This window comes from Anabrus simplex, chromosome 2, assembly GCF_040414725.1.
Source record: "Anabrus simplex isolate iqAnaSimp1 chromosome 2, ASM4041472v1, whole genome shotgun sequence".
NCBI lineage: Eukaryota > Metazoa > Arthropoda > Insecta > Orthoptera > Tettigoniidae > Anabrus > Anabrus simplex.
Genome location: NC_090266.1, coordinates 1,155,981,761 through 1,156,125,939, shown reverse-complemented (window position 1 = coordinate 1,156,125,939; position 144,179 = coordinate 1,155,981,761). Strand labels below are relative to the sequence as shown.

Here is a 144,179-nt window from a genome sequence, read left to right as displayed (position 1 = left end):
CATGGTTACTAGTTGCATGCCTCAGTGGAGATTCCAGGATACGCCACTGCAACTGACAGCATTTTGTGTGCGTCTTTGTGGACACATAGCGACTTCATTATGGATTTTAGGAAGTTCATACAATCTTGGTGGCAGTGCGTCCTCCGAAGTCTGATGTTTAGTCTCCTCTTTTGAAATGGAGGATTGCTCTAAGAGATTCACAGTGGCGTTGGACATAGGCTTACGAGTCGTAGGGTCGCGTGAGCTCAGTCTGTAAACAGGCTCTGGCAACATAGCCGAGATATTGTTCTTACACTCGGCAGTGACATCACCACCGTCGCATTACCTTTATCAGCTGAGAGAATGGTCAATTCAGAATCTTCTTTGAGATCCTTAAGAGCTCTCTCTCGCCTCTTGTTAATCTGGGCGCGGGTACAGCAACATACCTTATCTGTCGTACATACTCAGCCTCACCCGTAGGTAGTTTGGGATGGCTGCCTCAACGTAATTAATTTACTCCTCAGTGGGAATTTTAGAGGGACCGACAGCAAAATTTGTTGTATGTCCGGCGCTCCCTTCTCGCTCCGCCAGCCAGCTACACGCGCGCCAGTGTGTCATTCTTCTAGCCTCGACGCGCAGCCCTCAGTGCGCGTGCCTGGACCGTCGTGTGTGTACTATAAAGAGGAACTCCCAGCCTGTCCAGATGCCCACTTGCCCCGGTGTCCAGCTCCAGAATACACCCTACGTCGAGCACGGAGGCTATTCCTCTTGAAAATGTGCTTCGGCCAGGTGGACTGAATTTCTGGCAGTACGAGGTCTCACCTCTGGTCACCGCTCCTCTTGCCTATTCCGCTGCCCATGTCCAGTCATACTATTACATACCGTTATATTTCCCTAGTTAATGCAAGCTCCCTTGGTTTCGCTAAGTAAGAATTCTTCCAACATTGAACTTGCTTTTATGAACTCAGCAAGGAAGGACTTTCCAAAACATTTATGTCAGTACTTCTGATAGTTTTCGACTATCGACTTTTCATGTCACAAGGACTATCTTTTCGAGATAGTAGTGGATGTAAATACTGCAAACTTGTATATAGTGTACAAAAGATAGACTCTTTCTCAAGATTCCTAATTCATTTTGCTTCAAGTTAAATTTCAGTTTTATTTGTGTAAATAGTGTATTTTGCATTTGAAGCGAATAAAGAAGTTGTGTTTTGTAAATCTCAACCTTGGTTACAACACAATTAAGTCCCCTAGCAAGAACTGCCGTTTGGTTCCCGTCCAAGGAATTCTTCGAAAGATTGACGATAATTTTACTAGCATCAGCGTTCGTACGAGAGACTGCCTGTTTCTGGGCCAATCGGAGGAACTTAGATTTCTGTCCAAATCTCATCTCGTTGAATTTTCGTACAGCCAGTGTAGCAGTAATGCGATCCAAAGACAACCACAATTCCTGTGAGAGAGTGTTGCTTAAGAGCGGGTGTAAGTAAAATAACTCTCGGGAGACTGAGTCCAGTTCCTTACGAGTGTGATGCACTCTCTCGATTACAAGAGCTTTGCTAGCGCGCTGATACATTAATCTGGCCTTAGGAGTATTTAACGTGTTCTTCAACTTCACACAGTTGAGAATGCTGTTATGGTTCCGGCATCTCAGGAGAAAGCATAAAGAAGAATAGATGTCTTTCTCCTTCATTTGCTGAGTTTGGAATAGGTTTTTAATGTTTAGATTGATGCTTTCACGGCCCGTAATTATTGGAGAAGTCTTCCTCGTGAACAACCGAGATTTTATTCTGAAGACGCGGGGCAAAGTTCTGGGAAAAACGTTGTTTTTTGACTCGGCTAGAGCCCAAAAGATTATTATCATGTCTATAAGTTTCCTTATATACCGTAATTCACAAGTACACTACAAAGGTACATACACCTGAATCTGATGTAAACGACATTTCTTTACACACTCAATATTAATTCTTCTTCTTTTTCCTTGCCGCTTCTCCCACATCTGTGGGGTCGCGGGTGCGAACTGCGTCGCACATGTGGATTTGGCCCTGTATTACGGCCGGATGCCCTTCCTGACGCCAACCCTGTATAGAGGGATCTAATCACTATTGCATGTTTCTGTGGTGGTTGGTAGTGTAGTGTGTTGTGTGAATATGAAGAGGAAAGTTTTGGTACGGACGCAAACACCCAGTCCCCGAGCCAGAAGAATTAATGAGAAGCGATTAAAATCCTCGACCCGGCCCTGAATCGAACCCGGGACCCTCTGAACCGAAGGCCCGTACGCTGACCATTCAGCCTACGAGGTCGGACCACACACTCAATATTATTAAATTGCAGGAATATATGAAGGGAAATCTAATGCAGCAATTAATATTTATAGGAGGTAAATCACAATTGTAACTTAATGGATGCTTTAATGAAGCATTAGCATTACAGAACATTAATGAAACTCTACGTAGAGTTTATTGGACAGTTAGCGTCTAATGGATCAATAAATTCGTTCTTGCCATCCAACCTAGGTAATGCTTGAAGTTTCTTCTTCTTCTTCTCCTTCTTCTTTTTTGCCCATTGAGAATTGTGCACACGGATTTCATCCCATGAGGATCAATTATAAACGAAACAAACTACAAGGAGATCCTTCGCCGTCTATGGGATTCAAATCGTCTTTCACTTTTAGTTTCGATCAGTTAATAACATTTGCCCCTTTCCCAAATGCAACACAAATTCAAAATTTTGACTTTCCTATTAAACTTAGATAAAATTTTGTTGCACTTTTAATAATTACAAAGGAATATTTCACTACGTTTATAACAATAAATAAATCTTAGAACATTAGATATCAATATAAGAACCACATTGTCGATTCCTAAGGAAAATAGAACGGTTTGAACCGAGTGTTTGGCCGTGCAGTTAGAGTCACACAGCTGTGAGCTTGCATTTGGGAAATAGTGGGTTCGAAATCCACTGTCAGCAGCCTGAAGATGGCTTTCCGTGGTTTCACACGAGGTAAATGCTGGGACTTTACATAAATTGAATAATAATGTTAATGTTCCACTAACTACTTCTGAGGTTTTCGGAGACGCCGAGGTGCCGGAATTTTATCCCACAAGAGTTTTTATGTGCCAGTAAATCTACCGACACAAGGCTGACGTATTTGAACATCTTCAAATACCACCGGACTGAGCCAGGATTGAACCTACCAAGTTAGGGTCAGAAGCCCAACGCCTCAACCGTCTGAGCCACTCAGCCCGGCACTTAACCTAAATTAAGGACAAGGCCGCATCCTTCCAACTCTTAGCCCTTTTCATGCCCATCGTCAACATAAGACCTGTTTGTGTTGGTTGCTGCGACGTAGGTCTATTTTTTTTCTATTTACTTTACGTCGCACCGACACTGATATATCTTACGGCGACGATGGGATAGGAAAGGCCTAGGAATTGGAAGGAAAGGCCGTGGCCTTAATTAAGGTACAGCCCCGGCATTTGCCTGGTGTGAAAATGGGAAACCACGGAAAACCATCTTCAGGGCTGCTGACAGTGGGGCTCGAACCCACTATCTCCCGATTACTGGATACTGGCCGCACTTAAGCGACTGGAGCTATCGAGCTCGGTAACGACGTAGGTCTAAAACAAATTGAAAATTGTAAAAGAAGAGTAAATATAGCCTTTATCGTAAAATACATACAAAAAGCGGACAATTTAATGAAAATGAAAACCTACAACCTGTTTTCTAGTCATTGACCGGGTCAGGAATGGAATGAATGAAGCAGATATAGGCTATTAGTACGATGGGGTCGCCACTCCCAAAGTGATTTATTAATGACTGATAGATGATATGAAATTAGAATGGAGAGTGTTGCTGGAATGAAAGATGACAGGGAAAACCGGAGTACCCGGAGAAAAACCTGTCCCGCCTCCGCTTTGTCCAGCACAAATCTCACATGGAGTAACCGGGATTTGAACCACGGTATCCAGCGGTGAGAGGCCGACGCGCTGCCGTCTGAGCCACGGAGGGTCGACTTTTTAATATCTTCCATAAAGAGATCAATACAACGAAAATGACTGTTTTTTGGTTGTTTCCTTTTTTGCTAGTGGCTTTACGTCGCACCGACACAGACAGGTCTTATGGCGACGGTGGGATAGGAACGGCCTAGGAGTTGGAAGGAAGCGGCCGTGGCCTTAATTAAGGTACAGCCCTGGTGTGAAAGTGGGAAACCACGGAAAACCACTTTCAGGGCTGCCGACAGTGGGATTCGAACCCTTTATCTCCCAGATGCAAGCTCATAGCCGCGCGCCTCTACCCGCACGGCCAACTCGCCCGGTAATGACAGTTCTAGAGAAATGTTTGTTTCCTTGCTGCTGTATTAACATGTATGTGTGTAGAGTCGCTATTTTTACAGCTAAGTTGTGCTGAAGGTAGGAAGTAGCATAGTTTATTTTTAGAGTGCTAAATTATCATAATAAGTACCATTCAGTCCTATCGTAGAACTGTCGTAAGCGTCTTGTTTTGACTCTGGGACAATGACGAAACAGTGCTATCGTTACCAGTTGTTGACAGTTGGCGTTTAACCGTGAAGGAGACTAGGTTATTGAATGTATCCTATGTGTGCATGAACTCGGAGAGGTAACCTACGTCTCTCTTTTTTCATTTAGAATCTGTTTTACGTTGCACCGACACTGATAGGTCACACGAACTACTTTTACGGATTGCGGAAACGCCGAGGTGCTGGATTTTTTCCCCGCAGTAGTTCTTTTACTTGCCAATAAAGCTATCGACACGGAGCTGACGTTTTTGAGCACCTTCAAAAACAACCAGACTAATAATAATGCTATTTGCTTTACGTCCCACTAACTACTTTTTCGGTCTTCGGAGACGCCGAGGTGCCGGAATTTAGTCCCGCAGGAGTTCTTTTACGTGCCAGTAAATCTACCGACACGAGGCTGACGTATTTGAGCACCTTCAAATACCACCGGACTGAGCCAGGATCGAACCTGCCAAGTTGGGGCCAAGCGCTGCATCGTACGAGCTACTCAACTCAGCTATTTTGTTAGTACGCTAGGGGCGTAACGTTACGGCCTGCAGGACCTGAAATGCATGCTGGCCTGGACCCTTAAGGGGACCCTCAGGCTCTTCACAAAGTAATATACAGGGTGTCCCAAAAACACCGACAACGCTTAGTATGTTGTGCAGGAAGGCAAACAGATCCCTTTTCAAAAAGGAACCCATATCGAGAAGCGCACTCCTAGGACGCTGTAGCGCATCGAATTGTGAGATGATTGTGAGTTCCGCATGTCGTCAATAAACCTAACATGAGTAGCTCATTGGGCTCATTACAAACGGGCTTCGAACTCTGTACCTCCTGCGTCATTGCAGAGCGAATACGCACATGACCCAGTACATGCGGTTGTCTTTGAAGAATTTCAATCGCTCCGTGAACTGGAGTAACAAGGTCCTCCGCTGACAGTACAGGAGTGTCATACACATCATACTCTTCATACTACCTACGTAGAACTGTCCGGCTTCTCTTCGTCGTCTATCGATGGCCGCGAACGTGGAATGATGTGGGGTACGACTGTCTGGGAAACGTTCCGCATACAATCTTGCAGCAGTTCTACAACTGCAATCCGCTTTGCCGTATGCAAGCTTTATGTCGGTCATTTCCGCAGCTGTATACTGGTACATGTTGCACTGCACTGGCAGACTACAGTGCACAAGTAACGCAGTAGGGTGCGCATCACGGACTGTGTGGAGGAATGTAGCGCATGCGCTAGAATGTACTGTAGTTAGGCTGAAGTCGTCCATCCGCAGTACACGGATGGCTAAAGGGTTGCATACCTTCCGTATTAAGACACCAAACAACAGTTCTCCGGCAGCTCTCCAGTGCCCAAACCATGCATTTCCGGACAGGGGCTCCTTCTTGATAACCGATCAGTCCGCCATCCCGCACAATATACTAAGTCTTGTCGGTGTTTTTGGGGCACTCTGTATATCCAGCCTAATGTCACTCTGCACGGAAATGGTTTCGTAAAATCAGTCGAAATAATACGTTTTACAATTTGCACGTAGAGAAATTGCTATTTGGTTGCATCTAGCAACAGTCATTATAAATGTGTTGAATGTAACACAGCAAGAGATTGGAATAAATTATCAAGGGAAAAGTTCGATACATTTCCAATTTCGTTTAAAATATTTAAGTAAAAGCTAGATAAACAATCTGTATGTATAAAATAAGAGTTTTGTCTGTACATTGCTCAGAATTTAAAAAGAATGGTATTTCTTTATCGGTCGTGTCCACACTAACAAGGAAATGAACTTTTTAATCTTCTGTCATTTCTCTCTGTCTGTATGTATGTACCCTATGTATATACAGGCATTACCTGCGAGAAAATGGCTGAAGAGAATTTAATGAAAATCGGTATGTAAAGTCCGGAATGATGCACTACAATCTAGGCTATAAATAATTTTATTCACACTGCATGAAGTGGTAGTTTAGGTGAAGGGGCCTACATTTTAATTTTTAAATACCTATGTCATTGGTTCTATCGAAAAGTAGCTACTATATAAGAAAAGTTATACGGAATACAATTTCCTATCATTTATGTCTCAATACAGTTTTACCGTACCGACATAACAGAATTCATGAATTTAACTTTTGATGCTTAGTCCATGTCAACGCAGAGCATTGAAATGGAGTGGGGTATGGCTTTTAGTGCCGGAAGTGTCCGAGAACGCCAGGGGCAGGTCTTAGGATTTGACACCCGTAGGCGACCTGCGCGTCTTGATGAGGATGAAATGATGATGAAGACGACACATACACCCAGCCCCCGTGCCAGCGAAATTAACCACTGATGTTTGAAATTCCCGACCCTTCCGGGAATCGAACCCGGGGCCCCTGTGGCCAAAGGCCAGCACGCTAACCATTTAGCCATGAAGCCGGATAACGCCGAGCATTGATAACATGGAAGTATTGTTCAATCATGTTTACTGGCGATGGTTTTTGTCATGATTGTCTTATTGTGTAAATCCGCGTAGTCACTGGTCCATATCGACAAGGAAAATTGTGAAGATGATTATAAAATTGAGAAAAACATAGTGAAAGAACGATCCCTTGAAGAATAGGACAAGAGGGAGTCGTCAGTGAAGAGAAAACTCTCTTTACATTAGATGCCTCATTATCATAGAGTCGGGTGGAAACTAAATGTGAAGGCCTACGATTTCGAAAGCTCATAAAAATGATCAACAATAACATTACATTGACCATTGTTTGTTGTGATGTGCATTGTCTCTTCCGCTGCCACTCGTCTCCGATAGATGGGATTACCGATGCGTCGCGAATAAAACAGTCTAACTGAATGTTGGCGGGAAGTAGCTGGGGAGTTAGATAACTTTGTTTTCTTCATAATGCCATTCCTCTGGTTCATCACAGTCTGTCAGCTATTCGATTCCTACTCTGAGGAATGAGCAGTGTGCAAGCTTAACGGAATATGGCAGAGGAGTGTTCACGGCTGTCTGCGGGGTGTTCATTTCGTAGCCAAGCACGGACACTTCAGCTAGTTATAAATAAATGTAAATATGAAGTAAACAATTGATAAGGAATCTGCCTTGATTGATTGATTGATTGATTGATTGATTGATTGATTGATTGATTGATTGATTGATTGATTGATTGATTGATTGATTGATTGATTGATTGATTGATTGATTGATTGATTGATTGATTGATTGATTGATTGATTGATTGATTGATTGATTGATTGATTGATTGATTGATTGATTGAGCACAGCTTGCCATCTCTCGCAACACGGCGTCATAAATAATTATAGCAATGAAATTTGACACCAAAATACCACATTTTAGTTCGAAAGTGACATTTTCTTGATGAGCAGTGCGCCAGAGATCGAATTATGCACAAATTTGGCTGAACATATAACTTTTGTCACACATTTATTCTACAACAATGTATGATACCAGTAAGAAGTTGGTGCAATAACAATCAGTCAAATCATTTTCAAACGGGATCTCTCTGCACGAAGTTAATACTGTAATACAGCCTGTATTGCTGTACTGTAATATACTATAGTCTGTAGACTAGGCTTATCAGTTGTGCCGTTTGATTTTTTGGAACATTTTTGAACAGTTTTAATTTAATTTTGTTCGTGTAATTTTTGGTATTCTAATGGAATAAATTATTATAACTTAGCCTTCCGTGTCGGCTACAGAGGAAAGTTACTGAAAAATGAAACCAATTAAAGTGGTATAAGTCCAGGATCGGCCAGCTCTGTGGCGTCATGGGTGACAACATTGGCAGGATGAGATTTATCCCTTTGTTTGTACGTAGGTCGAGTCATAAGTCAAGGCAACTATTTTTTTTCTCGCGAACAGGAGAAAATACGGACAATCTAAGATATGCATTTGGAAACGTAAGGTATGTACTTGCGTATGATGCCACTAGATGGTGTATGTAAACAACAGTGTGGGTGTAAGCATGCCCCCAAGTTTAGTGTGTGAGTGAGAGCGTCACAAAATGGAAGTCAACAAGCAGGAGCAACGATCGTATATTAAAATTGCAGTTCTCCGCGGCAGAAATGCACGCCAATGCCATGCAGAGCTGCGGGAAGCATTAGGAGTGCATGCCATGCCCTACAGAACAGTGGCGAGGTGGGTGGAGACGTTCAAACAGGATAGAGTATCAACTGCGGATTTGCCTCGCCCAGGCCGTCCAGTGTCCATGGACAAAGATGTACCACTGGCAACGCACAGTGTAAACCTTGGGTGATTATTTCGAAGGTCTGTAACCAGTGGAGACCTGCCCTTTGTACGTAGTCTTGTGTATTTGCTGCCTATACCATAATAAATCAATGTTTACCAATGGCCTCTGTTCTGTCACTTTCCTACGAGAATCTCCTGAAGTCAGAATTTGTCTTCAGGCACTAAGCATAAGTACATGCCCTATATTTCTAAATGTTGTCTCCTGTTCGCGAGAAAAAAAGTAGTTGCCATGATATGACTCGACCCTCGTATAACTTGACAATATATTGCATTATTTCTACCTGCTGTAATTAAGTGTATATTAGTTATTTATGGGTTTTACATTTTATTTCAAGGGGCCGAATTCTTATTTTGGCAGGCGGGTCCGTATGATATACGTTACACCTCTGTGATGCAAGTGCGTACAAAGACTGTTAAATTCACGAGCACTCAGACTTCTACTAACGTAATATAAACTGTAATGAACGCTTGTATGCCCGTGTTAATGTGCCTTGGTAAATAAATAAATAAATAAATAAATAAATAAATAAATAAATAAATAAAATGTTTTTATACGTTTTTGGAAGTGCCCTCCATGATCACACCAAATGGAGTAAAAATTAACTCATCGAGCGAGTGGCTGCGAGGTTTGGGTCACGTAGCTATCAACTTGCATTCGGGTGTCTTCGAGCCCCACTGTCGGTAACACTGAAGGTGGTTTTCCGTGTTTTCCCATTTTCACAACCGGTAAATGGTGGCGCTGTACCTTAATTATAGCCACGGTCGCTTCTTCCTTCCTGCCCCTAGCCCTTTCCCACCACATCGTCGCCATAAGACCTTTCTGTGTCGGTGCGACGTAAAGCAATTCCTGGAAGAAGGAAAAAGTAACTCCTCTGCCTTTTCAGTGGATTAAAATTCCTGAAACTTGTTACTGAAATCGAACAAGAACAACATTGTTACGTTTCTAAAGTCTGGTTTCTTCAACGGATGTTAAGTGTTGTTAACACTGCTGTTGATAAACTTAACACACAACTGAACACAATGACCGTCTCAAAAAGAATTGTTAACTTTAAAAAATTATTAATACTTGTATTAAATTAGCATATCGCCAAACCTGTGTTAAAGCTCCGAACAGCTGATGACATTTCAAAATGACAGCTTCTAGAAGACGTATGTTTGAAGCTTTACTGCTTTGTCTATAAACTGAAGAAGGCAAATCACGACCCGTACTAAGAATGAACGAGATATTTTAGTTGTCAGAAGAAAGATTGCGAATTTCCAAAGCCATTAGGAACAAGGAGCTGGAAGAAATTGAGAATAGATTATAGAGTTCGCCACAAACTGAATCTTAGCAACGACTCCAGTTCAGCAGTTGGTGGCTATGCTTAAGACTATTTCCAGATAACTGTAAGCGAGTATATTCATGTGTGCTAGGTAAGAGTGTGTAGAATTGTGCAGAGAATGTCTGCTGCCATTACAGCATTGGCAAGGCTGTTTTCACCGCCAGTAAGAAAATTCCCTAAAATAACTGAAGACTTTTATTACCAGTTATCATGTTTTCCTAGCATTGTAGAACCCCTAGATTGCAATAATATTAGTTAATTGTGAACATAAATAGAAGAGAAACACAAGGTTTGATCTGGTGAATGATGGGAATTTATAAGACTAAGGGATGGATTAAGCGAAAGGATAGAGTAAGGTGCCTTCTCTGTAGTTAACATAGAGTAGAATTTCACATGCTGAAATCCTGTAAAAAAACCCTGGCGGTTAGAAGGAAATTTTTGAATAGCGATGAACATCATGTGGTAAGTGAGGATGAAGAATTCTATAGAATTGTTAAAGCAAAGAATGGTATAAGCCTAGTAATCTCAGTAGGTATTTGTTGTAATTATAAATGTATATAGAAGAAAGTTGCAAGATCCTGTAATAGAGGTAGAGCAGATTACGGATAGATAGAGGTTTTAGTTATGAATCGGTTAGTTAAGAATCTGTCAATAGTGGTAATTAGCATAGTGAGTATTAGTATTGTCATCGTTCTATTGTCGTTGTTGTCAGTACTCCATAATGTAATTCATTGTTAAATTGAATGTAATGGGTCAGGGCTCAAAAGATGAAATTTTTCTTCCTCAGCTGCTGGTGTTCCTCCATAGCTGTAGGATGAGAAAATTCATTCACTTGTTCAATCATTCATTACTTCATGCATTAATTCATTCATTAATCCATTCATTCATTCAATAATGAGGGCTCTCCCGCATTTACTGGTTATCCGTTACTAGAGTGAAGAGTTTCCTTTGCTTTTCATGCATGCACGAATTCTATCCATTCACCATTCATTCATTCATTCGATCTTCGTAGCTGCTGGTGCTTCGTAGCTGTAGGCCGAGTTCATTTAATTCATCCATTCATGCATTCATTCATCGACTCATTCAATTAGGAATGCTATCTCCTCAGTTGGTGATTATCCATGACTGGGAAAGAAGTGTTTATTCATTCATGCATGCATGAATACAATTCAATCACGCACTCATTCATTAATTCATGCAGCCATTCATTTATTCAATTCGTGAATAGTGTCTGTTGAATGTGGAGGAGGACTGTGTACAGACTTATGACAAATAATATATTGCATGTTTTGATATATGTCCGTTCTTTTACTTTTCAAGCACACTCGCATACTTTCGAATGAAATCTTTAAAACCGAGCCCGATAGCTGCAGTCGCCTAAGTGCGGCCAGTATCCAGTTTTCGGGAGATAGTAGGTTTGAACCCCACTGTCTGCAGACCTGAATATGGTTTTCCGTGGTTTCCCGTTTTCACACCAGGCAAATGCAGGGGTTGTACCTTAATTAAGGCCACGGCCGCTTCCTTCCCACTCCTAGCCCTTCCCTATCCCATCGTCAAAATAAGACCTATCTGTGTCGGTGCGACGTAAAGCAACTAGCAAAAAAAAAAAAAATCTTTAACAACATTTGTCTCATATCATTATAATACTCCCCCCACCTACTGTTCACGTTCACGTCTTGGAAGTCACCGCTAACCCTAGCCTATAACAACCTGAACCAAGTGTGATAAAATACAATTCCAATATAAGGACATGAGCGATTTATGTAAATAAACGAAAGGCGCTCACTGTCAGTAGCATTCAGAAATTCTGAAATTTCACGGAAAAGTGCTAATTTGTCTCTAACATTTGATTTGTAACAAATGTCGAAAATGTGTGCATGAAACAAAGGGCTTTTAACCGTAATGTTAAATAAAAAACAATTACTAGTTGCCATTTGTTAACATTTTACAGAGTTGAAGAAACCGGACATAAATGTTTAGTTAAACTGAAGATTCGTTTCAGAGCTTCGAAATGTGAAATGTGAAGTTCGGGGTGGGTGTAGAGCGAAATGTAGATAACATAAAATGAAAATTCACATCAAAGTCTTATATTAGCATCCTTGGTTAGATTGTATGTGAGTGTACATGTGTAGGTATTCACAAGAAGAATTAACTACACGTGGTTAAAATTCCTGACCTGGTCGGGAATCAAAAACAGGACTCTGTGAATCATGGCTGCTACGCCGACCGTTCCACCAAGGAGTCGAGCAATAATAATAATAATAATAATAATAATAATAATAATAATAATAATAATAATAATAATAATAAAAATAATAATAATAATAATATTTTAACGTCCCTTGAACTCCTGAAGGTTTTCGGAGACCCCATACTACAAGAATGTTTTCACTGACCGTGTTAATAAATTCACTAGCTAGTAAGTGGCTGCGCGGTATGGGTCACTTAGGTGTGAGCTTGTATTCGGGAGATAGTGGGTTCGAACCACACTGTCGGCAGCCCCGAAGATGGTTTTCCGTCGTTTATGATTTTCACACCAGGCAATGCTGGGACTGTATCTGAATTAAGGCCAAGGCCGCTTTCTTCCCACTTCTAGCCTCTTCCTATCCCCTCATTGCCATAAGATCTGTCTGTGTCGGTGTGACGTAAAGCAAATTTAAAATACAACCTCTGACAATAAAGTTCGGTGAATAGTCCTATACTATCAACATAGATGAACAATGCACGACAGTCACGTTACTGTCCTTCGAAATAGTCCCCTCCCATGACTATTCACTGCTGAGATCGGCGATACATGTCCTGGAAACTTTGCAAGAAGGCTTCCTTTGGGATGGTGCTCAAAAGCCTCGTCACGTTTCGTTGGATGTCAGGAACATAGTCAAACCTCTTTCCTTTCAAAGTGAGTCTGATGCGTGACTTTTCGGCTCTGACCTTTTTCCGACGAGCGGATCCCGGAGAACGCCATTCCATGCTTTGCCGTTTCGTTTCAGGGTCGTACCTGAGACACCAGGTTTCATCCTCAGTGACAATACAGTTCAAGAAATTTCCGTCGTTTGGACAAAATCCTGTGAAGCCTCTAAACATGCCTGCTTCTGATCGTCAGTCAAGTGATGTGGCACAAGACGAGAACTCGTTTCCCTCCTCCGTAACTTCTAGGTAACGATTTATCGCACGGATTCGCGGTTAATCTGCACTTCATCCGCTGTCATGCGCACAGTTAATCGCCGATCGTTCGTGATTACTGTCCTCACCTTCTTAATGTTTTCGTCACTGGCGGCGGTCGCCGGTCTTCCGCTACGGGGGTTGTCAGAAACACTTCCTCGGCCTCCTCGAAAACGGGCGAACCACTCGTACACACACTTCAAGGACAGTGCTTGATCTTCATAAACACGTACCAGCATCGCATACGTTTCTTTCGGTGTCTTGCCAAGCTTAAAACAAAACTGTACATTGATCTTTTGGTCGTTCATGTTCCTGTTCGCAGTTCGGAACCAACGCACTAAACACGCACTGTGTCAAACAGGTCTTACACGGCACACACACGATGCTCAACTGAACAACGTTGGGAGTAGGTGGTCAAAACCTGCTGCTACGCAGGTGGAGCGTTGTGTGTCGCCAGTGTTGCCGGATCGACCGTTCTGACTTAATTCACCGAACTTTATTGTCACAGGTTTAATAATATTAATGATAAAATAATAAATTCATTGGCACGGCTATATTTCATTTAAACCGACGCTGGTCACAAATGGGTTCATTGAGTACTCAGTTTATTAGAATAGACGCTAGGGAGTGAATGAATGCAGAATACAAGGCTGGACATAGGTATTAGCAACAGGGTGCAACATTGCAATGCATTCTACCTAGAGCGTAAGAAACCTTATCTGGAATAAGGAAGTACCAAGAAGGCGTAAAGAGATAATGCACCCATATTGACCTATACGACTGAGACGTGGATAATTACAAATAGGAAGGAGAGTAGAATTCAAACCAGCGAAATGAAATACCTAAGAAGTATGTTAGGAAAAACAAGGAACAACAGATTGAAAAACGAAGATGTGAGAAAGGAGGTCAGAATGGAAAGCTTAAACGAGAGAACTGATACGAGTAAACTAAGATGGTTTGGACATGTAAATGGGTGGAGGAGGAAAGAACACCAAGACAGATGATGGAGATGAAGTTCGACGGAAAGAGAGCGAGAGGGAGACCTGGAACAAAGTGGATCGATTCAAGAAGGAGTGTAAAAAGAAGAAGCCTGGACTGGGACAGAATGATGGAAGAGGAATGGTGAAAGGAGGGAGGAAGGTGGAGATGTGCCATAAATGTCCCGACCTGGCAGGAGCTGAATAAGGGCAAAGGAGGAGGATGATGTGAACCTAACAACAGAATCACACGGCCATCCAGGATTGTGTGCAATGTGTTTACAATCTCCAATCGCTAAATGTTCAGTACAAGAATGTTCCCCGCGGTATTATTTCCACGTAGAGAAACCGAAATTTTATGGTTCTTTATTGCAGCGGTGCTTCAATAATATTCGCAAGATTTAGCAATATTATGGGCCAACTTGTACCCCACATTGGGAACCCGTGCTCTGCCTGACACAAGCCAGGACAAAGTAGTGAGTGATAAGGAGCAACACCTCTTTAGATATAACCTTGGCCCAGCTGAAAAGGAGATCTTAATCACGTTGTAATTCACGGATGAGGCACTTCACTCTTTACCAGGAATCTAGAGAAGGAAAGACCTGCAAACCGAGAAAATATGTCAGGCAACGTCGCCAGTAGGAGAGGTTAGGCTTATTTCAATGGTTGGCTTCTACACCGTGGTAGGTTGGTAGAGGGGCATTGTTGGAGAGGAAGGCAAGGCGAAGCCGTCCCCCTACGTCCAAAAACAAAATCATGAAATGAGTAGGTTCAATTCTGTAGCAACTGGCAACTCCAGAGACCAACATGAGTCGGGTCCGGCAGGAACATATACTAGGCTTCTCAGGTTGTCACAAAGCAAATGCATTGAATAAAATAATGCCACATGGAATGAATGCGCAATGCCAAGACTTAGAAAACTATAAATCATCAAATTACAAGCAAGAAGATACAGTCTGAATGTTCTAGGTCTTTCTGAGACAGGACGGTTCGATCAGGGTGAAATTTAGAGTGAGGAATTCCGAGTGTGCATTTTGGAAACCCCTGGGGTCGAGGAGGTGTAGCATTACTCCCGGACAGGAAGTCTACACCTGTTCTGAAATAACATCCCAGTGATGAATTACAGAATGAAGACGATAAGACACAGCGCATCATCTCCTAACACCGCCATCGTTCAGATAAACATATCAATACAGCTGGTGATGACCAAGAAATTGAAGACGTGTTTTCAATTCAATTCAGCCACCAGTGATATGCATTTTCGACAGCCGCCCAGGTGGCAGATACCCTATCAGTTGTCCACCTGCTCTTATCTTCAATAATTTCTAAGACTTTGGAAATTTATCGAACATCTCCATTGGTAAATTATTCCAATCCTCCACTCGTTTTCCTAGAAACAAATATTTACCACAATTTGTCCTCTTGATTTCCAACTTTATCTTCATATTGTGATCTTTCCTACTTTCAAAAATACCACTCAAACGTATTCGTCTATTAATGCCATTCCACGCCATTTCTCCACTGATGGCACGGAACATACCTCTTAGTCGAGAAGCTCGTCTCCTATCTCCCAGGTTTTCCCAACCCAAACTTTTCAACATTTCCGTAACTCTACTCTTTTGTCGGAAATCACCCAGAACACATCGAGCTGCTTTTCTTGAGATTTTTCCAGTTCTCGAATCAAGTAATCCTGGTCAGGGTCCCGTACGCAGGAACCATACTGTAATTGGGGTCTTATCAGAGACTTATATGCCCTCTGCTATACATCCTTATTACAACCCCTAAATACCCTCATAACCATATGAAGAGATCTGGAGTCTTTATTTAAAATCCCGTTTATGTGATCACCCAGATGAAGATCCTTCCAATATTAATACTTAGGAACTTCCAGTGGTCCCATTAGGAACTTTTACACCATCAACGCAGTATTTTAAACTGAACTCTTTCTCTTTTTGAAACTCATAACCTGTCTTTTCATCCCGTTTATCATCATATCGTTGCCTACTGTCCATTTCACAACATGGTCAAGGTCTTTTTGTAGTGGCTCACAATCTTGTAACTTATTTATTACTCTGTACAGTACAATATTATCCGCCAGAAGTCTTGTATCTGATGCCAGTTCTTTACGCATGAGATTTATACTGTATTTACATATATGAGAAAACAAATTGTCCAATAATACTGCCTTGAGGAATTCCCATATGAAATATTACAGGACTGGATAATGCTTCACCTACTCTAATTACCTTAGTTCTATTTTCTAGAAATGTAGCAGGTTCTGGAAATTTTCTTCAAGTGCATAAAAGACATAGTGATAAGATGATTGGAATGCCTTAGTAGGCGAAGGTACCTCTAGTCCGAAGTGTTGGACAGTTTCGTCTAGGCCTAAGGAACAACAGAGTTTAAAGGCTACTTTAGATTTGTGAACAACAAGTTTGTACAGTAACCAACACATTATTATAAGCTTCTAAACAGCTCCTCTATACGTGGTTTAGATTATTTATTATTGTTATTATTTTACGTCCCACTAACTATTTTTACGGATTTAGGAGACGCCGAGGTGCCGGAAATTAGTCCCGCAGGCGTTATATTACGTGCCCGTAAATCTACCGACACGAGGCTGACGTATTTGAGCACCTTCAAATACCACCGGACTGAACCAGGATCGAACCTGCCAAGTTGGGGTCAGAAGACCAGCACCTCAACCGTCTGAGCCACTCAGCCTTATACGTGGTTTAGACATGGCGATCACCATCGATGCAGATAGATTACATCCTTATAATAATAATAATAATAATAATAATAATAATAATAATAATAATAATAATAATAATAATAATAATAATATAAAAATTATAACAATGAAGTAGAACCTCACTCATCCGGACTCCATTATTCCGGACAGTATAAAGCTGAATTTCAAGCGCATTGTCGAAAACTACGCAGAGAAAGAGATCATTGAAAGTGTGATCGCTGCTGAAGGCTCTGAAACGGATGAATATGACCAGGATGGAGCAGGTGATATTATTAACCCTAATCCAAACCTTGGTGAAACTGAAGACCATCTAAATATTGTCATTAAATTCGTTGAAGATAACAACGATGAAATCATATCTGCATATTACGAGCATTCAAGGAATCTGCGTAGGTTAATTATTAAAGAAATGTATGTCAAAGGAAGACAGCAAAAGATCAGCCGTTCCTTCAAACCAGTCATGTGTGGTCAGTGAAGGTGCGCCTTGATTGCCATGTTCTAATTCTGTGCTACACTAGTTGTCCTGTAGTTCGTAGGGCCTAAATACTGTATTGCATTACATTACATATACCAAGTAACCTTTGTATTTCTTTAATTTAAAATCCTGAATGCACACGTTCTTTTTACTGAACAGAGTGTTTACATATGAACCTTGGCTCAATTCATAAGTTATTTTGTTTAATTCAGACGATCTAGAGCCCTATTTGGTCTGGATTACTGAGGTTCTACTGTAATAATAATAATAATACTAATACTAATAATAATAATAATAATAATAATAATAATAATAATAATAATAATAATAATTTTCACGAGGGTCGGAGATTTTGGAAAAATGACAGAGCCTAAGGGCTGGACAAATATTAACCACAAGAGTAAATTTTAATTTTGAATGTATTCCCTAATTTCTCTTCTATTTCTTTTTCGTTAAATCAACAACAACAACAAATGACGTAGAAAGCTGAACATAGGTTCATCTTTTGCCCTAGAGGTACACAAAGAAAGAATGTTTCAAAATTCAGCTTCTGCCAAGGATTTAAGTCCTTTGCCACAATAGCGTAGGCTAATGTAGGAGAAAATCGAATGTTTTGTATATGACGAGACGAAGCGCATTTTATGTCTTACGAAGCGAAGAGCAAATGTCGGTAATTCTCTTCCGGACAACTAAAACCACGTTTTAAGGTCCTAAATCTAAGCGTTGTCGAGATAATGGCACCGCTCTACGGTCAAGGTGCTGGAGAGCAGAGGCAAGCGGAAGCATTACAACTGCCGCTTGTGCAGATTGCATAAGACATACAGAAATATTGCAGGAAGAGCGGATTATTCTGTGAGAGAATTTCACGGTTCTTACTGTCAGTCGCTTCATTTACAGCAGTAAGATCAAACATGTTTCTGCGTGCTGCTGTCTCATTTACAGCAAAACGATCAGACTTGCTTCTGCGATCTATTAGGCACCTTCAGTGTTATCATCCGAGGGCATTACCTGAGGTGAAATCAAACCTGTAAGACCGCAGCAGTTCCTAATGGTCGTTGAAGACACTTCATCCCATGACCGCTTTATCATGAAAAGTGCTTCCCTCAGTGAAAGACTGATTGGTTTGTCTTCATTAATGCAGCCTCACGTCGACAATAATGTGCTTTAAAGTATTTGATAATACCAGTATCCAGGGCTCGAAGCGTCCCTGAGCAATTTAGTGGAAGAGATTCAATTTTCACATTGCGGAGTATCTTGTGGCAGTTTGTGTTATCAAAGAGCAGTAAAACATGCCTCTTTTCCTGCCTCGTGGTTTTACTGAACTCTTGAACCCAGTTGCTAAATTCTATTGCAGTCATCCATGCTTTCTTTTTGTGACAGAAGGTAACACGCAGGTTTGAAGCACCGTGGTTCAGCAGCTTTACTAGTTGCAGTGTCCGGCTCCATGGCTAAATGGTTAGCGTGCTGGCCTTTGGTCACGGGGGTCCCGGGTTCGATTCCCGGCAGGGTCTGGAATTTTAACCTTAATTGGTTAATTTCGCTGGCACGGGGGCTGGGTGTATGTGCCGTCTTCATCATCATTTCATCCTCATCACGACGCGCAGGTCACCTACGGGTGTCAAATCAAAAGATCTGCATTTGGCGAGCCGAACATGTCCTCGGACACTCCCGGCACTAAAAGGCATACGCCATTTCATTACCAGTTCAGTATTATTCCTTTTATTACTAACATCTGCATGTGTTCAGAAGGGTAGAGTAATCCTGTCCTTGACTTTCTCGCAGCCCTTCACAGCCCGAAGAAATTGATTTATTGGGCTACATTCTGGAAAAGGTATCTTTTCATGTGATATTGCATTATTTCGTCACACAATCTTCTTAGGGCGTCGGGTAGAATGTTGTCAACAATTCCAGCTGTTTCACACTACCTGATGTACAAACCGGCCACACCTAATTTTTGAAATGTCCCAGCCACCCGTTACTGTCTTTAAAATTATTTATGTCCATTTTTGCAGAAAAATGCTCTGCCTGTTCGGTGATCATAGCATCTGTCACAGTGTCATGTTTTTTATGAACGTGGCTTCTCAGAAAAGATAGAGTCATTCTCCAAATCTTCGCATTTTGCCGATTTGATACGTATAATGAAAGGAGCCTTTTCTTTAAGCCACTCTTCTTTTTTCATTAACAATGTTTCCTATATACCTTTGAGTAATCGACTTCCCCTCCCCCACAGCAATGAAAAATGAGTAGCAATGGATTACTAGATTTTGGAAAACACTCTCTGTATTCATTCGTTGCAAAAATAGTCCCTTTTCACCCGGTTACCTAGACCTTCAGCTACCTGTCTCTGAATGTGCAGAAATCGAGCCCCGGTAGTCAAGAACAATCATGTTGTCACATCTTCCTCTGTGAACATAACAACTGTATTGTCACATCTATCACAATTCTAGGAACGCCAGAAGTTATACTTTAGAAAGAAAGTGTGATTTTATACATAATTTTGTTAATAAATTAAGTCATGTTCGCTATTCACAATGGCACCGTAACGGGCTTACTCAAGTACTGTATTTAACACGGGAGAATATGTGTATGCATGAATATATTGTCAAAAAGGTAGGGCAACACTTAAACGGGTTGACTGTATCTAGAAAATCCACTAGAACACCTAGATGGCGCGTTCATGCACCGAAAAGCGAAGAAAAAGAGAGGAGCTTAAAGAAGCAGTACACAGGAAGATGACTCGACAAGTACAGGTGGAAACACCCCACAATGTCGATAATCAGTGATTAGCAATAAAGAACCCTATTATTCACTGTGCGTTAGGTCAGTTATATACTGTCAAACAGCCGTGGATTATACTGTCCATTTTGTCTAACATAGAAGAAAGAAGAGAATCGAAAAACAACAGTGCAGGAAAACGTCATCAAATATTACAGATAGATCCAAAAGGAAATACACGGAGACTGTAGGAATGCCAGATAATTGTGGCTTTCTGAAAAATGCAAGGAATTTGAAGAGTTCAAAAAGACAAGGGACCTTGTACAGAAAATCGGACGTCGCTGACAGTGTCATCGATATTAGCCAGTTGCAGCTGCTGACCAATGCAGAATTCGGGAGGGCATTAAAATTCTGACCAAGTGAGAAAGCTGCAGGTGTCGATAGTAGTACCAATATACTCTGTCGGGAGTAAAGAAACTTCGTCGATCTCCAAATAGGAATCTAACATCAGATATGTGTCATAATAGTGATTCATTTATATTGTTGGTGATAAGGTCAAGAAGCATCTGGAACAGTACACTATAAACCTGTACAAACAATAAATAAATCTCACGTTGGTGGTCATCGATATGAGTCACTTGCAAATGGTGAACAATGCGAAATTTGAGAGAGAATTGAAATTCGTAACGAGTGAGCAAGCTGCAGGTGTTGATATTACTGTAATCCGAGAGCACTTATCAGATTGACAGGTTGTGAACTCACTGAAAAGCTAAATGATCTTATATAGTTAATTTACCAAGAAGGTTGCTTGGCCATCCAAATTTCGGGATTCGGATTCAATGCCCATTCCGAAGAAAGCAAACCCGAACAAATGTAACATGTATTTAATAATAAGCTTAATTTCTCATGCTTGCAAAAACCCGATGCATATAGAAAAGAGAAGACTCGAAATAAATGTAAATGATTGCATCATAGCAACAGAGTTTGGCTACCGCAGGAGAATGGGCACACAATGCTATGAATTGTCTAAGAATCTTCGTTGAACGCATGGTTGATCGGAAACAAAATCTATATATCTGTTCTCTAGACCAGAGACTCTTAAACGCCCAAAATCTCACGAGTGCAAACGGAAGCGCAGTTGTTCTGTGCACCGTGCATCGGTCCGACTAGGGTCGGTTTGGACCAGCGTTCTGTCTCGGGGCTGCTCAGCTAAGCTCGGCCAAGGTTGGCTCAACTCTGCTCGGATGGTGGAACGCTGCGTAGCAAGTGAAGAAGGGGAAGACAGGCGGAGCGAGCGAGACAGGCGTACGGAAAGAGAGAGACAGCGCTATTGCTCAAAATCAAAGAGTGGGTGTCTGTACTCTGCTCAGCCTAGTGAAATCGTCTTTTGCTCCTTGCGCCGCGCAATGCACCGGTGTATGCACCCTAAAAGGCCATGCTCTAGACTACGAACAGGTTTTGCATAAGATGAAACCTGGCATGACCTATTTCCACTTCTTCCCTAGTTACGCGTAGAAATTCTTATCAAGTGAGAAAGCTGCAGGTGTTGATAATATTCCTATCGTACTTATCACATCAGCAGGGTGTGAAACTGAAAGACTGTGTGGTATGATATTATCTGAAAAATGCTAGGAAGTTGAAGAGTTCAAAAGACATGGAATGAGTATGCGAGGTCTTGAGAGAGTAATGACGGTTGTAGTTTGGAGAGGAAGGCTAAAACCGATTTGAAAAACAAGTCAAAATGACGAGTAACAGGATGAAAACGATAAGACAGAGCATGACCAAGTGAGAAACCTGCAGGTGTTGATAGTAGTACCAATAAACTTTCTCGAGAGTAAAGAAACTTTGTTGATCTCCAAATAGGAATCTAACATCGGATTTGTGTCATAATAGTGATTAATGTATATTGTTGGTGATAAGGTCAAGAAGCATCTGGAACAATACACTATAAACCTGTACAAACAATATATCATTTAATCGCACGTTGGTGGTCATCGGTATGAGTCACTTGCAGATGGTGAACAATGCGAAATTTGAGAGAGAATTGAAATTCTTAACGAGTGAGCCACCTGCAGGTGTTGATATTACTGTAATCCGAGAGCAATGAGCAAATTAGAGCCGCACGATCTAGGGAAGAGGGCACTAATTTACTTCACTCAAAATAATGAATACGCTCATAAAGTAACTGAGATTGAGCCATACTGGATGATGACAGACGCTCTTTTTATTTACAAGATGGTTCAAGTTGGAGCAATTTCCCTCCCCGAAAGACTATATCCTTGAGTATACCATTCTTAACCTCTTAATGTTGGGAGGGAAGCATATTTTTAAAATATTTCTCACAAAATTGGAGGCTAAAATTGAGCGTAAGGACGTAACTGTCAAGACATGCCTAAAATACCTTGAGTCGTTATTCCACTCAGCTTCTCCGTTAGCGGCACTGACGTCATTGGCGTTTCTTCTTTTAAAAGCACTGGAACAGAAGCACAGCTGTTATAGACAGTTAATCAAAATCGGGCGTGGTCACTCACTGGACGGGTGACCAAACGTCCGCACTTTTGCTTCTCTCTCACAGCGCCACTACTAGATGCTGAACTAGCACTAATAGCGCACATGCACCCGAACACATTAAGGCCAATGAATAATTAAGATTTACACCGTATCCCAGTCCACCAACTGTACTACAGAAATGGGATCAACTAACTACTGATGTAGCACTCAAGACCAAACACGGTCGACAGGTAAAAAGTTCACGCATCGACGCCTACGGTTCGATGCAAAGAACATGGGGATGGCGTGGCGCTAGCCAACAGTGTGCGACCAGACGCGAGAGGACAGTCAGCATCACCGTGACAATGGACAGCAAACTTGTAGCGTGCCCGGTGTTTTTCACTCTGTTCCAGTATAGACGCGTGCTATAAGACAGTCAAGTGAGTACATATTTTCTTGTCTTCAAAAAGTCGGGTGCGTACGTGCTTCTTACCCGTTCGGCTATGTTCGCCGAAAAATGAAACCATGTATAGTACGTACTACCTCGTCTATAGGGAACGGTTAATAAAAAGAATGTAGCGTAATCCTGTACCTCTACCGCTATGCAAATTTGCTATTTTCATCGACGGGCAATGTGCAAACAAACGATACACGCAAACTGTTTTAAATGCTGTGAAACCTTGTTATTGTTTACTAGCATGTTTTCGACTCTGCGAGAAGGTGTGCGAGGTGCTATTTCTATGATAATGATACGCTGTGTAAGGTGTTTGAATGTGTAACATCGAGGTCATCAAATTAACCTACCTTATCTGCGTGTATGTTTGGCCCAATGTAATCTGTTACTTGGACTAGATGTTCCCTGCTGTGGTCCAGGGACCCTGTTGGCCCTGGCTCCATCCTTGGACAGGCCACAAATTTAAAACTAGTTTGAGAGATTGGAAACGCGGTACACTCAGACTCAAGTAACACCATTGCAAAGAGAATTTGGTTAGACATTTGTTCTTATCCATCCAAGATGCTGATTTTCTCCCACTTCAGCTCCAGACAAATGCTGAGAAAGTACCCACCTTTTGACAACGAAAGCTTTCCTTCCAATCTCCACCAGAATCACAAATGCATATGCCAGTGACATAAGGCAACAAGTGACATGATGATAATGATGATGATGATGAGGAGGAGGATTGTTGTTCCAACGAGCTCTTCGGCCCGTGAAAAAGTAACGAGTGTATTGTCACTTCTGTGCATCTTTAAAAAATAGTGTTTATATTCTGGCGCCAAACGATTCATCTAGAGACTGATAGCCAAGTTTATGTTGTATTTTTCCTCATTTTCGAAATAATATAATTTACATTTACAATATTTTCTATGATGTAGTAACGTGTTTATTTCTTTACTTCGAACAGTACGTATTTTAAGAATAATAATTAGCTTACAAAGAATGTCTTGATTTGGTGATGTAGGGAAATATTTGTAGAGATCTCCCTGACTGAGACACGCTATACACATTTGCTATTTTCATCGATGGGCAATGTGGAAATAACAAGAAATTCTGTGAAACCTTGTTATTGTTTACTTGCACGCTTTCCACTCTGAGAATACTTCACAGGAAATATTTGAGTGAAGGTGAGCATAGTGGTATTTTTTATGACAGTGACCTTGTCACCAGCAATCAAGCACTTACAGCTGCTGACCAATGCGGAATTTGAGATAACGTTGACATTCTTACCAAGTGAGAAAGCTGCAGGTGTTGATAATATTTCTATCGCAATTTCCGGATCAGCAGGTGGAGATAGATATCATTGAAAGATTATATGGTATTATCTAGTCAATATGCCAAGATGTTTGTATGGTCATCCAAATTTTGGAATTCAGTTTTTATACTCATTCCGAAGAAAGCCAAATGAACAGATGCGACATGTATAGAATAATAAGCTTGTTTCCTCATGCATGAGAGATCCTAGACTACTATATATCCTAAAGAGAAGACTGAAAATGAAAGTAAATGATTACATCATAGAAAAACAGTCTCGCTTTTTAATTTTCTACTAACATTGTTAAAATATACAACGTTTACATAGAATGCACGAAATCCAATCATGAATGCTATTATAAACTGAAAAAAAAGAGATATAGGCATGATAAAACATACATGATACACCATTTTCACGAAACATGACCTGAAATATTGCACTGCACTGATCACAAATATTTTGTCAATTTTTTCCTCTTTAGATTCTTTTATTTCACTTTTCTGGAGAATTCTATATCTCACCCATCCATTCTCACAACATTCGTTATATAGCTCCAAAACGTTTGTAATTTAAGATAATTTTCTACAAATCAAATATTAAGAATCAAACACACTGTTCCTTCACCAATTATAACAAATATTATAGAAAGAAATGAAATGCTTCATGTTTGACAGATGTTCATACAGCTGACTTATGAGTGTTTTTAGTTTAGCTTTGTGGAATGACTGTCCGAATTTCACATAAACTTGTACACTTTCGTCAATTACTGTTTCACTACTCTTCACATCAACTCGTTCACAATCACATCTTATAATTTAGAAACTACTGTGAATGACAGTTTACAGGGGCATTTCTTGCAATTCCTGAAGATAATCTTGAGCACTGGGAGAATTCCGTTTTGCAAATTTATATTTCGCAGTTCTTAGAAAGAGCTGAAACCATGTCAGTGAACAATGTTCCCGTGTTTGCGAATAGTAAAAGAAACCTACGGCAAGCCACAATTTATCAAACCTCAGGCGTCCACCGTCAATGTCCAGCACCAACACTATCCGATGTGAATCACTGGGATTATCCAATCCGAACATCCATTTGAACAATGTACAGATCCACTTCCAGGTTTTCTTAACTCTCCCACAGTTAAATCTGTACAACTGTGTACCCATAAACGATTTTGTTTTACAAAGGGGAGACTGTGTCGTTTTATGGCGAAACTTTCTTCCCTTCATGAGAATGAATTCGTTCAGAGCTCTGTATGCAGCTACCTTCCAATTCCACCAGGATGTGTCCTATTTTAAATTGCATCCAGATGTTCTTCCACTTTTAAATTGGGATACGTTAGCACAATGTGCGGTGTGATATCATACTCCGTCATTAGGTGTTTTTAGATTCTCTTCACGCTAGGTTAAGAGTCGTCTAAGGCCGATGACCTTCGATGTTAGGCCCCTTGAAACAACAAGCATCTTCAAGCAAGAGTCGTATGTGAACCTTAATGTGCCCGTCACCCTCATGATGTTCCTGATGCTGTGTGGGAGTAGCACACGGTTCTGCTGCTCAGAGAACCAGAAACGTATATCCCGTTCATCTGCTGTTCCTTTATATCCCTTTTAGTATATCTCTTATGAGGAGCGGTTTACATTTCTGTAATGCTGCTATTAGATGCTTGTTGTTTAAAGGGGCCTAACATCGGCCCGCTGCAATTAGACCTACACCTCATTGATCCACTGCCATTCTCACTTGCGGCCTTCCTACAAGGAAGATATAGATCCGCCATAAATAGTAACTCATACAAAGTTCGATTCCTTGTGCTACCTTTTCTAGCATCGGTAAGACTTCCACTACGTAACCTAATTTGGAAAGGTCAAATGTATATGGCATACGTTTTGTACAGTATTACGTCGCGATTCCTACTTAAATCTATTGACAGAGTGTTGCGGATATTCCGAATAATAGATGACCAGTTAGTTTCAATTATTTCTCCCATGGTCCTGGTGAAAATTAATCCCGAAATGTTTACTCTTTGTTTGATTGGGATTGTAGCTATCCTCAGTGATGGATCTAAGGTGGGGGCAGGGGGTTTTAAGCTGCCCCGGGCGCAGAGTTAAGGGGGGCGCCAAAATGGGCAGAAGCGTCAGAATAATTATAACGGTTTTTGGGGAGATAAACAAATTAACTAAACCATTTTCTGTGTAAGCTATAGCATAAATAACGTTATATTTTAATAACTAATTATAAATACTTTATTTGTATTAGTGCCCGTTTTACAACTTTTAAATACATAAATGCCTCAGCTGCGCCCGTTCTTCTTAGATAAGAAGTGCTGGCTGAGTTTCCAGTCACCAGCTGACCACGGACCATTAAATTTGTTTGTACAGTAGCATCGAGACATCCACGCCACAGTGGAAAGAACACTAACTCTGAATTTATTTTGCATGTACGTACTATAGATCCTTGTAATCGTAATCGATCTGACAGATTTTTGTTTTTGTTGTTCCTTTTTTGTTTTGCTCTTTCTGATCTGCTGTTGTTTTATTTTACTTGTTGATGGATGGATTCCGGGTGTTGTACACTAAAATAATTCTAATTAGTTTAACTCTGATTATTTGTTTTAATAACAATAATAAATCTATATCAAATATTAGCCTATTATTTACATGCGGAGTGCGGGAATATGCCATAAAAGCTATCGGGAGCAGCATTCAGGAGGAAAAGCCCGAGAAAAAGAAGAAGAAGCACAGAAATAATCTTCGTCAATATCAACTTGGTCGGGTGGAAATAAAGAAGGTGAGTGCATTAGTAGTCAGATTATTCAGATAAATGATGTCAGTCAAGATATGTCAGAATCATCATGATTTTGACTCGTCATTTGTTCCAATTAATTTACCTCCGAAAATAGTCCTCGTATTCCAAGTGTTTTTCAGAGTCAGTTACAGTCTTGTGTACTTATGCGTATTGCATATGAGTCAAAGTTCGTGAAGTGGTCACGTTTCTTCATCAACGTAAATAAAATGCAACGGGTGTATTATATTACGAAAGTGTTAATCGAAATATATTATAGTTATATATTTCATAAATTTTGAATGAATATATTTGAAGTTAATTTTTCGAAAATAACACTACATAAAAATTAATTTGTTTATAACTTTTATAAAAATTGATCTTTGCAAAGATATTTATAACTATCATCTATTTCGATTAGTACTTCCATATTGTAACACAATGATACATTTCATACAAGTTGGTGAAAGGCGTGACCAATTCACGAACTTTGATTCATATGCTAACGATTCCTGTTTTATACTTTAAGTGAAAATCCATTATTATGTTAGAATAATTTAAAGAAAGTTTTGAAAATAAAGATTTTATGTGCGAATTTCCTGAAAACTAAAAATTTGATAACAATAACTGAAATTCGATTACAATAAGCCATTGGATCCCAGAGGGTGCGCCGCGGCGCCCTGGGGAGCCTCAGCTATCTCATATAGGTAGAGCCCTGCGCGGGTGCGAATATCCCCCTCAAAATTAGTCCAATCTAATAGGAACCACGGCCTTCAGCAAAAGTGCTGAACATATTTTTATGACTTGTTTTCAGATAATTGATTGATAATTGTATTGTATTTTAACAAACACTAACCTATACTTTATGTGTTACTACATACAATATTAAGATTTTTCAACTATAGTCCATTAACGACAGATCTCAATTTAAAATCACAGTGTATTTTTATACATGTAAAATGTGTGTTATGGATGCTGTATATTTTTATAATGGTGTTTTTTGACTAGACTCTAGGTTTAGAGGAGGTGACTAATACTAAAGAAGTATTAAAATTTGTATATGTTAACAATGACATTTACAGTAGGATATAAAAGTTGAAAACCAGAAAAGCAGCTGGAATTGATAAGGTTTTGGGAGATATACTAAAGACAAGGGGTTGGGGTATAGTACCATATCTGAAGTACTTATTTGATCATTGTTTACATGAAGGAGCTATACCAAATGAATGGAGAGTTGTTATAGTAGCCCCTGTGTATAAAGGTAAGGGTGATAGACATAAAGCTGAAAATTACAGGCCAGTAAGTTTGACATGTGTTGCATGTAAGCTTTGGGAAGGCATTCTTTCTGATTTTATTATACATGTTTGCGAAATTAATAACTGGTTGGATAGAAGGCAGTTCGGGTTTAGGAAAGGTTATTCCACTGAAGCTCAACTTGTAGGATTCCAGCAAGATATAGCAGATATCTAGGATTCAGGAGGTCAAATGGACTGTATTGCGATTGACCTGCCTAAAGCATTTGATAGGGTGGATCATGGGAGACCACTGTCAAAAATTAGTGCAATTGGACTACAGATAGGGAATCTGCCACCTGGGCGTCTGCCCTAAATGCAGATCATTAGTGATTCGATTCGATTCGACGGATGCAAACTGTATTGCAGTGCGGATAATTCTGCTGATAATTTCTAAATAACGAAATTTATTGATTTTCACTCATGTACATTCTTATTTTTGCTTGTAGTTATGTGACCCTTGATAGTGGTATGGGAGAATAGTGATATATAATGAGCCTTGAGACCATAAAGCCGTAAATCTGACCTGAGCCTAACTCGTTCCTGTCCGCAATTAATGGAAGGAAGGAACAAAAGTCAATACGTCTGTAGTTGTCGCAAGAGAAAATCCCTCATAAACCTATGACTGTGGGAGTTCTAGTGCCAGGTATAAGACCTATCGTATTATGTTAACAGATCTATCCGTTTCGATATATTTGGTGTAATATACTGTGGTTAAATACTGTATTTACAATATCCGCGGAAAACCATTCGCGGATACGGGTGCCGGTGCGGATGAAGGAACTGCGGATAATATTTTGTATAACCACCAAGGGCTCTACATATAGGGGCAGCACGAACTATTAGAAAATTGCCATTATTTTACGTCCATTTTCAATTCAGTGTGATATGACACGGCATCTATAATTTAACAATATCCGGCGTCCACTGTATTTTCAAATGTTCCATAAAAATTACACTGCTCTTTTAGTACAACTTGTGAAAGCATTTAACCAGGTTGTATTTTTATTTCAGCCGATTGCTGAGCTAGACAGGAAGTTATCGGAAGTATATTCGAACACGTGTCTGCAGACGAGTATCAAGTACTATAAAATTCTCCAAAGAAGGAGGAAGCGGAACCAATATATTTTGAAGAATGCGATTCAAGGTCTACCTCTACTGCAGAGGAAGTGCCGGGATCTTCAAATATGGGTACAGCCAGTACTTTTACTCGTCATCCTTCTGCAGGTCAACATAAATACCAATTTGATTTTAAGGATACAGGGACCTGGACAGTGAGGGGTTTCACACGCAAAGAGATGTCTGATTGTTGAGAAATTATTAAGCGATGGCAAAATTGAACCAGACTTAAGTAATTTTCTTAGAGAGGGAAGAAAACTGTCAAAAAAGTGCTTTTATAAACAGCTTCCCAACAAACAAAAGGTGTGCCGTTATTGTTTAGCCTATATTAAATAAAAAATGCTTTGTTTTGCATAAACGCAAACTATATCGTGATAACGTATCTGAAAAAAATCTTACTCGTACGGCTAAGGATGCTCTCATCCTGTGGAAAAAAATGTAAATTAAAAGATTCCAGAGCACGAAAACTCATTGAGCCTCAAGAAAGGATTCAGTGAAACGGGTGCAGAGATTTGTGAAAGTTTCATTGACTCTTTAATGATTAGTGACATGAGAAATCTTAGTTCTGAAGTAATATTGCAGAATATGGAAAATGATGGATTGGAGTTTTAAAATTATTTAAAAATGAATACGCCTCTCAACTGAATCATAGAGACCTTTCATATTGGAGGAGGGCTGAAATTTGCCTTTCTGATGTCTAGCGCTCAAAAGACAGTTAAGGTCACCTCCAAGAATGAGTCGACTATAATTGTGACGCAAGAAGGACGGTAGCTATGCTGACGAAGAGACTTCTCTTTCGTGACATCTGTTCGTTCCGGAAGGTAAATATGTGTTAAAATACAGAGTGCCACTATCTGTTAATATGGAGGTGATCCTTCCACTCGGATGTGCTTCGCTAAGTTGTATGTTTATGCCTACTCTATATGAAATTGCTGTACCTCTAGCATCTTCCCCGCAGGGAAATAAATCTGTATATCTGTTTTCTAGACTAGGAAAATTCTTTCGTCAGAGCAATCTACCACAAACCGTTCCCGCTTCTTCACAAATCGCGTAGAGGAACAACTTATACCTCTCATCTGGGACCTGAACAATGATCATAAAGCTGTTGCTTCAGTTAAGGAAAGTTATTCGAACACGATACTCATCAAGAAAAGAGTAAGGCAAGGATGTATCCTCTCATCAGACCTCATCAATGCCGTTGGAGATCTGATGTTAAAAGAAGCGCAAGAAAGCGTGGAGATGGACGTAAAGGTGAATATAGCAGAATTATTAAGTTCAACAATGATCAGACTATATTATCGGGAAGTCCATCTCTCTTATTGTCTAAAATATTCATAAATGAATCTACAGTGGAAAATTTGGAATGAAGTTTATGGTCTCAAAGACATCTCACAGTCTTCGAAGATTCTGCTGTTCACAATACATGATACCACAATCGAACAAGCTCATCTACTGAGGATGGTGAGTGGAAAACGGAAATGAAGACCCGGATTACTCAAGCTAAGTTTGTCTTTGTGAAGAGGAGTATACTAGCAGGCTCAACCACCACCTTCATATATTGATAATACATACATTCGCCTAGACCGTACCACTGTATACCCCAGAAAACAACACGGCCAATAAAAGTTATATTTAACCACTGCAGGATTTTGGAACGTTGTGTTTCCATAAAATACTTAAAGGTGCGTGAACAAGCAAGATAAAACATACCGAAGTTTTGCGTACAGTTGGGTAAAAGGGATTTTTTTGTTGAAATCAACAGGCAAATAGCGTCATTCCTTGTGGAATCACACTTTACGCCGTTTTGCATTCCCCACTAATTACACCCATTCTAAAAGACTATATCGCTGGTATAAGGCATCAGGGAAGATCTAGTATCATTCATAAAACAGATCTTGAAAGATACTGGAGCAGAAAGCTACAGTACGTAGCAATGAAGGAAAAAAGTCGTCCATCGGATAGTATGGAATCACTTTGTACTTTCTACTTACTGGATGTGCCTCGCATGCACTAATGATGAATCGGTATTTTTGTTCTATCCCTTTAACTTATGTCCTTTGATGGAAAATAATTTATTGAACACCAAAAGTACTTGAGGTCTTTGGTTCATTTGAATGAATAATACTGTATTTCTTCCAAATTGCATTGAAATGGTTCATTCTTTAAATTCACTCCTGGTTACATCAGCATTGATGATTCGTCAAGAGGTAGATCCATTTTAACCCCTTCCTACGAATTTCTTGTTACCAAGCGAGTTGGCAGAGTATTACCGATCTTGTACCTGTAAACATGCATTCGGGAGATAATGGCTTCGATCCTTGAAGTCATCAGTCCTGAATATCGGCTTCCATAGTTTCTCATTTTCGCATCATGTAAATACCGGGGCTGTATCATAAATAAAACCACGGTTGGTAACTTTCCAGTCCTAGCTTACTCCCATCCAGCGATGCTGAAAATGTTGCAAAAGAAAATAGTACCCTTCTTGTTCTGGTGTATTGATCCTGTTCATTATATTCGCCCTCTCAACACGTATTCAGCGCTCGTTGAAGGTCTTCAAGAACAATCCGTTCTTGTACTAGGACAGGTTTGAACACTCCTAAGTACTTCCTAATTGAGCTGGGCACGATTCCACAACCCTTAGCACAGAAGACAATTGTATTACCAATTTACATCCGGCTACTAATTGGTCCTGTGGGAATATTTATGGTGATGAAAAATATAACCCTTCATCCCTTCACAACCTAGGTACAAAAATGTACACCTCTACATCAGAGACTGCTTATGTTAAGTGGATTTTGACGATAGAAATATATTCAAGAACCGATGAGCTCATGAAATATTAATCAGTGGTAGTTTACACCAAAACAAAGCGGAACTTCTTTCACTAATTCAGGATAATGATAATTAATCATTTCGTGTGGTTATTGCAACTTGGTGTAGTCCTTGCAAGGGAAACCCCCCGAAGAGGGTGGGTGATATTTAACGTGTATGGGAAACTGCATGTCATTGTGGTGGAGGATAGTGTTGTGTGAGGTGCAAGGATGTTGTGGACAACACAAACATCCTGTTCATGAGCCAAAGGAATTTCTTGTTTAAGATTAAAAATCCCTCGACCAGGCCAGGAATCAAACCCGGGTCCCCGAGGACAAAAGACCTAAAGGCAGACCACTTAGCTATGCAGCCGGGCAATAATTCAGGATGGTGGTTAATAGATTCTAATTGTTAAGATGTTTCAGATACTCACTGATCTTATTGTGTTTGTTTATCAATATCCTTAATACTTTAGTTTGCCCCCCTCGTTTCATGTTTTTGTTACGTAAAGGGCTCTTTATTTTAAGATATAGCACTTCGTAAGATGTCTACGTGCTTAGGTACAAACAACGTTTCCGATAAACTATGTTCTGATAATTGTTCAGAATGTTCTCGTGATGCTAAAGATCTTGGGTTCTTCAGATGAAAGTACTTCAAATGATAATGAAGATATACATCTATCAACAAGTCAAGAAGATGTGGTGTGTGTAAACGAATCTGAATATGAGTGGAACTCTTGTTATTGATGTTTTTGCTAACTGGAATAACGGTAAGATCTAATGAACTTGTAAGCATTGATCAAGTGATAGGACTCATATTTGAAATGATTCCAATGCTCTTGTGGCCGATCAATCGATTTATATGTATATTAATTTTATTAAAGTCCACTAGCACAGAAAGCACCTAAAGTGTAGATGTGAATTAGTGTCAGTGGTTGTGATGTTGCTTTGTTAATATAGTTCTTTTAATATTTAAAATGTTTATAGTCGCTTTAACTCGATGGCCATATCGCGACTTACATTAAATTTAAAAATTTCAAAAGAATTCCCAACTTTACATAAACAAAAGACTTGCGTTGAACATACAACCTGAGAAAAAATAATCCTTATATCTGTTAACATAAACAAGAATCTTTAGAAAATGTAATAATTTGGAGGCATAGCGAAGGAGAGTTCAGTGCCTTTCGGAGCTCATTAGGAATACTGTGGTACTTTCGCCGTTGATTGTGCAGTTAACATTTATTAATTATATGCTTGATTGTCAATTGTGAGTTGCATACACGGCAGATGGGATGTTGCTCTTTCCTTAGAAGATAACTGTGGGTTAGCTTTGAGTGCCCTATCCTCAGTCGTGATATTAAAACATATCTTGCTTGCAGAGGTTCTTAACTGGGTACTGTGATATGGAACTGGATGTTATTTCACGGAGTTTGCGTTTTGAAGTGGCAATATTCATTTACCATTGTTGGCATAACATTTTTTAACATGTGTGATCATGTCGCTATGCGGTATAGGTATTGTTGGGTCATTCAGTGGATGCCTCGTAGCTTCTTTCGCTGCCTGATCAGCAGACTGTTTTGTTCATGTTAATGGTACAAGGAAAGAAAATATTTTACGATGTCTACTGGGCAACTGATTCCAAACAGAAATCTCCATGTATTCAGTAGAGTTCCTTTTATACTGCTATACACAAAGAAATACTACATGAACGAACATGCGGGGACATATTCATACGGTTATCGTAGTATTTATCGGATGTGAAGGGGAAGGTGTATAAGTCTCTCGCAAGAGAGTATGGTTCCAGTGTGGGACCCCCACCAGGATTAGGCCTACTAGATTCAGAACCGGGAGATAGTGGCTTCGAACCCCACTGTCGGCAGCCCTGAAGATGGTTTTCCGTGGTTTCCCATTTTCACACCAGGAAAAAGCTGGGGTGTACCTTAATTAAGGCCACGGACGCTTCCTTCCCTGTCCTAGCCCTTCCCTGTCCAACCGTCGCCATAAGACCTATCTGTGTCGGTGTGACGTAAAGCCAATAGAAAAAAAAAGATTCAGAACTGGACAAGATGGAAGGGAAAGCAGCACGATTTTTCTGGACGATTTCTGACAAAAGAGTAGTGTTTCGAAAATGTTGCATATTTAGGGCTGGGAAGACTTGGTAGTAAGGAGACGAGCTGCTCGACTAAGCGGTATGTTACGACGGCATGGAATGACGTCAGAAGATGAATAAGTCTGAGCGGAACTTTTAAAAATTGGAATTCAAGAGGACACATTGGAATAAATATTAATTTCCTTTATCAACATAAATGTTTGATAAATTTCCAAGTTCATTGACATAATTTAAGAAAAGTGTAGATGAAAAATTGGTAAGGCATCTGCCATCTGGGCGACAGCTGTAAATGCAAATCAGTGGTACTTGATTGATTGATTGATTGATTGATTGATTGATTGATTGATTGATTGATTGATTGATTGATTGATTGATTGATTGATTGATTGATTGATTGATTGATTGATTGATTGATTGATTGATTGATTGATTGATTGATTGATTGATTGATTGATTGATTGATTGATTGATTGATTGATTGATTGATTGATTGATTGATTACGTGGCTTTTGTATGTTCATAAATTTTCCACTTCTGATTTTGGTAAGATCATCCATCGGGACTTGGTAAAAGTAGAAGAATAAAATAATAACAACAGCTTGCTAATGTGGTTGAAAATGTACGTAGTAGTACGAAGCCAATTTTTCTGTTTACAAGTAAATAAATGTCTTAATATTGTTATAGAACAATTTCTCACATTTGAAATAATTGATCCTTCGAACAACATTTAGTGATAATTAGATTAAATTAGAACAATGAGACCACTAATGGCAACTTGCAAGTGAAAATGGATATCTTTTTTTATTTTTTTATTATTACAAGTTGCTATATATCGCCACCGACATAGATAGGTCTTATGGCAACGATGGGATAGGAAAGGGCTAGGAGTGGGAAGAAGCGGCCGTGGCCTTAATTACGGTACAGCCCCGATATTTGCCTGGGGTGAACATGGGAAACCACGGAAAACCATCTTCAGGGCTGCCGACAGTGGGGGATCAAACCCACTACCTCACGAATGCAAGCTCACGGCTGCGCACCCCTAACCGCACGGCCAACTCGCTCGGTGAAAAATGGATATCACTTTCTAAAAAAAAAAAAAAAAAAGAAAGATTCCTTCAAAACGATGCGTACTTTCTTGTATTATCAGAAGGTGAAATTAATAAATCTATCTGAGGGAAAATGGTCAGGTATGACAAGATTAAGAGGACACGGAACGAAATAGTAATCCCATTCCCGGTGTACACTAAGTATACCGGAGTCCCTCAGCCGATTGCTTCTAAGCGCCAACAAAGGCTTTACTTGTGTAAATGGTACTGGGTGACACTGGGTACCATTGGATTCCAGTCTCACTCGCAGCCATTCTCACTTTTCTGAGATGTCTGATCAGTTGTTTTTGCCTTCGTGGGGAGTATTCACCACCAGGACAGTGTGAGACCACTCGTGGCACACAAGGCCGAACAATTTCTGACTGACGACCACGTACATGTTTTGGTATAGATTTCTATGCGAAGCCGTTAAATAATTCTTCCACTTCGAGTACAGACAGTGCCAAATTGAAATAACTAGCGTCAATTGCTTTTGTCTCTCGTCAATTTAGTTTACAATAACATTTTATTGCTAGTTGCTTTACGTCGCACCGACACAGGTAGGTCTTATGGCGACAATGGGACAGGAAAGGCCTAGGAATGGGAAGGAAGCGGCCGTGGCCTTAATTAAGGTACAGGCCCAGCATTTGCTTGGTGTGAAAATTGGAAACCACGGAAAACCATTTTCAGGGCTGTCGACAGTGAGGTTCGAACCCACTATCTCCCGGATGCGAGCTCACAGCTGCGCGCTCCTAACCGCACGGCCAACTCGCCCGGTTTACAACAACATAAACATGCCTAAATGTACAAAGATTATGCGCGCATGAGAAACGTTTAGTGTATGGAGCGGTTAATCTGCATATTCATTCTTAACTCTTGCACTATTGTGTTACCATCGTCCGTTACTGACCTCATTACTATGAATACAGTATGAACGCCAGGGAAAATCAAATGAATCATCGCAGTTTGTTTCTTAGGAAACTTTGCTTTTATAATTTTCTTTACGCCGCACCAACACAGATAGGTAGGAAAAGTCTAGGAATGGGAAGGAAGGGGCCATGGCCAGAATTAAGATACAGTCCCAGCATTTTCCTGGTGTGAAAATGGGAAACCACGGAAAACCATCTTCAGGGCTGCCGACAGTTAGATTCGAACCCACTAACTCCCGAATGCGCGGTCCTCAACGAACAGCCTACCCTTCCGTCACGGTTCCTTACTTTGCTTTATTTGCATGCTATAACTATTTACATTTTGTTGCGCAGAATTCAACTCCTTGTGGGAAAAGAAAACGAAATTTTCTTAATTTCTTGCGGATTGCTTTAGTTGAACAACTGAACTCTGTAGGGCTATTTCATGGGGTAGCTTAGTGTATTGTTTAGTCCATTTTGGAGACAATAACCAAATTTTTGCACTGACAGGCTGGACGAGATTTTAACTATAACTTACCTTGCTAATATTCACCTCCGTAATGTAATGGTTACCGCTATTAGCAGTCATCCTCGCAGACACGGGCTCAATTCGAACTGCCAGATATTTAGGACCTGTTCTAGCTTTGTATCACCAATCTGACATTCAATTCTGTTGAATTTCTTACCTACTGACATCAATTTAGTCTTCGAGAGGCTAATTTTCATACAACACTCATAGCACCTATTTTCAAGTTCCAAGATATTAGACTGCAGGCTTTCGGCACAGTCTGCCATTAAGACCAAGTCGTCAGCATAGGCCAAACTTCTTACTACATTTCCAACTAACTGAAACCACCCCTGCCATTTTATACCTTTCAGCAGATGATCCATGTAAACTACGAACAGCAAAGGTGAAAGATTACTGCCTTGTCTAACCCCTGTAAGTACCCTGAACCAAGAACTCATTCTACCATCAATCCTCACTGAAGCCCAATTGTCAACATAAATGCCTTTGATTGATTTTAATAATCTACCTTTAATTCCATAGTCCCCCAGTTTAGCGAACATCTTTTCCCTCGGTACCCTGTCATATGCTTTCTCTAGATCTACGAAACATAAACACAACTGCCTATTCCTCTCGTAGCATTTTTCAATTACCTGGCGCATACTGAAAATCTGATCCTGACAGCCTCTCTGTGGTCTGAAACCACACTGGTTTTCATCCAACTTCCTCTCAACGACTGATCGCACCCTCCCTTCCAAGATGCCTGTGAATACTTTGCCTGGTATACTAATCAATGAGATACCTCGATAGTTGTTGCAATCCTTCCTGTTCCCTCGCTTATAGATAGGTGCAATTACTGCTTTTGTCCAATTTGAAGGTACCTTACCAACACTCCACGCTAATTTTACTACTCTATGAAGCCATTTCATCCCTGCCTTCCCACTATACTTCACCATTTCAGGTCTAATTTCATCTATTCCTGCTGCTTTATGAAAATGGAGGTTTTTTTACCATCCTTTCCATCTCCTCAAGCATAATTTCACCAACATCATTTTCCTCCTCCCCATGAGCTTGGCTGTTTGCAACACCACCAGGATGATTTCCTTTTACATTGAAAATATGTTCAAAATATTCCCTCCACCTCTCCAGTGATTCCCTAGGATCTATTATGAGTTCACCTGAATTACTTAAAACATTGTTCATTTCCCTTTTCCCTCCCTTCCTAAGATTCTTTATTACTGTCCAGAAAGGTTTCCCTGCTGCTTGACCTAGCCTTTCCAGGTTATTACCAAAATCTTCCCATGACTTCTTTTTGGATTCAACAACTATTTGTTTCGCTCTGTTTCTTTCATTTACGTGCAAATCCCTGTCTGCCTCTGCCCTTGTTTGGAGCCATTTCTGATAAGCCTTCTTTTTACGTTTACAAGCTGCTCTCACTTCATCATTCCACCAAGATGTTCGCCTTTTCCCATCTTTACACACAGTTGTTCCTAGGCATTCCCTTGCTGTTTCCACTACGGCATCCCTTTATGCCACCCATTCACTTTGTATATCCTGAACCTGCTTACTGTCTACGGTTCGAAACTTCTCACTAATCATATCCATGTACTTCTGTCTAATTTCCTCATCCTGGAGACTTTCTACCTTATTCGTTTGCAGACAGATTTCACTTTCTCTGCCCTAGGCCTAAATATGCTCAGTTCACTACAGATCAGACAGTGGTCTGTATCATCGAAAAATCCCCGGGAAACTCGTACATTCCTAACAGATTTACTGAATTCGAAGTCGGTTAAGATATAGTCTATTATGGATCTGGTACCCCTAGCCTCCCATGTGTAGCGGTGATTAGCCTTATGCTTGAAGCATATATTCGTAACTGCTAAACCCATACCAGCACAGAAGTCCAGCAAACGCTTCTTATTTCCATTAGCTTTACCACATTTACCAATCACCCTTTCGTATCCTTCAGTTCTATTCCCAACTCTCGCATTGAAATCGCCCATTAGCACTATTCTATCCTTGCTGTTGACCCTGACTACGATGTCACTCAATGCTTCATAAAACTTTTCAACTTCATCCTCATATGCATCCTCACATGGTGAATACACGGACACAATTCTAGTCCTAATTGGGAACATGCATCATTTTCAAAAATATTTTTTTTGGAAAGTACACCAATGAAATAGTACGTAAACGTATTACATTGTGGTATGTTGCCTTGTTTTCTACCATTAAAAAAATATTTAATAGTGCCTTTCCGCAAGGCGAGTGAAACGGCCTCTGACGTAAGCGGCGCGCTGTGACGTCACGATCCAGTACCGCATGGAGCTCTACCAGCCGTTGTGCATCAGCCGTTGCTAAAAGCCGATTGTTTATTATTCATGATCGCGAATAACTTCAAAATGACAGAAGAAAGGTTCAAAACAGCACAATCAGACAATCTATCATGTGTAAATGTCATCATTCTTGAAAAATAGTGACTTTTGTGGCCGCAGAAATTCGCGGATAACAAGCCAGTTTGTAAGTGGCGTCTTTTATATACATGCAATGTACTGTAACCCATAGTATTAGGATAACAACGAACCTGGATAGATATCACTTCACTTTCAACATTTCCTTCTAGACTGATTCCCCTATTAAAGAATAACATTACATTTTCGGGCTTTCAGCATTAGTAAAGTAAGAAATCGGATTTCAGCACTATCATAAACATATAGGTAGAATTATAGTACTAGTCCGCTTCTGTGGTGTAGTGGTTAATGTGTGCCACTCCCGGAGGCCCGGTTTCGATTCACGGCTCTGCCTGAAAGTTGAAAACAAATAGTACGAGGGCTGGAACGGGGTCTACTCAGCCTCGGGAGGTCAACTGAGTAGAAGGGTTTCGAATCCCACCTCAGCCATCCTCGAAGTGGTTTTTCGTATTTTCCTACTTCTCCTCCAGGCACCTAAGGCCATGGCCGTTTCCTTCCCTCTTCCTTGTCTATCCCTTCCGATCCTCCCACCCTCCAACAAGGCCCCTGTTGAGCATAACAGGTGAGGCCGCCTTGGCGAGGTAATGGCCCTCCTCACCAGTTGCATCACCATACTCAGAGTCTCACGTTCCAGAACATTGCCCTTGAAGTGGTAGAGGTGAAATCCCTCGCTGAGTCCGAGAGAAAACCAACCCTGAAGGATAAACTGATTAAGAAAGAAAGAAAGAAAGAAAGAAGGAAAGAAAGAAAGATCATAGTACTATAGGGCTATAATCTATCATTCCCAAAAAAATATATATTTATGGTTGGGACAACTGGCCTACCCACTTCCGGGGCCCATGAAAGAGAATTAAATATCTTTGTGGAGGGAAAAAGTTAAACATGATAAAGATAAATACGACTTCATCTAGTTTTCACAAGTCGGGCTGAGTGGTTCAGACTGTTGAGGTGCTGGCCTTCTGACCCCAACTTGGCAGGTTCGATCCTGGTTCAGTCCGGTGGTAGTTGAAGGTGCTCAAATACGTCAGCCTCGTGTCGGTAGATTTACTGGCACGTAAAATAACCCCTGCAGGACTAAATTCCTGCACATCGGCGTCTCCGAAAATCGTAGAAATAGTTAGTGGGGCGTGAAGCCAGTAACATTAATTACATTTGGCTTTTAACAAGCTGAGCATATCAGGAAAGAAAAGTGTCCTGGTGACATTTTAGTCGCTCAATACAGGAATTTCTTTGGGTGCTGTGACTTTATTTTTTTTTTTTTGCTGTTTGCTTTACGTCACACCGTCACATATAGGTCTTATGGCGATGATGGGACTGGAAAGGCCTAGGAATGGGAACAAAGCGGCCGTGATCTTAGGTACAGCCTCAGCATTTGCCTGGTGTGAAAATGGGAAACCACGGAAAACCATCTTCAGGGCTGCCGGCAGTAGGGTTCAAAACCCACTATCTCCCGGATGCGAGCTCACAGCTGCGCGCTCCTAACCGCACGGCCAACTCGCGCGGTCTTTTTACCCTTCGGTTTATTGACTTGGCTTGTATAACCTAAAACTTAGGCTAAGTTGGATAATATTTTAAACACCTACATCACTATTTTCACCTGTGTGCAATTATGTTATTTATTTCATTAATATTATGATAATTATTATAATTGAGTATTGTTAACTTATAAGACCCCAACAGACAAGCATTGGTTTTGTGTAGAGTTATACATTTGTTAAATTCACGTTGTTTCCTTTGATTAAGCTCTTCAATAAAGACATACATAACTGTCCCATTCCAAGATATATTGGTAGAATTAGAGCTGTCAAAATGGTTCATAACCCCTTTGATTTATTATCTTGATATGGTTAGGTTTGGAGAATACTTTAATAAGCAGCATTATTTAATGCACTATTTATTACTCTCATATTCCAAGATGTAATTGAAGCATTTAAATAAAGCATCATACATTAAAATTTAAAGTTTTACCACTAGAACAGCTGACATGGAAAAGTGATTTGAAAATTCTAACAAATTCATCTTACGTTAAAATCTTCCAAAAAATAAACTGTAGACTTTTCCGATATATCACCAGCATTTCTCCAGCTCGCCAAAATCCATTACTCCCTAGTTTTAGCGTCTTTGGAACGTTTATAAACAATTTGTTTCGTATGGTATGCGATGTGCCATTGCACATCGGAACTCTACACCATTTATAAGTTTTCTGCCTCACTGTCTGCGCAGGATTCATTTTAAGTCTAAAATATACCACTCCGATTATTATCCAATGTATAGACCTCGAATTTAACCATACTAGACACTAACGTAAAGTAGAAATACGCGAAGTGTATCCTGCTTCTCACAGTACACTATGTGTTATTTCGTCTGCTAATTCAGTCAACCTGTACGATGACGTCAGGCCAATGAGATCGCGTACTTGCGTGACGTGACATTTTCGTAGATTTTTATCATGTTTGGAGTTATTATTTGTACATTCTGATCACATTTTTGAATTCTTGATGCAATTTTGAATCAGATTAGCATATTTTTAATTAAAACCCCGGATCATGCATGTTCCCTATTCCTCCAACTGACAAATCTACCCACATCATTCGCTCATTTACGTGCCTAACAGAAACTATGTTGCGTGCAATGGTATTCCTGATAAAGAGCCCTACCCCAGATTCTGCCCTTCCCTTTCCAACACCCGTCAAGTACACTTTATAATCTCCTATCTCTTCCTCGTTATCTCCTCTTACCCGAATATCACTTACTCCTAGCACATCCAGATGCATCCTCTTTGCAGACTCAGCCAGTTCTACTTTCTTTCTTCCATAAGCCCCATTGATATTGATAGCTCTCCATCGAATTCCATTTCGTTCGCCAAGTTGTTTCCAAGGAGTCCCTCGCCTCTCAAATGGGAGTGGGACTCCGTTACTCCCATAGGTCCGAGGCTTGCTTAAAATGTTCTGAGCTCGGTAAATTCATGAAGCAGGATGCTACCCTACTTGCACATATTCCAAGTGAGGATCTCTCCTCTAACGGGTTATGGACCACCGGTGAATTGTATAGTCCTAGCCGCCTGAGCACAAGGAGGGCCATGACTCAAAATATGTCCGAGATGCCCACTCCCATTCCATAGCAACTGGTATCCCGACTCTCAGGACCACTTACTAGGCCACTCAGCCGTTGCCCATGGTTCACGATCTAGGACGTGACTACAGTAACCCACACCATGAACCATGTGTACCATTGTTGTAAAATTTGTTTTTGTATTTTCTGAGAGAAAAATCTCACTAAAATGTCAAAAAAGTCTACCTCTATAAATATTTTAAAAAACTGTTGCAAAAGACAAGGGAAAGATTTTAATTTACATTCTTAAGAGAGGAATTCTCAGCATTTTCAAAAATAATCTTCCAGCAAGATTTGTAGAAATTATCAAGGAAAAGCGTGAGAAATGTGTATCTTAAACAAATGAAAATAAAAATCCACAGCCTGTTTCCAGTCATTCGACCGGGTCAGGAATCCCGTCCAGCACAAATCTCACATGGAGTGACCGGGATTTGAACCACGGTATCCAAAGGTGAGAGGCCGCCTGAGTCACGAGGGCTTCATTTTAAACAAAATATTTGATAATTATATTTGATTAACTAGGGACTGTTAATTGCAAATGTTCAAACAGACCACTAAGGAGGAAGGACAGTAATGTGAAATCTCATTCCAACAGAGCTAAGGGATACAGTCAAATATCTGTGGGGTTTTACACTTGTAATAGGCTACCTTTCCCCTGCTAAACATACACTTTTTAAATGATTTTTACGAGGAATTTTCGACGCCCCTTAAAGGCCCGGACCCTGCTGCATTGCAGGCCCTAACATTACACCCCTGTTGCCGGATGCCCTTCCTGTCGCCAACCATATGTGGAGGGATGTATTAATTATGTCGTGTTTCTGTGGTTGTTGGTATCATGAAGTGTTGGTTGTAAGTGAATATATGTGTATTAGGATAATCAAAAATACCCAGTCCCTGAGCCAGAAGAATTAACTATGCGAAGTTAAAATTCTCGCGCCGAGCAGGAATCAAATCTCGCCCACTCCTGAATCGAGGGCCAGTACGCTGACGATTCAGCCAAGGAGCTGGATGGTGATGATGATGATGATGATGATGATGATTTTTATTATTATTATTATTATTATTATTATTATTATTATTATTATTATTATTATTATTATTATTATTATTGTTATTATTATTATTGTACCGGGCGGTACACCTCTACGCCGCACATTTAAATCTTGCGCCAATTAGAACTCCTCTACAGGAGAAACACAGAACTTGGAACTAGTTCTACTTAAACTTCTTCTCAGAAGATGTCACCTCCTTAATTTTGTGATTGTGAAGTTTCTAGTACTGTATAAATTCTACGCGTTTTGTTTAACATTTATCAAGAAGTTTGGACTTTCTGCAACAGATGCCACTCAAAAACTATGATCATGCACCCTGGTGCGAAGTGAAGGAACACTTTTTTGAAGAAATTTTGTATGCATAAGTTTGTTCTTTACTAAATTATGTTCGTTCATTTGTGGGTTGGCAATATTGATCTTTTCTTTCCGCCAGGTTTGAATTCAGCCAATCCCTAATTTCTGTAATTAATTTTCGGCTTATCACAGGCTTCTTCTTCGTTTTGGTGTGTAACTTTAAGCTAGCCAATAAAAGTGAGAGGGTGTGGCTTGATTATTCATGAAAGGTCTCGAACTTTCCCCGAGGGTTTATAAACTGCGGATTTTCACGGCTCTTTACTATTTGATCAACATCTAACTGAGTGTGTGTGCCTGAAGCAGGAGGTGGGTGGTGCCTCTTTCATCAAGCAGCAGTTCTTCAGCAAGGTAATGGCCGTTTAACATCTTTATTTCTTGCTAGCTCAGCAGTTTAACCCGCGGGAAAGGTCCGAAACTTTTACCATGTAACCTACTTTTTAAAAAATGTCATATTCTGCAGGATTATATAAAAACTTCATAAAATATGTAACCGTAATTCGGGGATAGAGAGTGATGCACCCTCTCGAGCTCCCCTTCATTTTGGTTTGAGGTGACTACGTTTTGGTAACTGATTTTTTTTTTCTCCCTTAATGTTTTAAATTTCTTTCTTATACGGGTCACCTCCATAGTTTGGGAATAGCCCCTGTTTCATCGGCCTAGTGCCTTTTAGGTTTTAAGAATGCATGTTTAGGAACGCAAGTACACACCTCCATTCAACTTGGTGTTTCGGGCCATTTACTTAACCTGTTCTTTTTCTGCTAAGGCCCAGTAGGTTGGGTACGAGATACCCCCGTTTCATTTGTGTAAGTTGTGCCTTGATGGCAAGTAATTGTAAAGTCTGATATTGCCTTGAATAGGCTGAAAAAACTGAGAGCGTGTCAGCTCTTTTCAAGTGTTGTAAAGATGCCTCTGGGAGGCCTGAGAATTGCTGGAGCAAGGGCTCCATGTATTAGGGGATTTCTGCCCTTAAGTAAAGTTATGATATTTGTAAATTTGAGCGTGTAGCTCAGGAAATGTAAGCGAGGGGCTTGAAGCCCAGGACTTGTAGAATTCACTACCTTGTATTTTACTTGACTCATTTCTAACTTGCCTATGGGACCTGTTATATTGTTATTCGTTGATTTTTGAAATTCTAAAACAGAAAAGAAAATATAACCTTTGTTAAAGTTTTAAATTCCATTCTTGACTTTGTAGTTAGACCCGTTCACCCCGGCACCTTCTTTCACCTCTGCGTCCACGGGTAACCCCGTAACAATTATTATTATTATTATTATTATTATTATTATTATAATTATTATTATTATTATTATTATTATTATTATTATTGGCCGTTAATAATCTTGGGCTCGTGTTGTGTGGGTAGCGTGCCTGTCTCGTACCAGACGGCTGTGGGTTCAATTTCTGGCCAGTCGAGGTATTTTAATTATGGACTGAGAACTAGAAAGGAGTTCGCTCAGCCTCGTGAAACCAACTGAGGATCTATATGATACGAAAGGTAGTGGGCCCAGTTGCGAAATCCAAGAAATACGTGTGAGGATGTCGCCACGTAGACCGCATGACATTCCGGTACCTGCAAGCCATCTGGATTCATTATTCAAACAAGGGAAATAATTTAACAGCTATTTTAGAGATATTTTCGTAGACGATGGATATGCCACTAAGCTATGCTTCTATGTTGTATTGTAAGTGTCATATCGTTAGTTTATCAGTTTCATTGGACGTTATTGTTAACTAGCAGTGTACAGTATAGAAGATGGGGAGGTCATGGACACGCTGCGTAGATGCAGAATTTTAAACATCTCTTCCTGAAGTATATATTCTTCACTCAACGTACTGTCCGGCTTCATGGCTAAGTGGTTAGCGTGCTGGCCTGTGGTCACAGGGGTCCTGGGTTCGATTCCCGGCAGGGTCGGGAATTTTAACCATAATAGGTTAATTCCGCTGACACTGAGGCTGGGTGTATGTGTCGTCCTCATCATCATTTCATCCTCATCACGACGCGCAGGTCGCCTACGGGAGTCAAATTAAAAAAGACCTGCACCTGGCGAGCCGAACTTGTCCTCGGACACTCCCGGCACTAAAAGCCATATGCCATTTCATTTAATTACTCGACGTACTGAAAATCACCCACATAATAAAGATTGAGCGATAAAAAATGAATTGGCGTATGGCTTTTAGTGCCGGGAGTGACCGAGGACAAGTTCAGTTCACCAGGCGCAGCTCTTTAGATTGGATTCCCGTAGGCGACCTGCGCGTCGTGATAAGGATGAAATGATGATGAAGACTACACATACATCCAGCCCCTTTGCCAGCGGAATTAACCAATGTTGGTTAAAATTCCTAACCCGGCCGGGAATCGAACCCGGGGCCCCTGTGACCAAAGGCCAGCACGTTAACTGGACGATTGAGCAATAATGCATGGTAACAGGAGTGTATTTTATTTGTTTACAAGTTGCTTTACGTCGCACCGAAACAGACAGGTCTTATGGTGACGATGGAAGAGGAAAGAGCTAGGAGTGGGAAGGAAGCGGCCGTGGCCCTAATTAAAGTACAGCCCCAGCATTTGCCTGGTGTGAAAATAGGAAACCATCTTCAGGGCTGCCGACAGTGGGGTTCGAACCCACTCTCTCCCGAATGCAAGCTCACAACTGCGCGCCCCTGACCGTACGCCCACTTGCTCGGTGCTTTTTAGTTCAACGACAGTTCAAGCTGGTGTAATTCCCCCCTGACAGCCTGTATCCTAAAATTTCCAATCCCTCAATATTGGAAGGAAAGCATTTTTAGAAAATATGTTTTAAATGCACGGAGCCTAATACTATTGGCCGTGACGTCACTGCCGTGTACTTGGAGGCTATATAAGAGCGCTAGCGGTGTCGCGAGCCAACAGTGTGCGGTGATCAGGCACAAGAGGTGAATCAACACGACAGTGACAATGACGATGTTAGGTAGCATTTATCAAGTGTTCGAACTTCTGGCCTTTCTGCTCATCTTCGCCAGCGTGTGCGTCGCTTTTCCCGTGCAGACGTCTCTTGAAGTACAGCCAGGTGAGTTACATTAATTTCTTTCCTTCAAGTCGAGTGCGTACGTGCTTCTTGCCGGGTCGACCTTGTTCCGCGAAAAGTGAAAGCAGATACAGTACGTACAAGCTCGTCTATAAGAAACGGTTAATCAAAAAACTATAGCGTAAACCTGTACCTTCACCCCTGCACATATTTGCTGTTTCCATTGACTGCAATGTGGAAATGACGATTAAATGCTGTGAAACCTTGTTATTGTTTACTAGCATGTTTTCGACTTTGCGAGAAGGTGTGCGAAGTGATATTTCTATGACAGTTAAGCGCTGTGTAAGGTGTTTGAATATGTAACATCAAGGTCATCAAATTCACGTACCTTATCTGCGTGTATGTTTAGCCTGATGTAATCTGTGTTACTATGGAGTTTGTACCGAAACGTACTTTTAATAAATTAGGACTGGATGTTCCCTGCTGTGGTTCAGGGACCCTATTGGCCCTGGTTCGATCCGTGGACAGGCCACAAATTTAAAACTAGTTTGAGAGACTTGAAACGCGGTACATCCAGGCTCAGGTAACACCGCTGCAAAGATAATTTGGTTAAACATTTGTTCTTATCCATCCAAGACGCTGATTTTCTCCCACTTCAGCTCCAGACAAATGCTGAGAAAGTACCCAGCTTTTGACAACGAAAGCTTCCTTTCCAATCTTCGGCATAATCACAAATGCATATGCCAGTGACATAAGGCAACAAGTGGCATGATGGTAATGATGATGATGAGGAGGAGGATTGTTGTCCAACGATCTCAGCAACGAGTGTATTGTCACTTCTGTGCTTCTTTAAAAACTCCTGATATTATTCTGGCGCCTAACGATTCGTCTAGAGACTGATAGCCAACTGCATGCAATATTTTAAGAGGAACTCTTTCCTCATTTACGAAAGAATATAATTTACATTTACTATATTTTCTGTGATGTAGTAACGTGTTTCTTTCCTTATTTCGGAGAGTACATTTTTAAGAATAATAATTAGCTTACAAAGAGTGTCTTGATTTGGTGATGTAAGGAAATATTTGTAGAGATCTTCCTGGCTGAGACACAAGGAATGTTATGCGTGGAAACATCTCATTTGGATAATTAGGCTTGATAAGTCGACGACAGCTCATAGCTGTGCCCACTTCGTAAGGCAATCAAGTAGTAATGATTGGTTAATGACAATGAAGCTTGCTTTCTAAACTGGAAGTCTCCAGACGGTTCACTAGTTCCCGTCAGGTTAACTCAGCTATGGACTTGGGAAACACCACGGTTTGAATCATATCCTTCCTTGAAATGAGTTTTCGTCTTATCACCTTTAAGATCCAGTGAAAAGGTGAGGAGGATCTTTCTCAAGGTCAGTGTAATCTTTCCTCTATCCCGGCTACAAGAGCTCTGTTTTTGTTGTAGCTGCTTCATATGAAGAGCTGGAAGCATCGTGTTCAGCAATCCTAAAGCGTTTTCTCTCTGCTTAAATCCTACTAAAAATACTGGGCAGCTTCGCTGGGATTCTATAACCAATTTCGTTCTCCTTCCTATGCCGCTTTTTACAAATCCAGATGAAGTCCCATAGCACATGTTGACTTGGCCCAGCTTAACGGCAGGATGCCCTTCCCAACGTGAGGGGAATGCATTCACTATTGCGTGTTTCTGTGGTGGTTGGTTTGTTTTCACATAATTTCGTGATGCCCGCTAAGGCAAACCCTCCGGCATAGGTGGGTAGCGTTCGCCGTGTATAGATCTGCTTGGTGGATAGTGTTGCGAGTGTGGCTTATGAGATGCAGAAATTGTGTGTACAGCGCAATCGCCCAGTCCCCGAGACAAGGGAATTAACCGTTTCAAATATTCGACCTGGTCGGGAATCGAACTCGGGACCCTTTGAATCGAAGACCGCTACTCTGACCAGTCAGCCAAGTTAGAGAACTCCTAACCACCATCGTGTTACTGAAGTGTCCATTTTGGTGTGATTATATTTCAATTCATTTCAACATAGACTGGTAAGATAGTGTGAGATAGTTACCATCTCATCACTTGAAATGGAAGCCTAGGATGATGATTGGTTTTTTTCCTCAATCCGTTCACCATCAATTGTTCGTTTTTTCCCTCGGACTCTGTGAGGGATCCCACCCGTACCGCCTCAAGGGCTGTGTCCTGGAGCGTGAGATTTTGGGTCAGGGTATACAACTGGGGAGGAAGACCAGTGCCTCCCGAAGACGGCTTCACCTGTTATGCTGAACAGGGTTTTTTGTGGGGGAATGGGAAGATTGGAAGGGATAGACAAGGAAGAGGGAAGGAAGCAGCCGCGGCCTTAACGTAGGTACCATCCCGGCGTTTTCCTGTAGGAGAAGTGGGAAACCGCGCAAAACACTTTGTTGATGGCTGAAGTGGGAATCAACCCCTGCCTATCCCCACCCCTTCCACTCAGTTGACTTCCCGAGGCTGAGTGGACCCCGTTCCAGGCCTCGTACCACTTTTTAAATTTCGTGACAGAACCGGGAATCGAATCCGGGCCTCCGGTAGTGACAGATAATCACAATAACCACTACACAACAGAGGCGGTTATTATTATTATTATTATTATTATTATTATTATTATTATTATTATTATTATTATTATTATTATTATTATTATTATTCAAAGATTGACTGATGTCGAAGTTAGAAACCACCTGTCTCCTATATACCCGGGTACCTGCCATTTCCGACCTGAACATTAGTTGGTCGATGAGGAATCTCTTCGTGGTTCACGCTGTCATATGTGTGCTCTGCCCGCTTACGATTCGGACAATATAGCCTACGTGAGTCACTCTCTGGAGAGAGACCAATTGACCGTGATTCTGGGCTCTCAAGACGGCTTACGTGCTTTCACAAGGCTATTGCACCATAAGCATTCATGCTTTATTGGCTTCGAGATATACGATCATTTTATTCAGAACTCAATTTTCATCACATACTCCAACATCATTATTGTTATTATTACCGAGGGAGTTACCGGTTCGAGGCGTGTAGCTGTTAGCTTGCATTCCAGGTATAGTGGGTTCGAACCACACTGTCGGCAGCCCTAGTTTCCCATTTTCGCACCAGACAAATGGTGGTGATAGAGATAGGACTAGGAAGGAAGTGACCGTGGCCTTAATTAAGATACAGCCACAGCATTTGCCTAGTGTGAAAATGGGAAACCACGGAAAACCATCTTCAGGGCTACCAACAGTGGGGCTCGAACCCACTATCTCCCTAATGCAACCTGACAGCTGCGTGACGCAAACCACGCAGCCAACTCGCTCAGCAGTAATTTCTTGAGATATTGCGTGATAATCATTGATATTTTATTTTTTAGTCTAGACCAGGGATGGCAAACCATAACCGACTATTTTGTCAATGAAGGTCTTGTTTATTACTATTTACTCTCCAGTGTGTCATCGGTTAACTTCCCTTAAAAATTTATCATGAAAATCCTCATGTGACTTCATTTAGATATTCAAGAATAATAAAAATGTTATTTTGCTTTACGTCCCACAAACAGCTTTAACGGTTTTCGGAGACGCCGATGTATCGGAATTTTGTCCAGCATGAGTTCTTTTACGTACCAGTAAATCTACCGACACGAGGCTGACATATTTGAGCACCTTCAAATATCACCGGACTGAGCCAGGATCGAACCTCCCAAGTTCGGGTCAGAAGGCCAGCGGCTCAACCGTCTGAGCCACTCAGGCCGGCTTTAAATATTAGATTGCATTACATATAAATACATTCGATTGAATATTTCATTATTTTAATTTGCAAACATCAGTGAAAATTTCATTAAAAAAGGTCAGTTTTAAGAATAAGTTATTTTGCTTTAACCTAATGAAATTTGTAAAAAAAAAAATGGCTATAAAATTAATTGAGACGTACTTCTATATTAAATGTTTAAAATAAGCAATGTTGCTAGATTTCCGACCTATGTATTACATGCTAAAATCATTAACATATGTTAGTGCTACAGAAGTCATGTTCGCGTTTCATACGTTCGCCATCCCTGGTCTAGACTACAGTGACTTATTTCTCAAGGCCATAGTCTTATTGCGTAGTAGTTCATCAGTATAATCAGTTCATCAACAACGCGATACAGCACCAGGAAATGATCTTGTTTGAAGTTAGCTCGTCAGCTACGGTACTTTGTAATTTGCACAGGGAGTCTGGCTCCATGGCTAAATGATTAGCATGCTGGCCGTTGGTCACAGGGGTCCCGGGTTCGATTCCCGGCAGAGTCGGGAATTTTAACCATAATTGGTTAATTTCGCTGGCACGGGGGCTGGGTGAATGTGTCGTCTTCATCAACATTTCATCCTCATCACGACACTCAGGTCGCCTACGGGTGTCAAATCAAAAGACATGCATCTGGCGAGCCGAACTTGTTCTCGCGCACTCCCGGCACTAAAAGCCGTACGCCATTTCATTTAATTTCCACAGAGAATACACAGTTTTACGAACAAATACCGCTCTGAGCATTGATACCGAAGAAAGTGTAACCTCAGTTTTGTTGAAATGACACTTAGGCCACTAATAAAATAAAATCTTTAGCGAGCTCGATACCTGCAGTCGCTTATGTGCGGCTAGTATCGAGTAATCGGGAGATAGTGGGTTCGAACCCCACTGTTACCAGCTCTGAAGATGGTTTTCCGTAGTTTCCCATTTTCACACCAGGTAAATGCTGAGGCGGTACCTTAATAAAGGCCATGGCTGCTTCCTCCCACTCATAGCCCTTTCCTGTCTCATCGTCGCCGTAAGACATATCTATGTCGGTGCGACGTAAAGTAACTTGAAAATATATTTTTTATTATCTTCAAAAATCAACGACGCAACCCAAATAACTGAAGAGTAACTGACGGATTCCAATACTAAATATTGACAATCAAATGACCTCGTCAGAATATAAGATATTATTACAATTCCACGAATTTAGCAAAAGGATGACAATAATAATAATAATAATAATAATAATAATAATAATAATAATAATAATAATAATAATAATAATGGTTTTACATGGCAATAACTATCGTTTTGCGGGTGTCAGAGACGGAGAAGTGCCAAAACTTTGTCCCGCAGGAGTTCGTTTCAATACCAGTAAATCTATTGACACAAGGCTGGCGTATTTCAGCACCGGTCAGGTAGTCGGGATCGAACCCGGCAACTCGGGCTCAGAAAGGCGCTTTTACCGTTTAAGCCACTCAGCGCAGCGCAAGAAGGAAAGACTGGCAAATAGAGAAGTAGGAGGTGTGGTATGTTGGCTGTATACAAAAATGAAGGTCAAGAAGAGACGTGACGACATATTTGTTTGCTTGGCAGATAAAGAATGAAGGAGACAAGTCTATGAAGAGTCTGTAGGCAGACAGAATCACTAAGAGAAAAATATCTTAAAGATGAAGTTAGAATAAAAATAGAGAGAAAGGAAGAAAGAATTTACCGACAGAGCGAGTTAGCCATGTGGTTAGGGGCGCCAAGCGATGAGCGTGCATTCGGGAGATAGTGGGTTCAAACTAGTGGTGGGATAATCGAATACAAAATAATCGCTTATTCGATTATTCGATTATATTTCTCATTTGATTGTTCATTCGAATGAATGAGCGAATCGAATAGTGAATATTTTTCAATTCGATTATTTTTCGATTATCCATCCGACACACTTAAATAGAAAAATTGATTCATAACGCATCCGAATATTCTATGCGATACAACTGAATGATATTTGAAACTCATTCGATTATTTTATTCGATTATTTAAATGATCGGATGGAGTTTATTCGATTATTAAAAGTATTAAATTATCCCATCACTAGTTCAAACCCCACTGTCGGCAGCTCAGAAGATGGTTTGCCATGGTTTCCCACTTCAACACCAAGCAAATGTCCGTCTCGTTGGCTGAACGGTCAGCGTACTGGCCTTCGGTTCAGAGGGTCCCGGGTTCGATTCCCGGCCGGGTCGGGGATTTTAACCTTAATTGGTTAATTCCTACGGCACGGGGTCTGGGTGTATATGTTGTCTTCATCATCATTTCATCCCCATTACGACGCGCAGATCGCCTACGGGAGTCAAATAGAAAGACCTGCACCAGGCGAGCCGAACTTGTCCTGGGATATCCCGGCACTAAAAGCCATACGACATTTCATTTACCAGGCAAATGCCTGCGCTGTACCTTAATTAAGGCCACGGCTGCTTCCCTTCCACTCCTAGCCCTGTCCCATCGTCATCAAAAGACCTATCTGTGTCGATGTAACAAAAAGCCAATTGTTGAAAAAAAAAGGAAAAATGAAAGAAAGTCTTAAAATTGTAAAACTGGTAAACAAAGAGTGGATCACACTTAGAAGATGACAGAAGCATTTTGTATAAGTTATAACTGTATATACCAGGGATGGCAAACTTTTAACGACCAACGTGTCAGTTAAGGTCTTGTTTATTACATCTCACTGTCCAGTGTGCCGTCGGTTATTTTCCTTTAAAAGCATTATGAAACCCCTCATTTTACTGCATAACGTATGTAGAAGTCCATTCGACTGAATGTCTCGTACCGAGCTCGATAGCTGCAGTCGCTTAAGTGCAGCCAGTATTCGGGAGGTAATGGGTTCGAACCCTACTGTCGGCAGCCCTGAAGATGTTTTTCCGTCGTTTCCCGTTTCACACCAGGCAAATGCTGGAGCTGTACCTTAATTAAGGCCATGGCTGCTTCCTTCCCACTCACAGTCCTTTCAATCAATCAATACTGATCTGCATTTAGGGCAGTCGCCCAGGTGGCAGATTCCCTATCTGTTGCTTTCCTAGCCTTTTCCGAAATGATTTCAAAGAAATTGGAAATGTATTGAACATCTCCCTTGGTAAGTTATTCCAATCCCTAACTCCCCTTCCTATAAATGAATATTTTCCCCAGTTTGTCCTCTTGAATTCCAACTTTATCTTCATATTGTGATCTTTCCTACTTTTATAAACGCCATTCAAACTTATTCGTCTACTAATGTCATTCCACGCCATCTCTCCGCTGACAGCTCGGAACATAGCACTTAGTCGAGCAGCTCTTCTTCTTTCTCTCAATTCTTCCCAACTTTCCTCTCACATCATCGCCATAAAACCTATCTGTGTCAGTGCGACGTAAAGCAACTTGTAAAAAAAAGAAAAAAGATTGTTTCATGAATTTATTTTGCAAACATCACTGAAAATTGCTTTTTTTTAACAGGTACATTTTACGAATAAGTTTTTTGCTTTAACCTAATAAAGTTTGTAAGAAATATGACCACAGATTTGAGCCATGCTTTTTTATTGAAACACAGTGTTAAAATATTCTATGTTGTTAGATTTTCAACCTATTTATTACATGTTAAAAACATTAAAATATGTTAGTATGTTCCTTGACGTGCCACAGAAAGTCGTGTTCGCCAATTGTAAAAAGAAGAAACCAAATGATAATAATAATAATAATAATAATAATAATAATAATAATAATAATAATAATAATAATAATAATAATAATAATAATAATAATAATAATAATAATAATAATAATAATAATAATAATAATAATAGTAATAGTAATAATAATGGTTTTACGTCCCAATAACTATCGTTTTGCAGTTTTCAGAGACGGAGAATTGCCATAACTTTGTCCCGCAGGAGTTCGTTTTAACACCAGTAAATCTATTGTCACAAGGTAGAACTGTTGTATACAGTATCTATGCTAGAGTTAAGTTCAAGTTCAAAAATTAAAGTATTTAAGGATTTAAATAGAAATAAACATACATATTTATAAATTTATAAACAGGGCCTATATTCGAGTGTGATTTGATAGAATCTGATGATGCTCTATCAAGAAACAAACACGTATTTCTATTTTACTTAAGTTGTGTCTTTTTCAGGTATATTTCTGTAACCATATATTTTCATTTTCAGGTAGTTCATAAATGTAATTATTCAAAATTAATTTCGCCAGACTAAAGAACCCGCTTCAGACATCATAAACATTATAATAAGAATTATGTGGTAGGTTGACGTCAGGAAGGGCATCTGGCCGTAAAACTGGGCTTAATCCACATCTAGTGCCGAACCCAGGTTATTGGGAAAGGGCTGCGGAAGAAAGAAAAGAAACATATGGCAGCGAACAAAAAATGAACACTATTATGAATTATGAAAGGTAGAATGCTTGTTTCTTCTGGAATATAAAACGGGTTTGGGAATTTTAAATAAAAACTCACGTCCATGATATCAATTGTCAAGAAAAGCTACAGGCTTACTGTTTAAAACGGTAGATATATAAAGAAACACTAGGCCTCCTGGTGTCTAATTATCATTTGAAAATGAAAACCTACAACCTGTTTTCGAGTCTTTTTTTTTTTGCTTTACGTCGCACCGACACAGATATGTCTTATGGCGACGATGGGATAGGAACGGCCTAGGAATTGGAAGGAAGCGGCCGTGGCTTTAATTAAGGTACAGCCCCGGCATTTGCCTGGTGTGAAAATGTGAAACCACGGAAAACCATCTTCAGGGCTGCCGACAGTGGGGCTCGAACCCACTATCTCCCGATTACTGGATACTGGCCGCACTTAAGCGACTGCAGCTATCGAGCTCGGTTTTTCGAGTCTTAGACCGGGTCAGGAATGTAATGAATGAAACATATATAGGCTACTATTACAATGGGGTCGCCACTTCCAAGGTGATTATTAATGACTGATAGATGCAATGAAATAATAATGGAGAGTGTCTCTGGAATGAAAGATGACAGGGAAAACCGGAGTACCCGGAGAAAAACCTGTCCCGCCTCCGCTTTGTCCAGCACAAATCTCACATGGAGTGACCGGGATTTGAACCACGGTATCCAGCGGTGAGAGGCCGACGCGCTGCCGTCTGAGACACGGAGGCTCTTCTAATTATCATTTGTAATGTATTAATAGCCACGTCTGCCTTCTTGCTTGAACGTCCAGCGTGTTGGCCTTAATTTCAGAAGACTCTGGGTTCGATTTTCGGTCGGGTCGAGGATTTAAGCAGGGCGTGGTTAATTCCTCTGACTCGGAGACTGGGTGTTTGTATTTGTCCCAACACATCACACTACCAAACACCATAGAAACGTCCCTCCGTGGTTAAATGGTTAGCATGCTGGATTAGGTCCAAGGGGTCCTGGCTTCAAATCCCTGCCGGATCAGTGATTTTAAAATTCATTAGTAAATGCCTCTGGTTCGAGGACTGGATATTTGTGCCGTCTTCAGCATTAAAATGCATCTTTGGTTGGAGCCCCATCCTCACACATTTGCAGGTTGCCTATAAATAACTCAAAAGATGTGCACCAGGCCTCTCCGGAGGCCATACGAAAGAAAGATAGAAAGAACATCTCCCGACATAGGGTTGGCATCAGAAAAGGCACCCAGCCGTAAAAGAGGGCTTAGCCCAAATTAGTTGCGAAAAGGCCAGAAATAATAATGCTATTTTTTATGCCCCACTATCTACTTTTACGGCTTTCGGAGATGCCGTGGTACCGGAATTTTGTCTTGCAGGAGTTCTTTTGCATGCCAGTAAATATACCGACACCAGTCGGATGAGAGTTGAGAAGAGGAAGTATATATTTCCTTCTATGAGAATATTTACAATTTGGTTACGTCACACCGACACAGATAGATCTTATGGCGACGATGGGATAGGAAAAGGCTAGGGGAGGAAGGAAACCGCCGTAGCCTTAATTAAGGAATAGCCCCAGCATTTCTCTAGTATGAACATGGAAAACCACGGAAAACCACCTTCAGGGCTGCCGACAGTGGGGTTCGAACACACTATCTCCCGAATGCAAGCTCATAGCTGCGCGCCCCTAACCGCACGGCCACTTGCTCGGTGTACGAGAATATCCTCAGATTTTTTCAAATCGCTTATTATTATATAATAAAACAAGTCTTCCTACTATTAATAAACTATGTTTAAGTATCTATTAATGTTTTATACATTATTTTGTACCTTTGTTCGACAGACTGAAAACTATGTGGGCACTGAAATGCGTGACTTTCATCTTAACAAATTTAAGCAAAGGAATCAACAGGAAAACAAAAGTCTAATTCTAATTACACGTAGGACTTGTCACGAATGACGTTGAAGCCTGTGAGACACTGAGGCATCCTACGTAAAATAATCCTGAGTATGTAGGAATCATGTAATAGAAATGGAATATCGTGTCTAAGACACGACAGAACTACCGTAGCTGCTGAAGATAGGAGAAATAGGGTTAGTAACCTACATGCTGATATGGTCTCTGCTTGGACAGCATATTTAGTCCCAGTCCTTTTACAGTGTAGCCTGTGTCTCACAGAATAGATTTTACAGAATATTTTGTCATCATGCTGGCGATAAGAAATTACCTTGCGTTGCAGCTAATGACTCACGAACGTCCGAGGAAGTCTGGCTTCCTCCTGTCCTCCGGCCTCAAACGATCATACATGCTATTTGCTGAACTTTTTAAAGAAGAAAAAGAAGAAGAATGGTATTTTTATAACCCACTAACTGCTTTGACGGTTTTCGGAGACGCCAAGGTACCGGAATTTTGTCCCGCAGGAGTTATTTTACGTACCAGAAAATCTATCGACACGAGGCTGACGTATTTGAGAACCTTCATACATTACCGGAATGAGCCAGGATCGAACCTGCCAAGTTGAGGTCAGAAGACCACAGCCTCAACCGCCTGAGCCACTCAGCCTGGCACTTTTTGAAGATAAAACGTGATTTTTTTTTTTTTTTTTGCTAGTTGCTTTATGTCGCACCGACACAGATAGGTCTTATGGCGACGATGGGATAGGGAAGGCTTAAGAATGGGAAGGAAGCGGCCGTGGCCTTAATTAAGTTACAGCCCCAGAATTTGCCTGGTGTGAAAATGGGAAACCACGGAAAACCATCTTCAGGGCTGCCGACAGTGGGGTTCGAACCCACTATCTCGCGGATGCAAGCTCACAGCTGCGCGCTCCTAACCGCACGGCCAACTCGCTCGGTAAAAAAAGTTATTTTTAACTTAAATATTAAACACTGAACGTTGTAAACACACCTGACTATCTTTGTGATGGAATATTATTGCGAGATTTGACCGTATCTCCCTCCGTTGTTCACATTTTGGACAATATCGAAATGTCTTACAAAATGGGTAAATATGAAACAGCTTACTAGCAGTGTCACCACTTGTCTTGCGCCTCATCACAGCGAAGTGTACAACGTCATAACTCATAAGGGAGGGATACCAAGACAACTCATACACAGACTTCACTCACTATAATAGGGTCGTTATTGATTTCACGTCTCACCAATTATTTTTATGTTTTTTCGGAAACGACGAGGTGCTGGAATTCGGTCCCATGGGAGTTGTTTTATGTGCCAGTAAATCTACCGACATGAGGCTGAGACAGAACCTGCCCTCCAGTTTCGGCTTAGCAGGCCAGCGCTCTAGCATCTGAACCACTCAGGCCTGCAATAGTCTAATAATAATAATAATAATAATAATAATAATAATAATAATAATAATAATAATAATAATAATTGTTTTAAGTCCCACTAACTGCTTTTACGGTTTTCAATGACGCTGAGATGCCGAAATTTTGTCCCTCAGGAGTTCCTTAACATGTCAGTCTATCGACCGACACGAGGCTGACGTATTTGAGCAACTTCAAATACCACCGGACTGAGCCAGGATCATACCCGAGCAGGGCTGAGTGGCTCAGGCGGTTGAGGCACTAGCCTTCTGACCCCAACTTGGCAGGTTCGATCCTGGCTCAGTCCGGTGGTATTTGAAGGTAAATACCTCAGCCTCGTGTTGGTAGATTTACTGGCACGTAAAAGAACTCCTGCGGGACTAAATTCTGGCACCTCGGCGTCTCCGAAAACCGTGAAAGTGGTTGGTGGGACGTAAAGCTAATAACGTTATCGTTATCACACCCACCAACTTGAGCTCAGAAGATCAGCGCCTCTATCGCCTGAGCTACCCAGCCTGCCATCTTCTTCGTCTTCTTCTTCTTCTCCTTCTGATTATTATTATTATTATTATTATTATTATTATTATTATTATTATTATTATTATTATTATTATTATTATTATTATTATTATTATTATTATTACAATCATCATCACCATCATCCGTGCAATGTGTTATGCAAGGTGCATTTTCTTTCTAATTTGTTGGTGATTAGTGTTGTTTCTGCTTCATGTAAAGGGCTTGGGGTATCTTGGCAACAGTACTGTTCACTAAATGAGTGTGAAGTCTTCCCGTTATCCTTTGTCGTTGCGGTACCTGTACTGATGTGTGTAATTTGTAATTCGTTGAGGATTGTATTGGCATGTATATTAGGTGCCATGTCGGTGTTCGCGTGGATTGAAGTGAAAAAAAACCTCTAGAAAAACACTTCCAGTATGGTCGACAGTGGGATTTCTACCATCTCTCTTCTTAATTGTGTTACTTGGAGCCAATTACACCACGCATCAGTAGCTTAAATTAGTGACAGAACCGGTGACCGAACTCGGAACAACGCCACGGTGGCAAATCCACAAGTGAGTGAATGAACCGTTAGGACCAAGGCGGGCGCAATTCGGGTACCAGGTTCGTTGACTGGGATTCAAAACACGGTCGTGATGTTGAGATGCTGGCGAAGAAGTCACGAAACTCCGGTGTTCATGGAGCACAAACCATCTTTTTAGGTGAATGGGTTTGTCGGTAGATTCCTTTGCTCAAGGCTACGGCATCTATCTCTAGGTTTGACATTACAGACTGTTTAAATGCAAGAGACTGGTGCCAGTGTATTTGCTCGGACGTTAAGGAAACCCCTTTAAAAGGGTCATAATCTGATACGTGCGCGCCTGTTAACACCGATACTAACTGAAGGGGGCATGTCAACATAATGGCTGGCTCTTCACCAAATTGGTCATGGTTCGAATCTAGACAAAGGCACATGGGATTATTAAAATGAGAAATCACTTCCCATGGTTCGGACTGCATATCAAACTGTAGGTCCCCTGGCTATGATCACGATATTGACGGTCACGTAAAACTACAAGCTTTCTTGCTTTTGCATTGTATCTGTAGGCCGGTGTTTGCCTTGCGTCTGACGAGATCTTCACCTTTCTTACAGCACGAAGGTGAAGGTCATGGTGAAGTGTGCGGCCTTGCCTTTGTCCGGACTACAGTAGGTTGATGGCTCGTGTGTTCTAATTGAATGTTCAGTATGCGACATTCGACAGTCTGTTAAACCATTATCACCAATTTTGTTTCTTAAACTTGCATAACGGGCTGAAAATAAACTTGTACAGCACTAGGCTGTTCGGTTGTTTAGCCTGGATACGTCATTCAGTGAAACAAACATAGAGCCAGGACAGTACGCCATTCTTTGATAATCAGCCAACATCTCGGTGTACCTGGGGAGACAATCTATTCTTAATGCTAACTCGATGGCTGCTCGAGAAATCGACAGTGCCTTTGATTCTTAAATAACACGAGCGTGACTTGACCTTGTCCATAATTCTATCATTGTTATGTAGGTTAACATTTAAACTTGTTTCTCAGCAAAACATTCAAGACAGCGCCTTTAAATGTTCTTCGAACATACAGCGGCTACAGGTGAGGTCAGACATTGTTTTAGGTATAATTTGTCACCGCGATTTATGACCTTAAACCAGCGTTCAATGAAATCAAGTTAATGACATCGTCCTTTCTCCTTGCGAAACAGAAAACTGAGTGCAGTGCGACGAGTAGTAGACACACGCAATTCCCTTCTTGTTGATTTACTTTGTTCAGAAGGCTGAGAGAATATCTGACGTGGTATAACGTTCCGGAAGGACGTGGGTTCGAATCCCAGTCAGGAAACCGTAAAATTTAAGAAACGAGATTTCCACTTCCGGAGGTACACATGGCCCTGAGGTTCACTCAGCCTACACCAAAAATGAGTACCAGGTTAATTCCTGGGGTAAAGGCAGACGGTCGTAGAGCTAACCACTCTACCCCATCAAGCCCCGCGGTTGCGGATAGTGGAAGCCTTTACATTCTACCACTCCAAGGGCCTTCATGGCCTGTACGGAGGTGACTTTGCTTTTGCTTTTGTGATATAACGTTAAACGCTCAACGAACGAGTACAGCGCGAAAACACTCTAATGCACTTTTTAGACAGTAGGTTATATGAATTACGTTGTGTGTGTAAATCCCGAGAGATTAATTTTACCCGCGTTTCGTACAAGTTTTTCACTTCATTCTCAAACACTATTCATCCGCACCATCAGCTGCAGAGGCCTGGGTTCGATTCCCGGTACTGACAGAAATTTAGGAATGGCAGGGGGACTGGCAAAACCAAACCAAACCCCGAAGGGCCATGGCCTATCCAGTGACCGCTGTTCACTCGGAAGGCCGTCCGACTCGTTGGCTGAATGGTCAGCGTACTGGCCTTCGGTTCAGAGGGTCCCGGGTTCGATTCCCGGCCGGGTCGTGGATTTTAACCTTAATTGGTTAATTCCAGTGGCCCGGGGCTGGGTGTTTGTGCTGTTCTCAACATCCCTGCAACTCACACACCACACATAACACTATCCTCCACCACAATAAAACGCAGTTACCTACAAATGGCAGATGCCGCCCACCCTCATCAGAGGGTCTGCCTTACAAGGGCTGCACTCGGCTAGAAATAGCCACACGAAATTATTATTATTACCCGGAAGGCCTTCAGATTGCAAGGTGTCGTGGGATCGCCACGACGAATCCTCTCGGCCATTATTCTTGGTTTTCTAGACTGGGGCCGCTACCTCACCGTCAGATAGCTCCTCAGTTGTAATCACATAGCCGGAGTGAACATCGAACCAGCCCTCAGATACAGGTAAAAATCCCTGACCTGGCCGGGAATCTAACCTAGGGCCTCCGGGTAAGAGGCAGGCCAGCTACCTCTATCCCTACACCGCACCGCGGGGCCGACAGGAGGACCGGCATGTGGTTACAACGGTACATGCAGTTCACCTCCATTTGGGATGTACCTGAAAAGAGCTGCGCCACCACGGGGCAAGAAAATGTGTTTATCATCTTCTTCTTGATCTTTCCCCAGTTACTTGTAGTCGGTACTGTAGGTAAATTGTGTCCTGTTTTACGGTCGCATGCCCTTCCTGACGCCATCCTTGTGTGGACGGAAGTATGTGTTCACTATCGCGTTTTCCTGTGGTGGTTGCTAGTGAGTTATATCAAAGAGTCAGAGGAAGCAACCAAATGCAGCTGTGGTGTAGTGGTTAGTGTGATTAGCTGCCACTCCCGGACGCCCGGGTTCGATTCCCGGCTCGGCCACGAAATTTAAGAAGTGGTACGAGGGCTGGAACGGTGTCCACTCAGCCTAGGGAGGTCAACTGAGTAGAGGTGGGTTCAATTCCCACCTCAGCCGTCCTCGAAGTGGTTTTCCGTGGTTTCCCACTTCTTCTCCAGGCAAATGTCGGAATGGTACCTAACTTAAGGCCACGACCGATTCCTTCCCTCCTCCTTGTCTATCCCTTCCAATCTTCCCATCCCCCACCAAGGCCCCTGTTCAGCATAGCAGGTGAGGCCGCCTGGGATAGGTACTAGTCCCCTCGCCAGTTGTATCCTCTAACCCAATGTCTCACGCTCCAGGACACTGCCCCTGAGGCGGTAGAATTGGGACACCTCACTGAGTCCGAGGGTAAAACCAACCCTGGAGGGTAAACAGATTAAGAAAGAAAGAAAAAAAAAGAAAGAAAGAAAGAAAGAAAGAAAGAAAGAAAGAAAGAAAGAAAGAAAGAAAGAAAAAAGAAACAATAATGTTATTGGCTTTTACGTCCCACTAACTACATTTTGACGGTCGTCGGAGATGCCGAGGTGCCGGAATGTAATCCAGAAGGAATTATTTTACGTGCCAGTAAATCCACCTACACGAGACTGGCGTATTCGAGCACCTTCAAATACCACCGAACTGAGCCAGGATCGAACCTGCCTAGATGGGATCAGAAGGCCAGCGCCTCAACCGTCTGAGCCTCTCAGCCCGGCACATTTTCTTTTGCTGTTAGTTTAACGTCGCTCTAAGGTTTTCGGTGACACAAGGGTTGGAAGGACCTGTCTGTGTCGGTGCGACGTAAAGCAACTAGCAAAAAAAAAAAAAAAAAAAAAAAAAAAAAAAGGTTGGAAAAAAGCGGACGTGGCCATAATTAAGGTACAACCGCAGTATTTGCCTAGTGTAAGAATGGGAAACCACGGAAAACCATCTTCCGGGCTGCCGATGATGGTGTTTGAACACAACATCTCCCGAATGCAAGTTCAGAGCCGTTGAATGAACTCGCTCGATTAAATTGAAATACATTTCGCCTCTCTTAACAAACTCATGACTCACTGGGTGCAACACCAGGGATAATAGCGTAAGGCTTCTCTTGCTTACTCTTGTGCAATGCATGTCTTGAAGCTAGATATTGTCTTTGTCAATGCTGTTCCGTTGAGCTTTGTTGTCTGTGCAGGTTACAAGCGTAGGCAGTATCAGTCTATTGAACATTATAGCCCATACATGTAGTTCTACTGTTGTTTAAGTAAGGGATAAGTAAATGACAGGACGGTGAAGCATGGGATAAAACATATACGTGCAGAGTGTAACAATACAGACACGCCGAGGTGCGTCTGTTCCAAATGTGTCATATCCACTTCAAGAAATAACCAGTGTTTCGTCCACATACATCACAGTAGTTGCAATAGCGGCGATTGGGAATTAAAAGTGCGGTTAGGGACGCGCAGCCGTGAACTTGCATCCAGGAGATAGTGGGTTCGAACCCCACTGTCAGCAGCGGTGAAGTTGGTTTTCCGAGTTTTCCGATTTTCACACCAGGCAAATGCTGCGGCTGTACCTTAATCAAGGCCACGACCGCTTCCTTCCCTCTCCTAGCCCTTTCCTAACCGCCACAAGACCTATCCGTGTCGGTGCAATGTGATGCAAACCATATTTATGTGATTACCCCAACGAAGATCTTTCCTCACATTAACACCTAGGAACGTTCATGCCATCAACGCAGTAATTAAAACTGAGAGACTCCATGGTCTCAGTGTCCAGTATTCGGGAGATAGTAGGTTCGAACCCCACTGTCGGCAGCCCTGAAAATGGTGTTCCGTGGTTTCCCATTTTCACACCAGGCAAATGCTGGGGCTGTACCTTAATTAAGGCCACGGCCGCTTCCTACCCATTCCTAGCCCTTTCCTGTCCCATCGTCGCCATAAGACCTGTCTGTTTCGGTGCGACGTAAAGCAACTAGCAAAAAAAAAAAAAACTGAGAGGACTTTTCCTATTTGTGAAACTCACAACCTGTCTTTTAACCCCGTCTTTTTTGTACAAGAATGACCTTTGGTTATACACCATATGGCCAGCTGGTAGTGATAAGGATAAGGATGGTGCTATATCTTCTCGCCATGAGGCCGGTCATGGCATTACTACAGGATGGGAAGGCCATGGTAGAAAGGTAGTAGTTAATGGGGTGTAACAGTTAAGAGATTATCTTTATTAATTATTTCAGTTGATGGCTTCTGCATCAGGGTTTATAGAGTTAGATTAGTGTCTTGTAGAAAATGGATCAGTGCTCTGTAGATTTTGCTATCGTGGTCTTGAAGAAGAATGTTAACATTTGTGGGGAATGGGATACGTAATGACCGAAACTGTGCGAATAACTGTGTTCGTTGTTGCTCATACCTGGAACTAGAAAAGACTATGTGATTCAGATCCGCATCACCGTAACACCGTAATCGTCATGTGGGCAAACTGTCGTGGTAGTCACTCCGATGCGGTGAAGGTGGTGAGGGTAGCATCCGTGTCCAAGCCTCATTCGGATGATGGTTGTTAGATGTCTCCTTGCAATATTGTATCTCCAGAACCAGGGTTTTTGCGGTATTGTTGTTTGCAGTGTTGCGTAATGTGTTCCTCGGTGGTGGCTAGTTCTTGCCCATTCATCTTTCCACTGGGTATAGGCTCTTCTTTTAACCCCGTTTATCGCCATACCATTGCCTTCTCCCCATCTCACAACATTATCGAGGTCATTTTGCAGTTGCTCAAAATCTTGTAACTTATTTATTACTCTGTACAGAATAACATCATCTGCAAAAAGCCTTACACTGATTCCACTTCTTTACTTATATCATTGATATATATTTGGTCAGACATGCTGGTTGTACAGTGTTATAGGAAGGAGAAGACATAACCGTTGGTGTTTGATTGAAATGCTTGTGGGATTGTAGTTAGTAATGTGTGCGTGCAAATTCTGTGTGAAAAAAAGTTATGTTAAAGCGTAGTCCATTCTAGTGTGCACATTTATTTAATTGCTGCTAACAATAGAAGCCTATGAGAAAGTACAACTTGAACAGTTAAGCGAGAGCCTTGGGGAAAGGTGTTAAGGATAGCAGAAAGTGTCTCCTGAATTCTTCATTTGTTACGTCTCTGCCGCACTACCCACGTTGAGCTGTCCTGATAGGTACCGTATACACTTGTCTGCCTAATCCAAGACACGGATCTATCATGGTAGGCACAACACACACCTGTCTTCCTACTCTGTGCTCTAAGGCCATTGAGCTTTATGGCAATAGGCAAGTAGAAGACATACCAGTGTTAACTGTAATATGCTGTTATGTCATATTTTCAATCCTCCATACGAAATCAGATAAAAAGACGGTGTGAAAGTCAGAATATGTCATTGCTGACGTAAATTCTTCGCATCTAATGAAAACATACTCGTGGGACACAGTTCTTGCTGGAGAAAACTGCTACAGTTATCGCACCGATCAGACCCACTACTTCTCGCGTGACTTACTGTAGAAGTTGTGTGTAATAGTTTACAGGAATTTGCACGCAGTCTTCATTACTATAGAATAATAATAAGAAGAATAAGAATAAGAAGAAGATTAAGGATGATGATGATGATGATGATGATAATGATAATAATAATAATAATAATAATTATTATTATTATTATTATTATTATTATTATTATTATTATTCTTATTATTATTATTATTATTATTATTATTATACATGTTTGATGTCCACTCGACAAGAATTAGTCCGTAGAAATGTCGGAATTTTGCTACGAAGATTTTTTTTTAAATATGTCAGGAAATCTATTAACGTGGTATCTCACTCTTAAACACTTAATAAATATTGCAATCTTGAACGCAGATGTATAATAAATACCTCGTAATTGAACGTCTTAACATCTGTGTTTGACAGTCAACAGAGAGCTTCAGTGCTTCATATGAGATAGGACAAGGCTAGGATTAGGAAGGAGGTGAGCGCGGCCTCGTGTGAAAATGAGTAACCACGGACGACCATCTTCAGGGTTGCCGACAGAGGGATTCAAACCCAGCATCACCCGAATGCAAGCTAAGAGTTATGTAACCCAAACTTGCTCGGTGATTAAGTTTATTACGTTAGAATGTTTCTCTTTACCACCTGCCATATCTTCAGGTGGGATTACAATTTATTGGGTTTTTTTTTTTACAGTTTTGCTTTACGTCGCACCGTCACAGGCTCTTATGGCGACGATGTGATAAAAAAGGGCTAGGAGAGGAAAGGAAGCGACCGTGACCTATATTAAGGCACAGCCCCAGCATTTGTCTGGTGTGAAAATGGGAAATTACGGAAAAACATCTTCGGGGCAGCTGACAGTGGGGTTCGAACCCACTACCACCGGAATACAAGATCACAATTGTCTTCGCGACGTTTGACAAGTCTGTATTATTTCATAAGACAGACACGATATCGATTGAAGGGACTCTCGGTCAGCAGCCAATTACATTAACCATCAGACACTGGACGTAATGAATTCGAAATTGAGCTGGAAATCGCTGAGGACTGCCGGAGATGATCCGATTCCCAGCGGATAGATTTACGACAGTATGCATGTCAATTTGCTAATGGGAACATGGGATTAAATGTCTGTTATATGTCCATACCAGGTGAGGGCTGTGAATGGCGTGCTCATAAATTCAGTGAGTCTCACAGTTATTTTATCGTACACGCGAGGCGAAAGCGAACAGTTAACTACGAGAAATAGTTTAGAAAAGGTTTCGAATGTGTCAACTCAACGGATTGGTGATTAGACATAACACTGAAGACAATGCAATGATAACACAGTTCTGCATCCGAAAAACATCCCGATGTTTTCGTTGTAAATACTTCTTTATGATTATTTTGGACTGTAGTGTTGTGATTAGTTGCCACCCCCGGAGGCCTGGATTCGATTCCCGGCTCTGCCACGAAATTTTAAAAGTAGTACGAGGACTGGGAACGGGGTCCACTCAGCCTCGGGCGGTCAACTGAGTACAGGGGATTCGATTCCCATCTTATCCATCTTCGAAGTGGTTTTCCATGGTTTCTCACTCCTTCTCCAGACAAATGCCGGAATGGTACCTATATTAAGCCCAAGGCTCCTTCCTTCCCACGTCCTTACCTATCCCTTCGAATTTTCCCCTCCCCCACAAGGCGCCTGTTCAACATGACAGATGATCCCGCCTGGGTGCGGTACTGGTCCTCATCCTCAGTTGTATCCCCGAACAAATGTCTCGCGCTCCAGGACACTGTCCTTAAGACGGTAGAGGTGGGATCCCTCGCTGAGTCCGGGGGAGAAACCAAACCTGGACGTTAAACTGACCAGTGCCGAAGCGTAATGCTTTCTGTAGGGTAGGCGGAATCTGGGAAGTAACAAACGTGCTCAATTCCTAAAAAATCGCAGCCTGTTCGAGGTTGGGGTCTCCTTCTTCCCTTCAAGAGGCATACACGGTTAATCATACCAGGGATGAAAGAATTAAAATAGAATAATTCTGTTTTGCAATTTTCGTTTACACATTCATAAAAGAGCAGAAATGTTATTTCATATTAGGAAAGAGAACCATTCACAACTCCGTAAATGCGTATATAAGTACCTTTGTGAGTCTTTAAATAGTATAATATATTTTATTATTAGGCCTATTTTGGTTGGCAATTGTTTGAAATCGAAAAAGCCGTATTTTAAGACCAGTAAATACGCGCACATTGTCGAAGGATTTCTCCCTCACGTGACGTTGTGAGCATGATGAAATTGTTTTGAAATGTAGGCCCTCCATTGAGCAGTAATAAGAAAGCCGTGTTATTGAATCCCACGCTCACATTACATACTTCATTAACTTGCACGCTGTAGCCAGTCCCGTTATGAACACAAATGCTAAAATTTGCCTCCTAAACATGTCGAAGGAGCACATTTTTAAAAATTCTTAATAATGTGAACTCATATTGTATGATGTCATAGCCGTATTTCCTATGTGTAGGTGGTTTCATAAATGGCCATAACTTGGCAGTGTAACTTACTTTTACCGGGCGAGTTGGCCGTGCGGTTAGGGTCACGCAGCTGGGAACTTGCATCCGGGAGATAGTAGGTTCGAACCTCAGTGTCGGAAGCCCTGAAGACGGTTTTCCGTGGTTTCCGATTTTCGCACCTTAATTAAGGCCACGGCCGCTTCCTTCACAATCCTAGGTCTTTCCTATCCCATCGTCGCCATAAAAACCTCCCTCTCTGTGTCGGTGCGACGTAAAGCAAACAGCAAAAAAAGCTTACTTTTTAATTCGCCCTTGTAGGTTCTGTAAAGTAACGCACAATGAGACTGGTATCTTAAATTCAGTTTTTGTGGATCTGGGTCCTGTTCAAATTTATGTCACATGTTCAGAAAACAATACTATCTTGTATTAAACATCGTTGACAATCCTGTATCCTTTATATTTAATTCTAATGATAATGATAATAATAATAATAATAATAATAATAATAATAATAATAATAATAATAATAATAATAATAATAATAATAATAATAATAATGTTATTGGCTTTACGTCCCACTGAATACGTTAAAGGTTTTCGGAGACGCCGAGGTGCCGGAATTTAGTCCCGTGTTCGAACACCTTCAAATACAACCGGACCGAGTCGGGATCAGAAGGCTAGACCTACAACCGTCTGAGTCACTCAGCTCGCCAAATTTAATTCTATACTGTACTGTTTTAGTTCTCCCAAAGACCCCTAGATTGCAGTAGTTACCAACAACCGGCTCCCATCACGACATGTTAAGAGATACACCCCCCTCTTCACCCCGCCCATCCTGCAGTTGCTACTGCTAGTGCGCGCAGCGGGCTGAGTTGAGGTGAAGAGCTATTGGCTGTCAGCAAAGACATGCGCCAGGCAGCGCGAGTTCAAATACAGGATGGTCAGAAACAACGTGAACCAAGTATATGAGCGTTAGAGCATTGGTCATACCGATATGTAATTTTAAAAAAAACGTCGATCCCTCGCGTATGTCATTTTATTAGCTGCTAAAGTTAGCCAATCAGATCGCTTCGCGGGCGATTGCAGATGGCCATTCGCTAGTACGTTCACCTTATATGGATGAGGCAGAGGTATTATCCGCACACTTTATCTTGGTGCATTTACACCCTAGTGCTGAATCGGTCGACCTCGGCGATCTTCGAGATTCGTACTGGCAACTTTTGAAACACAAACTATGAATCGCTTATGCATCGTTGTGCGACATCTGGCGCACACTTTACTTACTAGTACTGTTGTTGTTTACACAACAAAGCCAAAGTATAGAATTCATGCTAGGAACAAGATTCGCATCGAAAAATGTTTTATAATGTTGGTTGTTGGCTTAAGATGATAACGGTTTAGAAATTTCATATCGATCGATCATATTCTCGATTCAATTCAGATTTCATTTTCATTCAGTTGGCAGCACCAGGCAGCACTATCGATACCGGGACAGCTCCCTCCTTACTCCTCACCCCCGTACACAAAAGCACCAAAATAAAGTGTGCGGGTAATATGTAAAACCGCAAATGAACTTTAATCTTTTATATATAAGTAGGCCTAAATGGTATGTCCTATTATGTTGTAACATGTTGATGCTTAGAATTTCTTTAGCATTTGGTATTATAAACAACGGCATGTATTAATATTGCAGTATACTAATATTCTATCCCCTGTTGGTGGTCATCTGTGATTCATTCATTGTAATCTTATAGTACTGTAAACCTTGAAATATCATGGCGGACAACGGATATAGGCTACGTGTACCGTTTACTAGAGTCTATGGAAGTGGAAGAGTTAAAAGATCACTTTTGAGATATTCTGTGAGGTTGTCTAGCTGTTTAATAAACTGCTGGCTAGATGATGCTTTCATTTGGATGTTTGCCCCTTGTTCAATGTTCTGGAGTTTGTATCGCAGAAGAGTCGGTCGATTTATTGGTACAATTAAATAACATCCTCGGGTTAAAACTCCTACAACCTGGTGTCCTTGACGACTACTGGCAGTTAAAGGGATGATCTGACTCGCATGATTGTATTTATATCCCTTTCAGACCTGAAAGAAAACTGGAGGTGTGAATTGTTGTTTGTACGCCAAGAACTGACTAAAATGCTCCTCAATACACATATTAATAGCTTATTTTACAAAATAAAAACTAACATCCGAAAAACAGGACCCACACAATTGTGCGTATCAAAATTCAAAACCTCGTTGTATCACGTACGATGGTGTAGCTTCAAAATTTACGTTCACTAACCAATGTACACACTTCATTTAATATATTCCGGTATTCAGTAAAGCTTCTAGATTAATATAAACGCAGTAAATAAATACTTACTTTCGGCACTACTGCTTCCTGCCATCTCGCCGATCAACTGTGCTTTTTAAACTCTTCTTCCTTCGCCCTGGCGGTCAAGCGCATACTAAAATCAATTGAAATACACGCCACGTGTCCTGCACAATCACTGCAGTCCGGTGTAGCGCCGAAAAAACATCAAATACGGTCAGGGATAACTAAAATACGAACCCGCACAATTGTGCGTACTCGGTCTGAAAGGGATATATATGTATTCTTTTAGCTTACGTGAACGAATCGTACCCACGAAATTTCATTGCAATTTTTGTGCCAAACGGAAGATAATGATTGCTTTTTTTTTCAAATAAAGTGTAAAATCTGCGGTAAATTAAGAAATGCCATTGTTATTAGAGAAATATCTTGATAATATCTATACGTACTTACGAGCTGTAGACAGGACTCCCTTATGTTGTATTCCGCTGCTCGTGCCGTCGTTTGTTTCTTTCTTGAGGTCCAGGGCTTGCACCGAAGAATGGGAGTGCTATGTCTGTGAATTCTCATTATCTTTGTCCACATGACTAGCGCGGGCAGTTCATACAGCACCATAGCACGATCCCTGGACCAATAAATATATTATTTCTTTTGTTGAAAGGAAAATAGCATGATCCCTAGACCGATAAATATATCACTTAATGAATGAGTTTGGGCACAAAACGAATGAGCAACATGAAGAAAACGACACCTAATTAATTCAAACAACTACAGTGAGCAAAGACATCACACACGAAAGTGTTAGACAAACAAAACACATACGGAAGCGCTGCGATGTAGCAGAAAAAATAGTTGTAAAGTAGTAAAGTATGTATCCATATTATTATCTACAAGTAAAATATTTCGTACAATTTCTTTCGAGTTGACGCCGTATATGAGGATGGAGCCCTATATATGATGAATTAATGCTGAAGATGACACACACCCGCCGGGTTAATAGTAATAATGGCGTATGGCTTTTAGCGCCGGGAGTGTCCGAGGACAAGTTCGGCTCGCCAGAGGCAGGTCTTTTGATTTGACTCCCGTAGGCGACCTGCGCGTCTTGATGGGGATGTAATGATGATGAAGACGACACACACACCCAGCCCCCGTGCCAGCGAAATTAACCAATTATGGTTAAAATTCCCGACCCTGCCGGGAATCGAACCCGGGACCCCTGTGACCAAAGGCCAGCACGCTAACCATTTAGCCATGGAGCCGGACGGGTTAATAGTGTTTGTAGCTAAAGCCTATTCACATTTGTGATGCTTGTATATGTATGTACCACTTGTATTGATTTATTGAATTAAAGCACTTGAGAGGTTCACCTTGCGGAGAGGTTCCTGGGTTTAGGGAGTGCCCAATGGAACGGAGGTCCACTGCCCGCTCCGACTTGGGAACCTGCTCGCCGATCTCCTCGGCCACTCGCGGCTCCCTCCAGTGTTTCTGTACACGCGCTCTGCCTGCGCCTATATGACCCAGCCCCAGCGTCATCGGAATTAACCAATGAAGGTTAAAATCTCCGTCCCGTCCGAGAATCGAACCCGGGACCCACTGGACCAAACGCCAGCAGGCTAACCATTTAGCCATGAAGCCGGATAATATTTCTCCATGATGAAATAATTTGATACTGGAACGTAGATTGCCTGCTTCTGCGTGCGGCTGTTGTTCGCCTGATTCTATATGGACTGTTGGGTCCAATATTACAGAACGAGCTCTCTGTTTATTGATGGCTAGAATATCTACTCTTCTCGTGCTACCATTTTCAAATAAGGAGCTCACTTCTTCATATACTTCCCACCGCTTATCGCGAAAGGCTTTGTCAATAAGGCCGCGAATTGTGTGATGGCGAGTATTCCTAAGCAATGAGCCAAATGGACAGTAGCCGGGAACATGTCCCAAATTTTCAATCTCACCGCAGAAACTATAATTACGTTAAAGAATCTGATATTCCGTCATCTCTGAAAATCGATAGCGGTTATCATGACATTATTAACCTGTAATCACAGCTTTTGAAGCAGTGTACAAGGTCTCGAAGTTGAAATCTTGTTAAGTTTCAAGATTTTCTACATTTTACAATTAGTCATGTAATTGAGCTCGAGCACCTTGTGAGGGTCAACGTGCCAAAGTTCCTGTGTGATTCACTCTACTTGAGTTCCTTTCTCTTCCTACGTAAAGTACTGTAATATTGCCATTGGCAAAGTCGAAGGTCTAACCTATTGAGTTGAACGTGGTGAGGACTAATAGTCTGAATATCAATGTAATTTACTTGTATCAGTGTTCTAGTAATAACATTCATGCATGCGCGCACCACACGCGCACGAGTACCTTTGTTATGTTCTATCATCATTTTGCGTCCGGCTACATTGGTAAATGGTTAGCGTGCTGGTCTTTGTCACAGAGGTCCCGGGTTCGTTTCGCGGCAGGGTCGGGAATTTTAACCACAATTGTTTAATACCCCTGGCACGGGGGCTGGGTGTGTGTGCCGTCTACCCAACTTCATTTCATCCTCATCACGTCCCGCAGGTCGCCTACGGGAGTCAAATCAAAAGACCTGCATCTGGCGAGCCGAATTTGTACTCGGACACTCCCGACACTAAAAGCCATACGACCGGGCGAGTTACCCGTGCTGTTAGGGGCGCGCAGCTGTGAGCTTGCATCCGGGAGATAGTGGGTTCGAACTCCACTGTCCGCAAATGCTGGGGCTGTACCTTAATGAAGGCCACGGTTACTCCCTGCCCAAACCTAACCTTGTCCCATCCCATCCTATCTCACCCCATCGTTGCCGTAAGACCTTCGATGCGACGATAATAAATAAATAAATAAATAAATAAATAAATAAATAAAATCTGCAGCATTACTGAGTTAGGTGAATATCTCCTCGGTCAAAACTCGAAACATATTTCCAAAATAGCTTTTGTTTTTCATCTTTCATTTTGTTTGTTGTTTACTAAATCAATCATCAGAAAGTTGTATTTTCCAGAAATATCGCGAAACATCACGTAATTATGGGGAAAGACTGCAAACCTATTACAGCGTTATAATGAGGCAAATTAGGGTAGATGGGGAGTGATGTAGTTTACCGTTGCTTTCCTCATTAATCCCAAAAAGTGTGGCTACGGCAACACTAAACCAGTGAGTGACACCTTCCAAAGTATTCAAATGTACACCTCCCACAGCGAACGCCGTTCGTTATTCAGCACTGCACATGCCTACACAGCACCACAGAGTGAGAAATTAGGGAAAGCTAAATTTTGTTCTAACTAGTGTCAAGTGACAGATGCAAATGTTTTGAATCCTTTAAGAGGTGGCAGCAGGGTATTTGCTATTCTGCATCAGCTTTGTTTATTGCGTCAGACGAGCATTAATGCATGCTGCTAGAGCAATTCCGGAAGCAAAACCGCATCCTTCATATCCCCGAGGCCTCCCCCTACTCAGCTGGTGGGAAACTAGTGGGAGGTGATCTTGGAAGGGGAGTAAGTCACGCCTAAGCCGCGCAAGGTTGAGGCTAAGTCATTCCCTGGGGACGATATTTCATACGTCCAGCGATACTCCTCGTCTGAAGATGTCTGAACTAGTCGCGCTGTATAAAAGACCAACGGCGCTCATCGTCTGAAGATGTCTGAACTAGTCGTGCTGTATAAAAGACCAGCTACACTCCTCCCCTAAAGATATCTGAACTAGCTGTAGTTCATGTTGTATGATACACAGGTCTAGCGAAACTCCTCACCTGAAGATGTCTGAACTAGTCGTGCTGTATAAAAGACCAGCGACACTCCTCGTCTGAAGATGTCTGAACTAGTCGTGCTGTATAAAAGACCAGCGACACTCCTCGTCTGAAGATGTCTGAACTAGTCGCGCTGTATAAAAGACCAGCGACACTCCTCGTCTGAAGATGTCTGAACTAGTCGTGCTGTATAAAAGACCAGCGACACTCCTCGTCTGAAGATATCTGAACTAGTCGCGCTATATATAAAAGACCAGCGACACTCCTCGTCTGAAGATGTCTGAACTAGCCGTGCTGTATAAAAGACCAGCTACACTCCTCGTCTGAAGATGTCTGAACTAGTCGTGCTGTATAAAAGACCAGCGACACTCCTCGTCTGAAGATGTCTGAACTAGTCGCGCTGTATAAAAGACCAGCGACACTCCTCGTCTGAAGATGTCTGAACTAGCCGTGCTGTATAAAAGACCAGCTACACTCCTCCCCTAAAGATATCTGAACTAGCTGTAGTTCATGTTGTATGATACACAGGTCTAGCGAAACTCCTCACCTGAAGATGTCTGAACTAGTCGTGCTGTATAACAGACCAGCGACACTCCTCGTCTGAAGATGTCTGAACTAGTCGCGCTGTATAAAAGACCAGCGACACTCCTCGTCTGAAGATGTCTGAACTAGTCGCGCTGTATAAAAGACCAGCGACACTCCTCGTCTGAAGATGTCTGAACTAGCCGTGCTGTATAAAAGACCAGCTACACTCCTCGTCTGAAGATGTCTGAACTAGTCGTGCTGTATAAAAGACCAGCGACACTCCTCGTCTGAAGATGTCTGAACTAGTCGTGCTGTATTAAAGACCAGCGACACTCCTCGTCTGAAGATGTCTGAACTAGTCGTGCTGTATTAAAGACCAGCGACACTCCTCGTCTGAAGATGTCTGAATTAGCCGTGCTGTATAAAAGACCAGCGACACTCCTCGCCTAAAGATTTCATGACCGGGTTTGCTGTCTTTCTTGTCAGAGAGCTCCTCAGTCGTCGTCTTGAAGCCGAGCAAACACCATCCCAATCTTCGGACCAGGATTAAAATCCTTTGGTTGCGCCAGGAATCAAACCCAAAGCTTCCGGATGAGAGGCACAGACGCTACCTTTACACCATGGAAGTGAATAATAATAATAATCCGCCTCTCTGGTGTAGTCGTTAGTGTGATTAGCTGCCACACCCGGAGGTGCGGGTTCGATTCCCGGCTCTGCCACGAAATTTGAAAAGTGGAATGAGGGCTAGAACGAGGTCCACTCAGCCTTGGGAGGTCAACTGAGTAGAAGGGGGGTTCGATTCCCTCGTCAGCCATCCTCGAAGAGATTTTCCGTGGTTTCCCACTTCTCCTCCAGGCAAATGCTGGGATCGTATATGAGTTAAAGCCACGGCCGCTTCCTTCTCTCTTCATTGTCTATCCCTTCCAATCTTCCCATCTTCCAACAGGGCATAGCAGGTGAGGCCTCCTGGGCGATGTACTAGTCCTCCACTCCAGTTATATCCCCCGATTTAAAGTCTCACGCTCCAGGACACTGCCCTTAAGGCGGTGGAGGTGGGGTATCTCGCTGAGTCCGAGGGAAAAGCCAACCCTGGAGGGTAAATGGATTAATAATAATAATAATAATAATAATAATAATAATAATAATAATAATAATAATAATAATAATAATAATAATAATCCGGTGAGTTCAAGAAGCGGAACGGGTTTTACAACTGTAAGCTTGCATTTGAGGGACTGTGGATTCGAACTCTTCCGTCGGCAGCAATGAAGATAGTTTCTCCATGGTTTTCTATTTTCTCACCAGGCAAAAATCGGGGTGGTACGCTAAATAAGAGCACGGTCGTTATCTTCGTGGTCGTAGTCATGCCATTGTTGCCGAAAAATCTTCAATGTTAGTACGACGTTGAACCACCAGCATGGTGATAGTAATAATAATAATAATAATAATAATAATAATAATAATAATAATAATTTTTCTCTGTGTTTAATAACCGTTTAATAACTGATGACGCCTGAGTGCCAGAGTATTGACCTGAAAAGGAGTTGTTTTATTTGTCAGTGAATATATGGATACGAGTCTCTTACAGTTTTGAATTCCCTTTGACTGCACCAGGATTCGATCGTGTAATATTCAGTTTAGGCGTTGAGGGCTAAATTAACTGGTTTTTACTTCTCATATTGAAGACACTGAATATGATATTTCCCAGAGTCGATGCTCGGGTCTTGGTATTGTTTCTTTGGGATAGAACAGGATGTGTGGTAAGAGAACTCCGTGTATTATTGGATTTAGCGCATCTTGTGTGCGTCATACCGTGTGATGAAACATCATCTGATAATAGCAGGTATCAAGACTACATATGTAACACCTGTTAATTAGAGCAGGCATACATTGACGCCCTTCTTCCCTCTGTTTCATCGTCACATCCTATTTCTGTCCTTTACGGTCTTTAGAGAGATAGCGGTGAACTTAACAAGGAAGAGGCGATTCAGAGATGTAAATGTATGGAGAGTAAGAGAGAATAGCGCATACTAATGAATATGCGTGAACAATTCCGTCTGTGCCTGGTACGACGAATAGCTGTCCATTAAGAGGAACGTCATTATGAGTTAAGAGTCATTCGACAGCAATAATTACGTCATCTTCAGCCTGCCACTTCCAACGATCTTTTCTTTCTGTTGTCGTAGCTTATTCCAGGTACTGGGACATGTTTGTCATCCGTCTTATGTAATTTCGTGTTTGAAAAAACCCGTTTTAGTTGGATTCTACGGACTTCCTCATGTTTTATTTGTTGTTGTTGCTTCTTGTGAGGTTATTGGAGTATTGTAGACAGCAGCTTTGTGCGGAATGCGTTTGATATAGGTAATGTATTTGCCGGTATGTCTCAGGGCAAGTTGGTGGATTGGATCCCGGCTCAGTCTGGTGGTGCCGAGCGAGTTGGCCGTGCTGTGCGGTTAGGGTCGCGAAGCTGTGAGCTTGCATTCAGGAGATAGTAGGTTCGAATCTCATCATCGGCAGGACTGAAGGTGGGTTTTCTGTGGTTTCCCATTTTCAATTCAGGCCACGACCGCTACCTTCCAAATCCTAGCGTTGCCGAAAACTTTCGATGAGTTAGTGCGAAAACAAAAATGCCCGAAGGTCATTGAAGGTGCTGACATACGTCAACATCGTGTCGGTATACGAAGGTTGTTCGAAAAGGAACCGAACTTTTGCTATGACATCTCTTATTATATGTATGTATGTATGTATGTATGTATGTATGTATGTATGTATGTATGTATGTTCGTTCAGTCTTCAGCCCGAAGGCTGGTTGGATCCTCAACAGCTCCGCCATCAGCTGGCATAGATGGCCTAGGCATCACTGAAGAGGCCTACTAGGGAAATGAGGAGTGAAGTAGTTTCCCGTTGCTTTCCTCACCGAACCAGAAGTTACTATTACATATCAGTCTACCAAACCCCATGCAACAACCGACCCTATGAGCAACATTTTCACACCAATCATAACAAGCACTGTCGCTCTCAAAGTACCGTAGTCCTCTCTACTGGCAATGCACCGTTCCCACCGCTTCTTCCATTTTAGGAAAGCCTCCTGGAACGCACTTTCTGGGATGGCCCGCAGGACTCTTGTCGCATTCTCCTGAATCTCCTCTACAGTATGGTGTCCAGCTCCATGGCTAAAGGTTAGCACGCTGGCCTTTGGTCACAGGGGTCCCAGGTTCGATTCCCGACAGGGTCCGGAATTTTAACCAAAATTGGTTAATTCTGCTGGCACGGGAGCTTGTCGTCTTCATCACCATTTCATTCTCATCACAGCGCGCAGGTCGCCAACGGACGTCAGTTCAAATGACCTGCACCTGGCAAGCCGAACATGTCCTCGGACATTCCTCACTTCCTTCCTCTATGGTTTGTTTCAATATCATAGCCATACACCACTGTATCATCCCCTGTTCATTGTAATTGGCAGTGGCAAGCCGTTCCTGGCTGATTTCAAACGCGGCACGAATTTTGCACTCAAGTTTGATTGAAATGCCTCCGTGAAAGTTTTGCCAAGTTTGTAGCAAAATTTCACACACACACGCGTTGTTCTTCAAGCTCTTTCCTTGCCACTTTGGCACTAACCCAACGAACAGCTTGTGCACGCGCTCACTTCAGCGTCTATAGCTCGCCAACTGTCAGAGCGAAGCGCGGCAAATAGCAGTTTGTTGTCTCAACTTGCTGCTTCGTGAGCTTAATAGCCGCAGCACGCTCCGGTTGGCCGGTTGGCGCGCTATTTCAAAAGTTCTGTTTCTTTTTGATCACACCTCGTATTTATCGTCAAGTAAAATAACTCCTGCGGCACCTTGGCGTCCCCAAAAATCGTTAAAGTTGTTCATTAGTGCATGTAATGGAAGGGAGTGGTTAGTTCTATGTCCGGCAATCTTTACCCCGAAGAATTAACTTGGTACTTACAGTGTCTAACAAAAGGTTAAGACCACAAGGGAAAATCAGTAAATCCTATATTTATGGTATGGATTAATCTGCAAATATTTTTTTAGCTAAAAAAAAGTAAACTTCTGTCCTCATGGTGAGCTGCATGTACATTTCAACCACACGCCAGCCCTCCTGAATGAAAACCTACAACCTGTTTTACAGTCATTGAGCGGGTCAGGGATGTAATGAATGAAACATAGCCTATGTAGGCTGTTATTACAATGGGGTCGCCACTCCCAAGGTGATTTATTAATGAGTGATAAATGCTATGAAATGATAATGGAGAGTGTTGCTGGAATGAAAGATGACAGGGAAAACCGGAGTACCCGGAGAAAATCCTGTCCCGCCTCCGCTTTGTCCAGCACAAATCTCACATGGAGTGACCGGGATTTGAACCACGGTATCCAGCGGTGAGAGGCCGACGTGCTGCCGTCTGAGCCACGGAGGACGCCAGCCCTCCTACCATTCTTAAATTTCTGACAGTACCGAGTATCGAGCCTAGGCCTCCGAGGACGGCAGCTAATAATGCTAACCGTTACACTACGAAACCGGACATTTTTAGCGGATTTATATTGATGTACAGCTCACACAAAAAAGAACCACTGAAATATCGAATGAAGTTTATGAGTTATAATTTTTGAAACATTATGAGAATCTATAAAAGTACCCCACTTTTTTGGGTGCCCTGTTCACTAAATTGTAGCTACTTCTCTTTTTAAAAATATATACAATAGAGTGTATATTTCCTTAAAGAAAGTCAAAAGATGAGGGTCGCTTTTTCTGCATTCTTGACAACACTCACTTCCCACATCGGGCGATGACTGTAACCTCAAAGATAAGACGCCAGTCAACGATAATTTTCCATCTGAAACATGTATCGACTCCTCCGATCTGTTGAGCGGAGTCTGTATTACATGAGGCTCGCAAGTTAGGTGATGGTAGCTCGTTCAGACTTTTCAAGCATTTCTAAATACGGTGTTATTTTTTATATTTCTTCTTCTTCTCCTTCTTAATCTGTTTACCCTCCAGGGTTGGTTTTTCCCTCGGACTCAGCGAGGGATCCCATGTCTCCCACCTTAAGAGCAGTGTCCTGGAGCGTCAGACATCGAGTAGAGGGATACAACTGGCGACGAGGACCAGTACCTCGCCCAGGCGGCCTCACCTGCTATGCTGAACAGGGTCCTTAGTGGGGGATGGGAAGTTTGGAAGGGATAGACAAGGAGGAGGGAAGGAAACGGCCGTGGCCTTAAGTTAGGTACCATCCCGGCATTTGCCTGGAGGAGAAGTGGGAAACCACGGTAAACCACTTCGAGGATGGCTGAGGTGGGAATAGAACCCACCTCTACTCAGTGGACCTCCCGAGGCTGAGCGGACCCCGTTCCAGCACTCGTACCACTTTTTCAAATTTCGTGGCAGAGCCGGGAATCGAACCTGGGTCTCCGGACCCAGACATCCGGGGGTGGCAGCTAATCACGCTAACTACTACTCCACAGAGGCGTACAGTTATTATATTTAAGTGCGCAATTTAAAAAAGAACATCCTCCGAAAAAATGACCTTATCTTTCGACTTCTATGCCAATATAGGCTATACTATATTGGATAGTTATTTAGAAAAAATAAAGTAGCAATATACCTTCTGTAGTTTAGTGAACAGGATGCTCTTTATAGGCCTACCCGAAAGTGGGATATTTTTGCAGGTTCTCAAAATGTTTGAACGTTTGAACGTTTATAACTCTTAAATTACATTCGATATTTGAACGGTTGGTATTCATAATGAGCATATCAAGACGAATAAGCGACAAAATATTTTGTAGAGCAAGTCGTACAATAAATATAGGGTCAGGAGTTCATTAACTGAAGTGGTATTTAACTTTTGTGACTGAGCTCGATAGCTGCAGTCGCTTAAATGCGGCCTGTATTCAGTAATCGGGAGATAGTGGGTTCGAGCCCCACTGTCGGCAGCCCTGAAGATGGTTTTCCGTGGTTTCCCATTTTCACACCAGGCAAATGCCGGGGCTGTACCTTAATTAAGGCCACGGCCACTTCCTTCGACATCCTAGGCCTTTCCTCTCCCATCGTCGCCATAAGACATATCTGTGTCGGTGCGACGTAAAACAAAATATGAAAAAAAAACTTTTGTGACGTAGCCTACTGTATTTGTGGCGTAGGTTGCACGTCTCTTCAGAAGTGGAAATTTCGTTCCTAAATTTTCGACTTCTTAACGGAGAATAAAACCGACGTCCTTCCAGGTAAACCAAACATACCTCTACCCTTTCCTGGACCACTCTGAATAATAATAATAATAATAATAATAATAATAATAATAATAATAATAATAATAATAATAATAATAATAATAATAATAATAATAATAATAATAATATTCTACCGCTTTTCCTACACATGTGGGGTCCCGGGTGCGACCTGCGTCGCACGCGTGGATTTGGACCTTTTTACGGCTGGATGCCCTTCCTGACGTCAATCCTCCCTCCCTTCCACCCTCCCTCTCTCTCCATGTATATGGAGGGATGCAGCCACTATTGCGTGTTTCTGTGGTGGTTGGTAGTGTGGTATGTTGCGTGAATATTAAGAGGAGAGTGCTGGAATAAACACAAACACCCAGTCTCCGAGCTAAAAGAATTAAACACACGGGATTAAAATCCCTGATAGGCCGAGAATCAAACACGGAACCCTCTAACCAAAGGCCTCAACGCTGAGCATTAATAATAATCTTTCTTTCTTAATCCGTTTGTAGTCCAGGATTGGTTTTTTCCTCGGACTCAGCGAGGGATCCCACCTCTACCGCCTCAAGGACAATATCCTGGAGCGGGAGACTTTGGGTCTGGAGATAAAACTGGGAATGAGGACCAGTACGTCGCCTAGGCGGCCTTACCTGCTATACTGAACAGGGGCCTTGTGCGGGGATGGGAAGATTGGAAGGGATAGACAATGAAGTGGGAATGAAGCGGCCTTGGCCTGAAGTTAGGTACGGTACTATCCCGGCATTTGCCTGGAGGAGAAGTGGGAAACAACGGAAAACCACTTCCGGGATGGCTGAGGTGGGAATCGAACCCCTCTGTACTCAGTTGACCTCCCGAGGCTGAGTTGACCTCCCGAGGCTGAGTGTACCCCTTTTCAGCCATCGTACTACTTTTCGAATTTCGTGGCAGAGCAGAGCCAGGAATCGAAGCCGGACCTCCAGGGGTGGCAGCTAATCACACTAACCACTACACCCCAGAGGCGGCTTCATTAATAATAATAATAATAATAATAATAATAATAATAATAATAATAATAATAATAATAATAATAATAATAATAATAATAATTCCTTATCTTTTCCCAATTTATTAAGGCACATTATAGGGAATGACCCAGATTTACGGCTGGATGACCATCCCGACGCCGACGATACGTGGAGGCATGTATTCAGTGAGGAATTGACCAGACACATTTAAAATCCACAGCCAGGCCTGTAATCGAACACGGAGCCCTCTGAACGGAAGGCTGTTAGACTGACTGTTCAGCCAAGGAGCCGAACAGAAACGATGGCATGTCTCCACATTGTCAGACGTCCATCAAGTGTTTGCTGGGCGTGACAGAAGCACGGTATAGTGTGTGACCTCCTGTCCTATCAATAACGGTGCCGTACAAGGCGCGTACTTCCCACGTTTCCGTTCTCAGCGATGTTGAAAACGGAACACTATGCTCTCACCATTCTTCTCATTGCCAGCCAGAATTTGACAGGAGCCGAGTTACATCGCATTATGTACTGTGGGATGAGTGTGCATGCGAACAATCCCCAATTACTACCGCCGCTCAATCCATGCGAGAACACACATGTTGTTGTTGTTATTGCTTGTTCATGTATCTGACATCCTAATCATTAGTCCCCATGAGAAGATATGTACGTTTTCCTTAAGCAGAACAATGATATGAAATAGTTTCGTCGTATTTTTCTTTGACTTTCTGGCGCCTTCATTCTTTTGTAATTGATTCATTTTTGGCTGCATCCAAATTGATTCCCTAACGTTTGAATTGATTCCTGGCTTCGTATATACGAAGGGCATATCCGAAGTTGCTACATTTTCCTAAAACTTAAGAGCGTCTGTACTTTGTTGGAATTACTAGTGATAAGCTTTAACAGCTTCATTTCAAGTAATGACTATAATCAATTAGTGAATATTCAAGATAAACTTAAATATTATAACTAACAAGCAGATGCACACTTACCTCGGTAGAAGTGAGTCCTTCTCTGCACATCGGAGCCAATAATAAGGAATAAAATTATATCCATTACTACAAAGAACTTTGACACTACGGCCCCGAGTTGACTTTAAATTCTGAAGCATTCAATATATTATACTATCTAAGGAATACATATCAAAGTTTTAACAAATCTTTCATCAAGAGATACAAATCAAGTGTGCTATTTACAACAATTGTTCATTTAAGATTTTATAAAGCAAAACTGGTATTTTCCAAGAATATCATCAAGAGTAAAATGGACAATTTAACTGTTTTATCTATCACATGACTTATAATTTTAACCAAATGTCTAAGATCTTATTTTAAATGTCGTAACCATACATCAATATTTTAGTGTGTTTTCCAATTTTAATAATATATATTTTGTATTTCTGATATAATAATGTTAATTTATTATTAGCTGATGATGTCCCTTAGGGGACGAAACATGTAGTAAATAGTAGTTTATCTTGAATATTCACTAATTAATCGTTGTTGGAATGGTTAAAAATGTATGGCTCTCTAGTGATTATCACTATTAAAGTATAAAGTTGCAACTGTCAGATAAAATCAACATTACACTATTCAGGCGACAGACACATCCAGCAATTTTTTTATTGTGTATTCTCATCGCGTGTAGTATCGCAGTTTCTCAAATTTTCTGTTTCTTGTTTCAGTGTTATTTTGTTGTTGCCCTTGTTCCCCAGTTACTATTTATATACTGATTTTTTAAAATGGATGATATCGATGACTTTTATGTTATACAACATCCAGTTAAAGATCAGAAAGGCGAAAATAATTTCCGACCAACGTTCGAAGTCAATGCGGTTCGGATATCACTTAACCTACGAGGGACGCAACTTGGAAACAGCCTTCATTTTAGGGGCACGAATATCTTTAGCCATAATCCTGTCATGCATATGCATGTAGAAACGGTATGTAAACGGCAAAGCCATCTCTGTACAGGCCATGAAGGTCTTTTCGACTTTTTGATGGGGAATAGAACCCACGTCCTTCTGGGTGAACAGTTTTATTGTATTTTTCTTTGACTTTCTGCCGTCTTCATTCTTTTGTTACTTGTTTCCCTGCCACGGTTAGGCAGCCTCTATAAACAGTCATGTAATAATAATAATAATAATAATAATAATAATAATAATAATAATAATAATAATAATAATAATAATAATAATAATAATAATAATAATAATAAAAAATAGTATCTCTTTCTTTCTTAATCCGTTTACCCTTCAGGATTGGTTTTCCCTCGGACTCAGCGAGGGATCCTACCACCTCTATTGCCTCAAGGACCGGGTCCTGGAGTGTGAGACATTGGGTCGGGGTATACAACTGGGAAGGATGACCAGTACCTCACCCAGGTGGCCTCACCTGCTATGCTGAATAGGAGTCTTGTGCGGGGATAGAAAGATTGGAAGGAATAGACAAGGAATAGGGAAGGAAGCGGCCGTTGCCTTAAGTTAGGTTCGGTACCATCCCGGCATTTGCCTGGAGGAGAAGTGGGAAACCACGGAAAACCACTTCCTGGATGGCTGAGATGGGAATCGAACACGCCTCTACTCAGTTGACCTCCCGAAGCTGAATGGACCCCGTTCCAGCCCACGTACCATATTTCAAATTTCGTGGCAGAGCCGGGAATCGAACCCGTACCTCCGTGGGTGGCAGCTAATCACACTAACCACTACACCACAGAGGCGTATACAATAATAATAATAATAATAATAATAATAATAATAATAATAATAATAATAATAATAATTTTCCGCCGCTTTCTGACTATTCTTAATCTTAAGAGACGCCAGAATGCCTCAATTCCGTCCTGAAAAATGAGTTCACAGAGGGAGCTGGTTACGCACTATGTATTGAGCAGCTTCAAGCTTGCTTTCGAGAGATTGTAGTTTTCGAATCACACCTTCGGTAGCCTTGATTATACATAGATATCCATGGTTTCCCAATTTTTATACCTTGCAGTTGGCGAGATTGTACCTTATTAAGGCCGGTTCTTTCCAGTCCTAGCGTCGCCGGAAGCCGAGCTGTGTTAGAATGACGTTCTACAGCGAGCCCCACCTCACATATCGATCACAAAATGCAATGAAATAGAAATTAATGACTTTCCAATTAGAAGCATTTTCATTGACCACATAAGTTGAAGATAAGAGCACTTCAATGACGGTCGGCACCATGACTAACTGGTTAGCGTGCTAGCCTTCGCTCCAAGGGGACACAGGTTCGATTACCGGATGGGTCGGGAAATTTAGCCTTAATTGGTTAGTTCCTCTGGCTTGGAGATGGCTGTGTGTGCCATCTTCAACATTAGGATTGACAATAGACAGGGACACAATTTTTTTTCTTTTTGTGGAATTTGTTTTACGTCGCACCGACACAGATAGGTCTTACGGCGCTAATGGGAAAGGAAGGGGCTAGGAGTGGGAAGGAATCGGCCGCCGCCTTAATTAAGGTACAGTCCCAGTATTTGTCTGGTGTGAAAATGAGAATCCACGGAAAACCATCTTCAGGGCTGCCGACAGTGGAGATCGAACAGACTATCACCCGGATGCAAGGTCACAGCTGCGCGCCCCTAGTCGCACGGCCAACTCACCCGGTACACATCCTTACAGGCATGCAGGTTGCCTATAGGCCTCTCCGTAGGCCATGCGCCATTAATTAAACGTGAATAACGGTATTTAAGTTTATGATGAACTATTAACAATGATGAAGATCTTCAGTTCAGTTTTCTATGTTAGATCTTATCCATTACATACGCATGGCTTTGAACATAACATTCTGAAATAAAGTCGGTTTCGATTCTCGCATGAAGTTACCTCACAATATATATATTTTCATAGACTACAAAGTGTCAGTGCCATGAAGATATTGGCGGGAAATACAGTACGTAACAGTGAAACGAGCGTGTTTCCTACTAAATGCTGCTTGCGATACTGTGTTTAATGTATCTCAGTTGATAGTAACAAAGGGAAGGTCATTCCTTGGGCACCGTGTACTTTCCAGTTAATTTTTATGCCTCTTACAACGATTGGTTGGGTATCAATTGCACATACGACAGTAAACTGAAGTTATAGGAAGTAGTTCTAACAACAGAATGCAGTTAGCCTAGGTACTAAAGCATTAAAGAGAAAAATACATGGGATTCTTTAACTGAAACGGTTCTCTCACGTTTCAGGGCTCTGAACGCAGTCCAACTACTGTACGACGGACTTCTTACCTTCAACGTTTAAGCACAAAGGGCAAGCGCCTAACCAACCAATTCCGGGCGCAGAGACCTGTATAATATCTCAATCTATAGTTACTTTTCCCATGCTCTTTCAGTGATGAATATGATGGTGTTGCTTTTACGTCCCAATAGCTTATTTCATAGTTATAAATAAACCCATGTACATCCCTAACGAAGGATTTTTGGACCCAAGTTCATATGATCATTTTGTAATATTTTGATGTCAGGAATACATCCTGAATTTTTTTTTTTTTTTTTTTGCAAGTTGCTTTACGTCGCACCGACACAGATAGGTCTTATGGCGACGATGGGACAGGAAGGGTCTAGGAGTGGGAAGGAAGCGGCCGTGGCCTTAATTAAGGTACAGCCCCAGCATTTGCCTGGTAAGAAAATGGGAAACCACGGAAAACCATTTTCAGGACTGCCGACAGTGGGGTTCGAACGCACTATCTCCCGAATACTGGATACTGGCCGCACTTAAGCGACTGCAGCTATCCAGCTCGGTCCTGAAATTTTTTTTTGCTAGGGGCTTTACGTCGCACCGACACAGATAGGTCTTATGGCGACGATGGGATAGGAAAGGCCTAGGAGTTGGAAGGAAGCGGCCGTGGCCTTAATTAAGGTACAGCCCCAGCATTTGCCTGGTGTGAAAATGGGAAACCACGGTCCTGAAATTTATGGACACCAGTATTTATATACGAACTGCATTCCTCCACTAGTACGTCGGCATTGCATTGTGATTATCACGTGATAGATTATAGTGGTGTCGGGGTGAACTTCAGCTTACCGGTGGCCACACTGGCTCTACACCTCTGCATTCGTGAGACGGACAGCGGCGGCTGTCCTGAGAATGGTTTTCTATGGGTTTCCATTCGCCTGCACTAAGGCGAATGCCTGGACAGTCCCTCAACTTCTCCGAACATCTTCAGCGAATCAAATCTCCCTGGCCTGAGACACGGCGTTTACTGTCTAGGAGGCCCGCCGTCCCCTTCAGGGATGGAAAAAAACTTCTGTACCGAGCGAGTTAACCGTGCGGTTAGGGTCGCGTAGCTGTGAGCTTGCACTAGGGAGATGGTGCGTTAGAACATCACTATCGGTAGCCCTGATGATGGTTTTCCGTGATTTACAAGTTTCACACCAGGCAAAAGCATGGGTTGTACCTTAATAAAGGTCACTGCCATTTACTTCCAACTCCTAGCCCTTCCTACCCCATCGTCACCATAACACCTATCTGCGTCGGTGCGACATAAAGCAAATAGTAAAAATATGCAAAATAAAAACTATATAAATTGTGCAGTAGTAGCAGTTTCGCTATCAGTTTGTTAGCCGGCCAGTGTCTTGGAAATTATTATTATTATTATTATTATTATTATTATTATTATTATTATTATTATTATTATTATTATTATTATTTGCTAGGGGCTTTAAGTCGCACCGACACAGATAGGTCTTATGACGACGATGGGATAGGAAAGGCCTAGGAGTTGGAAGGAAGCGGCCGTGGCCTTAATTAAGGTACAGCCCCAGCATTTGCCTGGTGTGGAAATGGGAAACCACGGAAAACCATTTTCAGGGCTGCCGCTAGTGGGATTCGAACCTACTATCTCCCGGATGCAAGCTCACAGCCGCGCGCCTCTACGCGCACGGCCAACTCGCCCGGTATTTATTATTATTATTATTATTATTATTATTATTATTATTATTATTATTATTATTATTATTATTATTATTATTATTATTATTATTATTATTAGGTTAAAGTGGATAAAACATAAATGACAGGAAATTAGTTTTTACACAACTTTCATAACTTAGGGCCTACGATCTTTTCTTACAGCTAATATTAACGGAGAAATTTAAAATTCCTTCTTTTGGTCCCTTTAATATTGCTACACCACTGCATAGGCTACTAATCCAAAAATACTGTTATAGCTTAGTTCACTCTTCTCATATCTTCTTCTTCTTCTTTATCTGTTTACCCTCCAGGGTTGGCTTTTTCCTCGGACTCAGCGAGGGATCCCACCTCTACCGCCTCAAGGGCAGTGTCCTGGAGCGTGAGACATCAGGTCGGGGGATACAACAGGGGAGAATGACCTGTACCTCGCCCAGGTGGCCTCACCTGTTATGCTGAACAGAAGCCTTACGCGGGGGGGGGGGGGGAAATTGGAATGGATAGACAAGGAAGAGGAAAGGAAGCGGCCGTGGCCTTAAGTTTGCCCGGAGGAGAAGTGGGAAACCACTTCCAGGATGGCTGAGGTGGGAATCTAACCCACCTCTACTCATTTGACCTCCGGAGGCTGAGTGGACCCCGTTCCAGCCCTCGTACCACTTTCCAAATTTTGTGGCAGAGCCGGGAATCGAACCCGGGCCCCCGGGAGTGGCAGCTAATCACATTAACCACTACACCACAGAGGCGGTCTCTTTTCATATCATTGCACTTAAATACGGAGTTTCAAGGATATCTGTCGAGCCATCCTCTCGCGATGTTTATACAAACAACCAAACCGACAGACAGACAGACAGACAGACAGACAGACAGACAGACAGACAGACAAGGATTTAAAAGAGCTCACTTTCGAGTCTTGTATTCTTAATCCGAAATAAAAACGAAGTATGAAAGGAAATAGTTTAGTGCTTGACTAGCAAAGTAAGTGGCCTTGGCCAATGAGAAAGATGAATAGTAATAATAATACTAACTACAATAGAAATCGGTTTTAACGTCTCCGAAGAGACTGCCTATTAATGGTCGTTATAGTCCACAGTCGCACAAACCGATCTATTTTTTATTTGCTAAAAATGTCATATCTGTATTTTTCGTTTTAGACTGTACACGTACATGGTTAATTAATAGAATAAAGTTAAAACTCCAAGAAGCAAATAAGTACTGTATTTGCAATACAGTATTTGTGGAGCTGGGCTGAGAGGAATTCCCCTTCTAATATTTACACACTACATACGGCACTAACAAAAATGAAAACCTACAACCTGTTTTCCAGCCGTTGACCGGATCAGGGATGTAATGAATGAACCATATATATATTATAAGTACAATGGGGTCGCCTTTCCCAAAGTGATTTATAAATGACTGATAAATACTATGAAATGATAATGGAGAGTGTTGTTGGAATGAAAGATGACAGAGAAAACCGGAGTACCCGGAGAAAAAACTGTCCCGCCTTCGCATTGTCCAGCACAAATCTCACATGGAGTGACCGGGTTTAGAACCATGGTATCCAGCTGTGAGACACCGACGCGCTGCCGCCCGAGCCACGGAGACTCACGGCACTAATATTCCAGCAAAATATAAAATAAGAGGAAAGACGTAGTAAGAATGTAAATTGATCAACAATGTCGCACACGGTACCTTCAGATTGTAGACATCGTTGAGTGTTTCTGACGTTTGTTTCCGCATTTTGTAATCGCCATATTATGTGTAAATTTTCTTCAATATTAAACACTTTCCCTTTCATTTACGACATCTTCATAGCGATGCTTGCCTTGACACTTTATCAGACAGACTGATTTGAAATCTACAATCTCCTGAAAACAACAGTTTGAAAATAAGCTCAAACGCGTAAGAAACAATAATAAGCATTGGACGTTACAGTCGATACATTTCTCAGAATATGTGATAAAAGAATTACACCGTTTTATACTATATATCACAATAAGCGATGCCGTACTAAGCGAGTTTTAAATATAGTGTTTACATAGGATTTGGACGGACTCGTTGGCTGAATGGTATGCGTACTGGCCTTTGGTTCAGAGGGTCCCGGGTTCGATTCCCGGCCGGGTCGAGGATTTTAATCGCTTCTGATTAATTCTTCTGGCTCGGGACTGGGTGTTTGTGTCCGTCCCAACACTCTCCTCTTCATATTCACACAACACAACCAACCATCACAGAAACACGCAATAGTGATTACATACCTCCATATAGGGTTGGCGTCAGGAAGAGCATCCGGCCGTAAAACAGGGCCAAATCCACATGCGCGACCCCACAGGTGTGGGGAAAAGCGGCAGGGAAAGAAAAAGAAGATAGGATTTGGACGGAGCCGTTAGGTTTTGCTGTTTTATCCAATAAACTATTTCAGCTGTACTTTATTGACGGTTTTCGGAGACGCCGAGGTGCCGGAATTTTATCCCGTGGAATTTCTTTTATGTGCCAGTAAACCTACCGTCACGACGCTGACGTAATAGATCACCTCTAAATGCTACCGGACTGAGTCAGGATCGAACTTCAGAGGTTTGAGCCACTCAGCCCGGCTAAGAAAGATGACGATGAAATGAGAATTCATGTAAAGTCGCCCATGGGATTAAAACCCACCTGTTTCCAGAAGCCATTTAGTACCTCATTGTGTGCTGAGCTAACCACGTGTGTCTGTCAAGGATATTACGGTGAAGGTTTTACTATACACAGGCTACTACTTGCCTTATAAATTACGTCATTCGTTTGCTCCATCAGTTGCGGCTATTTTTTCTTTTCTTTTTCCTTTGAAACCTTAGACATTTTCTTCGCGGCAAGTTTCATCACACTACGCGCGGTGACGTCGTGGGTGCCACGTCATTTCGGGTTTCTAAGTTGCCGAGTTCGTACGTTTGTTCAGGAAACGGTTTAGAGACAGATGTCGAATTCATGCGTTTGATTTTACCAGAGCAGGTAAAAGTTGCCAAGTCCGTGCAAGCTCAGTGTAATTGAACACACCCAAAACATCTGCTTTCCTGAATGGGAATAACGTGTCCCCAGACCAGTGGCGTAGATGTGACTTTTCGTTGGGGGGAATAATAATAGTAATAATAATAATAATAATAATAATAGGACTAATAATAATAATGTCCGCCTCTGTGGTCTAGTGGTTAGTGTGATTAGCTGCCACCCCCGGAGGCCCGGGTTTGATTTCCGGTTCTGCCACCAAATTTGAAAAGGTACGAAAGTTGGAACGGCGTCCACTCAGCCTCATGAGGTCATCTGAGTTGAGAGGGGTTCGATTCCCACCTCATCCATCCTGGAAGTGGTTTTCCGTGGTTTCCCCACTTCTTTTCCAAGCAAATGCCGGGATGGTACCTAACTTAAGGCCGCGACCGCTTCCTTCCTAACTTCCCATCTCCCCCATAAGACCACTATTCAGCACAGCAGGTGAGGCCGCCTGGGCGAGGTGCTGGTCCTCCTTCCCAGTTGTATCCTCCACTCAAACTTTCACCCTCCAGAATACTGCCCTTGAGGTGGTAGAAGTGAGATTCCTCGCTGAGTCCGAGGGAAAAACCAACCGTGGAGGGTAAACAGATTAATAAAGAAAGAAAGAAAGAAAGACAGAAAGAATAATAAGAATGCTAATAATACTAAAGCACATTTATTAATTCACTATTTTTACCTTCGTAAAAATTATAAACGTATCTATTTATAATAATGAGTAAAAACACCCCATGGGGGGATTTATCCCCTTATCTACGCCACTGCCACTCACTGAAGTCTGTCTTAATTATCTCTAATAGTAACGAGTGTCTTGAGTCTCCTGTCCTCGTGCTGATTCCATCTTTAGCGTAGAAGGCGTTGATTTTATATTTATCGCAAAATTCCGTAAGACTTGATACGGTATTAAGTTAGGAGGTTAATGTTGTTGGGTAGCAGTTTTCTTCCTTATCATAGTTAACGGCGGCAAGATCTGAACGTTATGAGATGTATAGCATTTATTGTTCTTAGGGTACAGAATGACAAACAAGGTGTCCCAGTTGCCGAAGTGTCAGCCAAGATATTAATTAGCGGTACTCATAGCCTAATGTACTACTTCCACCACAGTTGTGTTTCCCATGTTTTGTGTGAGCTCGTTTTTACTGCCAATGACATCCGTTGTAAACACGGGATGTACAAAAACTTGACTTAACACCACCTGATTCCTGGATGAACATGGAGATGAAACGTTCAGCGACAATATTCCATTCTGTAAAATTTGAGAAGCAGAATGTTGCAGCGGAGTACAGTGACCTGTTCTCTAGCTAAGATAGTAGGATGTATTCAGTGTTCTGTCTTTCTGCTAGCAGAGTGCTGCAGAGTAGAGTTATGCCACTATTTACCATTTTACGTAACAGTACTAAATCAAGTGGATGATAATTTCGTATGCCATTGTACCCTAAGTGCAGCGCACAAACACAGTGAAACCTTGAAAAGATATTCCTGCCTGTAACGTTATCCTCTATAATACGTTCGTACTTTCCCTAAATACCCGCTATTTAAGCTCTTTACCGAGCTCGATAGCTGCAATCGCTTAAGTGCGAGCAGTATCCAGTATTCGGGAGACAGCAGATTCGAACCCCACTGTCGGCAGCCCTGAAGATGGTTTTTCGTGGTTTCCCATTTTCACACCAGGCAAATGCTGGGGCTGTACCTTAATTTAGGCCATGGCCGCTTCCTTCCCACTCCTAGCCCTTTCCTGTCCCATCGTCGCCATAAGACCTATCTGTGTCGGTGCGACGTAAAGCAACTAGAAAAAAAATTAAGCTCTTTCATAGACGTCCCGTTTATTGCACTTTCGTGCCCGCTGAATGTGCTCTTCTTTGTAAGAATATTCTTTGGTTATTTTTAATCGGACTCCTGAGCTGAACGGACAATATGGTAGCCCGGTTCAGACGGTTCCGGGTTCGATTCGCGGTCCGATGAGGGATTTTAGCCGTGTCAGAATAATTCCCCTACCTCGGTGTCTCTGTACATGCTTCATACACACAACATTATCTAAAACAGAAACACAATAGTGAAGACATCCATCCATATAAAGTGACATCAGGAAGGGCATCCGGCTGTAAAACTTGGTCCTGTAGCACCCACAACCTCACCAGGGTGTGATAAAAGCGGAAGAAGTAAAACTCTTTGATTAGTACCAATTATTATTAATAATCATGAGCATAATTGCCAGTATTGGGTCTGTATTGACTCTTCTTCTTCTTTATCTGCTTAACATTCAGGGTCGGTTTTCCCTCGGACTCAGCGAGGGATCCCACCTCTACCGCCTCAAGGGCAGTGTCCTGGAGCTTCAGACTCTGGATCGGGGGATACAACCGGGGAGGATGACCAGTACCTCGCCCTGGCGGCCTCACCTGCTATGCTGAACATTGGCCTTGCGGAGGAATGGGAGGATTGGAAAGGATAGACAAGGAAGAGGGAAGGAAGCGGCCGTGGCCGTAAGTTAGGTAGCATGCCGGCATTTGCCTGGAGGAGAAGTGGGAAACCACGCAAAACCACATCGAGGATGGCTGAGGTGTGAATCGAACCCCCTCTATTCAGTCGACCTCCTGAGGCTGATCTTACCTTCGTACCACTTTTCAAATTTCGTGGCAGAGCCGGGAATCGAAGCCGAGCCTCCGGGGGGTGGCGGCTAATCACACTAACCACTACACCACAGAGGCGGCCATTATTATTATTATTATTATTATTATTATTATTATTATTATTATTATTATTATTTTCAATAGGTACCTCTTTTATCTGTCAATTGAGACCTTACACATAATCGTAAGTTAAATACTCTTGACGATATAAACGTTGTTCCCAAACACTAAAAGCGTCTTCAAATTTTTCTTTTCATTTGCCCGTTGTCGGGGAACGTAAGTCTACGTTAATAATAATAATTTCGTGTGGCTATTTCTAGCCGAGTGCAGCCCTTGTAAGGCCGACCCTCCGATTAGGGTGGGCGGCATCTGCCATGTGTAGGGAACTGCGTGTTATTGTGGTGGAGGATAGTGTTATAAGTCTACGTTGAGAATCAATTTATTGACCCTTCCCCCTTAATGCGAGATTTTAAGGAACACTTCAGCGGGCTCGTGCTGGAGTTTGAACCTCGTTCCGCCCGTTAGAGCAAGTGTAACACGACAGAAGGACGAGTTTCATTCTGCCTGTGCACACAAGCACTCGATACTTGTCACAGCGGGGGATCCACAACAAAAGACAGTCAGGTTTCAGAAGGAAGATGTTATTTTCAATGTTGTTACCAAACAAAAGGAGGAGCCCTCTTTAAATAGTGTCAGCGGCAGCAGCAGGTGTGCTGTGACATCACAAGTGTTTACTTCGGCTAATTAAGTTGGATTTAATCCATGACTCCAAAGGTCTTGCTTAACAGCAGTTAGGAGAACCTAACAACAGGATGAAACTTCCACTGGGAATCGCTGTAAGGTTACATGAGAAAGAAGAAGAGTTTTCTAGAATATGTACTGTTGGGATAGAAAGTTCGGGTATGAATATCGCAGGAAGTAAACATTGTAAATATCTCCTCCAGGGTATTCATTACCTCCAGACAGCACTTCAGTGTTTAATATGACAAGAAGTAATGAGAAGGTTGTACAAAATCCGTCAAAAGTTTGAAGCCAATAACCAAATTCGCAATTACCTGTTTACCGATGGTGAGCCGTGAACGTCTGTCGTCCGTAATCTCTGTTTCTGAGCAGGGGTGAAGCATAGTTGATTAGGGGTTGGACTGTAATTCTCAAATTCTTCTTCTTCTTCTTCTTCTTCTTCTCAATCGCTTACCCTCCAGGGCTGGTTTTTCCCTCGGACTCAGCGAGGGATCCCACCTCTACCGCCTCAAGGGCAGTGTCCTGGAGCTTCAGACTATTGGTCGGGGGATACAACTGGGGAGGATAACAGTACCTCGCCCAGCCGGCCTCTCCTGCTAAGCTGAACAGGGGCCTTGGTGGGGGATGGGAAGATTGGAGAGGATGGGCAAGGAAGAGGGAAGGAAGCGGCCGTGGCCTTACCTTAGTACCATCCCGGCATTTGCCTGGAGGAGAAGTGGGAACCCACGGAAAACCACTTTCAGGATGGCTGAGGTGGGAATCGAACCCACCTCTACTCAGTTGACCTCCCGAGGCTGAGTGGACTCCGTTTCAGCCCTCGTACCACTTTTCAAATTTTGTGGCAGAGCCGGGAATCGAACGCGGGCATTCGGGGGTGGCAGCTAATCACATTAACCATTACACCACAGGGGCGGAAATCTCAAATTTGCGTAAAGGAATCGGAATCTGTTAGCATCCAGGAGTGCTTACATGGGAAAGCTCCATGTCAGTAGGCTTACGGGCAAGTAAAAATAAACTCCTATTCAGGGAAAGTTTCCAGCTCCCTAACGCTCCCCAGATCACTACGAGAATTCTGTTATTATTATTATTATTATTATTATTATTATTATTATTATTATTATTATTATTATTATTATTATTATTTTACCGTTTTTCTCACACCCTGGCGTGGTCGTGGTTGAGAAATATACCTTAAATATGGGTTTGGCCCTGCTTTACGGACGGATGCCTTTCCTGACTCCAAGTCCCCGAATCAGAGGAATTAGCCAGACGGGGATCGAAGCCGAGACCCGCTTGATTCGAAGGACTCGACGTTGACCATTCAACCAAGGAGCCAGGCAAATTTTTTTTTGCTAGTTGTTTTACGTCGCACCGACACAGTTAGGTCTTATAGCGACGAAGGGATAGGAAAGGGCTAGGAGTGGGAAGGAAGCGGCCGTGGCCTTAATTAAGGTACAGCCCCAGCATTTGCCTGGTGTGAAAATGGGAAACCACGGAAAACCATTTTCAGGGCTGCCGACAGTGGGATTCGAACCTACTATCTCCCGAATACTGGATACTGGCCGCACTTAAGCGACTGCAGCTATCGAGCTCGGTAAGCCAGGCAATTATTATTATTTTTATTATTATTATTATCAGTATTATTTTAATGCAATTTATTGCATGCTACAGGATTTTTATCCCAATTACAGCAGCATTCTTTGTGATATAAATTAAAATTAAAAATAATCCCTAGCCTGCGAATTTAAACGTGTTGTTTTTTGCCTAAAGTAAACAAATGTGATTTCATATAATGTCGATGTGCTGAATCCGAATTTTCAATTACGCGAATTTCATCACAAACGTTTTCGTATTATTTTTTCTTATTTTGACGAAAACAATATTTAATACAAACAACTTACTGAAATGAATGTGTACGGTTATTAGTACTTGTCACTAGAGTGTATTTGCTTTATTTTGTCTTGTTTTACTTCACTATTGGAAAGACCCACACAAATTTTACACTCTTTGCTTCTTACTTGAGAAAGTCCTCCTGTTCCTTTTTCTTTTATGTTTGTCTTCAGGCATTTGACACTTTAACATCCAACAATAGTCTGCAAGCATACTGATGCTCCAGTTCCCTGGTATCTCCTTTCGAACTCCAGCACATCCTTGTGAAATCGTTTGCCTTGTTCTTCGCTCAAAGATCCTAGATTTTCAGGGAAATAATCTAGGTGAGAAAACAGGAAATGAATTTTCATACTCATGTTACATCCAAGTTCCTTGTATGCTTCAAGCATGTTAGCTAGAATTTTTCAGTAATTGGGGTCCTTGTTGTTAACCAGAAATTTTGAAACAACTTCACAGAACGATATTCATGATGCTTTCTGCTTTTCATCCGTAGTGCGTTTAAATGCTGCATCTGACATCAGTTTTCTTATATCAGGACCATTAAATATACCTTTAGATAGTATTGGAAATTTCTCACGTATGTACTTGAAACAGCCTCCTTCCTTAGTTAAAGTCTATAGAAATTGTTTCATTAAGCCAAGCCTAATGGGGAGAGGTGGCACCAAAACTTTAGAAGGGCTCACAAGGCTTTGGCGCACACCATTCTTAGAACCGACTTCCATACTTTCTCGAGGTGGCCAGTCTTTCTTAGTCCAGTTATCAACTCGTGCCCTGCTATCCCACAGGCAAAGAAAGCATGGACATTTGGTAAAATCAGATTGTTGACCGAGCAGCATTGTAAGAACTTTAAAGTTGCCACAAACTTGCCAGTTGTGTTCACTGTAGTTCACTCGCAATAACATCAGTTGCAAATTTGCGTATGATTCTTTGAGGATCACTGAATAGGCAACAGGCACTGAACCAAAAACCTTTCTATTATGAAGGAAAACACCCTTTAATCTTCGCTTGGAAGCATCAATGAACAGTCTCCATTCGCTTGGATCATAGTTTGGAAGTCCAAGTTTTAGCGTAAGTTCTTTCACATTATTGCAATATATAAGGTAGCTATCGTCGGAGGAAAAAGGATTTAAATGCTATTTTGCGTTGTCTGTACAAATAGAATGATGTTTTTGGACAGAGCAGATTTTTTCTTGGAGTCTAGAACCCAACAACTCAGCTAACTCACCAAGTCATTTAATTCACTCTGGTTAAAACACTCACGTTCTGCAGCAGACGATCCTGGTAGGTAGTCACTGTCACTCGTCTCATTTTCCATCACTTCTGCATCAGACTCGGATGAAAGCTGTTCAAGATTTTCTGGTCGCACCGGGATTGGTACATCCGGCCCATGGGGGACAGGTATAATGGCTGACCGAACAACAGGATACACAATTTTCTTTTTCTTTTTAGAACACGAACAGAAGTAGCAGTCATTACTGTTCTCTCCAAATCATAGATATTCCAAAAGATAGCGACGGTAATTTGCCATTGACCCAATGATGAAGATCTTCAATGCATACTCTACGTACTTTGTGAGGTGCCCAAAGTTAAGTTTGGTCTCCAAGTTTGATTCCAAAATAGGCAAGATATAATTATTTTTACAAAATCTGTAATTATGCCGTGTTGTAGGCAATGTGTACTTCCCACATATATAACAAAAGTGGTCTGGATCATTTATACATGAGCGATGCGACATGGTACATATACTTTTGTACTGAACTACAAACTCACAACATTCTACTCCACAATACAGCTTGAAACTGATATCTTTTCTAGATGACACACACTAATGCAATGTGAGAGAAACTAAAACAGGATGTGTAAGTTTTCAAAAAGATAAGATAAGAATGTGTCTGGTAAAGAATTACAGTTTACATAATTACTCTTTGGGCATATGAAAATTACGCTATATTGGATATAAAATTAAATTTTAAAAACTAAATGGTACGTGATATGAACTTTCTGGCTTTGAATTTGAATTCAGTATGCTAAAAATACCCCAAAAAGAATCAAACTTCGGAGGCAGCAATTTCATCGCAGTCTAGTGAATTATTACTGAATATTACCTAGCTTAACGTAATTAAATCTAATTTAAATTCATATGATATAAATAATCTAATTCAATCTATCCTGTCATTGTGGGCTTACTAAGTCATTGTTCAAATATAGTTTAATATATTATTATTATTATTATTATTATTATTATTATTATTATTATTATTATTATTATTATTATTATTATTATTATTATTATTATTATTTGTTGACGTCTAATCCCCAGATTCGGCCAATCATCTTGGACCCAATGGGGAATCATACCTCAATATTTCCATCAAACTGTGTTTCGAAGCTGGAGACACTCAATCTTGTCCACAACTGGGAAGGAGTGATTTGCCTACCCAAGTGGCTTGGCCGCTAAATCGAACGAGGACCTCTAAGGGATGAGAACCAGGAAGGGATTTGCCATTCTAGGTACCGTCCTGGTATTTAGGTACACACCAAGAACTATATCCACTTCGTATCACGAGGCTGAGAGAACAGTTTGCTGGCCTTCACTCCAGATATTAAATCTCTGATTTAGCCAGGAATCGAATCCTGGACTTTCGAAACCAGAGTCTCAATACATATCCTGAGAGCACGAAGGTGGTATTATTATTATTATTGTTATTATTATTATTATTATTATTATTATTATTATTATTATTATTATTATTATTATTATTATTATTATTATTATCATTTCCCCGTTAATGAACTTCTGCATCCACCACTGTTAATCACGACAGTTCTTCTCGAGATGTAACACTCGAGCGTCATTATTCTAAAATAATTCTGTTTGCTCTTGTTAAGGCTGAAGATTTTAAGAGCCTATTTTTACTTATTTCGTGTCCTTTCTCTGATTTCAGAGGCGTTGTTTGATGGCTCGTCCAACGAACGAACAGATGGTTTAGATCTCGATCCGTGGTCTTCATACCGTGAGAAACCAACAAGCGTAGAAGTGACAAACATCAGCATTCCGGATGACATGAGTTCGACAAGTGAAGATCCAGGTGAGTCAGCTTTTGTTGTCCTCAGATACACGAACCATCGTGAGTAATCTTTTGATAATCGCTAACAGAATTATTCACCTTAGTGTCGCAGTCGATTTGTCATTCTCCCTTTGTTCCAAAGACTCGCATTTCAGGGTCTATAAATACGCCAGCTCCGTGTCGTAGGTCTACGGTACGTTAATGAACGGCTGCGGGACAAAATTACAACACCCTGGTGGCTTTCACAACATAGAGCAATTTAAAGGGCTCTAAACAAATTATTATTATTATTATTATTATTATTATTATTATTATTATTATTATTATTATTATTATTATTATTATTATTATTATTATTATCTGTGTTGAAGGCCCTGAGTAAAGGGATGTTGGGATGTTTCCGCACCTTATTGAGGAAAGTTCGTCAGCTTCAGTGATCGTTCCTCGTCATTAAGATAATGGGATATCATGGTCAGCAGCCTCGCTTACTTTATATACACGTGTTTTCAGTATGTTCGATGGCCTGAGTTACTGATGTCTCAGTATACTGCGACCAGCCCCGTGCTCTTACCCGGAAGTCAGGGGTTCGATTCCCGGCCAGGCCAGTGATTTTAATTCTGGGATGGGTCTTGCTGAGCCTCGTGAGACCAACAGAGGAACTATCTGATATCGGAAGCTACGGACACTGTTATGAATTTTAAGTATGTTTACTATAGTGATTCTGGACCTCAGTTTCTTGTTTCGTTGAGGCCCCTTGAACCGCGTGGTTCCTATCTCTGGTGAGTTTCCTTCTTAGCCCAGTATTCCTTCATCTTGCTTTCCTCTCCTGAGTCCACTTCGCTCCCACTCCAGGACGCAATGTTTTAGCTGTCAGTGGCTGGAGAGTGTCTGATTACCCTTCAGGGTTGGTTTTTCCCTCGGACTCAGCGAGGGATCCTACATCTACTGCCTCAAGGGCAGTGTCCTGGAGCGTGGGACATGGGTCGGGGATACAACTGGGGAGGATGACCAGTACCTCGTCCAGGCGGCCTCACCTGCTATGCTGAGCAGGGGCCTTGCGGGGAGAAGGGAAGATTGGAAGAGATAGACAAGCGAAGGAATCGGCCGTGGCCTTAAGTTAGGTACCATCTCGGCATTTGCCTGGAGGGGAAGTGGGAAACCACGGAAAACCACTTCCAGGATGGCTGAGGTGGGAATCGAACCCACCTCTACTCAGTTGACCTCCCGAGGCCCCGTTCCAGCCCTCAAAGCACTTTTCAAATTTCGTGGCAGAGCCGGGAATCGAACCCGGGCCTCCGGGGGTGGCAGCTAATCACACTAACCATTACACCACAGAGGCGGACCATTTTAAATTTATCCCTGTTGAATATATCCTTGAGATCAATTAAAAAAAAACGGAGTTGTAGATTCTTGAGGTCAGTCTCATATTGTCCATGGACCACAACTTCATTTATTACTTTTTAAAATGGATCTCCATGAATTCTAATTGATGACTCCTATTTTAAATGATAAAGAAGGGAAAATGCTACAGTGCGGTTGACTCATGAAATGTATTTGAACTTTCCGAAAGGTTTCTTGTAATCCGTGTTATCAATATTGACGTATAATGTCCAGCAATAAATCATTCACACAGACATGAATGTTGTGCATGATTGATATCTTTACAACAGAAAATCTCTCGAAATCCAATATGTAGGCTAGTGCGGTGACTGATACAGACGTGTACAAATTGAACTCGTATCTTGTCTTACGATCTTACCAAACGAGAGGAATTGAAAAAGAGAATTAGAGATATGTTATTACCAAGATATCAAATAATCCTTTCAAGGATGAAGAGTTAGGTAATAATAACTTAGTGTGGCTATTGCTAGCCTGGTTGAAGATCTGCCTACAGTGGGATTCGAACCCAACAGCTCCCGAAAACAAGCTTAAAGTTGCACAACGTGAAACGCGCTGCCTACACGCTCAGCCGATTTAGATTATTATTAACACATACGCATATATGGTACAGATATGTGATACAGATCGGGTAGCCTTATAGAGCCTCCGTGGCTCAGGCGGCAGCGCTCCGGCCTCTCACCTCTGGATAATGTGGTTCAAATCCCGGTCACTCCATGTGGGATTTGTGCTGGAAGAAGCGGAGGCGGGACAGGTTTTCTTCCGGGCACTCCGGTTTTCTCTGTCATCATTTCATTCCAGCAACACTCTCCATATCATCTTATTTCATCTGTCAGTCATTAATCATTGCCCCAGAGGAGTGCGACAGGCTTCCGCAGCCGGCACAATACCTATCCAGGCCGCTAGATTGGGGCTCCATTCATTCCATTCCTGACCCTGTCGAATGACTGGAAACAGGCTGTGGATTTTCATTTTCATCGGGTAGTCTTGTCAAAAGACGGCCGTATCATGATCGCGCATCAATTCTTGATACAGATACGCTGCCCTGATACTAATGTTGACGCACCTTCAGGAGATTTCTTTGTTAGACTTACACGGTATCAGAATATTTTCTGAGGAGTCTTTTTAAGTGCCGGCGTTAGTCAACAACAACAACAACAACAACAACAACAACAACAACAACAACAGCAACAACAACAACAACAACAACGGAGCTGACGTATTTAAAGTACCCTATTTAAACATCCTCAAATACCATAGAGTTCACGTCAGTCGCAATCAAACCCGCTATCTTGAGAACCGCTAACAAACTGCACCTCTGAGATTGGTAATATTTTGTTTTTTTCAGCACGCTATATACATATAACTGTTACCTAAGTGATATCGCTACGTGTTGAGGAGTAGCTACTCGAAAAATAGGCACGACAAGTAAGGGCAAAGTACGGCCTAAATGTGAAATCATTACTGTATTAAATCTAACGTGAGACAAAGAACAGAAGATAGCTGGTGATAACGTTACATGCTGATAAGAATGGACTAGCAAGTCACTTCCGTGCTCACTCTAGCTATTTCTTGAAAGTCTCTTTACCTCCTTCAAAATTAAAAATATAACTTACAAGCTTTTCTGTCTGTCGAGCACGGATCTAAAACATATAACACTGTTAAAATACTTGTAAAAATGAACTATTATAAGTGGAATTACATGATTCGTTCTACAAGATCATCCTCAGATTGTAACCAATACATTTTAAGCATGCATATACAGTCTTGTCCGCCTCTGTGGTGTAGTGGTTAGTGTGATTAGCTGCCCTCCCCCCCCCCCCCGAGGTCCGGGTTCAAGTCCCGGCTCTGCCACGGAATTTGAAAGTGGTACAAGGGCTGGAACGGGGTCCAGTCAGCCTCGGGAGGTAAACTGGGTAGAGGGGGAGGTAAACGATTCCATTCTTTCCCTTCTCAGCCATCCTCGAAATGGTTTTCCGTGCTTTACCACTTCACCTCCAGGCAAATGCCGGGATGGTACCTAACTTAAGGCCACGGGCGCTTCCTTTCCTCGTCCTTGTCTATCCCTTCCAAACTTCCCATCCTCCCACAAGGCCCCTGTTCAGCATAGCAGGTGAATCCGCCTGGGCGAGGTACTGGTCCTCATTCGCAGCTGTATCCCCCGATCCAAAGTCTTACGCTCCAGGACACTGCCCTTGAGGCGGTAGAGGTGGGATCCCTCGCTGAGTCCGAGGGCAAAAACCAACCTGGAGGGTAAACAGATTAAGAAATAAATAAATATTACTTTTATTCTAGAATGTACAGGGAAGTAAAATATTGGAGTAAGATTTGAACATTGTTGAAGTAATTATGTATGTATGTATGTATGTATGTATGTATGTATGTATGTATGTATGTATGTATGTATGTATGTTGGAGCACCTAGGCGCGTCTTGCTTCATTTATCTAATGATAATGTGTTCTGTTGCAGAGGCGAGTTCTGACAAGAACGTGGATCCCTTGTCATTGGTGTACTATATCGGGTCCTTCGCAGCCTTACTTCTCTTCTTCCTGGTGGTGAGTTGCTCCGAGTGTTGTTGTGAGAAACCACCAACAAGCGTAGGCCGTGCTACGGCTGACAATGTTCTGGACGATTGCCTACCACCTGACGCTGGTACTCCGCCACCACCATATGATGATTTCGCTCCTCCACCTTACAACTCATTGTTTGAAAGCGAGGACAGTACTAAATCGAAGCTCACTGTGTTCGTCGTTCCAGTACAAAACACAGACCGTGTTCCCCCGTAATTCAATTTAAGGGGAAAGACTTTTGTGATATTTTGTGACCAAAGACTTGGTTCTCTGAATGAATGAAAGACGACTGATTTGATGCTGAAGAGCTGCTGGCTTTGAAAGGCTTACTCAGGATTCCGTCCAGACGTGTTATCAGAGGTGGGAAGAAGATTGATTGATTGATTGATGATTTATTGATTGTTTGTTTGATTGTTTGCTCACCTTGTTGGTGAGATCACTGACTGTTATGTGATGCCTTGTACTCCCCATGACATGTTCCTTTCGATCGATCCGTCTGTTGTGTCGCCGTTGAAATCGGCATGGGCCAAGGATATGTATGGCGTGAGGAAGGTGGTGTAGTTCCTTCATTCTGAGAACTTCACCGTCGCATTTTGTGAATCAGTATTTTAAAGATCTAAGGGATTCTTTATTGAATGAAGTATGTAATGTGATAATGAACTTGTTGAAAGTTAGTATTTGCTCTTAGCCAGGATGTTAGTCAAGTGTAGGCCACAAATGTTTGGTCACGGTGAGATGATGTGCCGAATTCACAGTTACCTCATCACTGGGAGCGCAACCATTGTTTCTCAAAAATATCTGTAACGCTGTTACACTTGTTGAAGGCAGCTTGATTATCTTCCTTTTTCCTCGTGAATTAAGAATTTTAAGGCATTTTTTTCTTTACTGTTGGTGTACATTTTATTAAAACGCTTGCCGTGGGTGCAGTTGGAATCCCAGACGTTGAAGACCTGACCAGACTATGGAATGTAACCATCAAGCCTTTGTTTTAACAGATTCTGAATGATTTTGACCAATTAATCCCTCAAAACTAAATATACAGCCTGTTTAGTGAGTCAGTTTCAAACTTCGCAGTTTCATAAGAGACTTCGAAGGATGAAACTATTGGCATTACTAAATACCTGTCTGAGCCTTACAAGTTGCTTTAGACATTATTGTTTGGAAGGCTAATACTATCTGAAAATCTGATGTTTCTTTTGCTGAATCATTGAGCTCAGAAAAATTCTCTTATAGTTTCGTGAGAGATAATGAATTATTTGGTGGCCACTTTGGAAAGACTGAATCTTCAACAATATGTAGTGTCGTGTTGTTGTATTTTTCTGGATTTGGCATCACTGGCATAAGCATGGTTCTTTATAATATTTCTAAGATCCACTATGCATTCACTAGAATATGATACCATATGATGATTTCGCTCCTCCAGCTTACAATTCATTGTTCGAAAACGAATACAGCATTGAAACGAAGCTCAATGTGTTCGTGGTTCCAGTACAGTTAGAGTTATTAAGGATGTTCCATTGTCTACTTCAGTGAAGCTTTCAGTGAACATCCTGGACCACAACTCAGTGCATCAGGTCGCTTGATTTCTCTAAAAAGTCTCGGGGAGTCCGATTGAACCCAAGCATACTGAAATATCGTCTTTATTTATGACTTCTTTCCTTTTCTTAGCTGTAACAGATTCGATTAGATTAATGTTGTACCCCGTTTCAAAAATCTGCCGAGCAAAAGTTCGTGTTCTCGTAGGTAATTGGCTATCCAACCAATGTAATAATTCATGTTGGGTACAACTGATTCACCTTTCCCATTCATCAACAGTTAATTATTGAGTGTCTTTGTGCCTTCAGGTTCACGAGAGAGATGCTGTCTAATTTGTGCCATATACTGTATGTAAACCTATCACATCATGTAGAAATGCGTTGCGCAACTTTCGAATCTCTGTTCTGAGTGTATTTGTGGTAAGTTTGTAATGATTGTAGAGCAATTATAATATTAGGTTGCCTTGCTGGCAGGGAGTATTATTTGCAAAGAGAGGAATTTAATGTAAGGAGAAATTAATAATGCCAAAGATTTGCAAAGTGGAATGTTTCCGTGGAATAGGGTGGCTGTTTTCCGTACTGTGAACTGCATTGCAAATATGTATGTTGAGTGGCTTCTGTGCCTTTGTCGTCTGACAATAAAGGACTCGTCTGCATAAAATCTAGCAGGAAATTTAAACTAGAATATTTTAGTCATATCCTAAGTGCAGTGAATGACTCAGTCAGATGCCATCTCACATTCATTTACAAATGATGCAATGCTGCATTTAAGAGGTTTAGTACTGAGTGTGAACCACGGAAGTCTTATTTTGTACCTTCATTTTATTTATTGTGAATTATTTATTTTTTATAAATAAAGAAATGTATGTTGAAAGAAAATCGATAATTATTATTTACTCTCAGTTTCTTTTTGTTCCTTTCCTTCACCGCCACCTGCCGTTGTACCACTGTAGTGACCAGGTAACACAGTATGATACAGTGCTGTAATCTACTTGGCGATATTAGGGATTATTTCTGCGAACTCGGTTGCTCGCACATGTGGATTTTGCTCTGTTTTACGGTCATAAAAATGATGTCCACAGGATTACCACCACCTCATCACTAGGCTTACTTAAGTCACTGAAAACAGAGAACTGATAACCTAAAGTGTTTGGAAGATAAGGTAGAAGCCCATATTTCGTCCCATTAGCAGATTTTGATTTGTAGAAAATCAGGAATGTTATAGACAAGGTTAAAAATGGTATATACCGGGCGAGTTGGCCGTGCGCGTAGAGGCGCGCGGCTGTGAGCTTGCATCCGGGAGATAGTAGGTTCGAATCCCACTATCGGCAGCCCTGAAAATGGTTTTCCGTGGTTTCCCATTTTCACACCAGGCAAATGCTGGGGCTGTACCTTAATTAAGGCCACGGCCGCTTCCTTCCAACTGCTAGGCCTTTCCTATCCCATCGTCGCCATAAGACCTATCTGTGTCGGTGCGACGTAAAGCCCGTAGCAAAAAAAAGGTATATAATATATTACTGAATAAATTTTCCACTTACAGGGCAAGTTACAATGAAACTTTTATAACGTAAAGTAGTCAGTGTTTGACATAAACACTACAAAAACGAAACTACCAAAAATGTGTTCGTAATTCCGTCCCCCACCAAATTTATGATAAGTACACTTAATTTTAATATATTGAACCCTTTAGGTCCATATTTAGGGGTACCTACCTTTCTTACCTATCAGCAAAGTTCATGAGATCTGTCTCTTGGGTCGTATCGGGTTCTTCGTCACTTGCTGAGGTAAAGGTAGGGTTCAGTAATTCTAATCTATCTACTTTGAATTAAAGGTCTGTTTAAAAGATTCCAATTTTATTCAGGAAATTCTGAAGCATTCTGATATGTCAACGGTATTACTGGAATTACACGTGTCCACTGGACACCACAATCATTTCATTACATATAAGGTTAGAACACTGGTGAGCCTTTGACGTGTCTGCCTGATGGGCATTCTTACTAGAAACCATTGTCTCATTTTTTATTAATGAAAAGAAAGTCTGGAAATCCTTAAATTCGGCTTCCATGTGAGACCACATATACCATCATAGTGATTCGTTATGGTCCAGCCCTCGTAACACGAACTCTGGACTCTGGGTATAATTAAGGCCGTCCAATCGGTGTGTGCCACACAGTGGTCATACAACATGGACCATTAATTGAATCGATGTGACCTGCGTCTATGTCATGGACCGACATCTAAACTTCTAAGTTACTTTAAAGTCATTGTGGATGATGACCGCAAGGAAAATGATGCTACAGTGGCATATGGCCCTAATCTAAGTCACTGAGGTTGATGACCCCTTGACCATCCAAGTTTCTAAGCTGAAGGCTAAACATAATTAAGTTACATCGGTTGATGACCAAAGTTTCCACTTTACTATCCCCAGCACATTCACTGCTCAATCAATCAAAGTTAAATAATTACAACAATAGCAATGCTCACAAACTTTGTGGCAGTAAAATCCATTTCCTTCGGATATATCCCCTTACTCGTTACATTACCATTTACATATTCCCCAGAAAACAAACTAAGATTTCCAGAATGCATCCCCAAGCTATTCGCTTGATTAAAGTTATTTCAGAATGCGGTTTCACTGAATTTAATAATTAACTAAATTTAAATGATTTAATGAAATCTTAAAGAACAACAATTTCTATCTCCGCGGACTCTGGTTTCTTCACAAATTCCTACGCAACTGTGATGTAAATTCTATCCTGTGATGTTTATCTGGCTGGGAAAGAATTGTTACATAATTCATGTCCAGCTATATATCTTGTCTCATGAGCTCACACTTTAAATCTAATCTAATCCTAGCCATTATTAACGCTTGGATATCCTAATAATCTACGTACAAACCAAAAGCAACTCGCCATCCAACCATCACTACCATCGCTCTATATTTTGGACAACCCTGAATTTGGTTACTCTTGTTCATTATACTCAAAGTTCGTGGTTTCAAATGTTCATTACGTCCCCAATTAAACAAATTTACAGTAGTCCACAATACTCAGGTTATTACCGGATGAAAATTTCAACTAGATTCCATAATTATTTATCTCCGTCGCCACGAATGAAATCTCAATCCTACACGTAAACCACTACATGTCCCGTTACAACCCGTTTCCCTTTCGATCTGCTGGCGGTCTCAGCTACAAACGACCCTTCCCTGTCTTGTCAATCTCGATATGGAACATCTGTTCATCATGCCTGACTGACCTCAAAGAATGAAACGTTTAACTTCGCAAAAGACTAATTACAAAATACGATATTCCTGACCAATAAAATGCACATAGATTATTCTTCAAGATGCCCACAATAATTATATACGTCGCAAATTAATACCGCTATGGAATTCTATATATTGCTTTCCATTCCCAACATTATAAAATATTCCTCGGGCTTCCATGTACCGGCTTCAATGACAGGACTCTTAACCTGATTCATAAATCTCATTTCGACTCACACGACAACTAACCTCTGTTTCTCTACTCGCAACTACCATCTACAAAGAACTGGAATAAAATCCTTACTAGAATTCATGACATCTAATACGCAAATGCATTAATAATGAACAACTTCGCATAACATGATATCGTATTTTTAATAACTTGATTTTCACGAAAAATGACTGAAACATTCTACTAGATCTTTTTATTGTCAGTCAGACACAGTTTTAAAATGGGCCTAGAAAAACGTTTCTCTCCGTGACAAAATTCATCACACTAGATTCTCACTTGACAGCGCGCTTCCACTCGATTGAAAATGAGTAACCATGGATTTCTATATTCCTTACGTCAAAATTACAGACAGAAAAATTTTACGTCGAATGAACATCTTACTTTGACATCACAAATATATAGGCAGGAAACACACGGAAATGATGATCTACATTGGACTTGATATCACTTCGAAACCCTATTCAATAACTTTTTATAACATTATACGGCACTCGCAAGACTTCAAAAATTTATCCAAGTGGAAAATAAACAAATGACTCTTTTAGTCGTATTCTAACATTTACAAAACTTAATAGGGGTGACCACTGCGTCGTATATCCCCATTCAAATACACATTTAGAGATCATGAAACAAGATATAATAGGTAGTAAGGTGGAAAGTCACCTACCTTATATAGTCATGCCAGTGTTCGTCATAGGGCTCACCTGCGACCCTGGCATTTTTATTTAGCCATTTTAACATTCGTGGCTTTACAGATCATTATTATATTTCTTCAGGTTTCCTGGAATAAAGCATATAAAAAAAAGAAATGCCCTTCACTTTTTTTGATCGCACACGATGGACTGTAATTACTTCCGCACACGAATTATTTGATCACATGAGAATTTATTCAGTACTTTGACCGTCCTATCTGGTACAATTATTTCCACTCAAGAAACTATCTCCACATGGAGTCAAGACCCCAGCCACAATGGCTAAAATCTGCGGTTGAACTTATTCTACTTTTGTTGTTTGATTTCACAGAGCAGCTCAACACTTTTTCGTCCGCTTCGTACCCTAAATGCCGGAGAAGGAGACTTCGTCATGGCGTCCCTTCATATTTATACCAGTTACCCTCTCCCTTCGGGTATCTCCCTTTGCCGCCAAGAAAATTTCTATAAATTTTCTGACTTAACTAAACTGTAATTACAAGAGTTTTCTTCTTCTTGCTAGGAGCTTTACGTCGCACCGACACAGATAGGTCTTATGGCGACGATGGGATAGGAAAGGCCTAGGAGTTGGAAGGAATCGGCCGTGGCCTTAATTAAGGTACAGCCCCAGCATTTGCCTGGTGTGAAAATGGGAAACCACGGAAAACCATCTTCAGGGCTGCCGATAGTGGGATTCGAACCTACTATCTCCCGGATGCAAGCTCACAGCCGCACGCCTCTACGCGCACGGCCAACTCGCCCGGTACAAGAGTTTTGAAAGTGACTACATACTTGCTACATTTCTGGCGGTAGTATTCATGGACATTTAAAATTTATACGTGTTTCGATTTGTGGGATAATTGACCTCCTTTAATAGGCACTATATTTATTTTTTTTGACTTGGCTTGGGGCACGCCATATACACGCGCTTTGAAATAGTTCACAAAGCTGACTTAAGATTCTTCCGCCGTTGACACGTGCGACTGACGTCACGTATCCCAGAGCGTGGGACCGAAGGTAATCATCCCCTCGTCACGTGTCAAATCCATGCTATCAGGAATCGAACTTCTAATTGAATTGTCAATTTACGCATAATGTTCTTAGGGCACAAAGGTCATGGGTTCAATATTTTTCCTTTCTAATCTTACCAAACACTTTCCCTGTACCGTAATGAATTAATTGAAGGCCATTTATGAAAAATGTTTTATTCGTATTCTTTTAACATAATTGTGGGATGTTAAAAGATTTATTGCACGTTTGTAACCCATTATATGGTCCCTCACTGCCGTAATAACCTTTTTCATGGCCTCCCTATCCCACTGTTTGCATTTTTCCCATCTAAAAAGAATAATAAACTTCATAAATAACAAATAAAACAAAGAGGAACGATATTACGAACATTCCCTGATTTATGATGATGGCCGCTACAGTAACTCATGTCAACCACCTCACTGTAGGGATTACACATCAGGAACTACACCACACGACTGGAATGCAGTCCAGTATTTCATACACGTATCAGTGCTCAGTCTAGGAATAACAGGCTCTTAATATGAATGCGGCACTAATTCAGCTCAGCATGAAAAATGAATCCTCCTTGTACACGGAAACTATAATAAACGAGGTGCACACAACAAGACAACGGGATGAGGTTACGCATGTGCGCGCGGCTAAGCATTAGGTACCAACCGTACAAACTGGAAATCCCAAGGGGGACGAAATTAGGTGCGGGGACTGAATTTGACCCCCTACCTTATTTCAGGTGAACTTCTCAGGTGACTTGCTTGGTACGTATACTAATAATAATGTCACTAATGTTACGTCCCGCTAACTACATTTTTTACGGTTTTCCGAGACGCTGAGGTGCCGGAATTTTGTCCTTCAGGCGTTATTTTCCTTACATGTAAATATACCGACACAAGGCTGGTGGATTTGAGCACCTTCAAATATCACCAGACTGAGCTAGGATCGAATCTGCAAAGTTACTCAGCCCGGCACTTGGTAGACGTACATTTTGTGGTTAGGCTTTGTGAACGCGTGGTGTAACCTGCAAAGAACTAGGCTAGCGAGTGGTCTCTCACAGTCACAGTCCATGTAGTGGTCTGCAGGACCGCAGAACTGGGTAGCTCGGGTGATTAGAGCGCTGGCCTTCTGAGCTCAAGTTGGCAATCCCGGATCAGTCCGGTGGCATTTGAACTGGCACGTTTAAGGACTCCTGCGAAAACTGTAAAATTAGTTAGTGGCACGTAAACATTATTATTATTATTATTATTATTATTATTATTATTATTATTATTATTATTATTATTATTATTACGGATATTTCCGTGGAGGGAAAGAAGCGTGAGAGTTGTAAATATTAATTTCAAAAATTTGACATGATCTTGTTTCTGTTTGAATATAAACGATATATTAGAGTCAAAAAATTAAATTTAATTTTGGCGGCCTCGTAAGCATACTCCTACCATTTTCTAACGTTTGCGGGAGTTAGTAGATAAGGTACAGTCAGGGCAATGCTACTTTTGCAGCTCTATGAGCACGACCTGAGTATAACCTTTTATGCTCCAACATTTTTAATTATTATGATATTGTTCTTGTTACTGATATTCTAAACTGAAGGATCCTTTTGTGACCTCTGGCACACACTTGCCTGCATTTTCGGCAAATTATAAATGATTATTATCGTCATTTATTTAATTATTCACCGTATTTTAAATGTTATTTCATTTGAAGTTGCTAAGTGATAATTAATTTCAATGATGGTATGAAAACTAATATGTTATTCATAATATTGTTGTTTAAATATTAGAATTAACGCCCAAGCGTGAGGCAAAGTATTAAAGAAGATTGCAATTGTCACCCCATTGTGGTACAGTGGTAATTGATAAATTACACTATTACAATCCGATCATTATACACAGAAATCGGTATTGTTAACCAGTACCAGATTTTTTTGGGCACTTGCTGCTCTGTTTCCTTCATTACTGTTTTACATGCCTCTAGTTTAAAACAGCGGCTACGAAAATCCATCATCTCGACAAGACTCGCCAGACAAGAATCAGTGTTGTGAGTACCCATGAAGGATTTGAATCTCTCTTAGGTCATCCTTGTACCGAACTCGATAGCTGCAGTCGCACTGTCGGCAGCCCTGAAAATGGTTTTCCGTGGTTTCCCATTTTCACACCAGGCAAATGCTGGGGCTGTACCTTAATTAAGACCACGGCCGCTTCCTTCCCACTCCTAGCCCTTCCCTGTCCCATCGTTGCCGTAAGACCTATTTGTGTCGGTGCGACGTAAAGCAACTAGCAAAAAAAGGTCATCCTTGAAATTGTTCATGAGATGAACATATGTGGCAAGATTTCACGGCCGGTTGTACGGCCTGACGCCAACTACAGTTGAGAAGCTAATGAAGATGAAATGAATGACAGTAAATGAAATTAGGTAAGGAGGTGGCCTATGAATAGGAACTAACCCGGCATTTGCCTAGAAGTGAAAATGGGGAACCACAGAAAACCTTTCTCAGGGCAGCCGACGGTGGGGTTCGAACCCACTTCTCTCCCGAATGCAATGTTCGGCTCCGTATTCCTAGTACGTGTACACGCGTTGCCACTCCGCTCGGTCGAATAATAATAATAATAATAATAATAATAATAATAATAATAATAATAATAATAATAATTATAATAATAATATGACTGGAAACAGGCTGTGGATTTTCATTTTTCAGTAATTTACTCGAATAATACGATGACCACGTCTTTGCAGTCAAGTGTATGCGCCGACAGATTGCTCTATGAAAGTTGTCTCCGTTGATCTTCCTGTGCCAGCCCGATAGAGGTTTCTGTGGAAGTTGTCTATGCAGATCTTTCTATGTTAGTCCGATAGCTTGCTCTGTGAAATCATGTTATCACCAGAGTGTTAGTTGTTGCTCCATGTTGGTTCTATAAGCGAGAAGCAGAAAGGAATCCATCTCAGTATTTAAAAAAGCCATTTATTTGACTCAAAATTCGCAAAATACGATGCTTTGGGTGTTTCATTTAACTGTATTTTCCGGAATATGGCTGTGTGAGTCTGTGAACATGGTGTCCGCGTCATCCGCTGGTCATTCAATGTCATGTCTCATCGACTGTCACGGGAGTGTGTGACCATACAGCGCGATTGTACCAGTAAATGGGTATTCTCTCAGACGATGGTTTTGTTTGTGGTTCCTTCAGTGCATACAGAACTTCACATGCTTATCTCATAGTCCGCACCTAACCGAAACCTAATTATTGATTCTGTTCGTCATTTTACTGGTCAGGAGCACACTTATATGGTTGCATTCATAGGATAAACGAGACTGCAGATCACGTCGAGTGTTAGCTGTTTGATTACACAGTGTCATAGTGGCACGTTTGATTATTTGTTCGTAGAAAAAACGCCATTGCTTTAAATCAACGTTAATTTTGGAACGCAGTGACGGAAGGACGTATTATCGATAAGTGGGTATTCTGTGTTTCTGTCCTATTTGATCTCCGTTTTCTTTTCATGGTTACTTATTCCTTGACTGAATATCCTGCTACATAGCAGAAAGCCGATTATTATTCTTTTCTGATGCTGGAGAGCACATACACACACTTTTGTGAAATGAGTTCTGTTCCTAGGAGAAGACGTCCCAGAAGGTTTTACGGAGCACTGCAGATGTCAGAGCTCCAAGTAAGAATCGAGTTAATAACTGCCACAATAGGGAACGAAGTTTGTTGGCTCGGAACACTATTCACAATGAAACCTCCACTGAATTATACAGGGCAAGGTTATTAAATGAAATCTGTGTGCCCTGCCAAGCACGACATTTCGCTGCGGAAATGGTAAATGGACATTTTAATTCGTATTGCCACAATGGTTTGGTGTATTTTCCACATCCTCAAGTAAACGACGTACTTAAAGGTATGATGCTACGTGATAATGATTTCATGAACCATAGAAGGCAGAATGTCCTTTGCATGCTTCTCTGCCATCCGTAGCCACATTACAGCACTAGGTCCTTACCGTTTTAAGATCCAGGGGATGAACTATAGATACAGTAGAACCCCGTTTATTCGAAATAAATGGGGTGGAGCCACTTCGGTTGAGGCGGATTTTCGGATGACACATGGTAAATATTTTCGGAAGTTAAATGCCGAAATTTAAAAAAAAAAGCATAAAGTCTGTTAAGCAAAGGTGCATACAGTATATTAACATTAAAATGTTTACATAATGTCACTCATTGCATAAAATCAGTGATTTCTTCTGAATTTTCTTGGTGCAGTGCTGTCGTGCAGCTATGTGCGCCACCGTTTAATCAACAATACATCAGCTGGTGTAGGCTCATCGCTTTGTTCAGCAAAGCGCTAAGCAATCTGAAATAATGAAACATTTTTTTGTTCCTGCTGAACTGAATACTGTACACAGTAATTAAAGCGTGTGGTACTGTATTTTAATAAAAATTCGAAATCAATCTTACCTCCAATGCACTAAATCCATCATCTAATGTAACTCGATTCTCAGAACTGCTATTGTCAAGGTCGGAGTCGTCTGCATAATCTTCATGTCGAATAATACAGTAATAATAATAATTCCTGCTTGTTCAAGAAAAAGTATCATGGAACGAACAAGAGGGTAAGAAACGGTTTTGTTTTATGCTACACGTGCATTCTGGCATAAGTCATAATATACAAATAGGGTTTGCCTAGTAGCTCTCACCACACATTGCAAGAGAATTACTAATATCGACGGCTAAGAACGAGAGGGTAAAAATAAAATTTTAAAACACAATTTTGCCAGAGCATTTCGGTTAAGCCGGGTTCCGGTTAAGCGAAGTTCGGTTAAGCGGCGTTCTACTGTACATTTCAGATTTACTGTCTACTGAAAATTGCTGAGCATTAAACGGCCAGCTTTAGCTGATAAATTCAGCTTCGCGAACAGAATTCGTTGTGAAAATTCTATAAATTCCTCTCTTAATCTAGAGACAATTGAAAAACTCTTCAACAGTTTGTTAAATAACTCATACCGGCGCTACATCATAATATCATAATGCTGTCAAAGAAATGAGACGAGAAATAATTTCGCAGCTGCTGCTGAGACAGGCCAGTAGTATATATACATTAAAAAATAAATACTTGAAATGCCTAACATAATTATAATAATCCAGATATGTTCACACAATATTAGAAATTAATGTTAATAATAACATTTAAGTGCGGCCAATATCCAGTAATCGGGAGATAGTGGGTTCGAGCCCCACTGTCGGCAGCACTGAAGATGGTTTTCCGTGGTTTCCCATTTTCACACCAGGCAAATGCCGGGGCTGTCGGCCGCTTCCTTCCAATTCCTAGGCCTTTCCTGTCCCATAGTCGCCATAAGACATATCTGTGTCGGTGCGACGTAAAGCAAATAGCAAAAAAAAAATAATAATAATAATAATAACATGATCGTCTCCGTATTTACTTACTTAACAAGCTAGTACACATTAATAATATACAGCAACATAGACAACCGTGGGTGTAACATGGTACATGTTACAATAGGTATTGTTAACTTATATTATTCAAATCCTGTTCATAGCCAAAGGATTACAGAAATTCATATTTATTAAGACATTTTTCGTCATTTTATTAAGTATTTTATTTGTGGGCCACTTTCTCCCTTTTCGTGTCATTATTTTGTCATTTTTAGTTGCTTATTTTTTTCTTATTGCTGGTTTTAAGGTATTTATACATCTTCCAATCAGTTTCCATCTCTACATACTAGGAAGTTAATGTGAATGTTCATCTTGGGAAGTTTGGAGTACGATTGTCTTTATAAGAAAGATATGTCCATTTTGTTTCTCTTTACGGACTACAGGGTGTCAAAACAATTACGACCTGCAGATCTCCTCACATTTTGTTTCTAAGAAAATCCGAGATTCCAAAGCAAAGAACTGAAATATTGTAATCTACAGATTTAAAAAAGTATACATTATGAATGTTGTGCATACCTACAACTGTACATTTTTTAGTTTTTAAGAATAAAACAGATAGTGTTTTAGGTCATTTTTTGTTAGTTAATAGGCCATTCCTTGTGAATGTTGAGGCCATTTTATAGTCCATAGTTTAGCATTTTTAGGTTAACAAAATCCTGGCGCTGATAATGATCGTGGGATTAGAATTGTGACATACTGAAACTGCTTATACGAGGTGAATGCCTGGAATATTCCTCTACCCTCTAGGGACGATTATCACTTTCCATTCTCTTCTTCCTTCCACTCATATGGTAAAAGCAGGACTATTAGGCAGTACTGTATGGCTGATAATAGAAGCATGAGGGTGTTTTTAAAAGTAATTATGATCGATGGAGAATGGTAAATAAAAATGTAAACAGACTGTAGGTTGGTTTGTAAAAACAAGTATGTACCTTTAAAGGTAGTAAGGACTGGAAAAGACCAGGTATATTAAAACAGGGAAGTAAAGAGTCTAAGAGAGAGGTGAAGGTTGGAAAGTTGTGGAAGTAAGGAGAAATTGAAGTTACTTTCTAGGAAATTTAAGAAGTCAGCCAAGAATAACATGATGGCAAGCATAATTGGCAGTTATATACATTTTATTGACGAATGGAAGGGTATGTCTTGGTACTTTAGGACAGAAACATGCTCCAAGTAGAGCATTACGGGTATCAGTAATGAACAAAGGGAGTATACATGTGAGGACCTGCAGAAGGCAGAAGTATTCAGTCAGCAGTAATTAAAGATAGTGAAAGTGACTAATACTAACGAAGTATTGAAATTTACATATAAGCAGCTGGAATTCATAAGATTTTTGGGGATAAACTAAAGACAATAGGTTGTGATATAGTACCATATCTCAAGTACTTATTTAATAACTGTTTGCATGAAGGAGCTATACAAAATGAATGGTCAGTTGCTATATTAGCCCCCGTGTTTTAGGAAAGGGTGATAAACACAAAGCCGAAAATTACAGGCCAGTCAGTTTGGCATGTGTTGTATGTAAGCTTTGGGAAAGCATTCTTTCCGATTATGCAGTATTAGACATACTTGGAAATTAATAACTGGTTCGATAGAAGGCAGTTTGGGTTTAGGGAAAGTTGTTCCACTGAAGCTCAATTTGTAGGATTCCAACAAGACATAGCAGATATTTTGGATCCAGGATGTCAAATGGACTGTATTGTAATTGACCTATCTAAAGCGTTGATAGGGTAGATGATGGGAGACTGCTGGCAAAAAATGAGCTCAATTTTACTAGACAGAAGAGTGATTGAATGGGTGGCTGTATTTCTAGAAAAGAGAACTCAGAAAATTAGATTAGGTGAAGCGTTATCTGATGCTGTACCCATTACGAGGGGAATTCCTCAAGGCAGTACTATTGGAACTTATGTTTTCGTAAAGTCCGCCTCTGTGGTGTAGTAGTTAGTGTGATTAACTGCCTCCCATGGAGGCCTGGGTTTGATTCCCGGCTCTGCCACGAAATTAGAAAAGTGTTACGAGGGCTGGAACAGGGTCCACTCAGCCTCTGGAGGTCAACTGAGTAGAGGAGGACTCGATTCTCACCTCAGCCATCCTAGAAGTGGTTTTCCGTGGTTCCCCACTTCTTCTCCAGGCAAATGCCGGGATGGTATCTAACTTAAGGCGCGGCCGCTTCCTTCCCTCTTCCTTTTCTATCCCTACCAATCTCCCCTCTCCTCAAACACAAGACCTCTGTTCAGCATAGCAGGTGAAGCCACCTGGACGAGATACTGGTCCTCATTCCCAGGTATATCCCGGCCCGAAATCCCACGCTCCAGGACACTGCCCTTGAGGTATTAGAGGTGGGATCCCTCGCTGAGTCCGAGGGAAAAACCAACGCTAGAGGGTAATGGATTAAGATAGAAGAAAGAACGAAAGAAAGAGAGAAAGAAAGATGTTTTCGTATATACTGCATATGAATAATATGAGTAAGTAGCTGGAATCAGAGATAAGGCTTTCTGCGGATGACGTCATGCTGTAAAGAGTATTAAATAAGTTACAAGATTGTAAACAACTGCAAAAAAGCCTCGACAACGTTGTGAAATTGACAGGAGGTATGTTGATAAACGGGGTAAAAAGTCAGGGTGTGAGTTTCTCTAATAGGAAAAGTCCTCTGAATTTTAATTACTGAGTTGATGGGGGTGAAAGTTCGTCACGGGGATCACTGTAAGAACCTAGGTGTTAGTATTGGGATAATCATGTAAACGATGTCGATGTTTGTTGATTATATTTGTTGTTTAAACGGGCCTAACAGCTAGGTCATCGGCCCTACAATCAAGTAAACAGGATTGTAAATAAGGTTACGGATCTCTTTATATGGTTATGAGGGAATTTAAGGGTTGTAGTGAGGATGTGAAGGGGAGGGCATGTAAGTCTCTGGTAAGACCCCAAAGAAGAATAATCTTCACCAATAATGGTTCCAGTGTACGGGATCCTCGCCAGGATTACTTGATTCGAGAACTGGAAAAACTCCTAAGAAAAGCCACTCGATTTGTTCTGGGTGATTTCCGACAAAAGAGTAGCGTTACAAACATATTACAAAACTTTGAGCTGAGAAGACATGGGAGAGAGGAGACGAGCTGCTTGGTTAAGCGGTATGTTCCGAACTGTCAGTGGAGAGATGGTGTGGAATGACATTAGTATACGATTAAGTTTGTGTGGTGTTTTTAAAAGTAGGAAAGATCACAATGTGAAGAAAAAGTTGGAATTCAAGAGGACAAACTGGGGCAAATATTCACTTACAGGAAGAGGAATTAGGGATTGGTATAATTTGGAAAGGGAGATATTACATAAATTTCCAAATTTTTAAAAAATGAATTAAGAAAAAGCTAAGTAAGCAACATATAGGGAATCTGCCACCTGGGCGACTGCCCTCAATGCAGATCAGTGATTGATTGATTGATTGATTGATTGATTGATTGATTGATTGATTGATTGATTGATTGATTGATTGATTGATTGATTGATTGATTGATTGATTGATTGATTGATTGATTGGTCTCTGGTGGTGAGATCTTCGAATATTCCGCGGAAACCCGCCAGAGACAAGTCGCATCCGGAGCTTCGAGGGCCAAACGCAAGGCCCCTGCTACATTCAACGAATAGCTCACAGCTCTATTTAGGATATGGATGTTTACTGCCCTGAACCTGTCGGGTTGGTTATTCAGAAGACGAGTACGTGACATCCACAGTGAAGCTAGAGCGATCGTAACGTAGACTTACGATAACGGGTTCATGGAAATATACATGTTAAGATGCTTTTAGTGTTTGGGTAGAACGCGTCTATCGCAAAGGGTACGAAGGTCGATCAAATATAAACGTGAGTTTTGTTCCTGAACATCAAGAGTTGGTAGGACTGGCCCCGCGTTTCTGCTATGCTTAGGCAGGACCGTTAGCAGTGACGAGAGCATGCTGTTAGATATTTCCCGCCGTTTCGTCAGTAACGCTCACGATGTCGGAGCAACAGGTGCACCTCTCCACTGCGCAACGCATAATTATAAAATTTTCTTGCTCGTGAAGGAGTTACAGCGGCGGAAATTTGCCAGAGATTGAATGCACAGTTCGGTGATCAATCATTGTCAAGGACGCGTGTGTTTGCCTGGCATAAAAAGTTCATGGAAGGTGAGAACCTGTGGAAAATCAGCAACACGACCGCCGTCCTCGGACCAGCATTACAGACGAAAGCATTTGTGCGGTTGAAGACCATTATTGACGACAATCGACGGGCGATAGTATCAGAAATTGCAGCACAAGTCGGAATCAGTTATGGTAGCTGTCAAGCAATCATCACAAAACACCTACAGTTCCGTAAAGTGTGTTCCAGATGGGTCCCTCGCCTTTTGACCGAAAATCTGAAGTTGGGACGTTTGGAGGTCTGTCAAAGGTTTACAGCAAGGTTTGCAGAAGAAGGTGATGCATTTTTCAGTCGGATCGTCACCTGCGACGAAACATGGGTCCTCCAATACACTTCCGAATCCAAACAAGCCACTAAGGAGTGGCGGAGGAGGCAGCACCATTGAAAGCCAAGTCTCGACTGTCAGCTGGCAAGGTTCTTGCAACCTTTTTTTTTTTTTCGATCGGCGAGGCATTTTACTGATTGATTTTTTTGCATGAACGACGCACAATTAATGCTGCTTACTACTGCGAGCTGTTGAACAAGACGAGGTTTGCATATCGCCGCAAGAAATGAGACCAACCGATTCGGCACGTCATCCTCCACAACGATAATGCGCGGCCCCATACTGCAGCTCTGTCTCCAAGCTACAGGGAATGCACTGGACTACACTTGATCATGCTCTTTACAGCCCGGACTTATCGCTCTGCCATTTCCATTTGTTCGGACCACTTAAAAAAGCTCTACGAGGGCAACCATTTGAAGATGACGAGGGTGTGGAAGACTTCGTGCGCAACTGCATCCTTAATAGACGATTTTGTACACATTGCGTAAAAGTAATAACTCCTTTCGTTTTGGTGGCAGTGGCCAACTTTTCTTTCGCTTTTATAGCTGGGTGAACACACATTTATTGTAGTCATAATATGAAAATCAAGGCTCGATACTTGAGAAGTTATTGAAGATATTTGGATGTACAAAGTTTTAGAATTGTATACTGGAATGAGAGAGTTCTGAAAATGACTTTATCATTTGGATTAAAGTAATATTGTACTTATATACATCCCTGTAAGCAGACATCATAAATCATAGACATATAACTTTCTAGAAAAATTGGCAGATTGATCAGGAGTTTAGTAGGGAAGAGGCATATTCCTCTTCAAATAACAATTACACTGTGTTTCTTCAAGAGTTTTAAAGTCGTTGTATAATGCTTTTACTTTTTTCGCATGCATCCTAAACTTTGCCTTGATTTCAGATTTTTTAATGAGGCACTTTACATGCGACAATTAGGCCGTTAAGTCTGAAGCACTCAGAGCAGGCATCCGTTGCTGGAGACTTGGAGCCGATATTGAAGGATGTAACAAACACCTTTCTAAAAATATCATATTTAACCGACAGATCCTTGTTTTCTGTGCAATACGTTTTCCACAACATTTTAATGCTACTGTCACTAGGAAGATATTGCCGTGCAGACAGACCTCTCTCTACCATACAGCGAATCAATTCATTTTAGACCGGGCGAGTTGGCCGTGCGGTTAGGAGCGCGCAGCTGTGAGCTTGCATCCGGGAGATAGTGGCTTCGAGCCCCACTGTCGACAGCCCTGGAGATGGTTTTCCGTGGTTTCCCATTTTCACACCAGGCAAATGCTGGGGCTGTACCTTAATTAAGGCCACGGCCGCTTCATTCCCATTCCTAGGCCTTTCCTATCCCATCGTTGCCATAAGACCTATCTGTGTCGGTGCGACGTAAAGCCAATTCTAAATAAAATTCATTTTAGATTGGAAATGAAAAGTGATAACTGACTCCTTATACTTTTTGAAAACATTACCACGTTTATCACCACTTCTATTTTCTTTAGGAATGCTGCCCGTGTTCTCCGACTCATATTCTGTATTGGAAATCTTGAGATTCCAAGTATATTCAGAAAGGCAGTATTAGAGCCCGAAGTCATACATTTGCTTACTCTTTACAAAATAGCCTATAGTAACAGAATTTCCTGGTCGAATGCCTTTGACGGAACGCCTTCTTGTAGGAAGAATTTGTGATGTGTGCTTCAATATGAATTTATCTTGGTCTATTTTTTTTAATATTTGGCATTAAAGGCTGCATAAATATTTTGTGTAACCTGCACTGTAAAATCACCACAACCGTAAACATACTGCTTTTGATTACATCCTGGAAGATTAGCGAGAGAAGCAGGGTTGAGTGTCTAAGACGGTTGAGGCACTGGCCTTGTGGCCGGTGGTATTTGAACTGCGAGACTAAATTGGCGTCTCCGAAAACAGTAAAAGTAGAAAGCGGGACGTAAAGCCAATAACATTATTATTATTGAAAAGAAATACATTCAAAGTAATTGATGCTGACATTATTTTGTGTTATGTATACCAATTATTCAATTTATTCGAAATTGTTTAAAGCATTAGGACTCGCTCCCTCGGAATTAAAAATGACAGGTACCCTTACTTCACATATCTTTGTTTTCCTCCATTTTGACGGATTATTCAGTTTCTTTCGTCTCTACCACGAGGTGATAGCAATATCTATAACTTATACAGTGTTAGTTCTTTCTTTCTTTCTTTCTTAATCTGCTTGCCCTCCAGGGTTGGTTTTTCCCTCGGACTCAGCGAGGGATCCCACCTCTGCCGCCTCAAGGGCAGTGTCCTGGAGCGTGAGACATTGGGTCGGGGATACAAGTGGGGTGGATGACCAGTACCTCGCCCAGGCGGCCTCACCTGCTATGATGAACGTGAAGACTCCACTTCCAAAACTGCTTCGCCCCACTTTTTAGAAAAAATGAGGTAATGGCGGTTTTAATGTCTCAACAAACTCTTCTAACAAGTCTGTTACCCATTTCATGGCTAATCTTAATCTTTCGCTGCGTAACTTAGCTTCAAATTTGATGTAATTTGTCAAAACTCTCTCCTTCCACCATGTATACTGCTCCAAAACTCTCTCTTTCCCTACATGAATTATTTTCAGAACTTCTTCAATCCATAAGCAAGATTACTATTATTTCTTGTTTGGGTTCCAAAACTCTCTCAATCCTTTTAATTTTTCATACAAGTTCAATAATTAATTAAGTTCATGTTTTCAACAATTACTAACACTGTAGGTGTGGTGTAGTGGTTAGTGTGATTAGCTGTCACACCCAGAGGCCCGGATTTGATTCCCGGCTCTGCCACGAAATTTGAAAAGTTGTACGAGGGCTGGAACGGGGTCCACTCAGCCTCGGGAGGTCAACTGAGAAGAGTTGGGTTCGATTCCGACCTCAGCCATCCTGGAAGTGGTTTTCCGTGGTTTCCCATTTCTCGTCCAGGCAAATGCCGGGATGGTACCTAACTTAAGGCCACGGCGGCTTCCTTCCCTCTTCCTTGTCTATCCCTTCCAATCTTCCCATCTCCCACCATTTGTGGTTAATTTCTTTGGGAACAAATTGTGGCAAAGGAACCAAAAATGTATTAAACTAGTGGAAAAGAGTGCTGACATTTAGAAAAGGTACAAAAAGGGTGCTAGCATTCATAAAAGGTGAAAATAAAACACCGTTAAGAATGTTAATTTTATGCTTTCTATGCAAGAAAAGCTAATTTGGGCAGTTAATAGCGAAAAAGTATTAAGGTGCAGCACCTAAACGTCCTAGCCCTCTTAATGAGACTCCACTGTATTTTAAGGGTGGCAACTCTCAACTAAAATATTAGGATGTAACTTTCATAGCCCCCTCTCTCTTTTCTCCTTAGTTTTTCTTCAGGAATACGAATCGCTCTTCATTCTTCTCACTTTACAGGTGTAATATTCCGCGTTATCCTAATAGACTGTATTCTGAGCACGAAACTGCATGAAATACTAACATCGTTCAAGAACAACTGACATAAACCGCGGGTAAATTGCAGCCTGAAGTCATGAGCTGAAATCGTCCTCTTCTATTGGTTGACGGTATAAAGTGAGTTATGGAACAGTAGCCTAACTTTGGTGACATTTTTTTAAATTGGCTTACGTCGCACCGACACAGATAGGTCTTAAGGTGACGATGTGATAGGAAAGGGCTAGGAGTGGGAAGGAAGCGGCCGTGACCTTAATTAAGGCACTGCCCCAGCATTTTCCTGGTGTGAAAATGGGAAAGCACGGAAAAGAATCTTCAGGGCTGCCGACAGTGCAGTTCGAATCCACTATCTCCCGAATGCAAGCTTACAGCTGCGCGCCCCTTACCTCACTGCCAGCTCGCTCGGTAAGGGAAGTTTGGATGCCTACATTCGTGACAGATTTATCCGAAAAAATCTAACCAAGAAGGCAATATTACCTCTAACCCTTTTTTAAAAAAATTGGATAGGGTGAGTTTTGGAACTAGCAGCCTCATTTTAATGTCTGAATCTTGTAGAAACTGTGCGATGATTGAGTAAATCCTGTGGCAGCAAGCGCCAACAAAGTTGTTGGTAATGACGTTCCTAACCGAGTGAGTTGTGCATATAATCTGTCCTGTGCTGTAGACTACCATCTTTCCTACGTTCTAGACCAGGGGTTTCCAATTTGTAAGGGCTCGAGGGAAATATTGGAAACCTTAGTCATATTGCCAACGGCCGTAGCCGTGTTGAATCACCGGATCCCGTGAGATCTCCGAAGTTAAGCAACATTGGGCGTGGTCAGGAGTTGGATGGGTTGCCACGCGCTGTTGGTTGGTGGTAAGGGAATGGAGGAGCGGAAAGGAACTGGCCACCCTACCGCACGTAAACTCCGGCTCAGGAACGCCTCTGCGGAGGTTCGGACCTGCCTTCGGGCAGAATAACCCTTACCTACCTACCTTAGTCATGTTCGCGGGCCGCACTTGAGTAATAGGTCAATTTTCGTAAAAGTCTGCGTATAGTAGGCCTACAGAAGTACCATTAGGAAATAGTATCCATAATTCAATTGAAATAAAGGTTTGATTATTTTAATTACTTAGGTAAAACATTATTTTACATTTGCATAAAAGAATGAAATTTGGAGCCAGGATGAGTGAAGTCAGGTTGGCAGGTTGGATTAATATCGTTGCGAAGGTGTTCAAATACGTTAGTCTCGTATCGGTAGTTTTACTGGCACGTAAAAGAACACCTGCACGACAAAATTCCGGCACCTCGGCGTCTCCGAGAACCATCAAAAGTAGTTGGTGGGACGTAAAAACCAATTATTATTATCTGAAATTTAGATTTTAAATTTTTAAAATGAAAAATAATCTATTCAGATCAAATTAATATTTAAAAAGTGGAAATAATAGTAAAGAATGAATTAGTTCGGACTTGGGTCTATAACGGATATAAACATTAATATATTTTTGACCGACCTATAAAATATTATTTTGTAACTATTCTTCACATTATTTATTAAAATGCCCTCGCGGGCCGCATTATGTGGCTTCGCGGGCCGCCATTTGGAAACCCCTGTTCTAGACTGATGTGGTTTAAATCTGCAGCACACGGAGGGTCATAAACACAGAGGGTTGAGTTGAACACTTTTATCCTATAGGGTCCCTCCTATAAACCCAAACAGACCGCGCGGTGTTTGTACTCTGAGCTACGGAAGCTGGAATATCGTAGGCGCGTGCATAAATCTTGACCTTACATGCAGCCTGCACGTTCTCGACCTGGCAAGCATCAGTCGCCAGTCTGAATCTCAGCAGTTAAGGTGGTGAGACAGTTATCATTGCAACACTTTTCGTATTTAAAAGCTCTGGTTTCATTTTAATGGTCGTGTGAATAGTCGTAACTCATGCTATTGGAGTGCAGAAAATCCTAATGGTGTTTATGAAGTCCCTCATTATGATATGAATATTGGTGTGCTGTTAGTGCAAGACAAATAAATGGGCCTATTTTCATTGAGACGACAGTAAATGCAGAGAGGTACCAAGATGACATTTTGACGCCGTTCTTCCATCAGTTAACGGAAGAAGAAGAAGAAGAAGAAGAAGAAGAAGAAGAATCACGTGGGTGGCTTGAACAAGGTTCAGCCCCTGCTCATACAGCAGAAGATTCACTTCTTACAATCTCGGAAGTGTTTGCAGACAGAGTGATCAGTGCTGGTCTATTTCCCCCTCGTTCTCCAGATCTGTTTTTTTTTTTTTTTTTTGCTAGGGGCTTTACGTCGCACCGACACAGATAGGTCTTATGGCGACGATGGAATAGGAAAGGCCTAGGAGTTGGAAGGAAGCGGCCGTGGCCTTAATTATGGTACAGCCCCAGCATTTGCCTGGTGTGAAAATGGGAAACCACGGAAAACCATTTTCAGGGCTGCCGATAGTGGGATTCGAACCTACTATCTCCCGGATGCAACGTTCTCCAGATCTAACAGTGTGTGACTTTTACTTATGGGGTAAATTGAAGGAAGAAGTGTATCGAAGAAATCCTCACACATTGGAGGAACTGAAAGAAAACATTACGAATGAAATGAGAAACATTACAGTGATAGAACTCACTCGCATCAGCCAGAATGTGGTTACCAGATACAATGCCTGCATAACACAGACAGGACGACACTTCCAGCATAGTTTATAAGGTAAGATTGCATACTCGCTTAACCCTTTATAAGGCAGTACTAAACGAAACACTTTCTTTTCTAAATAACTTGATTTACAGGCACTGTAAGTGTTAAATAATAAAATTTAACAAGAAAAAAAGACAATTCAGTGCTCAGGAGGTCAGTAATAAGATGGTAATTTACTTTCCACCGCCTTCTGTCTGCCATTCAGAAGTGGGAACATATTTCCCATGGCCCGCCTACGGACACAATTTTAGTTCAGTTAGTTCACATTTTATTTAGCAGAAATATTTCGGACACCTATGCGGGCTATGGAAAGCATATTCCCACATACAATGTGAAATAAATTTATATCTCAGAACTCTTCAATTGGTAAAAGGTAGTAAATAATATCAGAACAAATGAGAAAAATGCACAAAAAACAACGAAAATTCATGTAAATTATATGTAGACTAATAAAATTTTGATTTCTTACCCTATTTTCACCTCATAAATCTTGTTCACAACAGGCGTTGCGCTGGCACAATATCGCTATTCAGATGTTTTCCAAAGAAGCTAAAGATTCCAAGGAGATCAGAATAGTTCCACAGATATTCCCAAGAGTGCAGCACACATCAATTCATGTGAAATAAAGTCCCAGCGCCCAGAAATGATAAAAAAACCGAGGTGGGAAAATAATTCCCACCGCCTTATAAAGGGTTAAAGCAGGGAGTTCGCGCGCGTGACTAAGTTCGGCTGAGGCAGCTGCCATAGACCAGAATGCAAGCACCGTGCGTTCGGTCTGAGTTTATATGAGAGACCCTGTACAGCAGTTGTGTCCTAGTCTCATACGGATGATAGTTACCAGAGCTTGATATTAGTGAACCACGGTATCTTCGGTATTGCAGGTTGCACAGCAGCGTGGTGTCCACCTTTATGAGTAATCCATCCAGTAGACCATCCACCGTAAGTTTTCTGATGGATATTATGAAGATAAACGGTGCAATGAAGTGGGATAGCGTACAGTGAAACGTCCGCTATACTTCGTTTTGCAAGAAGACAGCCCTTTTCGTTGTGCTGTATTCCTACGTGGCCTTCAATCCATAATAGATGTGTGATGGCCCCTTGTCGTTGAGCGTTTCTCACAAGTTGTTACAGGGTGCAACAATAAGATAAGCCGAACTTTCAGGACACAGCTCGATTTGTTCTGGGTGATTTCCGACAAAAGAGTAGCGTTACAAAAATGTTGCAATGTTTGGGTTGGGAAGAATTGAGAGAAAGAAGAAGAGCTGCTCGACTAAGTGGTATGTTCCGAGCTGTCAGCGGAGAGATGGCGTGGAATGACATTAGTAGACGAATAAGTTTGAATGGCGTTTATAAAAGTAGGAAAGATCACAATATGAAGATAAAGTTGGAATTCAAGAGGACAAACTGGGGCAAATATTCATTTATAGGAAGGGGAGTTAGGGATTGGAATAACTTACCAAGGGAGATGTTCAATAAATTTCCAATTTCTTTGAAATCATTTAGGAAAAGGCTAGGAAAGCAACAGATAGGGAATCTGCCACCTGGGCGACTGCCCTAAATGCAGATCATTATTGATTGATTGATTAATTGATTGATTGACATTTCTCACACGTAAAAGAATAAAATATATCATATGGACATGGGTCCAGAAACAGGCGCGCCGACTTCGGGTAATTATTGAGTGGGGGGGGGGCATGACTTACATGAACACAGGCAAGTGAAACGAGGAACAACTATCATATAACAACAATATTCAAGGCAAACAGAAAAAATACAGAACAATAATAGAGCTTGTTTCTTAAATATATTTTTGACCGGTCAAACTGCGAGCATAGCCCGTAGTAAGGTTTGACAATTCGCTAAAAATCGACAGCGAGCTATGCACACATTCTGCAGACTACATCGTGTTTCTTCATGTGTTACTTACGAGAGTATTTCAACAGATGGCAGTATTGTCTAAGTCAGAGTATTAACGATATAATTGACGACTCTGCATTAGTAGGTGTTCTCACTCAATGTGCTCTAAAACATGGCGTTTTGCGGCAAGCAAGTGCTTGATAGAAGTTATATTTTTTTGATATTTTATGTAATCCCCCACATCTGAAAAACAGAGCACTTTACTAATATATAGATATTCTTACGTATTCGCGCAGTTATGAAACGCGCGGGAACATACGGTAAACTGTAAAATGAATTCCAATCATAATGAAATACAAGATGTTGTTTCGAATTCCTATTTGAATGTCAATATTTCCATTTGTGAATAAAATTACAATTACATGTCTTCAATATCAACTTCGCTAACATCACCTTCCGGTCCAGTATCGTCACATAAAAATATATAAATAAAATTTCATAGGAGCTCCCATTTTCATTGTTTTTATTACTGTTATTATTATTGAACAGTTATTATTTTCATTATTGTTGTTGTTTTGTAATTTCAATGCACAGTTTACATGATCAGTCTAAGAAAAATATAACAGTACAGTAGAACCCCTCTTAACCGAACTTCGTTTAACCGAAATGCTCTGGCAAAATTGTACTTAAATATTTTGTTTTTACCCTCTCGTTCTTAGCTGTCGATATGAGTAATTATCTTGCTATATGTGCTGAGAGCTACTAGGCAACCTTACTTTTAGATCATGACTTATACCAGAAGGCACGTGTAGCATAAAACAAAACAGTTTCTTACCATCTACCAGTGGCGGCTCGTGGGTTGTAAGTTTGGTGCAGCCCAGCACTCGCATCTGCAGTAAATGTGTAGCCTACATTTTGAATAGGTGTGTTGGATAATCTAGCTAGGAGGAAATAAGGGATCGGGGAGATCCTTTGGTATGATAATGGTCTACAAATATCCGCTGTGTAATTTTCATGCAATTACTTTAAAAAGCACAATGTAATTATAACATTAACTAAAAAACAAATATTACATTCGGTAACGTCTATTGCTTGTACGTTACATCTATTCTTCGGTCCTTTGAAGCAGCGAACTTGTCAATGATGTCATCGTAAAAGGCCATGGTATCCATCAAGACGCTGAGCAGTGACTTCTCCAGGGATATGGTTGCCAGCGCAGTCAACCTCTCCTGCGATGTTGAATTCCTTAAGTAGGTTTTTATCCGCTTAAGGCACGAAAAGCTTCTTTCTACTGAGGAGCCGGTAGACGGTATGGTAAGTATTAATTAAAATAATTTATATTCTTCTTTGAAAACGTCCGTGAGTTCATTTTTATTGAGCGACAGAATTATTTCCCCCAAACTGGTATTTTTGTAGGTGGAATCAGAATAGATAAACTGAAGTTCATTTTTTAACCTGTGTGTGTCAAATGTCGTGGGATAAGACATTTTTAAGTTCTCTAGACCATCAAGAGGGAGGACTTAGGAAAATTCTTCAAACTTAGAGCTATCCCCTAAGCAAAGAAATTGGAGCTTCTGCATATCTTGAAATCGTGTGAGCTGTGCTACTAAATGCTCTTCAAATGCGCTTATGTTATTTACAGTTCACTCACATGGCCACACGGCCACGATTCACATTATAACAATGGACATTTATTTTCACTATGAAAGAATAATCCGTGCACCACACGTTCAAATTTATAACAAGCTACTTGTTACAGCTGGTGTAACAGTAGCCACAACTCTCGCGACAAAATATACTAGTAAATGTGTCTTTGTTTGATTGTGTTTTAGCGTGAGATTAAGATACCAATATTGGCAGCAATGCTGTAGGAGCCCGCATGTGTTCAACCTAAGCAGAGAGGGCGGGTTGCACGTTCGGTTGGGTTCGGATAATATCGTCCCAGCTCGGGCCAAGCAGCCGAATATCCCAGAGACTCGCTGGGCTGCACCACGCAAAATACAATCGTATGCGTACTCATGACAGTCTTGAGCGTTGTCATGGCAACCGTTGTGTTGCACGTCACAAGTCAGCCCGCACTGCTGTGAGCATTGAGAGGGCTGCACTCAGTCCGCAGCACTCGTAAGTGAAGCGAACAGCGGTGGTTGCTTAACTATGAGCGCTACGCATGTTGAGTAATCACAACATATAGAGCGCACTCTTCGGTTTTTTCAACGAATATGTTTTAAACAGAAAATGTAGTGATACAGAAAACGATAGACAATTGTTTTGAGAAATGTTAGTGCAGCTGGGCTGTACCTGATGCACCTGAAAAGCCGCTACTGCCATCTACTTCGTTTCATGATACATTTTTTCTTGGACAAGCAGGAATTATTAGTGTTCCGGGGTTATCTGTGGAACGCAGAGGGGCGAAATAAGGTGCGGGCTGGAATGGGTCTGTCTACGAAAGTCAAAGATTAATTTAAAATTTTTGAAAAAAGGTTATATTTCTTTTCAGAAAATCAACTGTTAACCAACAAAGTTCTTCACTTAGTAAAAACAACAATGTATCAGATACAATGACAATTTTGACCTTAGAATAAAAAACCCAAGGATAGGTAATTTATATGTTTTTGAGCTTCAAGCTCCAAATTTACAAGTTCACAACGTTGTTAATGTTGCGTTAGGTTAGATAAGGGGAGATATCTCCCAATACACAATATTCAAGAGCACTTGGCTCAAACAGTAACAATTTACGCCCTTTCCAAAGGCACTACTCAATATTACACAGACATCAGAAAAGAGGTTACATGCTCTCCGAATTCAACCAAGGAGACTGGCTCCCAATTTCTTACAGCCTATTCAAGGCAACTTTACATAATACTTTTCAATTAATGGCCTCTCTAGGCACAACCTACAATTTACAATTTAGTTAACACAGGGGTATCTAGTACCCATACTACTAGGCCTTCGTGAAAGGGAAGAACAGGTTAAATTACTGGCCCAAACTCAAAATGTATGGAGGCGTACACTTGCGCTCCTTGAAAATCAAGTTTAAAATCCTATTTGGTATTGTGGCCCGATGATGCAGAGGCTAATCCCACACTACTGAGGTGACTAGAAAGAAAGGTTAATTAATGCTTTACAGAAAGAGAAACAGTTACAAAATCGTACTCACCTCAAGATAAATTGAAGGAGAATTCGAGAGGGTAACGCACTCTCTATCTCCGAATTACAGTTTAAGTCTTCATGAAATTTTACATGAGAAAAAGCAGTTTACATTTGAGAACACAGACGGTTACATAGTTAAAGATCATAACCTTCCCCTCGTGTCAGTTTGCGGAGATAGCTACAGAGACAGAAAACTGCTGGCCATTACCTGGGCTGATGTTCTGCCCGCCGAAGAATGAGGCACCCCGCCTCCTGTCTTAACACACACACTCAGAAATTCGACGATCAATAAGACAAGGTAACTTGAAAAAGCCGCAGCTTTTATACCCCAGAGGAGGGTTCGAGAAGGCTCTGGACTAAATCCGGACACACCCTCTCATTTTTATTGGCTAAACAAAAAACTACAAGAAGCCTACGATTGACTGAAAAATAAATACAGAAAATTTGTTATTGGCCAGATTCAAAGCTGGCGGGAGGAGAATGAAGTGTTGCAAACCTTGAAGTATCAACATAAATGAAAGTCAGTTCAGTTGAGAAAACCTATGAACACAAAACTTCTTTAAATCACTGATTTTTCCACCTTGCACTAGAGTGCATGACATCAGTTTTTTTGTAGAGACATCTATGTAGAAAAGAGAGAATTTCTTGATGTACACCAAAACAAATCAAAACAAAACAAAACAAAACAAAACAAAGAAATCCAGTCAGTTTAGGAAACTTTAACATAACATATTACTCTGTTATTTAGTAGTGACATCTTCTGATCAATTCCCCAACTTTATGCATTAGCTGTTGTAAGTTTTGTTCGATAGATAGTGTTCCTTAAGGCGCTTCTTTTAAATATGCGGGTTTGAGGTGTTTCCTCCCGGTACAATTACTATTACTGCATTATTGTTATTATTTCTGTATTATCCGTCATGAATATTATGCAGACTGTGGTTCACGTTGCTTCATTTGCGGGAGTTTCTTCTTGTTTACTGTTCGGACAACACTGCAGCTTCCGTTAGGAAACCAGGGAAGTCCAGCGACCCTTCTATATTCATATTTTTCGCTCACCTAAGGTCGTTCCACTGGCCTTGCGGGTTTTTTAAATGTAGTTCCAATGTTTTCCGTTCCCCATTGCAAACTAAATTGTTTCATTATTTCAGATGCTTTACGCCTTATTGAACAAAGCAATGAATCTACAGCAGCTGATGTATTGTTGATTAAACGGTGGCGCGACATACAGTAGCTGCACCAAGAAAATTCAGAAGTAAATCACTGCTTTTCTTCTTTTTTGCTATTTGCTTTACGTCGCACCGACACAGATATGTCTTACGGCGACGATGGGATAGGAAAGGCCTAGGAATGGGAAGGAATCTGCCGTGGCCTTATTAAGGTACACCCCAGCATTTGCCTGGTATGAAAATGGGAAACCACGGAAAACCATCTTCAGGGCTGCCGACAGTGGCGTTCGAACCCCACCTCCCGATTACCGGATACTGGCCGCATTTAAGCGACTGCAGCTATCGAGCTCGGTAATCACTGGTTTTATACAATGAGTGACATGTAAACATCTTAATGTTAAAATACAGTATGCACCTTTGCTTAACAGAGTATATGCATTTTTATTTCGACATTTAACTTCCGAAAATATTTACCAGTCCGCCTCTGTGGTGTAGTGGTTAGCGTGATTAGCTGCCACCCCCGGAGGCCCGGGTTCGATTCCCGGCTCTGCCACGAAATTTGAAAAGTGGTACGAGGGCTGGAACCGGGTCCACTCAGCCTCGGGAGGTCAACTGAGTAGAGGTGGGTTCGATTCCCACCTCAGCCATCCTCGAAGTGGTTTTCCGTGGTTTCCCACTTCTCCTCCAGGCGAATGCCGGGATGGTACCTAACTTAAGGCCACGGCCGCTTCCTTCCCTCTTCCTTGCCTATCCCTTCCAATCTTCCCATCCCTCCACAAGGCCCCTGTTCAGCATAGCAGGTGAGGCAGCCTGGGCGAGGTACTGGTCATACTCCCCAGTTGTATCCCCCGACCAAGAGTCTGAAGCTCCAAGACACTGCCCTTGAGGCGGTAGAGGTGGGATCCCTCGCTCAGTCCGACGGAAAAACCGAACCTGGAGGGTAAACAGATGATGATGATGATGAAATATTTACCATGTGTCATCCGAAGTAGCTCTTCCCCCTTTATTTCGGATAAACGGGGTTCTACTGTATTTCAGAAAACTGTACTTACTTAATAATCCGTCAGACTTTTTTTCATTCGCTAAATATGGTATAATGCATTAACAATTTTAAAATCTCCAGTGATAGCTGACGTAAAACAAACAACATTTTTATAAACTAGATGCTGAAATAAGCACGAAGAAAAAAAGAATCATGCAAATATCTCCTACAGGTACAAAGATATAATCTTTTTCAAATCCTTAGATATGCCCTATCCTATTACCGTATTGAATATTATGTATTTCATGATAAGAAATGTGAAAAGCTCTACCACCAGAGGTACCGCCTGAACAGTCCCCATTGGGAAATGTTGTTTTGTGAAGGAATGCCCGCTTTCTAAGCTCATTTCTTGAAATAAAACCACCGAGCTCGATAGCTGCAGTCGCTTAAGTGCGGTCAGTATCCAATATTCGGGAGATAGTAGGTTCGAACCCCACTGTCGGCAGCCCTGAAGATGGTTTTCCGTGGTTTCCCATTTTCACACCAGACAAATGCTGGGGCTGTACCTTAATTAAGGCCACGGCCGCTTCCTTCCCACTCCTAGCCCTTTCCTCTCCCATCGTCGCCATAAGACCTATCTGTGTCGGTGCGACGTAAAACAACTAGCAAAAAAAATGAAATAAAACCGTCTACCACCCTCTCCAGATTTAACGTCTTAGCAGCCTCCGAAGACTAGCAAACTCCACGCCTTAAGGAGAATTAACACCTGGGAAGATAATTTTTTGGGGGGTGGTGTGGGAAAATTGCACTCTGCCCCCTGAGGTCATTGGGAAAGGTGGGGGTGGGGGCAGGAAACGCCTTATCCCCCCAACGTCGGTGCCAGCGTCTAGAAACGCTTTATTTCCATGTTAGAATTAATTTTCTACAACTGTACGTAGTAGATTAATCAGGGGAAACACACAGGAACCAAATGAAATGTTCAAAATGCCTTCCGTTAGAATTGATACACACCGGGGGTCCACAATTAAACTGACGGTGTTCAGCGCAACGCAGCATGGGCTGTAGTGATCGGAAGAGTCCGAAATTTCGCTATGCTAACGAAGAATTGCTCTCGCGAACTATGCAATAAAAATATTAGTTCCAAGCCTTGCCACCAAGGTGGAAATATGGCGCTCTAAGCAGTCAGAACGTGCAATATTCCGTAATTCCGGTGGTATTGTGTTGTGTCCGTTGTGTCGTTGTTGCATGGCGCCGCATGTTGATACCTTTAGTTAAGTGAATGTTCGTTGAAACTTAAGAAAGTTGAACTTTTCCGAGTGTAACGTAATGGCGGCTATAGAGAAGAGAGGCCATGCACTGTTAGTGAAGTTGTTTTACCAGAATGGCAGCAGTAGCAGTATTGCATTGTGGGAATATCGCAACAGAAACAGCAGAGAAGAGGTCCCCAAGATATTCCACAATGCTTTGACTTTGCACTTCGGATTTTGGCGCGCATGGAAGTGGACAACATGTTTTTTTTTTTTTTTTTTGCTAATTGTTTTACATCGCACCGACACAGATAGGTCTTATGGCGACGATGGGACAGGAAATGCCTAGGAATGAGAAAGAAGCGGCCGTCGCCTTAATTAAGGTAGAGCCCCAGCATTTGCCTGGCGTGAAAATGGGAAACCACGAAAAACCATCTTCAGGGCTGCCGACAGTGGGGTTCGAACTCACTATCTCCCACATGCGAGCTCACAGCTGAGGGCTCCTAACCGCACGGCCAACTCGCCCGGTGGGCAACATGTGACTGACCAGACGCATTTTACTCTGGAGCGTTTAGTGAATGCACAGAAATGTTGGGTATGTCCACATGTGCAAAAACAACCATTGCATTCAGCTTAAGTGACGTTCGGCTTCATGGTTGAATGGTTAGCGTGCTGACCTTTGGTCACAGGGGTCCTGGGTTCGATTCCCGGCAGGATCGGGAATTTTAACCATAATTGGTTAATTAGTCTGGCACGAAGACAGGGTGTATGTGTCGTCTTCATCATCATTTCATCCTCATCACGACGCGCAGGTCGCCTAGGGGAGTCAAATCAAAAGACCTGCACTAGGCCTCTCCGGAGGCAACACGCCATTTCATTTCAGCTTAAGTGACTGAAAGATCGTGTCTATCAGGGACATAACCGGCCTCTGCCTGACATATCGCTCTGATTTCACCAGATATGCGGCGGGCAACAGTCGACCGTGCCATGTTACGGATCAGCATATTGACTGGTGAGTTGCGAGACACACCATTATCATGTATTCGATATTTTCTGCCTTTTTTCTGCTACTCTACCAATGCTTAGAGCGCCATATGTTTGCCTGGTGGCAAGACACGAAACTAATAATTTTATGGCATAATTCACCAGCGCATTTCTTCGTTACCATATCTACGAAATATCAGACACCCCGTGCTGTGCGGCTCTCAACACCTCCACTTTAAGTGTGGACACCCAGTACATCCATTGAGTCCCGGATGCGCTGATGTAACCCTGGATTATTACGTATGGTTTCGCAGCCTTCCACAATACAGGCACGAAGACTCCCTGCGACTTGCACCGGGTTCCGATACACATGTGTTTGCAAATGCCCCACATATAAAAGCCTAGTGGGTTTAGGTCCAGAGAAAGTTGAGGCGTGGGAACTGGTCCACCTCTACCTAGCAATCTGTCACGGAATATGCTTTTTAGAAGCCGACGGATATTAACAATGGATATGACGAGCAGCCTTATTTTAATGTCTGAATCTTGTAGAAACTGTGCGATGTTTGAATAGCGCCAACAAACTAGAGCTAGAAATCTTAGGTGCTGCACCTTAAGTGACTGAAAGATCGTGTCTATCAGGGACATAACCGGCCTCTGCCTGACATATCGCGCTGATTTCATCAGATATGCGGCGGGCAACAGTCGACCGTGCCATGTTACGGATCAGCATATTGACTGGTGAGTTGCGAGACACACCATTATCATGTATTCGATATTTTCTGCCTTTTTTCTGCTACTCTACCAATGCTTAGAGCGCCATATGTTTGCCTGGTGGCAAGACACGGAGGAAATTAATATTATGTTTTCCATACAAATGGTTCCGCATTTTTGCCACCGATAAAATTTCGATAAAATTCGATAAAATTTCTTAGGATGGTCCCTAGAGCAGCCAGAAACAGCCTGTGACATCCGGTGATACTCTTAACATTGTTTTGGACTCTATCCAGGAGAATCTCCACCCCTATCCCAATGACCTCAGGGGGCAGAGTGCCTCTTCTTGCAAAGAAAACATAAAAGTTACACCCCTAACTGTGTTTTACTTGCACGTTTTTGCACATTTCATCAATGTAAGCACCTTTTCTTGCACATTTTTTGTCAGCACCTTTTCTCGCTTGCCTTCTTTTATTTATTCTGACACCAATACGTGTTTGCCAAAGGACACAGAATAGCTCACAAGTTCTTTGAAACAAAATTGAATTCTTGGTTTCGTAAAGGAATTATCAATATACTAAACCATATGAACAGTTCTTTATGCTGCCGGAGGAAATTAATATTATGTTTTCCATACAAATGGTTCCGCATTTTTGCCACCGATAAAATTTCGATAAAATTCGATAAAATTTTTAGGATGGTCCCTAGAGCACCCAGAAGCAGTCCTCTTACGCGTATGTAGGGTCTCTGGAAGTAGGGTATTGTTGGCTCGCATACATCCTGTTTTTGCATACAACGGCATCAATTTCCCGAATACTTCCTATTATTAAAGATGTGCCTGTGACATCTGGTGATACTTTTAACATTGTTTTGGACTCTATCCAGGAGAATCTCCACACGCAAAAGCACAAGAAGCCAACATCAACCACTTTGCTGTAGTACAGATCTTACATGTTAACCATTTTCACCCTTATCACCCACAGCTACATCAGGAGCTCCATATGCGACTTTTCGAAGCTCAGGTTGATTTCTGTGCATGGATACTGAGTCATGTGGGAAATGAAAGTGCGTTCGTGTCGACAAGCTGGTTTTCGGACCAGCCATGATTTCATAACAACGCCACTGTGAATTGTCATAACATACACTACTGGAGTTCTGACAATCCCCAATGGGTACGGGAGGCAGCATTTCAGACACGATGGGGAGTAAATGCGTGGTGTGTTATATTGGGTGTCATTTTTAGAACCATTCGAAATGGGCCCGCTATCTGCAGTTTTTTCTGCAATCCGCTACCACTGTTGCTTAAGGATGTGCCTCTAGGTGAGCGAGTAACCATGTGGTATCAACACGACGGTGTTCCACAGCACATGTCATCAGTTGTTCACAACCTCCTGCCAAAATGCTACACACCTCGGCCGATGGATACAAAAGGGAATGCCAATCACCTGGCCCACTAGATCGCCCATTTTAACGCCATAGGTTCTTCTTCGTATCGGGCCATTTAAAACAAGTAGTGTGTGCTTAGCATCTGAAAGAACCTGAGAAACTTCATAATCTAATTACGGCAGCCTGCAGGACCGTCAGACCTGCCATGCTCCTACGAGCCCTAATATCAGTTCAGCAGCGTACTCAGGTGTGCATTAATCAAGAAGGCCACTTGTTGAAACACTTACTTCGCTAGAAAAGTGGTGCTCAGTTACGTGGATTCAAACCACCTGACCATTCTAACCTAGTCCAACCCTGCTTATTAAACGACCCTTTTCAGGGCCACATAAGCATCCAGTCATGGTTTACGCATGTGCGAGACAACATAGCAATTATCTTAATTATTTTTTGCACTTGGATTACTTTTGTGGAAGGGTGGAAGAGAAGGCCTGATGGCCTTGACTCTGCTCACGGCATTAGGGGAGATAGAAAAATAAGAATGCAGAATATTTCTGCTGGAGAACTGAACCAGCACCCACGTACGTGAACAGCTCACATGGTCCCGGATCTCCCGAGAACGTTGCTGTGTCATTGCGTGTCAGTGACCAGTTTAATGCAACACAAAATGGTGCTCACGATAAAACAGCCATGTTCATTGTCGAGTGTTATACGAAGTACGATTTGTGGAAAACCTTTGCGGAACTGTTTGCGCAAATGTCTAAGACTGGAAGTGTTTTGGCAAAACCTCCAGCAAAGTTTGCAACGCAAAACTTAGAGGCAGAATTGCATGAAACGGGCTCTGTAGTGAATAAAAACCGTAACTATCCGAAAAGAGTTCGAATACCAGAAAACATTGCTCGAGTAAAGGAAAGCTTAGAACGAAGTCCGACGAAATCTCACCGCCGTTTATCTGTGCAAGTGGGAATTAAGAGACTGTCATGACGAAACATTATCAAAAAGGACCTGCATCTGCATCCTTACAAATGTACTCTTGTGCAAGCCATAAAGCGTCCAGAAGAACCTTCGCGTGTTGAGTTTTGCCGGTGGTTTCTGAGTGGAGTGGAGTCAAGACCTTTGGATCCTCGGTTTTTCATTTCTTCAGACGAGACCATTTCCAGCATCTTCCGTGATGTTCATCAACAAGAGTCAATGCCGCGTCAGTAATATTGTAAATATTTTCAGGGCCAGTTTTGTTTTGCCCGTCTGGTATAAGGGTTTTACGGACCAAGTTGCAAGGAGAAATAAGAAAGAAAACTCTCCTAATTCTAATGCCAGACAATTAATCATCATATTCTACCAATTCTTCACAATCAATTGGTGCAGGCTACTGATACCGATATCTAGGGTTCTGATGCTTATAAAAAGTCATATTTTATTCCGTCGGTGCCTTTATTTGCATGCCTCACTGATTTTTAATGCAAATTCGGTCATTTTCGCCACAATTAACTGGTTTCTACTTGTCGTATAAATGCATATTTCGGTCTTAATTTGTCATTGGGCCATACTGTGAGCATTTTAAATAAAAACGTAATATTAAAATCATATTTAGGTGATTTGGCAGCAGCTCTAGCTGTCCATTTGCAATAGTATGTAGGAAAAGAGGAAACCCCTGTCGCTGAGACGCTTACGTTCACATAAATGGGCATCATTAAATTTCACATTACTGTATTTTATGCACCCCACTCCGAAAAAGTAACTATTTTATTCATGAAACTGTGATCAAATTTCTATGGGAGAATTTACGAACAGAAAAGAAGGGGGCAAACTCAGACACCGGTATTTAAATTTGTACATTCGAAAACCTGATATGAAAATAATAATAAAAACTAGGCAAGAATTTAGCAAAACAAATTTTGCAGTGGTAACTTTAATTTTAAAATGGTCATATATTTAGTCAATATTTGTGTTATATTTCGTTATTTTCGAATCATGATTTGCCATTTTTAAGGACATGTTTGCTTGCATATTTGGACGACTTCAGATCTTCAACATCCGAGCCCTACTGATAAAGAATAATCGTAAGTAAACCCCGATTTGAAGAGTAAAAATGATTTTCCTGAAATTGAATCCGAAGTAGATTACAATTCTTTAAATTCAGACCTACATGGTAGGATCCAAAATTTCAGGGACGGTTAGCACCCAGCAAGCCACAGAAGTTAAAGTAAGACCGTTTGAAATACATCCTGCCATTCTTCTCCTTCACAATGAGAACACCGAAGCAGAGGTGGGCACAGACACATCCCTCTATTGTTAGTAGCGTTGTGCTGCGAAGTAAAAAAACATGGTTTTCCAAGAGCAACATGTAAACATAACGTTTTCCCCGTGTTTGAAAAATACGCCTTCGAAGATTTCCACAATGCTAATACCAGTGTATCGTCGCTCTACTATGGTGAAATCGGAAGTGTTTGACTGAAGCCGACCGTTTTACGGAGGGCCGAGAATCTAAAGCCAATAATTAGCGCTTTTTCGGCCTGTGACTGGACAGATGGTTAGGTGGTGGTGGTGGTGGTGATTATTCTTGTAAGATGAAGTACAACTGGGAAACCAGTCTCTGGCACAGATGGATGAAATTGTTAACAGTGTGGCCCAATGTTTTCGCAAGAATCATCGTCAAACCACTGACGACATCACTAAAACTACCCAGGTATTGTCAGCGGATTTTGACAATGGTACCTCCTCCAATACAACGTGTCGGCACATCGATCTGTTCTTCAGCATCCTCCCTATTCACCCGACTTATCTTCCTGTAACCTTTACCTCTTTCCAAATATAAAGCAGTGGACCTCACTTTCCGTCAGCGAATGAGATCAAAGCAATGTCGCAGGAACCATCAAGGGCGGTCGTAATAGATGGCTTCCTACAGTGTTCCTAGAAGTCTTAGTTGAATGTGGTTGAGTATCGATCGTTTTAAATATACACCAAGTCCTTGAACTTCTGGATCCTACCTTATAGTACGCAAAATTCTATTATTGCTTGTTTGGTTCCACTGAAGGGTAGTTCTTTCTTTTTAGTAAATTGCTTTACATCGCACTGACACAGATAGGTCTTACGGCGACGATGGGACAGGAAAAGGCCAGGAATGGGAAGGAAGTGGCCGTGACCTTAATTAAGGTACAGCCACAGCATTTGCCTGGTGTGGAAATGGGAAACCAAGGAAAACCATATACAGGGCTGCCGACAGTGGGGTTCGAACCCACTATCTCCCGAATACTGGATACTGGCCGCACTTAAGCGACTGCAGCTATCGAGCTCGGTAAGAGTAGTTCTGATGGCCTGTACCGATAATACTAAATTCCTTAACTTCGCACCACCTATCCTCAGTACCTACTAGACATAGGATTATTGCATTTTATTGCCATGATTTGTAGGCATAGAGGGCCGATGACCTGGATGTTAGGCAACTTTAAACAACAAGCATTGTAGGCATTTCATTCAAATTTAACACATGCACTTTACTTTCCTATCAGAATGACAGTAGTTACGCTATTTTTTTATATGCCAATTTCTTTCTCAATGTATAGATATCAGTATTATGGAAACTACTCTTCTTAGGAGAATATCCAAAAGTTAAAATATTGCATGTGAATTACAAAACACGTGGTCAAAATATGAGACCGGGCGAGTTGGTCGTGCGGTAAGGGCCGCGCAGCTGTGAGCTTGCATCCGGGAGATAGTGGGCTCGAAGCCTTGAAGATGATTTTCAGTCGTTTCCTATTTTCACACAAGGAAAATGCAGGGGCTGTACCTTAATTAAGGTCACGGCCGCTTCCTTCCCACTCCTAGGCCTTTCCTACCCATCGTCGCCATAAGACCTATCTGTGTTGCTGCGACGTAAAGCAAAAAAAAAATAAAAATAAATAAACGGGACCGGTCGTTAATAGAAGCAGACAAAAAGGAATACAACTGCTTAGAAATTAAGTTCTGAGAATATCGCACACTTGCTCATTAAAGAGACTTGTATGCTCAGTTCTTAAACTTTCAAGTGTGCAACACATAATAATAATAATAATAATAATAATAATAATAATAATAATAATAATAATAATAATAATAATAATAATAATAATAATAATAATTTGAAGTACTACTAACTACTTTTACAGTTTTCAGAGACGCCGGGGTGCCGGAATGTTGTCGCGCAGGCGTTCTTTTACTTGCCAGTAAATTTGCCGATGCGAGGCTGGCGTATTTGAGAACCTTCAAATATCACCGGACTGAACCGGGATCGAACCAGCCAATTTGAGTTCAGGAGGCTAGCGCTCTACCCCATAACCTACTCAGCCCTGCATTATATAATGAGGTATTACACAAATTCCTGGATACTTATTAAGAAATGCCTATCGTTTTAAATGTTATAATTTCAACTTTCGTGTAAAAAAAAGTGAAAATTGTTTTTTAATATATTTTAACCACTGAAACTACCCCCAAGCAGACGTAGGTGTATCTTACGGACCATTCCTGAATTCGGCTGGGATGTAAGTGGGAAACCTCGAAAATACACTCTCAGCCTGAGAGAGGAGTTTGAACAGGCCAATTTAGAATGGGAAGCTACCTAGCTAACCTTCAAATCTCGGAGACGAGTTCTTAAAGCATAGATAATCATTTATTGCATCCAGTAAAGAATTGAATCGTTTGTTTCAGAAACGACACTTCTCCAACGTACCAAATTGTTCAGAAAACAGGAAAAACTGTCTGTAGTGTGTAATGTCATTTCTATCCTTACGATATTTATTATGTTTATTCTACTGTTGAAATGACTATGACAGATAGGTTCTTTGTATGAATTAGTCCAATACGTTCCTTTACAGACTTTGTTGAAAACGGTGGAGACGTGCTGTTTCTGCAACAAACACAGTTAATGAGAATATAAGGAAGTATAACATTGATTTTAACGTCATTTCAACTTCAAAAGGAACTTTATTTGTAGTAAGGAAATACAGTGTTTAAACCAATTATTTAATAGTTATTTGTAAGACTTACTTATTTGCACATATTATGATTAGACCCCATTGTATAGAAAAATGAACAGAAGAATACTACTTTTATGTCCCTTTTCAATGTTCAAAATATATATAAAACAAACCAACACAATATAACACAAGTAACATAAGTCTCTTATTTTTGAACAATGCTTCTCACTTCTATTGCGCTGATGTTGTCCATGCAAACAGTTCATTATAAAACTCACGGTGTTCTACTGGTATGTAAAATTCCAACTTCTTTATGTCTGCTAATTTATTTTCATTTAATGGAACACAGGTTTGTGGATAAGCAAGTCTAGTTGGTAACACAGGGAGACGGGTTGCAGAAATAAGCAACTTGAAAGTATGAACGCACATTCCATCAATACAGTATTTTCCTAAGACATGATTTGCCTCATAGTGAAACGCCATAAATTGATTTATATGAAACGCGACTTTTGCATCTCTTTTCACACCTCTTCCTAGCGACTCAAGCTGAAAGAACTGCCACAACTGCTTTGTGAAGCGCGCTGGTTTGAAGTAAAAACAACACCTCTCCAGGATAAATGTTCTTTCTGCACAAAACGGAAACTTTCATTCGCGACTGATAGGCAGATATATCATTTTAGAAGTGTTTTTTCTGCACAAAATGGTAGCCCTTCGTGCATTAATCATGGCAATATTAATAACTCATATAGTGTCAAAAAGTGGAGAAGTGCTGTTTCTGCAACAAGCGATTCATTATACTTGGACACTATTGTGATTGTAATTGTGATTCTTTACTAACCTACACTCAGGCACGTGCTATTCTAAAATCGACACGTATTTAGGCCTACAATAACAAGAGAGTCCTTGCAGCGAGTATTTCGAGTGATTTAAAACGTTTTCTTATTCAAAACATATTTTTTTATAAACGTTCAAGGAGTATTTAAGAAAAAGTTACATAATAAATGTTTCTGCAGAGTGCATCTGGTCATGGATTATGTATTCTATTGACACATGACCTTGGACATTAATAGCACACGCGACTTCCGGTCACTACAAGATGGTTGCCTCGTTGTACTTCCTTCTAAAAGGATTATCACCACCAACACGACTTCCGGTCATCAGAATACTGATTCATATTGCAAGATCATGTACGACCACACACCGCGCTATTGCTCTAGGAATACGCTGTCAAGACGTGACAGCTATTGCAATCCTCCATATTCTCCGAATAAGTCACCGTATGATTTCTTCCCTTTTGAATGCTGAAAGGAAGTGCTTCGGAGTCATTCAAAAGGCTACGACTAATGAGAATTTATCTGAACTATATAAGGACTCAGGGGAACAAATGAACCATTAATCTTCAGAAGAACAATTAGATAACCAGCTCAAAATAAAGTATAAAGGATTTTTTTAAATTTCGTGTGGCTATTACTAGCCGAGTGCAGCCCTTGTAAGGCAGACCCTCCGATGAGGGTGGGCGGCATCTGCCAT

General features: G+C 41.4%; 1 protein-coding gene across 1 annotated transcript; it reads left to right on the top strand.

Annotated features, from left to right (window-relative positions):
- Window positions 1-46,879: 46,879 nt before the first annotated feature.
- Window positions 46,880-105,774, top strand: LOC136863368 (uncharacterized). The gene is made up of 3 exons (XM_067139769.2): window positions 46,880-47,026; window positions 99,269-99,412; window positions 103,260-105,774. Exons 1-3 carry the CDS (start codon window positions 46,915-46,917, stop codon window positions 103,574-103,576), a joined length of 573 nt encoding a protein of 190 aa, XP_066995870.1. The 5' UTR covers window positions 46,880-46,914; the 3' UTR covers window positions 103,577-105,774.
- Window positions 105,775-144,179: the final 38,405 nt, after the last annotated feature.

Bases quoted from the DNA above. Each gene is read 5' to 3' on its own strand.
- LOC136863368 (XM_067139769.2), top strand. From the start codon at position 46,915: ATGACGATGTTAGGTAGCATTTATCAAGTGTTCGAACTTCTGGCCTTT. The intron at 47,027-99,268 runs GTGAGTTACATT...CTCTGATTTCAG, and splicing joins GTCTCTTGAAGTACAGCCAG to AGGCGTTGTTTGATGGCTCG. The intron at 99,413-103,259 runs GTGAGTCAGCTT...GTTCTGTTGCAG, and splicing joins TTCGACAAGTGAAGATCCAG to AGGCGAGTTCTGACAAGAAC.